Source organism: Oncorhynchus keta, chromosome 13 (genome assembly GCF_023373465.1).
Source record: "Oncorhynchus keta strain PuntledgeMale-10-30-2019 chromosome 13, Oket_V2, whole genome shotgun sequence".
NCBI lineage: Eukaryota > Metazoa > Chordata > Actinopteri > Salmoniformes > Salmonidae > Oncorhynchus > Oncorhynchus keta.
Genome location: NC_068433.1, coordinates 31,591,505 through 31,704,055, shown reverse-complemented (window position 1 = coordinate 31,704,055; position 112,551 = coordinate 31,591,505). Strand labels below are relative to the sequence as shown.

Here is a 112,551-nt window from a genome sequence, read left to right as displayed (position 1 = left end):
ATGATGTGGAAACAACGTTAATTCAACCAGTTTTTGCCGGGTTGGATGAATTTCAGAAAAAAATTGGGTCAAAATTGAATTAGCATTAAAAAAAATATATAATGAAAAAATAAAAATATGTCTGTTAAAAATGTGGAATTTTCAGAGTGGCGCAGCAGTCTAAGGCACTGCATGCCAGTGCTTGAGGCATCACTACAGCCCTGGGTTCAATTTCAGGCTGTGTTACAGCCGACTGTGACTGAGAGACCCATGAGGTGGGTTAGGGAAGGGTTTCCTTGTCCCTTTGCACTCTAGTGACTCCTTGTGGCAGGCTGGGCACCTGCAATTTGACTCCGGTCTCCAGTTGGATGGTGTTTTCTCTGACATTGGATTAAGCAAGCAGTGTGTTAAGAAGCAGTGTGGCTTGGCAGGGTTGTGTTTCGAAGGACACACGGCTCTCGACCTTCGCCTCTCCCGAGTCCTTAGGGGAGTTGCAGCAATGGGACAAGATTGTAACTACCAATTGGGGTGAAAAAGGGGTAAAAGTATAAAAAATACATTCTGAAATTTCCGACATGCTAACTGGTACATAGCACGTGTATAACTACAAACAGTTAGCAAGTGTTTCCTAGTTCCGACTAGCACATGAACACGGCATGTGTCATATCTGTGTTTTTGCATGTGCTGCATCTCAATCCACTGCATCTGTCAGTGTTGGCCTTCCTCATCTGCGGTGGAAGGTGGCAGAGCTACAGCGGTTTTTGTCAGACCAGGAGTCATCCCGAAAATCGGACTTCTCACAAAAACGTCTGAACGGTTTGGGCTACACACTAATATGACCCATATATGGAAAGATTAGACTCTCACAAACACGATGGTGTTCTGTGTTTGTTCTTTTCCCAAAAATTAATGGAAGTGAATAGGGAATTTCTACGTCAAAGATATATAGGGAGTTTTCTTGTATCTCTCAGATATAGGACAGACACTTCAAAACATACTTCCTTTTGACACATTTTTTGACTATCTAGTTTTCCACATATGAATCTGTTATTCAAAGTGTTTCTATGGGCTTATAGCAGTAAGGCCAAATTCAATGTTTCATCAAATCAATTTGTATATCTGTCTGCTAATTAAGTCTAGTAAAGCCTCAGTGCACTACTTTTTTGTTGAGAAAAAAAAAGCACTAAAAATAATGAATTTCCTGTGTTATAGACTGCTATATTGGTCACTAATACAGGACTAGTAAAGGCACAGTGCACTACCATTGTGAAAGAATTATGCAAAACTTTAAAATAAATATTATTCAGAGGGTGCAGCACCTCTACTTTCCATGTCTATGGTAATGGAGATGATTTACAATGTTTTGTGTGTGTGAACCCACACATGACAGGAGAGGAACACACACAGTGCAGCCCATTTATATGCCTAAAGATATGGGCAATTCCTGAAGTCAGACTCAATCCTGTGTGCTTACACTCCACTCTTGTGGCCAAACCAATACACCACAACCTCCTTTGACATTTAGTTGGTATTTTCTCCTGATAAATGATCCTCAGTAAATATATGAATTATTCAATATAATATACATATAATATGATATGACTCTGTATGACAGGTAAGACGGAAAGAGAGAGAGGAGAGAGAGTGAAAGTAAGGAAAGGGAGAGAGAGAGAGAAACAGAGGGAGAGTGAGTTTTATGAATTCCCTTTACCTCACAACCTTTTCAAGTTGCACACTCCACTCCCCATCCCCCAGAAAAAGAGCCTGAGATTTTAGGACAGGTGTCCCATAAACCATCCTCTCAATCCCTCTCTGACTTGTGTGAATTTGCCCAACTTAGTTGCTAGGGCAGTTGCTACGTAAGTTGTTCGGGGGGTGTACACCCTTCTGCCCCCCCCCCCCAGGTCAAACACTTTTCTGTCTCCTTCAAGCAGTGGCAGAGAGAGCTGTAAGCTCCTAAACCTCGGCTCTGCCCATCACATCTGGATTTTTTTCTCTGGATTAGGATGGTGTGTATGGAAGCATGTTGCTGCCGAAACTCAATTGGAAATGCAAGTGGCCAAATCAAAAATCAATAGCAAGTTTGCAAATCCTTTTCCTAAATTTGGTATGCATTTTGTGGCACAATTCTAATTGAAATGCAAAAAAATATATACTTTTCATAATTGAGTATGCATAATGTCTGCCAATTTGAAAAATAAATAACGTGTGTTTGATATTTCATTTACATGGTACTATCCAGTACAATGCTGACATTTAAAAATCAAATGGAAATGCTTAAATTACAAATCATTACTGGTGTAAGTGTAAGTTCAAAAAGGAAAACGGCTATTTTTATTTTTGTTTCTGTTTATTCTGTCAAAATTGGACATGGAATAATGGAAAACAAATAACAACAAAAAGTATTTAAAAAAATATATTTTTGTTTTTGTTTTTGTTTTGTTCATACCCGGAAGTACACAACTCCTCATATAATATTCACAGGAGTGTGTTTACATGCTAGGTTGGCAGCACAAAGAAAGGATTAGTCTCTGTGTGACAGGAAGATACAAATAGCTAAGATACAGAACTTATTATTGAAGTTAGCATGCCAATAGAACAAACTCAACAACAACTGAATAAAGTTTGCTTGCACTACTACTAGCTGTCTAGCTAGCACTACGACTAGTGTTAGGGTTGCGTCAATCGAATCTGGTATCAGGATAAATATGACAATGAGTCACCGCATTGTATGCCATGTATTTTTTATTAGCTAAGCAATAAGTGGTAAATACAATTTTCGTATATACGGGCTCTCTGTCACACCTCGCAGGGCAAACAGAGAACTGACTTGTTCCTGACAAAGATATTATAATATACTCTGATGACAGAAGTAGTTCCTGCTTCCTATCCGGCCTGTCAGAGTAGAGACTGGTGCGTGGTTTAAACTCACCCAGCCTATTGTTGATTGTTGGCGCACAGGCTGGTCCCAGCCTCCTAGGCGCTTCAGCGGTCAGTCGTTGTAGTTGTGTAGAATATACAGTTATCAGGCACCTGGCTCCTGTTATCTAACAAAGACCGTTTGTTCTCGCAACTCTACGTTCTGAATGTGCCCCCACAACTCATGCACAGTACCTGTCTTCATGTTATTCTGTATTTTTCCATCATGAGAAAGGCCCATGGCCCTGAAACTGTTAACAATGTCTCAAGTCAGCTATGTTGCATATCACATATGGCCACAAGAGTGGAGTGTAATCACACAGGATTGAGTCTGACTTCAGGAATTGCCCATATCTTTAGGCATATAAATGGGCTGCACTGTGTGTGTTCCTCTCCTGTCATGTGTGGGTTCACACACACAAAACATTGTAAATCATCTCCATTACCATAGACATGGAAAGTAGAGGTGCTGCACCCTCTGAATAATATTTATTTTAAAGTTTTGCATAATTCTTTCACAATGGTAGTGCACTGTGCCTTTACTAGTCCTGTATTAGTGACCAATATAGCAGTCTATAACACAGGCAATTCATTATTTTTACTGCTTTTTTTTCCCTCAACAAAAAAGTAGTGCACTGAGGCTTTACTAGACTTAATTAGCAGACAGATATACAAATTGATTTGATGAAACATTGAATTTGGCCTTACTGCTATAAGCCCATAGAAACACTTTGAATAACAGATTCATATGTGGAAAACTAGATAGTCAAAAAATGTGTCAAAAGGAAGTATGTTTTGAAGTGTCTGTCCTATATCTGAGAGATACAAGAAAACTCCCCGTATACCTTTGACGTAGAAATGCCCTATTCACTTCCATTCATTTTTGGGAAAAAAACAAACACAGAACACCATCGTGTTTGTGAGAGTCTAATATTTCCATATATGGGTCATATTAGTGTGTAGCCCAAACCGTTCAGACGTTTTTGTGAGAAGTCCGATTTTCGGGATGACTCCTGGTCTTCCCTGAGCAATGAGCAAATGTAGGACATGTACAATCCCATATTAGATACTACTACTTGGATAGGTAAGAGGCAGAAGTTGCAAGCATAAAGGTAGATACTGTGTACAGTACTCTTGCAACTTTAACCGTATTCAGTCAAGGAAAGGCTTTACTGCTCAAGAAAATAGGGTGTCACAGTACTGAAGGGGAAGAGCAGGCAGGTGAGCTTCCTATCTCTTGTGGGGATACCCTGATGGTGCCATGACAAACATTTGATGTTGGAAGTTTACATACACTTAGGTTGGAGTCATTAAAACTCATTTTTCAACCACTCCACAAATGTCTTGTTAACAAACTATAGCTTTGGCAAGTCGGTTAGGCCATACAATTGTTTACAGACAGATTATTCCACTTATAATTCACTGTATCACAATTCCAGTGGGTCAGACGCACCTCGGGTGATGGAGTAGCCACTATTAAACACGAAAAATGAGTGATGTAGGTAAAAACAGTGGCAGTGATAACCATGGAGAAGGAGCAGCTTCCAACCAAGAAATTATTGATAAAAAGGGTTCAACTGTTTCAGTTATTTGGACGTGGTTTGGCTTTTTGAAGTCTAACAAAGAGCAGAGCAATGTTTTTGCAAATTGTGCAGTAGACAGGTGGCTACCAAGTCTAGTAATACGACACACCTTTTTCACCATTTGAAGCAAAATCACTCTTTGGAACGTGCAGAATTTTTGAGTTTGCGCCACGGTATTGATAAACGCTCCTCAAGCATCAGCCAATCTAGGGATGTTTGCCAGAAGCAGTCAACACTGACAGAGTTTATGCCCTACAAGCAAACATCGAAAAGACACAAAGACATAAGTGCTATTATACGTTGCATTGCTAAGGCCATGCGACCAATTAGCAAAGTCAAAAAGGAAAGTTTCAAGAGACTTATCAATTTAATTGACCTCAGGTACGTACTCCCTGGCCACAAACATTTCTCTCACACCGCACTGCCTAAACTCTACACCGAGTGTAGGGAAAAAGTTGAGGAACGGCTCAAGACAGATTTGACGTATTTTGCTACTACTACCGATCTGTGGTCTAGTCGCACATCAGAGCCTTATATTAGTGTCACTATCCACTATATTGACAAAGAGTGGAATCTTCTAAATAAATCCATTCAAACATCATACTCTCCCGACAACCACACGAATGAAGCTATAGCAGAGGGGCTAATTGACACTCTCGCCTCCTGGGGACTAAGTCAAAACAGACAGGTCAGCATTACAACAGATAGTGGTGCGAACCTGTTTTGGACATCGTCTGCACTTGGCCAATGGTAAGTAACCTTGTCAATTGTGTATATTGAAGTGATTGGTTAGATTAAACTAAATGTGCATTTTCTTTCATCAACTGATTAAGTTCAATATTACATTTGTACATAACTGAAGGGATTATTGTTATTTTAAAATTGTATTAAAATCTCTTGATTTCTTTAAGAGAGAGTAGGTAGAGACAAACGGGTAGATCGAGCAATTGGAGTGTGTAAGAAAGCGGTAGGTGCATTTTTCCTATTCGTGGAAAAAGAAGCGAGACCTGGCAGTTGTTCAAAAAGAACACAACCTACCCCAGCACAAGTTGGTGACAGAGTCGCCTACCAGGTGGCGATCACATCAAAAGATGGTGCAAAGAGAAATGGAGCAGGAGGAAGCCATTTCACAGGTCTTGTCCAGTTACAAGAAGATCCGGCACTTAGCTCCCGCCTATACAGATATAGATGTTCTTGAGTCCATCAACCAGGCATTGACCCCACTTCTTCGAATTCACAGATGCTCTGTCTGGTGAGTCTTATGTCAGTGTGTCTTACCAGTACGACATCTGTTCAATACAGAGGTCATGAAACCTGATGATGGTGAAACAGAGCTCACCCAAACCATCAAAACGGTAGACATGGACTATCTGAATGAGAAATATGATGACCTCCTGGACATAGCCTTGTTGGTCGACCCTCGGTTTAAAACACATTACATCAAAGAGGAGAAGGTGGGCCACATAAAAGCAAGAGCTGTCTCAGAGGGACATGAAAACCCAAGCCCAGTGTAACAGTATAACTTTAGACCGTCCCCTCGCCCATACCCGGGCGCAAACCAGGGACCCTCTGCACACATCAACAACAGGCACCCACGAAGCATCGTTACCCATCGCTCCACAAAAGCCGCGGCCCTTGCAGAGCAAGGGGAACTACTACTTCAAGGTCTCAGAGCAAGTGACGTCACCGATTGAAACGCTATTTAGCGCGAACCACCGCTAACTAAGCGAGTGTTTCACATCCGTTACACCAGCACAGGGAGACAATGCTGCTGCTTCACCACAACTGCCAGCTAAAAAGAGAAAGTCACTTGGCAGTTTTGTTTTTCAAAAAGCCATGCTCCACCACCACAGGTCTTACTGAAATCCAGCTGGTAGAAAAGGGACTCAGCTGCTACCTTCAGTCTTCTGATGCTGATAGTGCAACCAATCCACTGGACTGGTGGAAGATCCACCAAAAAAACTTTCCCGAAGTCAGCCACCTGGCAAAGCGCTACCTGTGCATTCCTGCGACCAGCTCCCCTTCAGAGTGTGTTTTTAGCACAGGTGGCAACATGGTGATCTGCCATAGGGCAGCTTTAAAGCCAGAGACCGTAGACAGACTTGTCTTTCTTGCTTGTACCATAAGACAACGACCCCAACTTCAACTGTGATGCACCATTAGTCTAACAGTTATAATGTATGTTGACTTGCACTATTTGTTTTTTAATTTCTTGTTGAACTTTTTTTTTTAAAGTGGAGTTAATGTTATTTGTGAGTTCTTCTACTTCTGACAATAAATAAGAAACATTAAAGCCTTTGGTTTGTTCAGGCAGGCTTGAGTCTGAAGCAGAAATGAACCTTTTAAACATGATTTGATTAAAATGGTGATAATTATAATTAAAGCTAGAGACAGTAGAGAGACTTGTCTTTCTTGCTTGTACGACAACAACTACCCCAACATAAACTGTGATGTGCCATTAGGCTAACAGTTATAATGCATATTGACTTGCACTATTTTATTTTAAATGTTTTTATTTCTTGCTCATGACTTGTAAGGGTTAACCTTTTAAACATTATTTGATTAATATTGTGATTATTATCGTTATCGAATGAAAACCATATCCATATCCATCCATATGCCATATCGCCCAGCCCTACACTGAGTGTATAAAACTTTAGGGAAACCTGCTCTTTCCATGGCATAGACTGACCAGATGAATCCAGGTGAAAGCTATGATCCTGTATCGATGTCACCTATTAAGTCCACTTCAAACAGTGTATTTGGAGGGGATTAGATAGGTTCAAGAAGGACTTTTAAGCCTTGAGACAACCGAGACATGGATTATATACAGTATCAGTCAAAATTTTGGACACACCTACTCATTCCAGATTATTATTATTTTTACTATTTTCTACCCTTTAGAATAATAGTGGAGACATCAAAACTATGAAATAACACATGGAATCATGTAGTAACCAAAAAAGTGTGAAACAAATCAAAATATATTTTATATTTGAGATTCTTCAAAGTAACCACCGTTTGCCTTGATGACAGTTTTGCACACTCTTGGCATTCTCTCAACCAGCTTCATGAGGTAGTCACCTGGAATGCATTTCAATTAAAAGGTGTGCCTTGTTAGAAGTTCATTTCTGGAATTTCTTTCCTTCTTAATGCGTTTGATCCAATCAGTTGTGACAAGGTAGGGGTGGTATACAGAAGATAGCCCGATTTGGTGAAAGACCAAGTCGATATTATGTCAAATACAGCTCAAATAAGCAAAGAGAAACGACAGTCCATCATTACTTTAAGACAGTCAATCTTGAACATTTCAGGAACTTTGAAAGTTTCTTCAAGTGCAGTCACAAAAACCATCAAGTGCTATGATGAAACTTGCTCTCATGAGGACTGCCACAGGAAAGGAAGACCCAGAGTTACCTCTGCTGCAGAGGATAAGCTCATTAGAGTTACCAACCTTAAAAATTACAGCCCAAATAAATCAACTGGTTCAGAGGAGACTGTGTGAATCAGGCTTTCATGGTCGAATTGCTGCAAATAAACCACTATTAAAGGACACCAATAATAAGAAGAGACTTGATTGGGACAAGAAACACAAGCAATGGAGATTAGACCAGTGGAAATCTGTTCTTTGGTCTGATGAGTTCAAATTTGAGATTTTTGGTTCCAACTGGCATGTCTTTGTGAGATGCAGAGTAGTTGAACGGATGATCTCCACATGTGTAGTTCCCACCGTGAAGCATGGAGGAGGAGATGTGCTGGTGTGGGGGTGCTTTGCTGGTGACACTGTTGGTGATTTATTTAGAATTCAAGGCACACGTAACCAGCATGGCTACCACAGCATTCTGCAACAATATGCCATCCTATCTGGTTTGCGCTTAGTGGGACTATCATTTGTTTTTCAACAGGAGGAACAATGACCCAACATATCTCCAGGCTGTGTACGGGTATTTGACCAGAAGAAGAGGGATGGTAATTTTATTAGGATCCCCATTAGCTGTTGCAAAAGCAGCAGCTACTCTTCCTGGGGTCCATGCAAAACATGAAACATAATACAGGATGACATAATACAGAACATCAATAGACAAGAACAGCTCAAGGACAGAACTACATAAATGTTTTAAAAAGGAACACGTAGCCTACATATCAGTTCTTACACTGGGCCAGACGGATTACCAGGACGTGTACTCAAAGCATGCACGGGCCAACTGTCAAGTATCTTCACTGACATTTTGAACCTCTCCCTGACCGAGTCTCTAATACCTACATGTTTCAAGCAGACCACTATAGTCCCTGTTCCCAAGGAAGCGAAGGTAACCTGCCTAAATGATTACTGCCCCATGTCGGTAGCCATGAAGTGCTTTGAAAGGCTGGTCATGGCACACATCACCAGCATCCTCCTAGACACCCTAGACCCACTCCAATTCGCATACCGCCCCAACAGATCCACAGATGACGCAATCTCAATCGCACTCCACACTGCCCTTTCCCACCTGGACAAAAGGAACACCTATGTGAGAATGCTGTTGACTACAGCTCAGCGTTCAACACCATAGTGCCCACGAAGCTCATCACTAAGCTAAGGATTCTTGGACTAAACACCTCCCTCTGCAACTGGACCCTGGACTTCCTGACGGGCCGCCCCCAGGTGGTAAGAGTAGGCAACAACACGTCTGCCACGCTGATTCTTAACACTGGGGCCCTTCAGGGGTGTGTACTTAGTCCCCTCCTGTATTCTCCACTGCGTGGCCAAACACTACTCCAACACCATCATTAAGTTTGCTGACGACACAACAGTGGTAGGCCTGATCACAGAGAACGATGAGATGGCCTATAGGGAGGAGGTCAGAGAACTGGCAGTGTTGTGCCAGGCCAACAAGCTCTCCCTCAATGTGAGCAAGACAAAGGAGCTGATTGTGGACTACAGGAAAAGGTAGGCCGAACAGGCCCCCATTAACATTGACGGGGCTGTAGTGGAGCGGGTCGAGAGTTTCAAGTTCCTTGGTGTCCACTATCATGGTCCAAACATACCAAGACAGTCGTGAAGAGGGCACGACAAAATATTTTCCCCCTCAGGAGACTGAAAAGATTTGGCATGGGTCCCCAGATCCTCAAAAGGTTTTGGCGCTCCGGTACCGCTTGCCATGCGGTAGCAGAGAAAACAGCCCTCTGATTACAATTAAGAGCAAAATGTTCCACTCTGTCCTGGGCTCGCTGCAGCTTAACTAGGTCTTTCCTTGCAGCACTGGACCACACGACTGGACAATAATCAAGATTAGATCAAACTAGAACTTGCTTTTTGGATAGTTGTGTCAAAATAGCAGAGCATCTTTTCATTACGGCCAGACCTCTCCCCATCTTTACAACCATTGAATCTATACGTTTTGACCAATCTAAAGTAACGCCAAGTCATTTAGTCTCATCAACTTGTTCAACAGCTACACCATTCATTACCAGATTCAGCTGAGGTCTAGAACTTATGGAATGATTTATACCAAATACAATGCTCTTCGTTTCAGAGATGTTCAGTACCAGTTTATTACTGGCCACCCATTCCAAAACAGACTGCAACTCTTTGTTAAGGGTTTCAGTGACTTCATTAGGTGTGGTTGCTGATGCGTATATGGTTGAATTATCAGCATACATGGGGCACACATGCTTTTTTATGCCAGTGGCAGGTCATTGGTAAAAATAGAAAAGAGTAGAGAGCTGCCCTGCGGTACACCACACTTTACATGTTTGACATTAGAGAAGCTTCCATTAAAGAAAACCCTTTCAGTTCTATTAGATAGATTGCCATATCGTGGATTCAGAGCTGAGGTTGAAAAGCCATAACACACGTTTTGTCAACAACAGGTTATGGTCAATGATATCAATGGCTGCACTAAAATCTAACAGTACAGCTCCCACAATCTTCTCATGATCAATTTCTTTCAACCTATCATCAGTCATTTGTGTCAGTGCAGTACATGTTGAGTGCCCTTCTCTATAAGCACGCTGAAAGTCTGTTGTTAATTTGTTTACAGAGAAATAGCATTGTATTTGGTCAAACACAATTCTTTCCAACAGTTTGCTAAGAGCTGGCAGCAAACTCTAGGTCTGCTGTTAGAAACAGTAAAGGCGGCTTTACCACTCTCGGGTAGGGGAATTACTTTGGCTTCTCTCCAGGTCTGAAGACAAAGACTTTTCTCTAGGCTCAGATTAAATATATGACGGATAGGAGTGGCTATAGTGTCAGCTACCATCCTCAGTAGCTTTCCATCTAAGTTGTTAATGCCAGGAGGTTTGTCATTATTGATCGATAACAACAATTTTTCCATCTCTCCCACACTAACTTTACAAAATTCAAACTTGCAATGCTTTTCTTTCATTATTTGTTTTTTTATGCATGAATACAGTTCCCTTTCTGCCTAAATTTGCCCACTTTGCCAATGAAATAATAATTTAAAAAGTTGGCAGCATCAAATGGTTTCGCGATCTGATTCGATGAAAGATGGCGTTGAAATTGTCTTTCTGCCCATAATTTCATTTAAATTACTCCAAAGTTTTTCCCATCATTCTTTATATAATTGATATTGGCTTAATGCAGTTTCTTCTTTTTGTCACATCATTTCTCAATTTGCAGTAAGTCAGCCAGTCAGATGTGCAGCCAGACTTATTAGCCACTCCTTTTGACCCATGTATTTCAACCATGAAGAAGTCATTTCATAAATTCATCAAGTGCCGCATCTGTGCCGCAAACCAGTCAATATTCAGGTCCCCAAGAAAGTAGAACTCTCTCTTTACATCACATACACTATCAAGCATTTTGCACATATTATTTAGATACTGACTGTTAGGACTTGATGGCCAATAGCAGCACCCCAAAAGAAAAGGCTTTAGTTGTGCGATGTGAACTTGCAAACACAACACTTGAATAACATGGAGTGCTGCATCAGATGACCTGACCTCCACATACACCTGACCTTAAGATGATTTGTGATGAGTTGGACCGCAGAGTGAATGAAAAGAAGAAAACAAGTGCTCAGCATATGTGGGAACTCCTTCAAGACTGTTGGAAAAGCATTCCAGGTCAAGCTGGTTGAGAGTGTCCCGAGAGTGTGCAATGCGGTCATCAAGGCAAACGGTGGCTACTTTGAAGAATCTCAAATCTCAAATGTATTTTGATTTGTTCCACCATTTTTTTTGGATATTACATGATTCCATGTGTTATTTCATAGTTTTGAGGTCTTCACTATTATTCTACAATGTAGAAAATATAAAAAATAAAGAAAAACCCCGGAATGAGTAGGTGTGTCTAAACATTTGACTGGTACTGTGTGCCATTCAGAGGGTGAATGGGCAAGACAAAATATTTACGTGCTTTTGAACAGGGTATGGTAGTAGGCGTCAGGCGCACCGGGTTGAGTATGTCAAGAACTTTAAAGCCGCTGTATTTTTCATGCACAACAGTTTCCCGTTTATCAAGAATGGTCCACCACTCAGAGGACATCCAGCCAACTTGACACAACTGTGGGAAGCATTGGAGTAAACATGGGCCAGCATCCCTGTGTGTCACGTCACGCCCTGACCATAGAGAGCCCTCGGGGTTCTCTATGGTGTTTTAGGTCAGGGCGTGACTAAGGTGTGTTCTAGTCTTTAATTTCTATGTTGCTGTGAGTATGGTTCCCAATTGGAGGCAGCTGATGATCGTTGCATCTAATTAGCGTGATCCTTTTCCCACCTGCGTTGTGGGATATAGTTTGTGTTTAGTGCTATGTGCGCTACGAACTGCACGTTAGTTTATTTATCTTTTGTTTGAAGTTTCACCTCAATAAATATGTGGAACTCTATTCACGCCGCGCCTTGGTCCACTCATTCTCATAACGAACGTGACACGAGTCCATGTCCCAACGAAATGAGACTGTTCTGAGGGCAAAAGGGGGTGCAACTCAATATTAAGAAAGTGAGGCCAATGGTGACATTAACACAGCTACAGAGTTTAATGGCTTTGATAGGAGAAAACTGAGGATGGATCAACAACATTGTAGTTACTTCACAATACTAAATTGACAGAGTGAAAAGAAGGAAGCCTGCACAAAAAAATCATAAAATGCAAATATTGTACAAACCAACAATAATAATGAGCAAATATTGTACAATCCAGGGGTGAAAAGCTCTTAGAGACTTACCCAGAAAGACTCACAGCTGTGATTGCTGGCAAAGGTGATTCTAACCTTTTGCACTAAGCACTAAATAAACTTCAGTTACTGCTAAATACGGCTGCTAGAATCCTGACTAGAACCAAAACATTTGATCATATTACTCCAGTGCTTGCCTCCCTACACTGGCTTCCTGTTAAGGCAAGGGCTGATTTCAAGGTTTTACTGCTAAACTACAAAGCATTACATGGGCTTGCTCCTACCTATCTTTCCGATTTGGTCCTGCCGTACATACCTACACGTACGCTACGGTCAAAAGACGCAGGCCTCCTAATTGTCCCTAGAATGGAGGCAGGGTTTTCTCCTATAGAGCTCCATTTTTATGGAATGGTCTGCCTACCCATGTGAGAGACGTAGACTCGGTCTCAACCTTTAAGTCTTTGCTGAAGACTGATTTCTGGCCCAGGAGTGTGAAGGTGAACAGAAAGGCTCTGGAGCAATGAACCGCCCTTGCTGTCTCTGCCTGGCCGGTTCCCCTCTCTCCATTGGGATTCTCTGCCGCTAACCCTATTACATGGGCTGAGTCACTGGCTTACTTGTGCTCTTCCATGCCGTCCCTAGGAGGTGTGCGTCACTTGAGTGGGTTAAGTCGCTGACGTGGTCTTCCTGTCTGGGCTGGCACCCCCCTTGGGTTGTGCCGTGGCGGAGATCTTTGTGGGCTATACTCGGCCTTGTCTCAGGATGGTAAGTTGGTGGTTGAAGGTATCCCTCTAGTGGTGTGGGGGCTGTGCTTTGGCAAAGTGGGTGGGGTTATATCCTGCCTGTTTGGCCCTGTCCGGGGGTATCATCGGATGGGGCCACAGTGTCTCCCGACCCCTCCTGTCTCAGGCTCCAGTATTTATGCTGCAGTAGTTTGTGTCGGGGGGCTAGGGTCAGTCTGTTATATTTGGAGTATTTCTCCTGTCTTATCCGGTGTCCTGTGTGAACTTAAGTATGCTCTCTCTAATTCTCTCTTTCTTTCTCTCTCTCGGAGGACCTAAGCCCTAGGACCATGCCTCAGGATTACCTGGCATGATGACTCCTTGCTGTCCCCAGTCCACCTGGCCGTGCTGCTGCTCCAGTTTCAACTGTTCTGCCTGCGGCTATGGAACCCTGAGCTGTTCACCCGGACGTGCTACCTGTTCCAGACCTGCTGTTTTCAGCAGGAGCGGTAGAGATACTCTCAATGATCGGCTATGAAAAGCCAACTGACATTTACTCCTGATGTGCTGACTTGTTGCACCCTCGACAACTACTGTGATTATTATTATTTGACCATGCTGGTCATTTATGAACATTTGAACATCTTGGCCATGTTCTGTTATAATATCCACCAGGCACAGCCAGAAGAGGACTGGCCATCCCTCATAGCCTGGTTCCTTCCTAGGTTTTGGCCTTTCTATGGAGTTTTTCCCTAGCAACCGTGCTTCTACACCTGCATTGCTTGCTGTTTGGGATTTTAGGCTAGGTTTCTGTACAGCACTTTGATATATCAGCTGATGTAAGAAGGGCTATATAAATACATTTGATTTGATAACATGTATTGAAACAGGGGTGTGAATACTTATGTAAAATATATATTTTTGTATTTCATTTTCAATACATTTGCAAAAATATGTCATTATGGGGTATTATGTGTATATTGGTGGGAGAATAAAATCTATTTAATCCATTTTAAATTCAGGTTGTAACACAACAAAATGTGGAATAAGTCGAGGGGTGTGAATACTTTCTGAAGGCACTGTAGTACAGCTTCGCCTCTTTGTCTCTGATCCAGAAATACTTAAAGAATACCGATAGTCTTTAAGAGTACCGATATTTCTGTCTGAGCATACCGTAACTAGCAAACCCAGGCAACCTCTTCCGCCTCATGTTACCAAAACCCGTTCCACCGTGTTTGATTGACAGGTCTAACACATTGAAAACGCAAAATAGCAAAATGAAGCATTGCTATTGATTTATCTAATTTTACTGATAATTGGAATTTTGCCCTTCTTAAGTATGTCAAAGCATTGTCAGTTGCTAATTGAGAATTATCTTTCTTTTTGTCACAATTCATGCCATCAGATCAAGGAAATGAAATGGCAAACACGAGAAATTATTTGTCATTTAAGCATTTACTTTTAATTATACACTTTGCTATTTCAGACATTATGCGTACTCAATCATGAAAATCATAATGCAATATCTTTTTTTTGCATTTCAATTGAAATTTTGTCACAAAAATGCATACTCAATTTAGGAAAAGGAATTGCAAACCATTTGCCCATTTGCTTTTCCAATTGAAATGTGTATATTGTTCTTCGTACTTTGTTACTATTGCCTATTGTATGTTCCCTCCGTGTTTGCGGTGTTGTGTAATGTGCAGGTAGCATACAGTCCTTCCCTTGTTAAGAGCCTTGTTGCTCTACTTGTGCCACCAGTTATTGTATTGTGTGCAGTGTATTCATTATCCCTGGTTTCAGTTCATTAAAAACCATTAGCATTCCACGTCCTTTCCACATACATCTCCATGCACAGTTCCTCTGTCCCTGTGTGTGGGAATATAGTTCCCTGTGCGTTGACTCTTGGGCTGCCTTATTCACCTCTAACTGTGGGCGGTGTCAGTGGGTCACAGACCAGCAAACACGTAACCCGTGTTGCGCTCTTTCAGTAAGGAAAGGACGAGGGAGAGAGAGCTATAGACTCGGTATTCGAGGTAAGCAAGCAAGGTGTATTTATTTTGTTGCAATTTGACAAACAACAAGCTGGCATTCATGAATACATACTTCTACAAAAGCCATTCTAATGTATTATTTAAAGTACTAGCGACTGTAACAAATGATGCAGAAGTAGTAGTACTGTAATAGTACAGTAGCGTTACTAGTATAAACTGTATATACTATATATATACTATATATAGTAGATACTATGCTGTATATACCCATAATACTGTATATACTCGATATACTGTTTAGACTAGTATACTGTAGTAGTACTGTAGTAATACTGTTGGATTGAAAAAGGAAAAAGGAAAATTAATATAACAATTCAAATAAAAATATGGCATTCTATATATATTATATTGCTTTGTCAATCTTCATCATCATTGTCATAATCATCATCATCATACAATAAATGTCATATATTTAGTTATCAATGTGTTATATTATTGCTAACATCAACTGTAATTTCAAAGCTATAATAATTGTAATAATAATCCAAATACATATCAGGACATCAGGGGTATTATATTGTTACGGAAAATAAGTCATAAATTTGGGGTAGGATACAGAGAAGGGGGGTTGTTGCTCTGGACATGCATGAAGGGATATCATTGGGGGAGCAAGGGTAAGCAGGCCCTCTTATTGGAAAAGAGGTGCTTGAGCAGCTGTCACTCAGTCATCATCGGAACACTCACGCAGCCAGTCCATACATACACACATGCATTCTGTTCAGTCAAACAAAGTGGATGCGTCCCAAATGGCAACCCATTCCCTATATAGTGCACAACTTTTGACCAGAGCCCTTTGGACCCTGATCAAAAGTAACGCACTATGTCGGGAATAGGGTGCCATTTGGGACTCAGACATTATCTAAATAATTACAGATAGTCTTTGACTTTTTAAATTTTATATATATATTTTTTTAAAGCTAGACTACTCTACTCCAGTCGTTAAATAGGAGTTGTACATGCCGGTGAATACACCACTCATAATGATTCGATGAAAGACCCACTGACCAATCACAAGGCTGATCCTGATCCCTTCCACAATGTCAGCAAACGCAAGTTCAAATAAATATGACATTACACATATGACATCACAAAAGTATGACATCATGCAAAAACTGTATAGAGACGGGCGGATGGGCACACAGACAAGTAGACAAACACAAGCAGAGAGACAGAGGTGTACACAGATGGACAAACAAACAAACAAAAAGGTAGACTCACAGTGACAGACAATTAGACACACATACGGAGAACACACAAAGACAGACAGACGGACGGATTTATCATGTCAAAGTCCCGGCGAGAGCAGCCAAACTCAGAACAATCTCAACACATACGGAAGTGATCGCTAAACACTCCGTACAGTCAGTCTCTTACACTCTGACATCTGTAGTTGGTTTAAACCTGAAGAATGCAACTGCAAAATAAAATACTGAAAAAGAGGTACAGAAACCCACACATATAGTACGTATATGTCACATTAACGATAAATAACCTTAGTATAGACAAGAGTGGAGTACGTAACCCTGTTTTCTTTTTCCCTCCATCTACCCCTCTCTTTTTATCTTTACCCTCTCTCTCTCCATTTCCCACTCACCCTTGCTCCATCTCTCATTCCCCTCCATCTCTCATCTCTCCTACCCATGCTCTCCATCTCTCACCCTCCTCCCTCTCTCTCCATCAGCCCCAGCCACTGCAGCAGTGCAGTGCAGCCCAGCCCAGGGCCTGTCTGTCTCATAGCCAGCGAATGGCTGACGCAGCATCCTGTCGTTTCACTGGAGCACTGAATCACACACACACACACACACACACACACACACACACACACACACACACACACACACACACACACACACACACACACACACACACACACACCAACAGGCACACACTGAGTGAATTACTTCAGTCTCCATTAGACTAACGAGAACCGTTCGTCCTCTGGGGACATGGGGAGATGGAGGAGAGAGAGATGGAGAGAGGGGGGTTGAGACGGGAGGGAGATGGATAGGACAAAAGAGAGAGATGGAGGGGAACAAGACACATCGACCCGTTGGCACAGAGACAATATTAGTAGTATGCACACACACACACACCCTCACGCCCACAAAATATAATACTTTACTGCATTCTGACGCCAGAACAAACAACAGTGGGTGTGACTGACATTCACAAGTGCTCGGCTACATATAGGTGATTGACAGAGGTATGTGGATATATACCGACAAGTGCATACAAACACTATCGCTCTCGCACACACCGAAACACACAGAGTGGATTGAGAAAAGTGCACGGAGTTCAGCGATGAACAAGATAGACGTGTGACATATAACATGACTACATGTCTATCTTGTTGAACGCTGAACTTGTGAGTACTGGTCCTCCGTGCACGCTTTTCAATCCACTCTGTGTGTTTTGGTGTGTGAGAGAGTGATAGTGTGTGTGTATGAACTTTGTATGCACTTGTCTGTTTATATCCATGTAGTGTAACACACACACACACACACACACACACACACACACACACACACACACACACACACACACACACACACACACACACACACACACAGTCTTAACTGTGTTTTTTTTTCAGTGTAGTTATATTCTAACCCAGCACACAGCGATTTACATGGCTCCAGATTCCTATAATAATTGATCAGAGGTTTTAGGTTTGGACCCACCCAGACTACATCCCAAATCACACCCTATTCCATGTACTACTTTCGACCAGAGTTTAGTCGCGCATTATGTAGGGAATCGGGTGTACATTTGAGATGCAAAAGAAGACGCTACACAGACACAGATTGTATTTCTGAATCCCACCTCTTTTCCACATGGAGTGCACTACTTTCAACCAGAGCTTAGTAGTGCACCATATAGGGAATAGGGTGTTATTTGAGACACGGGAGAAGACACGACACAGATACAACAACAGATAACCTAACTAATAGTCAGAGAGAAAGAAAGAAGGATAGAAGAACGGGGGGCAGATATAAGAGATGGACGAACGCCAAGTGAACGGATACATGGTTAGACAGTGGAACAGTGGTCATAATAGCTGTTTTAAATAAAGATCATTAAAAATAAGCAGATAGCGAGATTTGTATCAACTGGAAAATAATAAAGAAAAAGTAAAAAAAAAAAAAGAGTGATGTGGAACACAGAGGTTCAGTCGTACCACACTTCCGCGCACACACACACACACACACACACACACACACACACACACACACACACACACACACACACACACACACACACACACACACACACACACACACACACACACACACACACACACACACACACACACACACACACACACACACACACACACACACACACACACACACACACACACATGCCCACGGATGCATGCATACACGCACACACACATACACACAGTCTTCAGAGGTACTGTAATGACACACCTTTGAAATGTTCACCGTTTCACAGCCTTCATCAATGACCACCTTCCATAATAAATTTGATGCTGATAAATTGTCAGCTTATGGACGTGTTTTAAGGCAGCCAAACATCTGCAATGGAAAAACAAAAAAACACACAGAAAGTATGATTTGTGACACATTAAATGTGATTTTGTGGGGGAAAGGAATCCACTGTTTGGCCTTCGTCGAGTTAAACTGCAAAGCCTTAACAAATCATATCACATGAAGAAATGTAGGAAACTATGGAAGGACAAGGTCTTCATCATCTCTTTCTCTCTCTCCTCAGAGGTCAGTGCAGCGCTCCTGCTTGCTGTAATGGTCGAACTGGCTCTTCCAGTGCATCATGTAGGAGGACCAGCGATGGAACTCCACCTTCCACTGACGCTCTGCCTCGTCTATGTTATCTGAGGAGGAGGAGAAAGAGAGAGAGATTACCACAAGTGAAAGACAGGGTCACCACTGTCACCTACAGATGGAATCACACAATATCAGACATAATCCGAAAGGAACCCAAGAGACAGTGGGGACGAGCCAGGAAGCGACATCATCCCTGTTTATCTGACGAGGGGTCATAGGTCATAGGTCAGGAAACTAACCAGACATGTTTCACACAGACCTCTAACAGTAAAACACAGTGGCTTTTGGGGTTTGGAACATTTCCAATGAAAAGTTGGCATTATACTCATGTTTAGGTTTTTGGTATACAAAGATGGATCACACACACACACACACACACACACACACACACACACACACACACACACACACACACACACACACACACACACACACACACACACACACACACACACACACACACACACACACACACACACACACACACACACACACACACACACACACACACACACACACAGTGAGTCAAGTGGCTTTTGACATATGTTCTGTTTCTCATAGCAAAGTCCTTCTGGGAATTCTGACAAAGGACGAGGGAAAAGAACGAGGGATAAAATAGAAGTGTTGTACATAAAACATTTATATTTATTTTTATATGCAACATAAAAGGATAAGAAAGTAGAGAGAAAATGAGTTTTAGAGGCTTCTCACTGGGCCTGCCAAGATTGAGAATGATTTAAAATACCAAAGAGAGGATTGTTTTGTATAAAATAATATATATATATATATATATATATATATATATATATATATATATGTGTGTATAAATAAAACAAGTTGTGAGATAAAATTATATTAGCAAAAAGATAAGGGAATTCAGATTGAAAGGAGAGTGGATGGTAAAGTCAAAAATAGAAAAAAAGGTCTAAGTTTGGAGAGAACAGAGAAAAAGCATAAAGCCCTAGAATGAGCTAAATAAGGCCTAGGCAGCGGTGATGTCATGGAAGAGAAATAGAACTAGAGATTATGTGGAGGGACCAGAGGAATTCCGTGATTCCCTTCACCCTGCTAACCTTTTTGGCTAAGTCTAACATTTTCTGATCTGATAGTCTACATATTGATCATTAGCCTGTATTGTACACATTCACAGCTTAAAGCTGAATTGCAGTAAAATGGCAAAATCAGAAAATGTGATAAAAGTTAGATCAAGAAGAAAAAAAAGTACTTTTGACAGGTTCGGATGGTGCCTGCTCTTCTTGCTGAAGGCCTCTATTCTTGTAGTCGAGTTGAATGGTACTAGGGAGGGACGGGTTTGATAATGGTGATGGTGTTGCTGGAGTTGACTAGACGTCCTGACGTTCTCAATCCTCAGCTCTCTGTGGAAACTGGACGACTCCTCCACTGGCAGTGTGTAGCACCCACTTCTTCCCACTGTTTATTTTGCTGCCGAAAGGGCTCACCACACATCAGTCCAGTGTATAAAGTCACCCTCACTAAGAGGGAGCCTTCTGCCATCACCACACATCAGTCCAGTGTATAAAGTCACCCGCACTAAGAGGGAGCCTTCTGCCATCTCCACACATCAGTCCAGTGTATAAAGTCACCCGCACTAAGAGGGAGCCTTCTGCCATCACCACACATCAGTCCAGTGTATAAAGTCACCCGCACTAAGAGGGAGCCTTCTGCCATCACCACACATCAGTCCAGTGTATAAAGTCACCCTCACTAAGAGGGAGCCTTCTGCCATCTCCACACATCAGTCCAGTGTATAAAGTCACCCACACTAAGAGGGAGCCTTCTGCCATCACCACACATCAGTCCAGTGTATAAAGTCACCCTCACTAAGAGGGAGCCTTCTGCCATCTCCACACATCAGTCCAGTGTATAAAGTCACCCACACTAAGAGGGAGCCTTCTGCCATCACCACACATCAGTCCAGTGTATAAAGTCACCCTCACTAAGAGGGAGCCTTCTGCCATCTCCACACATCAGTCCAGTGTATAAAGTCACCCGCACTAAGAGGGAGCCTTCTGCCATCACCACACATCAGTCCAGTGTATAAAGTCACCCTCACTAAGAGGGAGCCTTCTGCCATCTCCACACATTAGTCCAGTGTATAAAGTCACCCTCACTAAGAGGGAGCCTTCTGCCATCTCCACACATCAGTCCAGTGTATAAAGTCACCCTCACTAAGAGGGAGCCTTCTGCCATCACCACACATCAGTCCAGTGTATAAAGTCACCCTCACTAAGAGGGAGCCTTCTGCCATCTCCACACATCAGTCCAGTGTATAAAGTCACCCTCACTAAGAGGGAGCCTTCTGCCATCACCACACATCAGTCCAGTGTATGAAGTCACCCGCACTAAGAGGGAGCCTTCTGCCATCTCCACACATCAGTCCAGTGTATAAAGTCACCCGCACTAAGAGGGAGCCTTCTGCCATCACCACACATCAGTCCAGTGTATAAAGTCACCCGCACTAAGAGGGAGCATTCTGCCATCACCACACATCAGTCCAGTGTATAAAGTCACCCTCACTAAGAGGGAGCATTCTGCCATCACCACACATCAGTCCAGTGTATAAAGTCACCCGCACTAAGTGGGAGCCTTCTGCCATCACCACACATCAGTCCAGTGTATAAAGTCACCCTCACTAAGAGGGAGCCTTCTGCCATCACCACACATCAGTCCAGTGTATAAAGTCACCCTCACTAAGAGGGAGCCTTCTGCCATCACCACACATCAGTCCAGTGTATAAAGTCACCCTCACTAAGAGGGAGCCTTCTGCCATCACCACACATCAGTCCAGTGTATAAAGTCACCCGCACTAAGAGGGAGCCTTCTGCCATCACCACACATCAGTCCAGTGTATAAAGTCACCCTCACTAAGAAGGAGCCTTCTGCCATCACCACACATCAGTCCAGTGTATAAAGTCACCCTCACTAAGAAGGAGCCTTCTGCCATCACCACACATCAGTCCAGTGTATGAAGTCACCCACACTAAGAGGGAGCCTTCTGCCATCACCACACATCAGTCCAGTGTATAAAGTCACCCACACTAAGAGGGAGCCTTCTGCCATCACCACACATCAGTCCAGTGTATAAAGTCACCCTCACTAAGAAGGAGCCTTCTGCCATCACCACACATCAGTCCAGTGTATAAAGTCACCCTCACTAAGAAGGAGCCTTCTGCCATCTCCACACTTCAGTCCTCTCACTTTGGGTGGCTGAAACTAGAAGCCGGTGCTGAATGATTTTATACAAGGTGAGGCTTACTGTATGGCTGCCGCTTTGGGCGCTCCGTCCCAACTTTGCTATTTTGTGACAGTGTTTATCGTTACTTTTCTTGCACTAAATGTATCTGCTATCCTTTCATATGATCGACAAAAAAAAACGTTTAAATATCAGATCGGAGAGTTACTAACCTCAATTTCGGCTTCAACTTTGACTCATCCGCCCTGGGCTCTTTATGTACCGCCGATCCAAACTTCGGGCTACCCAAGAGGAAACACGAGCGAAAAAGAGGCAAGAGATCGGGCGTCCTGTTGAGACTAAGGCAAAGGGAAAACCGGCCACCACTTCCCTCCATTCTATTGGCCACTTAATAATAAGATGACATCCGATCGTGGATTTGCTATCAACGGGACTCTCGTAACTGCAATATTCTCTGTTTTTCTGAAACATGGCTTTCGGACAAGATACCCCGCATGGCTATCCAACTCGATGGATTCTCCATTCTTCGAGCAGACAGGTCATTGGATTCAGGGAAATCCAGAGGGGGAGGGGTATGTCTCTTCATCAACAACAGATGGTGTGCAGACTCTGCTGCAGTGGAAGTCTCAACCTATTGTTCACCCATGTTGGTATACCTGATGGTCAAATGCCGACCCTCCTACCTCATAAGAGAGTTATCTGTTATCGTGACTGATGTACATATTCCACCTCAGGACAACAACAACAACAACAAGCTGGCACTTATTAAACTGTACGAGGCTATAAACAAGCAGGAAACAATGCACCTGGAGGCTGCTTTTCTTGTTGCCAGCGATTTTTATTCCAATTCAATGCATTTTATGCACGTGAACTCAATGCATTTTATGCACGTTTCGACAAAAACAACACCGATCCGTGCACGACGGTTCCCGCCGTCCAAGAGGACTGGGCGATTTCGCTCTCCGAGGCTGACGTGAGTAAGGTTTCTGATTCTGATCAACACTTGCAAGGCTGCAAGGCTGCAGGGCCGAAAGGGATTCCAGCACGAATTCTCAGAGCATGCGCAGACCACCTGGCACCTTCATGTTTATTTTCGAACTCTCCTTGTCCCAGCCTGTAATCCCCACGTCTCAAGCTGACCACCATCATTCCTCTTTCCAAGAACTCTAAGGCTACCTGCCAATTTGCATACCACCCCAACAGATCTACAGATGATGCAATCTCAATTGAACTTCACACTGCCATCTACCACCAGGACAAGAGGAATACCTACAGTGGGGAGAACAAGTATTTGATACACTGCCGATTTTGCAGGTTTTCCTACAGTAATTTTTATCATAGGTACACTTCAACTGTGAGAGACGGAATCTAAAACAAAACTCCAGAAAATCACATGGTATGATTTTTAAGTAATTAATTTGTATAAGTAAGACATAAGTAAGACATAAGTATTTGATCACCTACCAACCAGTAAGAATTCCGGCTCTCACAGACCTGTTAGTTTTTCTTTAAGAAGTCCTCCTGTTCTCCACTCATTACCTGTATTAACCGCACCTGTTTGAACTTGTTACCTGTATAAAAGACACCTGTCCACACACTCAATCAAACAGACTCCAACCTCTTCACAATGGCCAAGACCAGAGAGCTGTGTAAGGACATCAGGGATAAAATTGTAGACCTGCACAAGGCTGGGATGGACTACAGGACAATAGGCAAGCAGCTTGGTGAGAAGGCAACAACTGTTGGCGCAATTATTAGAAAATGGAAGAAGTTCAAGATGACGGTCAATCATCCTCGGTCTGGGGCTCCATGCAAGATCTCACCTCGTGGGGCATCAATGATCATGAGGAAGGTGAGGGATCAGCCCAGAACTACACGGCAGGACCTGGTCAATGACCTGAAGACAGCTGGGACCACAGTCTCAAAGAAAACCATTAGTAACACACATCATAGATTAAAATCCTGCAGCGCACGCAAGGTCCCCCTGCTCAAGCCAGCGCATGTCCAGGCCCGTCTGAAGTTTGCCAATGACCATCTGGATGATCCAGAGGAGGAATGGGCGAAGGTCATGTGGTCTGATGAGACAAAAATAGAGCTTTTTGGTATAAACTCCACTCGCTGTGTTTGGAGGAAGAAGAAGAATGAGTACAACCCCAAGAACACCATCCCAACCGTGAAGCATGGAGGTGGAAACATCATTCTTTGGGGATGCTTTTCTGCAAAGGGGACAGGACGACTGCACCGTATTGAGGGGAGGATGGAAGGGGCCATGTAATGCGAGATCTTGGCCAACAACCTCCTTCCCTCAGTAAGAGCATTGAAGATGGGTCGTGGCTCGGTCTTCCAGCATAACAACGACCCGAAACACACAGCCAGGGCAACGAAGGAATGTCTCCGTAAGAAGCATCTCAAGGTCCTGGAGTGGCTTAGCCAGTTTCCAGACCTGAACCCAATAGAACATCTTTGGAGGGAGCTGAATGTCCATATTGCCCAGCGACAGCTCCGAAACCTGAAGGATCTGGAGAAGGTCTGAATGGAGGAGTGGGCCAAAATCCCTGCTGCATTGTGTGCAAACCTGGTCAAGAACTACAGGAAACGTATGAAATGTAAAAAAATGGAAGGAGTCTGAATACTTTCTGAATGCACTGTATATACAGGTCAGTGTCAGTACCTTATTCAATGTGAGTAGTTGAGGTGGGTTTATACATAAAAAGTCATAAAAAGTGACCCAAGATGGGTGAACAATAGGTTGAACAATAGGTTGAGACTTCCACTGCACTAGAGTCTGCACTGTAATTACAAACAAAGGTTTCTGTACCAAATATTAAGTTCTGCTTTTCTGATGTCTCAAATACTTATGTCATGCAATAAAATGCAAATGAATTACTTAAAAATTATATAATGTGATTTTCTGGATTTTTGTTTTAGATTCCGCCTCTCACAGTTGAAGTGTACCTATGATAAAAATGACAGACCTCTACATGCTTTGTAAGTAAGAAAACCTGCGAAATCGGCAGTGTATCAAATACTTGTTCTCCCCACTGTATGTGAGAATGCTGTTCATCGACTACAGATCAGAGTTCAACACCATAGTGCCCTCCAAGCTCGAGACCCTGGGACTAAACACCTCCCTCTGCAACTGGACCCTGGACATCCTGAATGGGCTGACCACTGGTCACTATTACTCCTTTTTACAAGTATATATTACCATTAGTATATTATCATGGGTATTTATATATTCCTGCCACCAGACACTTTTCAACTCTGATACATGTATATCCTACATGGTGTGCAGACTCTAGTGCAGTGGAAGTCTCAACCTATTGTTCAACCTATTGTTCACCCATCTTGGGTCACTTTTTATGACTTTTTATGTATAAACCCACCTCAACTACTCACATTGAATAAGGTACTGACACTGATCTGTATATACAGTGCATTCAGAAAGTATTCAGACTCCTTCCATTTTTCCACATTTTGTTACGTAACAGCCTTATTATAATATTATTTAACCATTTTTCCCCCTCATTAATCTACACACAATACTCCATAATGACAAAGTGAAAACAGGTTTTTAGAAATAAATAAATAACTGAACTACCTTATGTACATAAGTATTCATACGCTTTGCTATGAGACTCGACATTGAGCTCAGGTGCATCCTGCCTCCATTGGTCGTCCTTGAGATGTTTCTACAACTTTATTGAAGTCCACCTGTGGTAAATTCAATTGATTGGACATGATTTGGAAAGGCGCACACCTGTCTATATAAGGTCCCAAAGTTGACAGTGCATGTCAGAGCAAAAAAAACGAGCCACGAAGTCGAAGGATTTGTCCATAGAGCTCCAAGACAGGATTGTGTCGAGGCACAGATCTAGTGAAGGGTACCAAAAAATGTATGCAGCATCGGAGGTCCCCAAGAACACAGTGTCCTCCACCATTCTTAAGTAGAAGAAGTTTGGAACACCAAGGTTCTTTCTAGAGCTGGCCGCCAGGCCAAACTGAGCAATCAGGGGAGAAGGGCCTTGGTCAGGAAGGTGATCAATAACCAGATGGTCACTCTGGCAGAGCTCCAGAGTTCCACTGTGGAGATGGGAGAACCTTCCAGAAGGACAACCATCTCTGCAGCACTCCATCAATCAGGCCTTTATGGTAGAGTGGCCAGACAGAAGCCACTCCTCAGTAAAAGACACATGACAACCTGCTTGGAGATTGCCAAAAGGCCCCTAAAGGACTCTCAGACCATGAGAAACAAGATTATCTCGTCTGATGAAACCAACTCTTTGGCCTGAATGTCAAGTGTCACGTCTGGAGGAAACCTGGCACCATCCCTACGGTGAAGCATGGTGGTGCCAGCATTATGCTGTGAGGATGTTTTTCAGAGGCAGGGACTGGGAGTCAGGATCAATGGTAAGATGAATGGAGCAAATTAGAGAGAGATCCTTGATGAAAACCTGCTCCAGAGCACTCAGGACCTTAGACTGGGGGCGAAGGTTTTACCTTCCAACAGTACAACGACTCTAAGCACACAGCCAAGACAACGCAGGAGTGGCTTCGGGAAAAGTCTCAGAATGTCCTTGAGTGGATCAGCCAGAGCCCGGACTTGAACCAGATCAAACATCTCTGGAGAGACCTCAAAATAGCTGTACAGCAACGCTCCCCATCCAACCTGACAGAGCTTGAGAGGATCTGCAGAGAAGAATGGGAAAAACTCCCCAAATACAGGTGTGCCAAGCTTGTAGCGTCATACCCAAGAAAACTCAAGGCTGTATACACTGACAAAGGTGCTTCAACAAAGTACTGAGTGAAGGGTCTGAATACTTATGTAAATGTGACATATTGGTTTTTATCTGAAATAAAATTGCTACATTGACTAAAAACCTGTTTTTGCTTTGTCATTATGGGGTATTGTGTGTAGATTGATGAGGAAAAAAACAATTTAATACAATTTAGAATAAGGCTAACGTAGCAAAATGTGGAAAAAGTCAAGGGGTCTGAATACATTCCGAATGCACTGTACTTGCATTCTCTTGTTTCTTTAACTCACATCGTAGTTCTTGTGTGGTTTTATTTACATTTTTTATTCTATCTTCTATCATTATCTATATTATAATTATCACTACATAGTTGGGAAAGCGCTCTCAAGGTAAGAATATCACTGTACTGTTTTACACCTGTCGTATCATTTGCACGTGGTAAATAAACGTTGAAACTTGAAAGCATCTTTTGAATGCAGTAGACAGTTAGCTATAGCTAGCTAACTACCTAGCTAGCTAGTTTAGCAAACGAAACAAATCGATCTGCCATCAATTCTGCCAGCGCTCTCAAGGTAAGGCAACTAGATACTGTATATTAGATAAAAATGTAATACGTTATAAAACACACCCCAAACAACAACAACAACACGTAAATCAACTAAATATGCACAATATTTTTTACAGAAGCTCTCAGATAACTCCGCTATTACGGCGCCATGGCTACGGGCCCATGGGCTACGGTCAAAAGTAAAGCACTATATAAGGAATAGGGTGCCATTTGGGAAGCAACAGTCCCATCCTTCTTCATCCAATCTGACCCTGGGTCAGTTTAGCAGGGAAGTGTTGTGGCTACTGTAGTGTGTGCTATGCGCTTTACTGACCATGCACAACTTTCCATTGCAAAACCAAGCAAACCACACCCTCTCTCTCTCTCTCTCTCAGTTATTTTTAAAAAGTTCTGTCAGTTGATTGAGCCTTTTTCCCTGTAAAAGACTGTAAGCCGCAGCGAGCTCTCCTCGAATATTTCCAGCCATTAGCCCTCTGTATAAATCATTTAATGACCAAATATTGAGTTTAATAATGAATCTCCCTTACATGTAATTGTGATTACAACAACCATATTTGGTTGTAAAAATCTAAGCAGAGGGAAGAATATGAGGAAATGACGTTGTCAGTATGGTTGTACTGTCATGAGCATTGCTTTGATGTCCTTAATGTGCTGTTAGAGGCCCAGATTGTGTCCTTGTAGTGTGTGTGTGTCACCCCCTTACCGGTGATGTTGAGGAGGCGTGGCAGGAAGCGGTTCCAGAATGCACACAGCTGATTCCGCAGGCCCTTGTGGATCTTCATGGATTCCGTGTTCAGACCCACGTGTTTTTGTTCACTGTTGGTGAACTGGGGCCACTTCCGCCTGCTATCCACACTGCCATCAAAGTTGATATTGGGGTTACTGGAGAGAGAGAGAGAAAGGTGGGAGAGGGTGGAGAAAAGAGACAGAAAGAGAGAGAATAGATTTAATTTCAGTGTGCTTCGATAGACACACACACCAACCCATACCCTTTTACAACTCCCCATTTCTCTATCTCCCTCTCACCCCCCCCGTCTTACCCGGTGCGTGCGAAGTTGGCCCAGTATCTCATCATGCGTCGGCTCAGTTTCTCCTCCTCGGCTGTGTAGTTCAGTCTCTTCTCAAGCGGCATGCCGAACACAAACTCTATCTCGTAACCATGGATAACGCCCATCCACTCAGGCCACGCCAGGTTAGACGCACGGTGGTCAAACAGGTACAGGTACACTCCACCTAGAGAGTTTGGAATAGAGCATATAATGAAATAGAACATGTATCCCCACTCTAGCGTTGTATATGTCTCAAACAGGTACACTCCACCTAGAGAGTTTGGAATAGAGCATAGAATGAAATAGAACATGTATCCCCACTCTAGTCTTGTATATGTCCCAAACAGGTACACTCCACCTAGAGAGTTTGGAATAGAGCATAGAATGAAATAGAACATGTATCCCCACTCTAGTCTTGTATATGTCCCAAACAGGTACACTCCACCTAGAGAGTTTGGAATAGAGCATAGAATGAAATAGAACATGTATCCCCACTCTAGCGTTGTATATGTCTCAAACAGGTACACTCCACCTAGAGAGTTTGGAATAGAGCATAGAATGAAATAGAACATGTATCCCCACTCTAGTCTTGTATATGTCCCAAACAGGTACACTCCACCTAGAGAGTTTGGAATAGAGCATAGAATGAAATAGAACATGTATCCCCACTCTAGTCTTGTATATGTCTCAAACAGGTACACTCCACCTAGAGAGTTTGGAATAGAGCATAGAATGAAATAGAACATGTATCCCCACTCTAATCTTGTATATGTCCCAAACAGGTACACTCCACCTAGAGAGTTTGGAATAGAGCATAGAATGAAATAGAACATGTATCCCCACTCTAGTCTTGTATATGTCCCAAACAGGTACACTCCACCTAGAGAGTTTGGAATAGAGCATAGAATGAAATAGAACATGTATCCCCACTCTAGTCTTGTATATGTCCCAAACAGGTACACTCCACCTAGAGAGTTTGGAATAGAGCATAGAATGAAATAGAACATGTATCCCCACTCTAGCGTTGTATATGTCTCAAACAGGTACACTCCACCTGGGAACAACAATAGGATAGGAGAGACATTGGCATGGAATATTGACGCAGGACTTTGAGTTCGACTTTTGGTTTGAACAACTTCAAACTTGTGTTATTCCTTTTGAGCACCATTGTATGACATGAAACAACGTCTTTGAAAAACATTCGTGAACCATTCTTACCTTGTGAGTTCCCATCCTTCGCCGTGGCCCCTGCGTTGCCCGCTGGTTGCCCATTGTTGGCACCCTGGTTAGAGTGAAACTGGGCATAGCTCCTGGCAAAGTGCTGCAGGGGGCAGATGACATTATGGTCTCCGACCACATCGTCCAGGGCATCACGGTTCTTCACCCCGTTGTTCTCATCGAACCAGTCAGTATACTGCAACACAATACAACTGTATTAATCAATCATATTTATTATATACAATCACTTGTACATCCACGGTTGTCACAAAGTACTGTAATACAATACATGGTCAGACATTAGTGGTTACCCGATTGCCCTCGAGATTGCATGTAAAACTGAACTGCCATGCTCTGTGCTGTGGTTGCCCTGATTGATACAACTTTAGTAGGCCATATGTCACAGCGAACAACTAAAATCTGTCTTCTAGCTTGCCATATCAATTCCCCTTTTCTTTCCAGCACATGGCCCAACCAGGATTCAAACTGGCCACCTTTCAGCTACAGGTCCACCTCCTTAACCGGCTGGGCTACTTACCTGCAGAACCACAGCCTCCTGGCCGATCTCATTGGCATGCGGAACGCTCAGTTTCACGCTTTCCAGGAAGTCCTCGCGCGAGATCAGTGACTCATTGTCCTATGGGGAGTCAATGGAAGGTTTGTGTGAAATTGTATCAGTGACAGTGGAACACACACACACACACACACACACAAAACATGCATGAATGTACAAACACACACACCCACGCTACAAATGCACACACAGAGAAACACACAAATGCACATATGTAGCCGCTCCTCGCCGCACCCGCCCCCCAAAACACTCCAACCCCTCTCTCTCCTCACATACCTTGCTGAAGCCAGGGGCTCCATAGAGGAGGAAGAAGGACCCCTCATCCTGGTTGACCCCCAGCAGGATTTGGGTGTCCTTGAAGTTGCCTGAGCTGAGCATGGCCTCGGGGTTGTCTGGAAGGACCACGCCGTCGATGACGGGCACAAAGGAGAAACGGAAGATGGCAGACCACGGCATGACCTGAGAAGACAAAACAAAATGTATTTATGTCACCTTAATGTAACCAGGTAAGTCATTGAAAACACATTCCTTACATTTAACATACGTTACATGTGAACGTAAAACAGAAATGTACACGGAAATGCTATGGAAATGCACATTTAAATGTCAAGCGTAACTCTAAAAGTAAACATAAATGTAAGACTTAAACCTACACATAAATGTAATGAATGAATGTACCTGCCACTCTTGGTCAATGAGCTCCTGCGGGGGCTTGTTGCGAAGACAGTCCACCAGCTCCGTATCGTTACCCCCCGAGGGGCACCCGACGAGCTTCCCCAACATGACGGCCCTACGGTGGGCTTCAGCTGGCGTAACAGTGGCCCAGGGGCAGTTGGGGGCTCCACTCTGGAGGATGGCTCGGGTGAAGGTGGGTCGACTGTCGGGAGACAGGAGGTGCATCCCAACAGAGACTGCTCCAGCACTCTCCCCAAAGATGGTCACCTACGAGTAGTAGTAGTTAATAACAATAATATTGAATTTATAGAGCGCACAAGCTTGCTGACACACACATTTCCTCTTTATTATCATTACCTGTTTGGGGTTGCCCCCGAAGAAGTGTATGTTATCCTGGACCCACTGGAGGGCCATGCGTTGGTCTAAGAGCCCCACGTTCCCAGGGGCCTCTGAGGAGCCATGGAGAGCCAGGAACCCAAAGGCCCCGATGCGGTAGTTCATGGAGACCACCACCACCTTCTCCGAGTGAGCCAGGTAGCGGCCATCGTACACGTCCAGGGACGATGATCCGCTGTAGAACAATACAATACAATACAACTTTATTGTCCATGTTACAGCGAACAATGAAAATGCGTTTCCTGCTCAATACCCCCAGATAGCACCTTCATGCATACACACAAACTTGAAAAGAGCACAGGGTCCTCGCCGCAGTGCAGCATCCCTGGATGGAGAGCATGTTGTACGGTTAAGTGCTTGTGAAATGCTGCTGGGATGTGAAAGCCTTTCACTTTCCAGATACAGATCAATTCCCTCCTTTCTTCCAGTGCCCTGCCTGCATTTCGAACTGGTTACCTTCCGGCTACAGGTCAAGCTCCTTAGCCCACTGGACTACCTACCTGTAGAACCCTCCTCCGTAGATCCATACCATCACGGTGAGGTTGTGAGGTCTGGCGGAGGTGGGGACCCAGATATTGAGGTAGAGGCAGTCCTCGCTCATCTCCCTGTTGGAATGAAATCAAACTTTAGTTTGTAAACATCTAGCTACCACCTGGTATAACGAAACTTTTTTTCAAATGAAATCAAATTTTATTTAACCCTTCTGTGGTGTTCGGGTCTGTGGGACCCATTTTCAATGTTTACTAAACCTGAGACTCATTTGCCTTGGCTCATTAACACATTTTCATTGAGTGCACACTGTGCACCCCCCTACACATTTATATTACATATGTGGTGTTCGGGTCCACTGGTCCCGAGGGTAATAAAAGTGTGTGTGTAGGTGAAAACAAGTAAAAATGAAACAAAAAGGTTTGCTGTGTGCCTTCACTCTGTCTTCCTCCTCCCTGGGCCTGCTGTTTCAACATAGCACCAAGAACCTGTCTGTCTCCCTGCCTGTCTCCCTGTCTCCTGCTTTTCTTGGACTCTTTACCCTTTTTAGTGTGAAACTACACACTACATGTCTTGCGGGAACCTGCACAATGTTATTACAATACATTATTTCAATACATTGTAAAAAAAAATGATCTGTATTTTTCACACTCTACCCCAGCCAGGTGCAAATTGGAGTAGGGACATAGCAAATAAAAAGCTTTGCATGTGTGGCTCATTACCACAATCAATCAGTATGGCAAAAAGGATCTCGGCTCAACTAGTGTGGAAGGAACGTCTTCCACTTTGGAAGATGAAGAATTTTCAGAATATGAGGATCATGTCTCTGCCAATTCGGAGTCTGACAGTGAGTTGGAAGAAGAGGATGAGATTGACCCTCAGCCAGCCCCAGGACCAGCCCGTCAGCAGCCAGCCCCAGGACCAGCACCGTCAGCGGCCAGCCCCAGGACCAGCCCGTCAGCAGCCAGCCCCAGGACCAGCACCGTCAGCAGCCAGCCCCAGGACCAGCCCGTCAGCAGCCAGCCCCAGGACCAGCCCGTCAGCAGCCAGCCCCAGGACCAGCACCGTCAGCAGCCAGCCCCAGGACCAGCCCGTCAGCAGCCAGCCCCAGGACCAGCACCGTCAGCAGCCAGCCCCAGGACCAGCCCGGCAGCAGCCAGCCCCAGGACCAGCACCGTCAGCAGCCAGCCCCAGGACCAGCCCGTCAGCAGCCAGCCCCAGGACCAGCACCGTCAGCAGCCAGCCCCAGGACCAGCCCGTCAGCAGCCAGCCCCAGGACCAGCACCGTCAGCAGCCAGCCCCAGGACCAGCCCGTCAGCAGCCAGCCCCAGGACCAGCCCGTCAGCAGCCAGCCCCAGGACCAGCACCGTCAGCAGCCAGCCCCAGGACCAGCCCGTCAGCAGCCAGCCCCAGGACCAGCCCGTCAGCAGCCAGCCCCAGGACCAGCCCGTCAGCAGCCAGCCCCAGGACCAGCCCGTCAGCAGCCAGCCCCAGGACCAGCCCGTCAGCAGCCAGCCCCAGGACCAGCCCGTCAGCAGCCAGCCCCAGGACCAGCCCGTCAGCAGCCAGCCCCAGGACCAGCCCGTCAGCAGCCAGCCCCAGGACCAGCCCGTCAGCAGCCAGCCCCAGGACCAGCCCGTCAGCAACCAGCTCATCAGCAGCCTGCAGGAGGAGAAATATGGATGTTCAAAAATTGGGAAATTGAATGCTCTTCTTGCCCAAGGAATGAGTCACCCCTCGTGGCTGCCAATGTGATAAGGAAGCAACCAGGGCCGACGCGGATGGAAGTTCCTCATGTTCAGGACATAAAGTCTTCTTTTGAACTGTTCATCTCAGACACCAACCAGGAAATTAATTCTGGACTGCACTCATTTGGAGGGAAGGTATGTTTTTTTGGAGAGAGATGGAAAGAGATGGACCAAAGTCATTTACATGTATAGTTTGGGGTTCTTATCCTTGCTGGTGTTTTTAGATCCAATGGGGAATCCACAGAATCCCTGTGGGATGCAGAAACTGGCAGAAAACTTTTCCTGGCAACAATGTCTCTGGAAAACTTCGAAATTACTTCAGGGATTATCCGCTTCGATAACCGTGACACCAAACCAGCTCGGCGGCAGAGAGACAAGCTAGGTGCAATCAGGTCAGTGCGGGACAAGTGCGTCTACTGCCTTCCCCTGTTTTACAATCCTGGGCCCAACATTTCTGTTGAGGAGAAGCTTATGCCATTTAGGGGCCGTCGCCCCTTCAGGCAGTACATACCATCTAAAACCGCAAAATATGGAATCAAGATCTGGGCTTCCTGGGATGCTGCTTCAACATATACGTGGAACTAGCAAGTGTATACGGGGAAGCCAGATGGAGGAGCCCCTGAGAAGAACCAAGGGATGCGGGTTGTCCTGGACGTGACACAGGACAACATCAAATGCAATAACTTTTTTACTTCGCACAAGCTGGGACAGGAGCTCCTCAAGAGGAAGCTGACGATGGGAGGAACAGCACAAAAAAACAAGCCAGAGCTCCCACCTCCGCTGTTGAATACACTGAACAGGCCTATCAATTCCTCTAAGTTTGTGTTTCGGACCGACACATCCCTAGTGTCCTATGTGCCAAAGAAAGGCAAAAAATGTGGTACTCATGAGTACGCTGCATAGGGATGGGAGAATCTGTGGCCAGGAACATCAAAAACCAAAAATCATAATGGATTACAATGCCACAAAAGGAGGTGTGTAGAATTATTTTCTAAATATATTAATTTTCCCTTTTCCTCCCCAATTGGTAGTGTCTACTGTCTTGTCTCATCGCTGCAACTCCCGTACGTACTCAGGAGAGGCGAAGGTAGAGAGCCATGCGTCCTCCGAAACACAACCTAGCCGCACTGCTTCTTGACGCAACGCACATCCAACCCGGAAGCCAGCCACACCAATGTGTCAGAGGAAACACTGTACACCTAGCGAGCTGGTCAGAGTGCACTGCACCCGGCCCACCACAGGAGTCGCTAGTGCGCGATGAGACAAGGATATCCCTGCTGGCCAAACCCTCCCTAACCCGGACGACGCTGGGCCAATTGTGCGCCGCCCCATGCATCAAGCGCAAGAAATACATTTGCAACACACACACACAGTAAAACTCTGTCCCTCATGTGGTGTGTAGACCGGCCTTAACTTGTGTTCAATGGGTCTCATTTATCATTTCCATACAATAATGTATGTAAAATGTATCTTTCCAAATTGTTCAGTTCAAAGCAATAAACATCGATAGTGATGAAAATCTTTTTTCATTTATATTTGTTCAAGATAAACATGATTTATTCCGCCCATGTCTTTATTCCGCAAATAGCGTTTTGTATTGATAAATGTGATCTAGCAGAGGTAAATGGCAAATATTAACCATGTATGCTCTCTGTATGGCTTGTAATTGATATCAGTCAACATCTCAGTATTTTTATGTCAGTCGTTTGGTTTTAAAAACCCAATAATGTTGTGGGTCCATCAGACCCGCAAACATTGGGTGAATAACAACAACATGAACACCACACAAGGGTTAAAGTGCATTTAAAATCGCAAACATACTTTAAAGTAAAACAAGGAAATGAAGTAAAAGCAAACAAGTAGCAAGAAAATAGATTAATAATACAAAACTTAAATAAAATGCATCCCAAATTGGCACCCTATTCCCTTTTACCCCTTTTTCTCCCCAATTTCGTGGTATCCAATTGTTGTAGTAGCTACTATCTCATCGCTACAACTCCCGTACGGGCTCGGGAGAGACAAAGGTTGAAAGTCATGCGTCCTCCGATACACAACCCAACCAGCCGTACTGCTTCTTAACACAGCGCGCATCCAACCCGGCCGCCAGCCGCACCAATGTGCCGGAGGAAACACCGTGTACCTGGCAACCTTGGTTAGCGCGCACTGCGCCCGGCCCGCCACAGGAGTCGCTGGTGCGCGATGAGACAAGGACATCCCTACCGACCAAGTCCTCCCTAACCCGGACGACACTAGGCCAATTGTGCTTCGCCCCCACGGACCTCCCGGTCGGTTACGACAGAGCCTGGGCACGAACACAGGGACTCTGATGGCACAGCTGGCGCTGCAGTACAGCGCCCTTAACCACTGCACCACCCAGGAGGCCATAGTGCATTACTTTCAACCAGAGTTCAACCAGAGTCCAACCTATCAAGCTAGATCTAGTCAGGTTTTTATGAAGTTAGCCAGCTTCAGTTATTGTCACATTAAAGATCAGGCTATATCCGTACTACGAAGGTGGATATTGATGGCGCAACCCACTTCTTACTTGAGCCTGCTCAAGCTAGGTTTGTAACTGTGCGTTCATGTCGCGGTTGGCTAATCGAAAGCCCAACTCTTCAACTGAGACAATGCTGAAACATCAATCCATGGGCCGAGTGAGGGACACATTTTCATTTGTGCCAAAATCAAAATGAAGGAAAAGTTATCTTGCAAATTCTGCAGGCTACGATGTGAAATAGACTTTTAGAAGTGCTGTCATTTTGTTATTACCTATTGTTAAGGCCGTATTTGGTGTGCTTATCAATAATATTTTTTTATACATCTACTGTATTATGTTATGCATGACGTTTCAAATGCATTCTGTCATTACTAAATGTGCATTTCTTTTTTTTTTTTTACTTGATTTAACTTGGCAAGTCAGTTAAGAATGACAGCCTAGGAACAGTGGGTTAACTGCCTGTTCAGGGGCAGAACAACAGATTTGTACCTTGTCAGCTCGGGGATTTGAACTTGCAACCTTTCCTAGTCTAACGCTCTAACCACTAGGCTACCCTGCCACCCCAATGTGATGCATGCCAATGTTTTATACACAAAAAAAACATTTGATGAATACAATATTGAATCAGTCATCTTTCTCAAATGAAGGGGATGATGATGCAATCTTTGCGAGAGGGAGGGAACCTGATTTCATTGGTCCTCAATTCGTGGCTCAGTTACTTCATTCGGGATAAATGAAGTTAGCCCTGAGTTGGCCTGCCCCGGAGCAGGTTATCAGAAGGATTTGTTGCAATTGAAAAATGCCTTGCTAAAAGGTGAGTCACTTTCGTGGTACGGGTTATCCTAAACTCCTCAAACCTGATTTGTAGTGTACTCCTCTGGTCAAAAGTAGTGCACTAAATAGGGAATAGAGCGCAATTTGGAACCCAAACAAAGGATGTCTAAAACCATAGACCTCTTAAGAGTTTCGCATCTTGGAAACCCGGAAAATGTAAACGTAAAAGAAATGTAAACCTGTTGGGGTTCCACATCTCGCTTCCCTGGAACCCGGGGAAAGAGGTGTCAACGAACTGGTAGCAGGCGTTGGGGTAGGAGCTAGCTTCGAACAAGTACGACCATGGCTTCTTGGGCTCCGCCTTTCGGAAGCGCTTCTTGCCCAGTGGGGGCTCCGCAAATGGGATTCCGAGGAAAGCGGTCACGTGACTCCGGTCCGGCGTCGGTAGGCGGAAGCCGCGGACACGTCCTGCCCGCGTGGCGACGACGAGTTCTGGAGAGTCACTCTGGGAAGAAGAAGAGGTGGCGAGGAGAGAAAGGAGGAAGAAGGGGAGGAGGAAGAAGATGGAGGTATGCATGGTGCTGTTGCTGTTGTTTGCTGATTGTGGACTTCTTGGTTCTGATGTTATGTAGTCGGAGGTGTGTGGTCTCTGTTCTGTCTGGAGTCCCTCAGATCTGTAGGAGAGAGGAGCAGAGGGAGGGGGAGAGCGAGAGAGAGAGAGGAAACGTGATTAGGAGAAAGAGAGTGACAGAGAACAGATGACACAAAGGAGAGAGGAAGATAGAGAGAGAGAAAAAGGGATATAAATACAAGCAGATATATATGGAGAAAGAAAGGGAGTTGCGTGTTGGAAAGAGGGAGAGCTTGAGGAAAAAAACAGCGGGGCTTGATAGTATTTACTAAGCAGATATTTACTAAGCATGTATTTACTAAGCAGGTATTTACTAAGCAGGCATTTACCCTAGCAGGTATTTACTAAGCAGGTATTTACCCTAGCAGGTATTTACTAAGCAACGGCGTGAGGTCGGGTTTAGAGAAAGTGGACAAGAGGCGAAGGAAAGGAAAGAACTTAAGCAATATTAAATATTGAAGGACACTCTACACCACAAAGCACCCTATAGTCAAAGGAATCTAATTAACCAAACCAACTGTGCTGATATGACTGTAAGGATCTCTGAAAAACACACACACACAGCCATGCAAGCGCTAACATGCACTCACACACACACAAACCTGTGAGGTTGTAAGTTGTTGTTCTTGTTTTTGCGATGTGTGGTTGCCATAGTGACGGGATTAGTTTGGGAGTCACAGATAGGGGTACATGACTTTCACTGCAGCTGTGTGTGTGTGTGTGTGTGTGTGTGTGTGTGTGTGTGTGTGTGTGTGTGTGTGTGTGTGCGTGCGTGCGTGCGTGCGTGCGTGCGTGCGTGCGTGTGTGTGTGTGTGTGTGTGTGTGTGTGTGTGTGTGTGTACTATTTCGGTTCTCTTTCTCTTCGCTGTATGTTGTTCTATTTTTGGTGGTGTCACCTCTCTCCCGATCCTCTCTCACACACACACACACACGCGCGCGTACACACACGAATGCACACATGCATGCACGCACGCACACACGAATGCACACACACACACACACACACACACACACACACACACACACACACACACACACACACACACACACACACACACACACACACACACACACACACACACACACACACACTGCATCCTCTTCTCATATAGGCCAACTGTACGCTTATATGGCATCATCACATACAGTCAGGTCCAAAATGATTGGCACCCTTGATAAAGACAAGCAAAAAAAGCCTGTATAAAAGTAAATAATACTAATACTGAGCTATATTGTGTGCTCAAAACATTGGGAAATTATATACTTTTTTACAATTAATCAGAGAAATAGATTTTGTTTAACTAAGTAAAAATGATATACACTGCCATTCAAAAGTTTGGGGTCACTTGTTTTTTGAGAAGACAAGCACATTTTTTGTCCATTAAAATAACATCAAATTGATCAGAAATACAGTGTAGACATTGTTAATGTTGTAAATGACTATTGTAGCTGGAAATTGCAGATTTTTTATGGAATATCTACATAGGTGTATTGATCATTAGAAAACACTTTTGCAATTATGTTAGCACAGCTGAAAACTGTTGTTCTGATTAAAGAAGCAATAAAACTGGCCTTCTTTAGACTAGTTGAGTATCTGGAGCATCAGCATTTATAGGTTTGATTACAGGCTCAAAATGGCCAGAAACAAATCATTTTCTTCTGACACTCATCAGTCTATTCTTGTTCTGAGAAATTAAGACTATTCCATGTGAGAAATTGCCAAGAACTGAAGATCTTGTACAACGCGTTGTACTACTCCCTTCACAGAACTGCGCAAACTGGCCCTAACCAGAATAGAAAGAGGAGTGGGAGGCCCCGGTGCACAACTGAGAAAGAGGACAAGTACATTAAAGTGTCTAGTTTGAGAAACAGACGCCTCACAAGTCCTCAACTGGCAGCTTCAATAAATAGTACCCGCAAAACACCAGTCTCAACGCCAACAGTGAAGAGGCGACTCCGGGACGCTGACCTTCTAGGCAGAGTTCCTCTGTTCTGTGTTGGTCTTCTTTTGCCCATCTTAATCTTTTATTTTTATTGGCCAGTCTGAGATATGGCTTTTTCTTTGCAACTCTGCCTAGAAGGCCAGCATCCCAGAGTCGCCTCTTCACCGTTGACAATTTTATGTTATTTAATGGACGAAAAATGTGCTTTTCTTTCAAAAACAAGGACATTTCTAAGTCACCCCAAACTTTTGAACAGTAGTGTATATTAAAAAATAGCAGTCAAAATGATTGCCACCCCTGCGTTCAATAATCTTGCACCCTATCATTGCAAGGATAATGACTTGTTCTAAGACTTTTATGAGGTTGGAGAACACGTTGGGAGAGATCTTAGACCATTCCTCCATACAGAATCTTTCCAAACCGCAGGTTTTCAATGGGGTTTAAAGTCTGGAGACTGAGATGGACATTGCAAAATGTAGAATTTTGTGATCAATTTAGATTAGTACTTTTGTCTTTCTCTAAAATGTCCAGGTACTTTAATTAACAAGGACCCCAGGATCAGTGGAAGCAAATTAGCCCCATAACACTGTATTTTACGGTAGGTATGAGGTACTTTTCGACTGATGCTTTTGTTTTCCAACGCCAAACCCACCACTAGTGTGCATGGCCAAAAAGCTCTATTTTCATATCATATGACCAAATCACTAGTTTATACAATCCAAAGGCCAATGCAGTTTATCAAACTACCTGTCTGCAACTGCCTGCCAATGGCAGAGACGAAAAGACAGGAAAGGACCCACTCCCCTTCCCCCCACCACGTTCAGGAATTTAAAAAACTACACTCCCTATCACCACTAAACGGTGGGACATTGGAAATAGTCCATTTCAAGGGACTCCCGCCAACCTGCAACGAACAGAGCTGGGACGTTGTGACTTACGAGAACACTTTTCGGAAGTATAATCATTACATGAGTATCTAGTGTGGAAGGCGAGAACATGTACTGATGCTATGATTATTGCGTGTTGTAGAAAGGTTGAACAAGTGATGCGTGCATCCATTGATCTCAGTGGAGGAAAACTGACATTCCCTTGTGGATTATTGGATATTATTAGTGCACGAAATGACATATTAGGATCTCGACCCGTAGCCACTGCAGAATTTACGTAAGCTGCATTCACTGTTGTCTTTTTCATCGCGAGAATCAATGCTTGGTTCGAGTGTGTAAATCTGTGTGTACTTCAGTAGATAGATATCAGATAGGAAGGAGGAAATGCACATTTTGGGAGGAAGGAGAGATAATTGAGACATAGCCCATGTTCAGTCTTGAAGGAAACTCAACTACCTCGACATATACAATACAGTATACACAGTACACTGAGTATACCAAACATTTGGAACACCTTCCCTTCCCCTGTTGACCTCAGAACAGCCTCAATTCGTCGGGGCCCATGTTAACTCCAATGCTTCCCACAGATGTGTCAAGTTGGCTGGATGTCCTTTGGTAAAGTGGGCAATTCTTGATACATACGGGAAACTGTTGGGCATGAAAACCCAGCACCGTTGCAGTTCCTGACCCAAACCGGTGCTCCCGGCACCTACTACCATACCCCCGTTTAAAGACACTTGCATATGTTGTCTTGCATGGCACACATGCACAATCCATGTCTCAATTGACTCGGGCTTAAAAATCCTTCCTTAACCTGTCTACTCCCCTTCAACGACACTGATTGTATTGGATTTAACAAGCGACATCAATAAGGGATCATAGCTTTCACCTGGTCAGGCTGTCATTGAAAGGGCAAGTGTTCTTAATGTTTTGTACACTCAGTGTATAATATGGACGTAGTAGGACATAGGAGAACCACGCTGAGAGAATCCATTGGTACCCACGTAACCATTTCAAGATATTGACATTAGAATGAGACCACACACAGCAAACAATACAGGCCTTAGTGACCGTGTGTGTGTGTGTGTGTGTGTGTGTGTGTGTGTGTGTGTGTGTGTGTGTGTGTGTGTGTGTGTGTGTGTGTGTGTGTGTCAGGGATGGGCATTTGACATTAATATCGTGAAAAAAACACGATATCTAGGTAAAATATTAAAGAAATCTTGACTCTTGACCAATCTGTAGTTTTGGCTAAAAGCAACAGTGATATATTTTAAATGTCGCGGTATTTTAAATGTCGCTGTATTTTAAATGTCATGGTATTTTAAATGTCATGGAGTATCCTTGTAGGTAACAATGTCACAAGGATCATCTAATTTCATTTATAAACAACGCTTTTCATTGTCAAAATAGACACTGACTCCAAGTAATCGAATGACAACGTCCGTTCGGATATTAGATGAACCGTGTCCCTCCCTAGTGTGTGTGTGTGTGTGCGCGTGTGTGTGTGAGTGTGGTCACTGGTCAGGCTACAGTACACTCATGATGTCTAGTCAGTAGACTAGACACCCTATACTCTTCTCAAATGTAGGATGAGCTAAGTGAGGACTGACTTAAGGGGGTGAAGGAGTGAGAGAGAGTGTGTGTGTGTGTTTGATTTATGTGTGTGTAAGAATGTGTGTGTGTGTGTGTATGTGTGTTTGAGATTGCATCTGTGTCTGGGTACATACTAGGGAGCGCCAAAGAAAGACTACAGGAAACAGGTTGGCTAGTCTGGGTGCTACTTCCCAAATTGCATCCTATTCCCTATTTTTGCGCTAGTTGTACCTGCACCAACATGTTTCCTTCATAGCTTGTTCTCCATCGTAAAAAAAAAAAAATAGGGAGCCCATTTTTTTCAGCACTTTTATTTCGATGACTGATCAAAACTCATTTTCTCGTGGCTCTCTCTTTTCTCTGCAGCAGACAAATGTTGAGCAATATGTTGGGAACATCGAATCGCAATAAAGACCCAGTATCGAATCGCAATACATATAGAGTCGTGAGACTCGCAATAATTATCGTATCAACAACTAAGTATCATGATAATATCGTATTGTGAGGTCCCTGGCAATTCCCAGCCCTTCTATTTAGTACACTGTTTCATCAAAACTCAATAGGGCTCTAGTGAAAAGCAGGGGAATAGGGTGCTATTTGGGATACAACCTGGGTGTCTCAATTGAGTTATTAATATCTGAAAGGACAGCTGAGGGGCGGAAGTGGGGGAGGGAGGGGTGAGGAGGAGGAGGAGGGGGGAGGGGGGTGAAGAGGGAGAGGGGAATGAGAGGGGTGTCCGTTCTAGAATTAGCTCCTGGAATCTGTGTATGAAGTTCACAGGGGGATATGTTTCAGTGTGGGGGTTTACACCGCCGTCATATATACGTTATGCGTACGCGCTCTCCTCTCTCAGGCGTCGGTCTATCTCTTTCTCTCCTTTCGTCTCTCCGTCACTCCCTTTCTCTCGCCATCTCTCTCCCTCTCGTTCTCTGCCTGAGCCTCAGTGTGAACTCTGGCTTGGTTGCTGTGGAAACGCTGGGCCCACACCACCTACTGCATCCTCTCTGTCCATCTCTTTACCTCCTCCTCTCTCTCTCTCTTCCTCCCTTTTTCTCTCTCTCGCCCTCCTCTGCCGCGGCCTCTTTCTCTTTCCACTCCACCGTCTCTTCGCCTCCGCCCTCTCTCTCTTTCTCTCTTCACTCACCATGTCCATCTCTCGCTCTCTCTCTCGTCTCTGATTCTCTCGTCATCTCCCACTAGCACTCTCTCTTCCTTACTCTCTTCTCATTTTCCTCGCCGTCCATCGCTCATTCTGCTAATGCAAACTCCCTGTTCGACCTATTAATACTCTCTCCATTCTCTACCCACACTTCTGTCTCTCCATCTTTCTCTTACCTTCCCCTGTCTCATCCTTTATCTCGATCCATCTCTTTCTGCTCCATTATGTGTTCTTAGAGCTTTTCCTGTATGTCTTCCTTCATGCGATCTTAATTCAACCCCCCCCCACACACACACACACTGCACGAGAGATCAAGTGCCACTAGCAGCAATGGCACTGGTGACATCACTGTACAGTCATCGGTCTAGTAGTTCCACTGTCTTGCTTTTGAGAGACCGTGGTTGGATCCATATTTGCCTACTAGTATACTATACTGTGAAGTACAAGTTAGGCAATAGAGCTACTGTATAAGCCTTATAGCGAGAGACAGTGGCCTAGTACTTCCGTACAGTAATGTAGATCTAGGATCATTTTTCAGCTTTGTTCATTTGTAATGAATGACCATGCTAATGTTGATTTATATCAGGGATGGGGAACTTTGACGGGGGCCATAAAAATCTGAACTCCACATGATGGGCCGCAATTGCTCGCGGGTCTGCACACTCACACACATACACACATAATCAAACGCACGCACGCACACACACACACACACACACACGCAGTCATCTTTGCCTTTAGTGAGGAACACGCCCCAATCTGTCACTCTGGGTGACATGGAAGATGAGCGGCACAGGAATCGCTGGAATTTTCCATTTCGTGATTGGCACGGCTAATGTTTCACCCACCAGACTCTTTACACACGCACACACACCGGTATTGGAGGTAGGCAACCATGCATTATACTGTACAAAGAGCTGTACAAAGAGTCTATTGGCTCTCCAATATAGGTCTATTTCGTTGAAGATAAAACTGGTTACAGGATCAGATGGATCAGAGTAGAGAGAGTAGAGTAGATTAGAATAAAATAGAATGTGAATATGAGCTTGCCTACTCATCACAACAAATACTAGACTACTAGACATGGGCAGGCAGGGTCCTGGGCGGCGCCCAATCAGGAAAATACCATTAGGCCAAACCAGTACAGTGGTTGCTGCAGCAAATGATAGAGTGGGCGTATCTAGATCGTATCAACATGTAGTAGAATGATTGAAGATATATTTGGGTCTGTGGGGGCCTGGGGAACAGAACCAGTGTGATGTTCTACAAATAAGCATGCTTCCCAAAACCAACTAACAACAACTGTTGACCCTGGGGGCTATAAAATAGTTAGGTTTTAGCCCAATGGATGATGTCATCTTTTGATGACATCATTCCCAATATGAAACTGGTGGCCAATAAGCGATTCAACAATGTAAAGACTATTCAAGTTTAGTTCAAATTTTACGCCCAGTAAAGTTGAATGGTCTATACCACAGTCAACCCCGCCAACTAACATTGTGATATTTTAAGTGTTCACGTGAGTCTGTGATGTTTTCTGGGGTGCGTCTTTTAGCGATTCTAGGGGCAATAAATGGACAGTTGTTGCACGCGGCCCCCTCGCGCTTTTAATCAAAAGTATAGATACAGTGGGGCAAAAAGGTATTTAGTCAGCCACCAATTGTGCAAGTTCTCCTACTTAAAAAGATGAGAGAGGCCTGTAATTTTCATCATAGATACATTTCAACTATGACAAACAAAATGAGAAAAAAAATCCAGAAAATCACATGGTAGGATTTTTAATGAATTTATTTGCAAATTATGGTGGAAAATAAGTATTTGGTCACCTACAAACAAGCAAGATTTCTGGCTCTCACAGACCTGTAACTTCTTCTTTAAGAGGCTCCTCTGTCCTCCACTCGTTACCTGTATTAATGGCACCTGTTTGAACTTGTTATCGGTATAAAAGACACCTGTTCACAACCTCAACACTCACACTCCAAACTTCACTATGGCCAAGACCAAAGAGCTATCAAAGGACACCAGAAACAAAATTGTAGACCTGCACCAGGCTGGGAAGACTGAATCTGCAATAGGTAAGCAGCTTGGTTTGAAGAAATCAACTGTGGTAGCAATTATTAGGAAATGGAAGACATACAAGACCACTGATAATCTCCGTCGATCTGGGGCTCCACGCAAGATCTCACCCCGTGGGGTCAAAATGATCACAAGAACGGTGAGCAAAAATCCCAGAACCACAAGGGAGGACCTAGTGAATGACATGCTGAGAGCTGGGACAAAGCCTACCATCAGTAACACACTACGCCGCCAGGGACTCAAATCCTGCAGTGCCAGACGTGTCCCCGTGCTTAAGCCAGTACATGTCCAGGCCCGTCTGAAGTTTGCTAGAGAGCATTTGGATAATCCAGAAGAAGATTGGGAGAATGTCATATGGTCAGATGAAACCAAAATATAACTTTTTGGTAAAAACTCAACTCGTCATGTTTGGAGGACAAAGAATGCTGAGTTGCATCCAAAGAACACCATACCTACTGTGAAGAATGGGGGTGGAAACATCATGCTTTGGGGCTGTTTTTCTGCAAAGGAACCAGGACGACTGATCCGTATATAGGAAAGAATGTATGGGGCCATGTATCGTGAGATTTTGAGTGAAGAGGGCATTGAAGGTGAAACGTGGCTGGGTTTTACCAGCAACATTGTGTGAAAGCCTTGTGAAGAGTTACAGAAAACGTTTGACCTCTGTCATTGCCAAGAAAGGGTATATAACAAAGTATTGAGATAAACTTTTGTTATTGACCAAATACTTATTTTCCACCATAATTTGCAAATAAATTCATTAAAAATTCTACAATGTGATTTTCTGTATTTCTTTTTCTGATTTTGTCTGTCATAGTTGAAGTGTACCTTGAAAATGAAAATTACAGGCCTCTCTCATCTTTTTAAGTGGGAGAACTTGCACAATTGGTGGCTGACTAAATACTTTTTTGCCCCACTGTATATCTATCAATCAATCTCGGCCTATCTATCAATCTGTCTGTCTTTCTCTATGGAGTAGCCTATGGGCATTTCCATCTAAAAGGACCCATGAGCACCAACATGTGAAGTTCATAGGAGCATAACAAAATGGGTGTCAAATGAAACATACGAGTCTATATTTTTGGCATAGATACATTTTTCAACCTTTTTCCATCTTAAAAGTGCGGCATAAGTAAAGGCTTTGATTTCTGGATAAACAGATGGAAAAGGGGTCTTAAGAAACATCTACTAGAAAAAGTCTTCAAATGTATCAGAAATACATCAAAACAATCATGTTCAATGTAAAGACCCCTGCCAACTAATATCAACACACATTTAGTTTTGGAGAAATTGTTTACCTTCTGTAAGTCTAAGAAATATTGGCTTGTAATTCTGTTACCAAAAACCCACGTGTCTTTATGTGGAGGGAGGATAATGAAAGTTTAGAGGAGAAACACGTAATGGTACACCTAACAATGAATTATAATGATTTTACTTATATAAATTTTGTTCATAAATTATTAAGTGATTAAAACTTGTAATTTTGTTACAAAATTGGTAACGGAATTACGTAAAAATCAGTAACGGAATTACTGCAGCTGAATTTGGCTACAATGGGAAATCTTAATAGTCACAAACCACAGTTGGGTCACCTGCTACTGTCCTCCGTTCCACTGACATACTGTTATGTTCAGCACATAGCTGTTTTCTTTCTGTTTCTGTCGTCTGGTAGTTAAACCAAGAGTGTTAAAAAAGTCTGAGTCTGGACAACCCCTCCCTCTCTCTCTCTCTCTCTCTCTCTCTGCCTTTCTCTCTCATTCTCCAGTGAAGGTCACCTCTCCCAGCTCTTACTGACACCTACCCATTAGCTCCCTCTCTTTCCATTTACTGTAACCAGCCCCCTCACCCACTGAGCACCGACCAACACTGGACGTTCATGGACGTTGAAAAGTAGTTGAAATTCGGTCAGTTCACCCTGGCCTTGATGTTAACGTCCACAGAAAAAACGGACTGGACCAAATCTGAACCTATCATAGACGTACAGAACCGGTCAAAAGTTTGGACACACATACAGTGCTTTGAAAAAGTATTAATCTCCCTTGGTGTTTTTCCTATTTTGTTGCATTACAACCTGTAATTTAAATGGATTTTTATTTGGATTTCATGTAACGGACATACACAACATAGTCCAAATTGGTGAAGTGAAATTGAAAAAATAACGTTTAAAAAAATGTGAAACATTTTTAAATGGAAAAGTGGTGCGTGCATATGTATTCACCCCCTTTGCTTATGTAGCCCCTAAATAAGATATGGTGCATCCAATTACCTTCAGAAGTCACATAATTAATTCAATTAAGACCACCTGTGTGCAATCTAAGTGTAACATGATCTCAGTATATATACACCTGTTCTGAAAGGCAAAAGAGTCTGCAACACCACCAAGCAAGCGGAACTATGAAGACCAAGGAGCTCTCCAAACAGGTCAGGGACAAAGTTGTTGTTGAGAAGTACAGATCAGGGTTGAGTTACAAAAAAATATCAGAAACTTTGAACATCCCACGGAGCACCATTCAATCCATTATTAAAAAATGTAGAGAATATGACACCACAACAAACGTGCCAAGAGAGGGCCGCACACCAAAACACACAGACCAGGCAAGGAGGGCATTAATCAGAGAGGCAACAAAGAGGCTGCAAAACTCCACAGTGGAGATAGGAGTATCTGACCATTGGACCACTTTAAGCCGTCCACTCCACAGAACTGGGCTTTACGGAGGAGTGAACAGAAAAAGCCATTGCTTAAAGAAAAAAATAAGCAAACACGTTTGGTGTTTGCCAAAAGGCCTGTGGGAGACTCCCCAAACATATGGAAGAAGGTACTCTGGTCAGATGAGACTAAAATGGAGCTTTTTGGCCATCAAGGAAAACGCTATGTCTGGCGCAAACACAACACCTCTCATCACCCTGAGAACACCATCCCCACAGTGAAGCATGGTGGTAGCAGGGATGTTTTTCATCGGCAAGGACTGGGAAACTGGTCAGAATTGAAGGGATGATGGATGGCGCTAAATACAGGGAAATTATTGAGGGAAACTTGTTTCAGTCTTCCATAGATTTGAGACTGGGCCGGAGGTACACCTTTCAATGACAATGGGACAATGACCCTAAGTATACTGCTAAAGCAACACTCGAGTGATTTAAGGGGAAACATTTAAATGTCTTGGAATGACCTAGTCAAAGCCCAGACCTCAATCCAATTGAGAATCTGTGGTATGACTTAAAGATTGCTGTACACCAAATCAAATCCAATTTTATTGGTCACATACACATGGTTAGCAGATGTTAATGCGAGTGTAGTGAAATGCTTGTGCTTCTAGTTCCGACTGTGCAGTAATATCTAACAAGTAATCTAACATTTTCACAACGGGGCGGCAGGGTAGCCTAGTGGTTAGAGCGTTGGACTAGTAACCGAAAGGTAGCAAGTTTGAATCCCTGAGATGACAAGGTACAAATCTGTCGTTCTGCCCCTGAACAGGCAGTTAACCCACTGTTCCTAGGCCGTCATTGAAAATAGGAATTTGTTCTTAACTGACTTGCCTAGTAAAATAAAGGTTTAAAAAAATAGCTACCTTATACACACAAGTGTAAAGGAATGAATAAGAATATGTACATATAAATACATGGATGAGTGATGGCTGTGCGGCATAGGCAAGATTCAATAGATGGTATAGAGTACAGTATATACATATGAGAAGTCATTTAGGGTATGTAAACATTATATAAAGTGGCATTGTTTAAAGTGACTAGTGATACATTTATTGCATCCAATTTTGTATTATTAAAGTGGCTAGAGATTTGAGTCAGTATGTTGGTAGCAGCCACTCAATGTTAGTGATGGCTGTTTAACAGTCTGATGGCCTTGAGATAGAAGCTGTGTTTCAGTCTCTCGGTCCCAGCTTTGATGCACCTGCACTGACCTCACCTTCTGGATGAGAGCGGGTTGAACAGGCAGTGGCTGTTCACCAGGGGAACCCATCCAACTTGAAGGAGCTGGAGCAGTTTTGCCTTGAAGAATGGGCAAAAATCCCCATGGCTAGATGTGCCAAGCTTGTAGAGACATACCCCAAGAGACTTGCAGCTGTAATTGCTGAAAAAAATAAAACTCTAAAAAGTATTAACTTTGGGGGGTGAATAGTTATGCACGCTCAAGATTTCAGTTTTTTTCGTCTTACTTCTTGTTTGTTTCACAATAAAAAATATTTTGCATCCTCAAAGTGGTAGGCATGTTGTGTAAATCAAATGATACAAACTCCAAAAAAAGGCAACAAAATAGGAAAAATGCCAAGGGGGGTGAATACTTTCTCAAGCCACTATACTAATTCATGGGTTTTTCTTTACTTTACTATTTTCTACATTGTAGAAAAATTGTGAAGGCATCAAAACTATGGAATAACACATATGGAATCATGTAGTAACCAGAAAGGTGTTAAAAGCAAATCAAAATATATTTTATATTTTATATTCTTCAAAGTAGCCACCATTTGCCTTGATGACAGCTTTGCACACTCTTGGCATTCTCTCAACCAGCTTTATGAGGCATTTTCTCAACCAATTTCATGAGGTAGTCACTTAGAATGCATTTCAATTAACAGGTGTGCCTTGTTAAAAATGAATATGTGGAATTCCTTTCCGTCTTGATGCGTATGAGCCAATCAGTTGTGTTGTGACAAGGTAGGGGTGGTATACAGAAGATATCCCTATTTGGTAAAAGACCAAGTCCATATTATGGCATCTCAAATAAGCAAAGAGAAACAACAGTCCATCATTACTTAAGACATGAAGGTCAGTCAATTTGAAAAACTTCTAAAACGTTGAAAGTTTCTTCAAGTGCAGTCACAAAAACCATCAAGCGCTGATGAAACTGGCTCTCATCAAGACCGCCACAGGAAAAGAAGACCCAGAGTTGCCTCTGCTGCAGAGGACAAGTTCATTAGAGTTAACTGCACCTCAGACGGCAGCCCAAATAAATGCTTCACAGAGTTCAAGTTACAGACACATCTCAACATCAACTGTTCAGAGGAGACTGCGTGAATCAGGCCTTCATGGTTGAATTGCTGCAAAGAAACCACTACTAAAGGACACCAATAAGATGAAGAGACTTGCTTGGGCCAAGAAACACGAGCAATGGATATTAGACCTGTGGAAATCTGTCCTTTGGTCTGATGAGTTCAAATTTGAGATTTTTGTTTCCAACCAACGTATCTTTGTGAGACGCAGAGCAGATGAATGGATGACCTCTGCATGTGTGGTTCCCACCGTGAAGCATGGAGGAGGAGGTGTGATGATGCTTTGCTGGTCATACTGTCAGTGATTTATTTAGAATTCAAGGCACACTTAACCAGCATGGCTACCACAGCATTCTGCAGCGATACGCCATCCCATCTGGTTTGTGCTTAGTGGGACTATCATTTGTTTTTCAACAGGAGAATGACCCATAATACACCTCCAGGCTGTGTAAGGGCTATTTGACCAAGAAGGAGAGTGATGGTGCTGCATCAGATGACCTGACCTCCACAATCACCCGACCTCAACTCAATTGAGATCGTTTGGGTTGAGTTGGACCGCAGAGTGAAGGAAAAGCAGCCAACAAGTACTTAGCATATGTGCGAACTCCTTCTAGACTGTTAGAAAAGCTGGTTGAGAGAATGCCAAGAGTGTGCAAAGCTGTCATCAAGGCAAAGGCTGGCTACTTTGAATCTCAAATATAAAATTGATTTTGATTTGTTAAACATATTTTTTGGTTACAAAATTATTCCATGTGTTATTTCATTGTTTTGATGTCTTAACTATTATTATACAACGTAGAAAATATTAAAAAGAAAGAAAATGAGTGAATGAGTAGGTGTGTCCAAACTTTTGACTGGTGCTGTATGTTTCACAAGTTTGGACAGCACAGTACAGTACAGTGAGTAGAGCTCAGTCAAGAACAGTACAAGACAATACAGTGGTACAGTACAATAAATTAGAGTAAAGAAAATGTGGCATAGTACAGTAGAGTACAGTATATTGTATTGTACTCTACTATACTGCTATCCTCTACTATACTCTACTCTTCTACTGCACTGTACTGAACTCTACCCTCCCCTACTCTGCTGTGCTGTATTGTACTGCACTGTACTGAACTCTACCCTCCCCTAACTCTGCTGTGCTGTATTGTACTGCACTGTACTGAACTCTACCCTCCTCTACTCTGCTGTGCTGTATTGTACTGCACTGCACTGTACTGAATTCTACCCTACCCTACTCTGCTGTGCTGTATTGTACTGCACTGTACTGAACTCTACCCTCCCCTACTCTGCTGTGCTGTATTGTACTGCACTGCACTGTACTGAATTCTACCCTACCCTACTCTGCTGTGCTGTATTTTACTGCACTGTACTGAACTCTACCCTCCCCTACTCTGCTGTGCTGTATTGTACTGCACTGTACTGAACTCTACCCTACCCTACTCTGCTGTATTGCACTGCACTGTACTGAACTCTACCCTCCCCTACTCTGCTGTATTGCTCTGCACTGCACTGAACTCTACCCTCCCCTACTCTGCTGTGCTGTATTGTACTGCACTGCACTGTACTGAACTCTACCCTACCCTACTCTGCTGTGCTGTATTGTACTGCACTGCACTGTACTGAACTCTACCCTACCCTACTCTGCTGTGCTGTATTGTACTGCACTGCACTGTACTGAACTCTACCCTACCCTACTCTGCTGTATTGCACTGCACTGTACTGAACTCTACCCTCCCCTACTCTGCTGTATTGTACTGCACTGTACTGAACTCTACCCTACCCTACTCTGCTGTATTGCACTGCACTTTACTGAACTCTACCCTCCCCTACTCTGCTGTGCTGTATTGTACTGCACTGTACTGAACTCTACCCTCCCCTACTCTGCTGTGCTGTATTGTACTGCACTGTACTGAACTCTACCCTCCCCTACTCTGCTGTGCTGTATTGTACTGCACTGTACTGAACTCTACCCTCCCCTACTCTGCTGTATTGCACTGCACTGTACTGAACTCTACCCTCCCCTACTCTGCCTTGCTGTATTGTACTGCACTGTACTGAACTCTACCCTACCCTACTCTGCTGTATTGCACTGCACTGTACTGAACTCTACCCTCCCCTACTCTGCTGTATTGCACTGCACTGTACTGAACTCTACCCTCCCCTACTCTGCTGTGCTGTATTGTACTGCACTGCATTGTATTGCACCATGTCCAAACTTGTGAAACATGACTATGCATTTCTGTATAGTACAGATCCGGGACCCATGATGTAAACCATTTCCATAATTCTGTCACCGGGTGTAAAGCCACTTCACTTACTGTAGTTCAGTAACCAAATTAGATTTTTTTCAAACTCAAGGTGCCATGTCATAGCTGACACCCCATTCTTTCGGCAGACATCTTTGAATTGGGGCGGCAGGTAGCCAAGTGGTTAGAGCGTTGGGCCAGTAACCGAAAGGTTGCTAGATCAAATCCCACCTTGAGTTTGAAAAAATCTCATTTGGTTACTGAACTACAGTAAGTGAAGTGGCTTCACAAGGTAACAATCTGCCGTTCTGCCCCTGAACAAGGCAGTTGACCCACTGTTCCTAGACTGTCATTCTAATTAAGAATTTATTCCTAACTGACTTGCCTAGTTATATAAAATAATAATAAAAAACATCTTTGAATCTTAATTCGGAGCAGATATTTAACAGAGTTTTTGGAAAATGTGGTCGCATAGAATCCTGAGGGAGATTTTACCGTAATTCCGTTACCAAAGTTTGCATCTGCACAGTTCTTCCCCTAAATTTGTTTGTGCAAATGTTTCAGTGGAAATGTTTCAAAGCAGTACTGGTGCATAGAGTTGTATTGTTTGTTCTACTTTTAAATCAGCGTTTTTTGTTTGGCATACATTTTAAAGTGAAACATCTGAGTCAAAGCCTAATTCCATTATCGTGGAATTGCCCTATACATTATCTAGTAATAAGGCTACATGATTCCCGGCACATAGGTAGACTAGATGTATAGTCTAGTTTGAAGATGATATGGCATTATGGCAGGAAACCATGCCATCTTATTTTGACAGCAGTGCCACAGACAGTCCTTATGCAACATCAAGGAGAGAGCATCTCTCTCTCTCTCTCACACACGCACGCACGCGCACACACACACACACACACACACACACACACACACACACACACACACACACACACACACACACACACACACACACACACACACACACACACACACACACACACACACACACACACACACACACACACACACACACAGGATGGCTCTGGTAACGGTTATCAAGCTAACCCAAACAGCCAGCTGAAGTAAACAGACCTCAGACATTTGTGACATGGCCAATTCAGGAAATCTCTCTCTCGCTATCTGTGTGTGTTGATCTGTCCAACATGGCACAGGATCACAGCAATTAGGCTACTAGGTCTAGGCTATGAAATTGGCTGCCATAGTCGTGTAATAATGCAAGTACAATAATAATAATAATAACAATAATAATACATTATTATTAACAATAGTAATAGACCTATAATAAACACTGATTAGGCCTACAAATGCCATGTTTCTCAACAAACTGGTTTCATCCGATTTGCAACAATTTTATTTGGACCATAATAATAACGCTAGCTCATAATGTGTTGCGTGTCCAATGCAGCGTCGATGTTCGTGTAAACACCACGTCGTCCACTGTACTGTCTATGAAATCTATTAAAAACACGACATACGAGACATCGGCTACCTTCTGCGGTCCCCAACCAAACAGATGTGCGCGAGGCGAGGAACACCAACAAACACACATGCGTCTCGCTCAGTGGTCTCGCCATGGAAGGCGCGTCACACACGCAACAGCATCAGCACAGTAGTCTGTACCCCACCACCACCACCACAGATATACGCACCGTCAACCACTATACCTCACCATGTCCAATTGCATGGTAATGATGCCTGGGTGAATTGAATTCATATCCCGATTCGAATGTTCCACGTCCATTCCACTCACTGACGGGACTGACAGAGGCACGGGACTAGATCGAGACATTTCGAGCTAAATTTCTATAAAAGGACAGACACAGCAGCCTGCTGATGCACGCACGGACGGAGCTCGAGAGGAGCGGAACGCGTGGCTGGGTTCATGCTGTGCGTTTACCCTTACCCAGCTAGTTAGTGGTGGGTCCTCCAGTGGTCAAAACCAAATCAACCCTGCTTCAGCTGCTGCTTCGCTGAATCCCCCCGGAAGGCAACGTTCCCTCCTCGCCCTGTCACCGTCTTTAGAGGACGTTAAACCCCGTGTCACCGGCACCGTTCATGGGGTGAGGAGGGTTTCTAGTTGGGGAGCGAAGACGCGCGGTTTAAATTACGGTCTTCGCTGCCTCGATGTCAGACACAGATGTCTTCTGTTTATTGTGCCCCTCTCTCTCGGTATTGAGTGGAGGTAGTGTCAGAGCCGTACTATGCTGTTATGACGACAGGGGGAGACTGTCACTGATAAAGCTCTTCCACGAATGGGGAAAAAAAGGAAAAGGGGTAGGCTACTCAAAGAAACTCTCGCGAGAAGAAACGCAGCTATCCCATACGCATCTATTCTTCATGGATCAACAAGGGTTTGCTTGCCAATACACTTGCCAGTACACTGACCACACTTGATATGTAGGCTGATATGATGTTCTGATATTTGTATTCTCTTTCAAAATCGAATTGCTTTCTTGACATGACATACTATTAGTAATAATAAGACGGCATTAGGCCTGATAACTGACGATGACGAAACAGCCTATAGGGAGGAGGTCAGAGACAACAACCTCTCCCTCAATGTCAGCAAGACAGAGAAGCTGATCATGGACTACAGGAAACGCCCCGATACACATCAACAGAGCTGTAGTGGAGCGGGTCGAGAGCTTCAAAGTTCCTCGGTGTCCACATCACTAAGGATCTATCATGGCCAACACACACCAACACAGTCGTGAAGAGGGCACAACAACGCCTCTTCCCCCTCCGAAGGCTGATAAGATTTGGCACGTGCCCTCAGATGCTCAACAAGTTCTACAGCTGCACCATTGTGCGCATCTTGACTGGCTGCATCACCGCTTGGCGTGGCAACTGCTTGGCATCCGACCGGAAAGCCCTACAGAGGCTAGTGCGTACAGACCAGTACATCACTGGGGCCGAGCTGCTCTCCATTCAGGACCTCTACACCAGACGGTGTCAGAGGACTGCCCTAAAAGTGGTCAGACTCCAGCCACCCAAGTCGTAGACTGTTCTTTCTGCCACCGCAAGGCAGGCGGTACCTTTGCACCAACTTTGGAAACAACAGGGCCCTGAACAGCTTCTACCACCAAGCCATAATAAGACTGCTAAATAGTTAGCAAAATAACTACCCGGACGATCTGCATGGACCCTTTTTGCACTGTTTTGACTTCATCACAAACTCTGCTGCTACTGTTTATGATCTGTTACTTTATTCCTAGTTATATGTACATAGCTACCTCAATTACTATCGCACCCCTGCACATCAACTTGGTACTGGTACCGTTACACATTGTGTATTTAGTATTACGTGTTTTACTTTTCTATTATTTCTCTATTTTCTTTCTCTCAGTATTGTTGGGAAGGGCCCGTGTCAGTGTTTCACTGTTAGTCTACACCTGTTGTTTTACGAAGCCTGTGACGAATAAAATTAGATTTGATTGCAATGTTGTCAAAGTATCAATGGTACTGTAGGCCTACAACTGCATCGAGTCATACTGTACAGCACCAGTCAAAAGTTTGGACAAACCTACTCATTCAAGGGTTTTTCTTTATTTTGACTGTTTTCTACAATGTAGAATAGTATTGAAGACATCAAAACGATGAAATAACACATATGGAATCATGTAGTAACCAAAAAAAGTGTTAAACAAATCAAAGTGACCAGGAGTGGTGTGATGCTGATTTTGTGTGTGTCAACAGCGCAAAAGGAGAAAGCTCTTTGGCTCGACAAGATTTCGACATGTGAGGTGGGAAGCTTTGGCTTTCAGAGTAGGGCACCGGTTAAAGGTGTCATCTCTGGTGTCTCGTTGGACATAAAGACTGTGTGGGTTTAGGGAGAACATTCCAGGAGTGGTAGACGCACGTCGATTGAATCTAATGAAAGATGGAAGGAATCTTTTTTTTTACTGTCGTTCGGTGAAGTGGTTCTCCCAACTTATGTAAAACTTGGGTAGGTGAGATATGCGGTGAGATCGTACGTACAGAAACCGTTGCATTGTTACAAGTGTAAAAAGTCTGGACACGTGGCAAGTGTTTGTCGAAGGAATACATATGTAGTAGTTGAAGAGTCAGATGAAGAATGCTGTTGTAATTGTGATGGGAACCACGTTCCCAAGCTCCCGGAGTGCTCTGTATGGATGAAGGAGGTGGCAGTAGCTAGGATCAGGGCCATCCAGCAGGTCTCCTATGTGGAGACAGTGAGAATAGCTGAAGGAGTGAGTAGAGAGGAGATGGTAGTGGATGTCCCACAGTCTGCAGTGAATGACATGCAGGAGAAGTATCCTGACATACGAATAGTGAAGAAGGTGGCGTTTGTAGTGCAAGTGATCAATTCCACTAGTCAAACTAATCAAAAAAATAAAAAAATAATCTAGACATCATTGTGAAGGCGGCACATTCATTTCTGGATCTCCAGAACTCTGCAGCTGAAATGTTACAGGGAGTACTGAATGAAGAGGTCCCCTCCCTCCCAGGTTCCTGCTTCCTGAGCCTGTACTATCTGAATATCTGTACTATCTGAATAGTACAGATTTGGTTTGAAATTCAGGGTAGTGGCATGAATTTTATTTATGTTTTAATAGATTTTTTTCATCCAAACCATTTTTTTGTGTGTGTGTGGGGGGATTTTTTTACTACCCCGCACAGTGGCAGCAATACACCTTATGAGTGTAGTCTGCCAATAAACCTCAGAGAAGAAGAACTCTGGGGTGGCTCCTAGAGGAGGAAGACTGCCACCAATGCTATCACCGGGACCATGGCACACCCAGCCACGGGTGACCTGCAGCCAGAGGAGGACCAAGCATGTGTAAGTGTTGTCCAATACATATGTTCAGAATGGCTCCTTGCTCATGCGTGTTTTCCTCTCTGCCCTCTGTGCCCTGCACTAGACTGTTACTGATTGTTACTGTCAGTAAGAATAGGAGTAGTATCTCTCACAATCTCTTCCCGTACTCACGCTCTCTCACTCTGTGTGCACGCAATGAATTTCCTCCTTTCCTCCAGTCAATCTTGAGAAATATTGAGACTGGACAAGAGAGGGAGGGGCACACCGATGATGAGAAATGGGTGTGTGAGAGAGATGGACTAGGTTGGTCAATACTGCTGAGTTCAGGGAGGGCAGAGAAGTATTAGCTAATTAAGGAGAGTGCCTAGACTCGTCTGGTCAGCCTCTCTCTCTCACTCTCACACACACACACGCACACGCACACGCACACGCACACGCACACACACACACACACACACACACACACACACACACACACACACACACACACACACACACACACACGCGCATTCTTGACTGCCCAGCCTCTCATTTCTTCTGAGGGCACGTCGTGAAACACGTCGCTAAAATACTTTGACATTCTTGTCCTTCAGAGACACACACACATGCACACACACTCTTGCACGGGCTCAGACACACACACACACACACATGCACAAACACACATCTCACACCAACTGGCAAGATACATATTATAAACATGACAAGAGAGGGCTATAACTGGTCCTCAATACATTTCCTTTTAGCCAAATCACCAACTTAAAAGGCTACATTTTAATATCAGTATTTTATTTGACTGACTCTGCACTCTCTTTTATTTCACACTGCTTTGCTCTTCTCTTGCTGTACAGTATTGTATGACATCATCAGTATGGGACAGAGACTGCACCAAGGCTGCGTCTTCAATGGTACCCTATCCCGCATAGGGCTCTGGTCAAAAGCAGTGCACTAAAAGGGAATAGGGTGCCATTTGGGAGGTAACCTATAAATGCCATCGGCGGCACCAGTGGAGATAATTTATACCCGGTCTGATCAATTGTGTAATAAAACATTACTGGCTGTTTGTCTGTTTAATGGACGAGAGGGGAAATGAAACCCTGCCTTTCCTCTCATACTGCAGATATGCGACTGCTACTAGGGCCAGGAGTTATACCTGACAACATTTGGACCTGACCAGGAAAAACTCCTTTGGACAAAGGCTTTAAACTTGTTGTATTTGGCGCATGTGACAAATAATAATAATATGTATATATATATATATATATATATAAACACTTGGTAATCCACATTCCAGAACTTTGTAATCTGGAAGGTTCTGTGGGACATTGAAGGTTTGATGTGGCTGCTGGCAATGATAGAGACATAGAGGTTGTGCAGAAGGTACACCCCCCTGTTCACAAAAATGGATCGAGGCATTCGGTTACTGTTCGGTTAAACGTTAGAAAGGCAAAACGAGTGACCTAAGCGACTTTGAGCGTGGTGTGATCGTCAGTGCCAGGCGCGCTGCATCCAGTATCCCAGAAACAGCTGGCCTCCTGGGCTTTTCACACACAACAGTGTCTAGGGTTTACCGAGAACCGTGCGACAAACAAAAAACATCCAGTCAGCGGCAGTTCTTTGGGCGAAAAACAGCTTGTTGATGAGAGAAGTCGAAGGAGAAAGGCAAGAACCGTGCAAGCTAACAGGCTGGCAACAAAAAGGCAAATAATGGTGCAGTTCAACAGTGGTGTGTAGAAGGGCATCTTGGAATGCGCAACTCGTCGATCCTTGTCACGGACAATTGAAGGTTGGAAAAACATCACCTGGTCCAACAAATCCCAGGTTCCTGTTGCGTCATGTTGATGGCAGAGTCAGGAGTTGGCGTAAACAGCATGAGTCCATGGACCCATCCTGCCCGTTACAGGCTGGTGGCGGTGGTGTACTGGTGTGAGGAATGCTTTCCTGGCACATGTTAGGTCCCTTGATACCAATTGAACAATGAACATTTCCGACACCTTGTAGAATCCGCACCCCAGAGAATTCAGGCTGTTCTGGAGGCAAAGGGGCCTGGCCCAGTACTAGATGGGTGTACTTAATAAACTGGCCGGTGTGTATGTCTATGAGTGTAAGAGGTAGAGCAAAATGGAAGCCGTGCAAGGTGAACGACCGTGAATGCTTCCTGGGTTTTTCTAATGCAGTTGTCATTGATTATCTGTCTCCTTGGAGGCTGAAATATACAGCCTCTCCCACAGCCCAGCTATTAATTCAGCCTAACTCAATCACAACTATTACCCATTACACAAACACAGACAGAGAGGAGGAGACATTCAGGTTGGAGAGGAATAGGCAACAGAGATGGAGTCTGTACAGACAAAGAAAGGGGGAGAGGCAGAAGGGAAGGGAGGAGAGAGAGAGAAGAGATTCAGGTTGGTGAGAAGTATACGCAATGCACGAGAGGTGGAGAGGGCAAGGATAAAATGAGGGAGGGAAAAGTGCGGGAAAGAGGGAAGGGGAAAAGAGAGCAGTGAAAAGCGGGAGGGAGAGGTTGGAGGGGAGTAGGAAACAGAAATGGAGAAAATTAGGGTAGAGAAAGGGAAAGGGGAAAAAGTGAGAGAAATTATAAGATGAGTGTTCATGGCCATGCATGTGTGTGTCCTCACATGCTTATGTGTGTGTGTGTGTGTGTGTGTGTGTGTGTGTGTGTGTGTGTGTGTGTGTGTGTGTGTGTGTGTGTGTGTGTGTGTGTGTGTGTGTGTGTGTGTGTGTGTGTGTGTGTGTGTGTGTGTGAGAGAGAGAGTGTGTGATTTTGGAAATGACCACTCTCCATCCCACTCTCCAGCCTTCTGACTTTGTACTGCTGACCTCGGCGGGCTATTTTGTATCCCACTGAAGGACACACTGACTATGTCACACAGTTTTTAGTATTCAGCTCCACAGAACACACAACAGGAGGTCCTGTTACACTACACCGTCTCTAATGTCAGTGTCATTGTGACGAGCTGCATTGCCTGACTACACACAGTAACAGTGCAACTGAGACAAGAAACTAAAATAATGACAATGGACCTTAGAAACCGCCAACAAAACTCCATACATACTCTCTCATACAAGACTCCATGTAAGATCTCTGTCTCTGTAACCCCGCAGGCTACATACAGTAAGTAACAAGACAAACGAGCCAAGGTAAATCAACAATAAATTGATCGTCAAATAATCATTTTCTACGATTAGTAGAGCTGGAGATGGAACCACCCCGGCCACCGCTCACTTTAAACACCATCAAAAAGTTTACTAAAAAAAAAAACAGAACACCCGAAGCCAATTTCACCCATGTATGGAATCAGTAAGTTAGGTTCTATAGTCCCACATGAACCCACAAGGAGGCCCTATTACTGCCAGGGAGAGAAATACCCTGGTTAGAAGGAGGAAGGGAAGGCATCCTTTGGATAAAGAGACCCTATTTCTGCCCTCTGTGTCCCAGGCAGAGAACTACTCTGGCTGAACGTTAAGTGGTTCTGTCCTAATAAGCGAGCTTCGTCACGGCCCCATCAGCACCATGGGATCCATATAACTACAGCCCTTAGGTAGCTCTTAGAGTGGTGGCCTGGAGCGAGAGATTGAGGGATGGAGGGAGAGAGGAGGGAAAGAGACAGAAAGAGCTCCTTGAGGCTGAAGAGGGAAAGAGAGAAAAAGGCCGGGGGGGGAGCTTTACCAGAGGCAGAGGCAGGGAGAGAGGTGGAGGAAGGGATGGAAGGATGGAGGGTGGGAAGGAGAGGAGGGGGAGAGATAGAAGGAGCTTTACCAGAGGCAGGGAGAGAGGTGGAGGAAGGGATGGAAGGATGGAGGGTGGGAAGGAGAGGAGTGGGAGAGAGAGAGAAAGAGCTTTCTCAGGCTAATCTATAATGGGGCGGTTAAAAGCATCAGTGTGCTGATTCAGAGCTATTATCTAATTGCTGCTGCATTGCTGATTGGCTGAACACATCAATCTCTCTCGCTGGCTCCTGCTGGCTGGCTCACCCATCTCCCGATGTTGCACTCTCTCTCTCTCTCTCTCTCTCTCTCTCTCTCTCTCTCTCTCTCTCTCTCTCTCTCTCTCTCTCTCTCTCTATCTCTCTAAAAGATGTGGGTGTTTATCAAAATTAGATTTGTTTTTTAATTATTTCTGAGTCTGTATAATCTGAGGAACATATGAGTCTTCGTGGCCACCCTGCTCTCCCTCCCCTTCTCACTGCTACAGCACCACTTGTCCTCTTGTCTCCTCTTTGTTCGTTCTTGACAAAACTACTGCAAATGAAGGATGATGATTGTTGCCTTGTTATGGGGGACCTGGGAATCTTATGACATGAAATCACTATAAACTCCATAGTCAGAAGGAGGAGAGATAGGTAGGTAAATAAACAGCACCCGGTGTCACAGGAAGGCCAAGAAGATCATTAATAAGGAACTCAGCCATCTGAGCCGGTTCACCCTGTTACCATCTAGAAGGTGGAGACAGTACAGGTGCATCAAAACTGGGACCTGAGAGACTGAAAAACAGCTTCTATCTCCAGGCCATCAGACTGTTAAACAGTCACCACTCGCCGGCCTCCGCCCAGTACCCTGCCCTGAACCATAGTCTGTTACTATCCGGCCTCCACCCAGTACCCTGCCCTGAACCTTAGTCTGTTACTATCCGGCCTCCACCCAGTACCCTGCCCTGAACCATAGTCTGTTACTATCCGGCCTCCACCCAGTACCCTGCCCTGAACCTTAGTCTGTTACTATCCGGCCTCCACCCAGTACCCTGCCCTGAACCTTAGTCTGTTACTATCCGGCCTCCACCCAGTACCCTGCCCTGAACTTTAGTCTGTTACTATCCGGCCTCCACCCAGTACCCTGCCCTGAACCTTAGTCTGTTACTATCCGGCCTCCACCCAGTACCCTGCCCTGAACTTTAGTCTGTTACTATCCGGCCTCCACCCAGTACCCTGCCCTGAACCTTAGTCTGTTACTATCCGGCCTCCACCCAGTACCCTGCCCTGAACTTTAGTCTGTTACTCACCGGCCTCCGCCCAGTACCCTGCCCTGAACTTTAGTCTGTTACTATCCGGCCTCCACCCAGTACCCTGCCCTGAACTTTAGTCTGTTACTATCCGGCCTCCACCCAGTACCCTGCCCTGAACTTCAGTCTGTTACCCACCGGCCTCCGCCCAGTACCCTGCCCTGAACTTTAGTCTGTTACTATCCGGCCTCCACCCAGTACCCTGCCCTGAACCTTAGTCTGTTACTATCCGGCCTCCACCCAGTACCCTGCCCTGAACTTTAGTCTGTTACTATCCGGCCTCCACCCAGTACCCTGCCCTGAACCATAGTCTGTTACTATCCGGCCTCCACCCAGTACCCTGCCCTGAACTTTAGTCTGTTACTCGCCGGCCTCCGCCCAGTACCCTGCCCTGAACTTTAGTCTGTTACTCGCCGGCCTCCGCCCAGTACCCTGCCCTGAACTTTAGTCTGTTACTATCCGGCCTCCACCCAGTACCCTGCCCTGAACTTCAGTCTGTTACTCACCGGCCTCCGCCCAGTACCCTGCCCTGAACTTTAGTCTGTTACTTGCCGGCCTCCGCCCAGTACCCTGCCCTGAACTTTAGTCTGTTACTTGCCGGCCTCCGCCCAGTACCCTGCCCTGAACTTTAGTCTGTTACTATCCGGCCTCCGCCCAGTACCCTGCCCTGAACTTTAGTCTGTTACTATCCGGCCTCCGCCCAGTACCCTGCCCTGAACTTTAGTCTGTTACTATCCGGCCTCCGCCCAGTACCCTGCCCTGAACTTTAGTCTGTTACTAACCGGCCATCACCCGGTACTCAACCCTGCACCTTAGACTGTTGCCCTACATATGTAGTCATGGAACACTGGTCACTTTAATCGTGTTTGCGTACTGTTTTACCTACTTTATATGTATATACTGTATTCAAGGCTCATCCTATATAACTACTGCTGTACATACAGTGGCAAGATAAAGTAAGTGAACCCTTTGGAATTACCTGGATTTCTGCATAAATTGGTCATAACATTTGTTCTGATTTTCATCTAAGTCACAACAATAGACAAACAGTCTGCTTAAACTAATAACACACAAACAATTATACATTTTCATGTCTTTATTGAACACACCGTATAAACATTCACAGTGCAGGTTGGAAAAAGTATGTGAACCCTTGGATTTAATAACTGGTTCACCCTCCTTTGGCAGCAATAACCTCAACCAAATGTTTTCTGTAGTTGCGGATCAGACCTGCACAAAGGTCAGGTGGAATTTTGGACCGTTCCTCTTTACAAAACTGTTTCAGTTCAGCAATATTGTTGAGATGTCTGGTGTGACCTGCTCTCTTGAGGTCATGCCACAGCATTTCAATCGGGTTGGGGTCAGGACTCGTTGATTTATTTCTGTGTTTTGGGTCATTGTCCTGTTGCATCACCCAACTTCTGTTGAGCTTCAATTGGCGGACAGATAGCCTTACATTCTCCTGCAAAATGTCTTGATGAACTTGGGAATTCATTTTTCGGTCGGTGATAGCAAGCTGTCCAGGCCCTGAGGCAGCAAAGCAGTCCCAAACCATGACGCTTCCTTCATCATACTTTACAGTTGGGATGAGGTTTTGATGTTGGTGTGCTGTGCCTTTTTATCTTCACACATAGTGTTGCGTGTTCCTTCCAAACAACTCAACTTTAGTTTAATCTCTCCACAGAATATTTAGCCAGTAGCGCTGTGGAACATCCAGGAGAACATCAATCACGGATTACAAAAAGAAAACCAGCCCAGTCACAGACCAGGATGCCTTTCTCCCAGGCAGACTAAATAACTTTTTTGCCCGCTTTGAGGACAATACAGTGCCACTGACACGGCCCGCAACCAAAACATGCAGACTGTCCTTCACTGCAGCCGAGGTGAGTAAAACATTTAAACGTGTTAACCCTCGCAAGGCTGCAGGCCCAGACGGCATCCCAAGCCGCACCCTCAGAGCATGCGCAGACCAGCTGGCTGGTGTGTTTACGGACATATTCAATCAATCCATATCCCAGTCTGCTGTTCCCACATGCTTCAAGAGGGCCACCATTGTTCCTGTTCCCAAGAAAGCTAAGGTAACTGAGCTAAACAACTACCGCCCCGTAGCACTCACTTCCGTCATCATGAAGTGCTTTGAGAGACTAGTCAAGGACCATATCACCTCCACCCTACCTGACACAAACTGAATTGGTCCACCCACACAGACAGCATCGTGAAGAAGGCGCAGCAGCGCCTCTTCAACCTCAGGAGGCTGAAGAAATTTGGCTTGTCACCAAAAGCACTCACAAACTTCTACAGACGCACAATCGAGAGCATCCTGTCGGGCTGTATCACCGCCTGGTACGGCAACTGCTCCGCCCACAACCGTAAGGCTCTCCAGAGGGTAGTGAGGTCTGCACAATGCATCACCGGGGGCAAACTACCTGCCCTCCAGGACACCTACACCACCCGATGTCACAGGAAGGCCATAAAGATCATCAAGGACAACAACCACCCGAGCCACTGCCTGTTCACCCCACTATCATCCAGAAGGCGAGGTCAGTACAGGTGCATCAAAGCTGGGACCGAGAGACTGAAAAACAGCTTCTATCTCAAGGCCATCAGACTGTTAAACAACCACCACTAACATTGAGTGGCTGCTGCCAACACACTGACTCAACTCCAGCCACTTTAATAATGGGAATTGATGGGAATTGACGTAAAATATATCACTAGCCACTTTAAACAATGCTACTTAATATAATGTTTACATACCCTACATTATTCATCTCATATGTATACGTATATACTGTACTCTATATCATCTACCGCATCTTTATGTAATACATGTATCACTAGCCACTTTAAACTATGCCACTTTGTTTACATACTCATCTCATATGTATATACTGTACTCGATACCATCTACTGCTTCTAGCCTATGCCGCTCTGTACCATCACTCATTCATATATCTTTATGTACATATTCTTTATCCCTTTACACTTATGTGTATAAAGTAGTAGTTTTGGAATTGTTAGCTAGATTACTCGTTGGTTATTACTGCATTGTCGGAACGAGAAGCACAAGCATTTCGCTACGCTCGCATCAACATCTGCTAACCATGTGTATGTGACAAATAACATTTGATTTGATTTGATCTCTTTTGTTCGAGGCATCACATCGGGCAACGCTTCTTGTGAATAGCAAACTCAAATGTGTGATTGTTTTTCAATGGGGCAAGGCAGCTCTCACCAACATCTCCAATCTCATCTCATTAATTGGACTCCAGGTTAGCTGACTCCTGGCTCCCATTAGCTTTTGGAGAAGTCATTAGCCGAGGGGTTCACATACTTTTTCCAACCTGCACTGTGAACGTTTTAATGAGGTATTCAATATAGACAAGAAAAAGACAATAAGTTGTGTGTTATTAGTTGAAGCACACCGTGTTTGTCCATTGTTGTGCGATGAAGATCAGATAAAATGTTATTGACCAATCTATGCAGAAGTTCAGGTAATTCCAAAGGGTTCACATACTTGTTTATTGTCACTGTACCTCTTCTATTCCTTTACTGCCCGTAATGTCTATACACACCATCATATACATATGTATTTATATTCCAGACTCTGACATTGCTACATAGATTTCACTTCACGTCTCTGCCTTTGAATTCGGGCAGACATTTTTTAGCATCATTCCTTTCATATTGGTATCTTCTATTGTAGTTCAGCAGCCACGCGTGCAGTGAACATCTGTGGCTGACTATAGGGCCCGGAGTGGAATCTACTGTACTGTATGTTGCACTCTGTGGTTTAATACTGTAATATTAACAGCGTTACACTGCCACCCTATGGCCAATAGTTGACGGTGCACCCAGCAGCCTACATCCAGAGGCAAGGTCAGGAGGTTTTTCCAATCATGTCACGTGACTTATCCTCTCTCTCATCCCTCTCTTCCTCCTTCTAATATCATTCCATCCCTCCACCCTTCCATCCATCCCTCCCTCCATCACATATTGCTCCTAGCCAACAGACAAATCCTGTCTGTCATGCAGCAGTTGTTATAGTGTTTAGGGCCATGAAATAATGTGTGGATGAAGGACAGTCAGGTTGAACAAAGAGAGAACAAGGCATACAAATCCATAGATGTATATTTCTTGTGCAATTCACATCTATAGGCCACATTGAGTTTTTTCTTTCAGAATTTTTATCTGGTGTTAGAGCATAAGCCTAAGCTTCTAAATCCAGGCTGCATCACATCCGGCCGGTGATTGGGAGTCCCACAGGGCGGCGCACAACTGGCCCAGTGTCGTCCGGGTTTTGCCGGGGTAGGCCGTCATTGTAAATAAGAATTTGTTCTTAACTGACTTGCCTAGTTAAATAAAGATTAAATACATATATATATATATACTTTTTAAATTATAAGCCTAACTGTACGCACCCCAATCTCCAAATGCTTTTGGGAACTAGGACAGAAAAAAGTTAATGTTGATCCACTGAGTCAAAAAGGTTTAATTCATGAAGAGAAAAGCTGTGAAATGCAGATTGGAAATAAAGAGAAGGGAGGGTCAGAGCAGTAGCCTAATGTTTGGGAAAGACGTGTGATTATTGTGAGGCGCAATACATATTCAACAGTCACAACACGGGACGTCAAGGGGCTGTACTGACAGAGTTCATTGGAGTAGTAACTGAAATCTGGACACTGACTGTAGGTCTATAACCTCTCACATAGCCTAATATAATATGAACTCCTACAGAATTAAGCAGTTCTTGCTGTAAAATGATACACCAAATCAAATGTAAATTCTGACCGGGAAACAGGAGTGGAGAAAACATGATTTATTTCTTTCAGCATCTTGAGAGAATACATGTACAGTTAGGGACCGTCTGTAAAGGTGCAACTTTATCAGCTGATAGAATTTCAACCACAAAATATGCATCCAAGCCGAACTGAAATCTTATCGAAAAATCATTCAAATCTTTTTTTTTTTAAGTTATTGAATTTTCTCTCCGGTCCCTAAACATCTTTGCTGCGGGAGAGAAGCAGAGAGGAAAGGGAACTTTACCTACAGTATGTCAACTGGACGGAAGTGTTCATTCTATACATGTATGAGATATATTCTAGGGCAACAAGTAATGAAAGAAGAGTAGCTGCGTGTATATACACCGAACAAAAATATAAATGCAACATGCAACAGTTTCAAAGATTTTACTGAGTTACAGTTCATATAAGAAAATCAGTCAATTTAAATAAATTAATTAGGCCCTAATCTATAGATTTCACGACTGGGAATAAAGATACCTTTTAAAAAATGGGTCTCACAATGGGCCTCAGGATCTTGTCGCAGTAGTTTTGTGTATTCAAATTAACAATCGATAAAATGCAATTGTGTCCGTAGCTTATGCCTACCCATACCATAACCCCACCGGCACTCTGTTCACAATGTTGACATCAGCAAACCGCTCGCCCACACGACTCCATTTCTGCAATTGTGAGACCAGATGGGCGTACTGCCAAATTATCTAAAATAACGTTGGAGGCGGCTTATGGTAGAGAAATGAACATTAAATCCTCTGCCAAGAGCTCTGGTGGACATTCCTGCAGTCAGCATGGCGATTGCACACTCTCTCAATTTGAGACATCTGTTGCATTGTCTTGAGTGACAAAACATTTTAGAGTGGCCTTTTATTGTCTCCAGCACAAAGTGCACCTGTGTAATGATCATGCTGTATAATTAGCTTATTGATATGTCACACCTGTCAGGTGGATGGATTATCTTAGCAAAGTAGAAATGCTCAGGGATGTACAGGGATGTAAACACGTTTGTGCACAGAATTTGAGAGAAATAAGCTTTTTGTGCATATGGATCATTTCTGGGATCTTTTATTTCAGCTCATGAAACATGGTACCAACACTTTACATTGCGTTTATATTTTTGTTCAGTGTAATTATAGACAAGTTGACCAACAAATAGCCTACCAAAATGTCGGGAATTATATGCAGAAACATAGGCCTATCTACATGAGGCTTTAAAAAAAACATGGGCAGACAGCTTGGCTGTCGAAATGTTGGTCATTAAATGTTGCATCTGAGCTCCTAGAGTGCGCGGCTCTCTTTTATTTTCAAGTTATTAGCAATTGCAGGCAGGTGCGGGTGAACAAACAGCTGACCCGCGCATCACTAGTGACCACACACCACACCTCAATCGGCTAAGGCCCTGAAGAGCAGCCGATTAGTAGCATCCGGTGTGTTTGAGCAGGGTTGGAATGAAAACTTGCAAGCCCAGTACACCAGCTTTGACCCCCTGTATTCAGATGCCTGTATGATGTTATCAGCTGGGGACAGCTGCTGTTATTCTGGCTGTGGTTCAAACTCAAAGTAAACGGCCCTCGGCCCTCAGCCTTATGCCCTTGGGGGAATCCCCGCGGCCATATTTGTCGTCGGTCAAAATGATCAGCCAAGCAAGGGAAGTTTGCAACCCCCTCAGCCCTCGTTTTTAATTTTGTTTGCGAGTGTACAATTATGTTCACCTCGGGGACTGAAACGCCCCATAATTAAATTAGCAATGATTGTTCATCCGCTAAGAAAAGTCCACCAAAACTTAAAACCTCAACATCAATATGAAATCAACATACAAGTGTAAGTAAAGAAATAATGTAAATAAGTTAGAAATTGTGCTACTAATGCATAAACACGTCTCATAAAAGTAATTATGTTTTTGTTTGGTTAGCTTTTGGAAATGGTAGAAATAAAACATTTTCCTTCTTCAGAAGTAGCTAGTTAGCTAGCGGTAGGCGTATATTGATAATTATATAGTTAATATAAGTAGACATGCAATTATAATTGACTGTAGCACATATAAAGCACCCACCTACCGGTGGCTGAAAACATAATCGTTGCGGGATGAAAGAGTGACACATTTCCGGGCAAGGGCGGTACATTTAACTTATCACACAAGTCAGAGTTATACTTAAACTAAATCTTTGAGTGCTTTACAATAAGGATGGCTGGTCATGGCTGGTCGACGATTCACGCTCAGATGATTCGTTGAGAGCCCCGAGACAAAAGTACAAAGGTATTTTATAGCCAAGATACACCCCTTTCAACCTACATGACGAACAACAGATATATAGAATGAGTCACAAGGTTAAGATCTGTATGAAAGATACCTATTGTCACGTCTGCTCCCGCTCTTCCCTCTCCCTGGCGCTTGAGGGCACCAGGTTGCCCTGCATCAGGCACTCCTGCCAACCATTACGCACACCTGCCTTCCCTCGTTACCGGCATCAGCGATATTGGACTCAGCTGGACTCATTATTCACCTGTTTATTTCCTCCCCTATATTTGTCAGTTCCCCAGCTCTGTTCCCTGCTGCTGCATTAATTGTTTTTGTCTGTGTTATTAGTTTGCTGACACTTTTCCTGTCTCGTGCCATGTCTGTACTTTATTAAATGTTTTACTCCCAGTACCTGCTTCAACTCTCCAGTGTCCTCCATGTGACACCTATAATACATAGCAGACAGTATCTGCTGTGTCAACAGTTTTCATTGTGTAGAGACCAGTGTCTGGCCCTCCGACTCCAAACTAGAACCATGTCGGCCTGGTACAGTATAGAACAGTATAGAACATTCATTCATGCTCTGGAATGCTCTTTAGGTTTTATCACCCAAAAGACATCGTACATCTCCTGTCAGTGTTATTTCCCAGAGGCCCATCCTCAGTAGAATAGAACACAATAGTTAACATAATACTCTATTATGTTGAATGAAACAACCATTTGATGCAATAAAAGTATTATAACATAATCTTGCAATTTTTCCACCATATTCTCAAACCCCAGCTGATGGTGCTTCCGTTTGTGTGTGTGTTTCTGATGGTGCTTCCAGGTGCACACTAAAATATTAACGAAAGGTAGGTGGCATCAGAGTTGGCCTCATGTATAATTCAGGACACACACACAGTGGAGGCCCCTCAGAGGAATGAAGGGGAGGACCATCCTACTCAGTGAATTTCATAAAAAGTATGATAGTGAAATATTAAAGTGTATTTCTTCGACACAACTATAGAAAACATGTTAACGTCACCAAATAACTGATTAAAACACACTGTTTTGCAATGAAGGTCTACAGTAGCCTCAACAGTTATTTTCAAAAACATAGGAGGCTTATCGTTCTCACCCCTTTCCATAGATTTACACGGTAATTATGACTACTTCTGGAGGACGTCCACCAACCTATCAGAGCTCTTGCAGAATGAACTGACATGTTGTCCATCCAATCACAGGATCAGATAATTAATCTAGTACTGAAAGCACAAGGTACAGCTAGCTAGCACTGCAGTGCACAAAGTGTGGTGAGTAGTTGACTCAAAGAGAGAGAAAGACAATAGTTGAACAGTTTAAAACAAATATTTTTTTCGGAAATGAAGGAGAAGCAGCAGAGATATATTTTGTAGTATTTTATTTATTTTTGTATACCTTTCACGCTAACTAATGCAGCTAATTTAGCCTACTCGACAACCTGACTCAGAGAGGACTGCTCTTTATGTTAGCTAACTGGCCAAGGCTATCCAACACTGCAACTCAAATCGAGCTAAACATTTGTTTTTATTCATTTATTTCCACCGAGGACTGCCGGTGTAACTGCTAAACTCCTTTCTGTACATTGTACTGCATGATTGTACACATGGATTGGATTGTGGGTTTACTAAAGCGTTAGTTCTGGTAGCTATGTAGACTATGACGTTAGCTAATACGGTGACAATGATGTAGGCTGTGTATCGGTTATGGTATGAAGGTTTGGCTTAGAGAGGTTTTTTTGCGTGGTCACAGGCAGCTGTTGTGCTGTGCACTAATGTCCACAAGCGGAGAGAAAAGATGAGAGGAGGAGAGCAGTGCCTTCGGAAAGTATTCAGACCCCTTTACTTTTTCCACATTTGTTACGTTAAAGCCTTATTATAAAATGGATAAAATACATTTAAAAAAAGCTACACACAATGCCCCATAATGACAAATTAAAAACAGGTTTTTAGACATGTTTGCAAATGTATAAAACATTTCTAACAGAAATACCTTATTTACATAAGTATTCAGACCCTTTGCTATGAGACCTGAAATTGAGCTCAGGTGCATCCTGTTTCCATTGATCATCTTTGAGATGATTCTACAACTTCATTGGAGGCCACCTGTCAATTGATTGGACATGAATTGGAAAGGCACACACCCGTCGCTATAAGTTCCCACAGCTGACAGTGCATGTCAGAGCAACAACCAAGCCATGAGGTCGAAGGAATGTCAGTAGAGCTCTGAGACAGGATTGTGTCGAGGCACAGACCTGGGGAAGGTTACCAAAAAATGTCTGCAGCATTGAAGGTCCCCAAGACCACAGTGGCCTCCATTCTTAAATGGAAGAAATTTGGAACCATGTGGTGATGGGAGAACCCTCCAGAAGGACAACCATCTCTGCAGCACCCCACCAATCAGGCCTTTATGATAGAGTGGTCAGATGGAAGCCACTCATCAGTAAAAGGCACATTATATTCCCCTTGGAGTTTGCCAAAAGGCACTTAAAAACTCTCAGACCATGAGAAACAAGTTTCTCTGGTCTGATGAAACCAAGATTGAACACTTTGGCCTGAATGCCAAGTGTCACGTCTGGAGGAAACCTGGCACCATCCCTACAGTGAAGCATGGTGGTGCCAGCATCATGCTGTGGGGATGTTTTTCAGCAGCAGGGACTGGGAGACTAGTCAGGATCGAGGCAAAGATAACCGGCGCAAAGTACAGAGAGATCCTTGATGACAACCTGCTCCAGAACGCTCAGGACATCATACTGGGGCGAAGGTTTTACCTTCAAACAGGACAATGACCCTGAGCACACAGCCAAAACAACGCAGGAGTGGCATTGGGACAAGTCTCTGAATATGCTTGAGTGGCCCAGCCAGAGCCCGGACTTGAACCCAATCGAACATCTCTGGAGAGACCCAAGAAGACTTGAGGCTGTAATCGCTGCCAAAAGTTCAACAAAGTACTGAGTAAAGGGTCTGAATATTTATTTAAATGTGATATTTCCGTTTTTATTTTAAATAAAATTGCAACAAATTCTAAAAACCTGTTTTTACTTCCTGATTATGGGGTATTGTGTGTAGATTAATGAGGGGGAAAAATACATATTTAATCTATTTTAGAATAAGGCTGTAACCTAACAAAATGTGGAAAAAGTCAAGGGGTCTGAATACTTTCCGAAGGCACTGTAGATGAGAGAAGGAATTATACAACGAGCACAGTGATGATGGTGTATGTGTTTTCTATGAAAGTGAACTTTGTGTGAGGGGGATCAGGGGTGAATTCATCCTGCCGATTCTGTTGCAAAGCGTTTCTTGGACAGAAGCAAACGGAACCAAACGGGGATGGGCTTACCTGAATTTGTACCAATAAAAACTCACATTTTTGTAATAATAATAATATGCCATTTAGCAGACGCTTTTATCCAAAGCGACTTACAGTCATGTGTGCATACATTCTACGTATGGGTGGTCCCGGGAATCGAACCCACTACCCTGGCGTTACAAGCGCCATGCTCTACCAACTGAGCTACAGGAGGACTAATGTACTAATGATTACACCCCAGATCAGCTAGATGCAGTCAAACATGTGCAAGGCGTTACACACTGGGCAAAAACAGGTTGAATCAACATTGTTTCCACCAAAACATCAACGTGTGAAGCTCATTAGATTTGCAAAAAGTCAACAACGCCAGGGCATTTCATATTTTTTTTCACCTGACTTTTAACCTGCCGATTTTGTAGATATCCAACTGGTAGTTACAGTCTCGCCCGACCGCTGCAACTCCCATGCTTGTGTTAACCCAGAAGCCAGCCGCACCAATGTGTCGGAGGAAGCTGGCGCCCGGATGCCACACGGAATCACTAGAGCGCGATGGGACAAGGACATGCTAGTCGTCCAAACTCTCCCTAAGCCGGACGACGCTGGGACAATTGTGCGCTGCCTCATGGGTTCCCCGGAAGCGGACGGCTGCAACACAGCATCGAACCCAGATCTGTAGTGACGTGATGCAGTGCCTTACATTTACATTTACATTTAAGTCATTTAGCAGACGCTCTTATCCAGAGCGACTTACAAATTGGTGCATTCACCTTATGACATCCAGTAGAACAGTCACTTTACAATAGTGCATCTAAATCTTAAAGGGGGGGGGGGGGTGAGAAGGAATGCTGGCGCCACTCGGGAGGCAACATTTGCTATTCTTTTGCCTCAATCACACTAGACCTGAATCAGAAGATGAAACCATCGGCCAAACAATTGAAGATTGTTATTCTGACATTTTCTCAGTGCAATTTGAGTTACATTAGTCAATCTGACAATGTAAAGTTATTGATCTGTCCGTTTCCCAAGCTAATTCCCTACTTTTCACAGACACACTAGTAAACAGCTCTAACGTTACAGGTTTCACTGTCATGGTGCATAGTAGAGGTCTGCACACGACCGATTTCTTCATCCTGCTCCTGTCACACCCGCTGGCTTCCTGTCTGACTCCCACCCGCTACAGCAAGAACTGGTCCCAAACCCAACTGCAGTCCCGCAATGTCATTTTAGGCGTATGTGATGCAGCCCACTTGATAGCCATGGTCCCAACAATTTTGCTAGATGTAGTTTGAACAGAGCAAAGTTCATATTCATACCGATCTATGAAACTCAGCTATCGTAGTTGTTGTATCAACTTCAAGTCGGAATGGCATTAATGAAGCCTATGGATAGAGTAGAATATAATAACTTCATTGTGCCAAGGATGCAAGTCCTATATACATGTACTGTAGTTATTACCACGCACGAGGTAATAACTACAGTGTTATTACCAAGCACATTGTAGCCTGTACATTGAATACATTCACTGATCATGTACTCTTCCTAATAAATGTGAGGTTCAGGTATGAATCTCTGTGAGACATTCTTTTTCAGTCATATCCAATACCAGGTGTATCAAACTCCATTCTTTGAATGATGCTGTGTCTGCATGTATGTATTACAAATATACACTTCAACAGTGTTTACCATACGTAGAATGTATGCACACATGACTGTAAGTCGCTTTGGATAAAAGCGTCTGCTAAATGGCATATATTATTATTATTATATTACCACTCCTGCTCCGGGGACATCAATGATTACACATTGTAACTATGCAATAGACTAGAAACATGATTTTAAGTAAAGGCTGATTTGCAATTCATATATACAGAAGAAAAAAAACCTATGCATATCTAACTCCCTTCATCTGCATTAATCTGAGGACACAGAATAGTATTTCAATGTGATACTTAATTTCAACCAGTGGAGAATGTGAAACACTTTATTGAAATACGTTAATTATCCATAATAGATGCATTCTAATGATGATAATTGTAATATTATATTATATTATAAATACAAGTTCAATCTATACTTCAATGCACATATGGTGTGCATTATAAAACGAGGAAGAAAGACGAGGTGGAGAATACAGAAAGGGAAAGAGGTAAGAACAGAGGCAGACAGCATACCATTCATGAATTACAGTGCTACCCTAATATTCTCTCAGTTCAACACAATTACAGTGTCTCTAGCGGTGTCTCCTAACCAGCCTTGGGCCCCCAATTGGCCTGAAGGTTATCTGAAGAGTGGGTGAGGTGGCGATGACGGGACTGGCTTCCTCTCTCACATCAAAACATACCTGCAGACGAGAGACAGATGGATAGAAAGAGAGCATGATTCATTGTTTTTTTGGTCAGTCATCATAATCATCAGGAGGTGAAATCACCCTGTTTTTGTTTGCTTGGAAATGTTGAGACTGGGGACTGTTATCTGAAGAAACTGTGTAACCAAGCATTTATAGCAGCTAAGAAAAGCATTGCCATTAATTGGAAGGTTGGTTATCCTCCCACAATGTCAAGTTAGGTGTCACTAGATGTGATTTATTACAAGATTAAGGGTATACTGAGCAACTTTCATAAGGTCTGGATGCCTTATATGGAATTTCAGTACGACTAAAGGAGTCTGTATTGAAAACAAGTCAGGGGAGATTCCTATTTAGGCAATCCCCAGAGGCTGGGCTGCTCAGTCCTATGGAGGATGTGCTATTTCTGTGTGTTAATGTATATTTGAGGTGTTTTTTTTTGTTTCCAAACCTTTCCCTTGGGAATTAAAAACACTAAAGAGGTGAACTGGGAAGGAAATTGTATTGGGAGAGAGTTAAGTTATTACTAGACTGATGGGGGTCGGGCGTGCAGGGGGCTTGGGCTGGCTGGTCGGTCTGGCTGAAAATCTTCTATATGGAGGCGGCATATTGGATTGTGTAAAAATTAAGGAAATTAGCTTTTGATTTCAACAAAAATTCTGGGGAAAAGTACCGCAGAGACTAGGTTGAAGCAACCTCATGATAGGTAAAGGGAAAAATCGAATATCATGTAGGAGCCTAAAACTATTGATGTAATATTGAGCTGGGTGAATGGAATATGAATGACAGTCACCCAATATGCTGTAATAGAAATAAGAACATGCTCATAACAATTTATTTAAATCCTCCATAGTCTTAAGCAGCACCGATCGTCACACACACACACGCACACACACACACACGCACGCACGCACGCACGCACGCACGCACACACACACACACACACACACACACGCGGCTATTCTGTGTTGAGCGGTTAACAAATAAACAGGTCCTCCTATATGCTTAATTCATGCAACTTTAGTTGTGATACAAACGTTAGGATATGTTTAGATTTTTAATGCATTCTAATGCCGCCTGAGGCAATTCTAATGATGATTTGAAAAAGTTGCATGAAAGGCATGAGCTCTGATTTGTTTCTTGTGCACAAGCACTTGATAATATTCTCACCAGGCTTCGAATATCCCAGCGGCATGCACCTAGTGTAATGTAACCTAAAAAATCCATGCCTTTTGCAGCCAAAGTGGCCGTTTTGCCCTTGGGCTGAATATAATAATTATAATTCCCCTCTAGCTGCCGTGCTCCGATGCACCTCTCACTCACATGGATCTCAGATATCTTAATTCTTATTAGTCAAGGCCCATCACGTGATCGAGTCCTTCTCACAGACATCTCAGCTAAGAAGTAGGCTACAAGTGAAGACAGACACATCGGGGATGCAACTGCATGTCCCTCTATTGAATTCTCATATTGAAGATGTTAGAACTGTCAACATTTAGCCTACCCCCCCCCCCAATTAGAATGGTGAAAAAGAAACAAAAATAGCTTCTTAGCAAAGAGCAATTTCTCAAGCAAGAATTTTGCTAGGACTGCCTGGGAGTTGGTCTGAGTGGGTAGGGGGAAATTAGCTATTTGGAACTCTCTGTCTTATTGGTCTATTGGTCCAACTCAGTTCTAATTGTATCTGAAAGATGAGACTCTCAACCTGGTATAAATACATTGACTGGAAGCTAAATATGTACAGTGCCTTTAGAAAGTATTCATACATTACATTTAAGTCATTTAGCAGACGCTCTTATCCAGAGCGACTTACAAATTACAAAAACACACCCCTTGACATGTTCCACATTTTGTTGTGTTACAGCCTGAATTTAAATTTAGATGTTTTTGTCACTGGCCTACAGACAATAACCCATCATGTCAAAGTTTAATTATGTTTTTTGAAATGTTTACAAATTATTCATTAAAAATTAAAATCTGAAATATCTTGAGTCAATGAGTACAGTATTCAACCTCTTTGGTATGGCAAGCCTAAATAAGTTCAAGAGTCAAAAGTTGCTTAACAAGTCACATAATAAGTTGCATGAACTCACCCTGTGTGCAATAATAGTGTATAATATGATTCTTTATATTAATACCCCATCTCTGTACCCCACACATACAATGATCTGTAAGGTCCCTCAGTCGAGCAGTGCATTTAAAACACAGATTCAATCACAAAGACCAGGCAGGTCTTCTAATGCCTCGCAAAGAAGGGCACCTATTGGTAGATGGGTACAAACAAAAGCAGACATTGAATATCGCCTTGAGCATGGTGAGGTTATTAATTACACTTTGGATGGTGTATCAATACAGCCGTCCTTCTTAATTGAGTTGCTGGAGAGGAAGGAAACAGTTTTAAATATTTCACCATAAGGCCACAGGTGACTTTAAAACAGTTACAGAGTTTAGTGGCTGTGATAGGAGAAAACGGACAATTGATCAACAACATTGTAGTTACTCCACAACACTAACCTAATTGACAGAGTGAAAAGAAGGAAGCCTATACAGAATGAAAATATTCCAAAACATGCATCCTGTTTGCAACAAGACACTAAAGAAATACTGCAAAAAATGTGGCAAAGAATAATTCAATTCTTGTCCTGAATACAAAGTGTTATGTTTTTGGAAAACCCAATACAACACATTACTGAGTACCACATAGTGGTGGACGCATCATGTTATGGGTATGCTTGTAATTGTTAAGGACTGGGACATTGTTTTTCAGGATTAAAAAAAAAGAAAATGGAATGGAGCTAAGCACAGGCTAAATGCTACAGGAAAATCTTATTCAGTCTGCTTTCCACCAGACACTGGGAGATTCACCTTTAAGCAGGACAATAACCTAAAAGAAAAGGCCAAATCTACACTGGAGTTGCTTACCAAGAAGATTGTGAATGATCCTGAGTAGCAGAGTTCCAGTTTTTACTTAAGTCTACTTGAAAATATATGGCAAGACTTGAAAATGGTTGTCTAGCAATGATCAACAACCAATTTGACAGAGCTTGAAGAATTTGTAAAATAATAAATGGGCAAATATTGTACAATCCAGGTGTGCAAAGCTCTTAGAGACTTACCCAGAAAGACCAAAGGTGATTCTAACATGTATTGACTCAGGGGTGTGAATACTTATGTAAATGAGATATTTCTGTATTTTATTTTCAAGAAATTTACTAAAATGTCAAAAAACCTGTTTTCACTTTATCATTATGGGGTATTGTGTGTAGATAGGTGAGGAAAAAAATATTTAATCCATTTTGAATTCAGGCTGTAATGCAAAAAAATGTGGAATAAGTCAAGGGATATGAATACTTGTAGTTATTTTTTAGTTATAGCGGCTGCCATGCCCTCAAGGGGCCTAATCTGGGGTGGCTCCATATCGATATCTTTTCAGGGTACATACAACTACCTCTGTGCCAAATACTGTGCCAAATTCTGTGCTTGAATCTATTTGTGATGGTAAACACAGAAATCATGTTAAATATATATTATTTTGTTGGTAATCATGGTAAAAAAAAAAGGAAAAGAAAATTGGTAACTCGCTGCTTGACAAAGTTCCAAAATTTCAGAACGATTTTTAAAAAAAACGGGTAAAACTGACCTCTATTGCCTCTGTTATGGTTAACAGCTGGTAACTTAAGTTAGTGTTAGTCATCAGCAATACAATACACTTTCTATGGCTGTTATAGGTATACTTAATGGGTAGGCTAATTAAGTTTAATGGAAAATGTATTAGATTCTCTAATGATGGGTGTGGTTTTAAACTTCATTTGGCTGCTGGTGAAGTTATACTCAGCAATACAATATACTGTACCACTTTTGAGGATCTATCAGGCAATTGTTTTTAACCACTGATTGAACCCCCGAAAAAACACAAAAATGCATGCATTATATTAATTACAAATTTGTAAAGTATCAGTGAGTGAACTGTGAAATTATGGCAATGATAATTAGATTAGACCTGAGAACTTGGGGAAACTTTCTATGTGTATAATCAAATTGTAGTCATACTACTGTATAGTCAAACTCGGGGCTTAATTCGAACTGGATCCAATATCCGGCAGCCCTCTGTTTCATTCCGGAACCTATTTTTCCCGTACCCGGGACCTCTCATGGCACGAAACATTATTTGCACTCTTTGCAATGTAAAAATGGGAATAAAAGCAATCAAACTTAATTTAAATGGCCGCTTCATTAATCTCCTACCCCTTCAAAACACGTAATGTGATAACGTAGATTTTCAGCCCCCGGTTCTATGCTTTGCGCTAAATTGTAACCTAAAGACCAATGCGTGGCTTCTGCTGTCGGTGAGTGAGGGATGCACGTCTGAATCTACCAGAACTGGAATGAGATTCACTTGCTATATCTCTCCCTCTCTCTGCTCTGCTAGACATGAGCCTGCAACTCATTTCTCCAGCGTTGCACTTAATCATTTATTTCCTTACAGAATCAGAGCTGCGGGCACTCCTGATAAATTGAAAAACATTTGCCAAAGTTATAGAATTACTGCTGTCTGTTCAGAAAGAAATGAAATAATCCAGAATAGCCTATTACACCATCAGTAGCTATTTTTTTTATAGCCTATGGATATGTGTAGCCAATTATAAGACATAGCCTACAGTCGAAAACTTGCCGAACAGCATGCAGACAAAACAGGCCTTTCGAAATATTTCAAATACAATCTTGGGAAAACACAGGTTGGCAAGCAAAGGGCTCCTGCGGAAAACAGAAGACTCTAATCTATCTGCCCCAGGCTACCAAAATATTTGATAAACTTCCAAATAGGCCTATTTAGCGAACTTTGTTTTACGAAGCAAAACAAGAGAGAGATGTGCTTTTGGCAGGAGCGCATTGGACATCGGCAGCGAGTGAGATGCGAATCATTGGGTGAGCTCGTGAAACTGGATAGTTTTTTAGGACTATAATTTCCTCTCCATATTGTACAATATGTGTGTCTCTACACACCTATGCCTAGGCTATTGATGGATTCAAGACAAGGTCTTTTAATTGATCTCAGATTCTCAGTGTCATTTAGATAATTTGTGTGTCTCCAGTCATGTCAAATTACGTAGAATTGCATGAAATTCAAAAATGTTTCCCCATCCGTGCAACTTCTGTAAGCGCCTCAACTCTACTGCTTAATGCCACTATGCAATGATTTATTAGAAAGGTAGAGAAAAAACTCCTGTGTTCTGGTACCTAAAATACCCCCAGGTTACCACTCTCTGGCCTAACTTTTTGTTCCCGGCAACTCCCGGTTTACAAATTAAGCACTGGTCAAACTATAGACAAACATACAATAAACATAAAAAGTAAGCTTTGTCAAAACCAGAACAGCCCATAGGTCAGGAACGGCTGTTTCTGCAAAGTGACCATAGATGTGTACATGGAGAAAGACCTAAGACAGCTGTGCTACATCCAATGCTATGAGCATACAGTGGCTTGCGAAAGTATTCAACCCCCTTGGCATTTTTCCTATTTTGTTGCCTTACAACCTGGAATAAAAATAGATTTTTTGGGGGGGTTTGTGTCATTTGATTTTCACAACATGCCTACCACTTTGAAGATGCTAAATATTTTATTTTATTTTGAAACAAACATGAAGACAAAAAAAATGAAAACTTGAGTGTGCATAACTATTCACCCACCCCAAAGTCAATACTTTGTAGAGCCAGCTTTTGCAGCAATTACAGCTGCAAGTATCTTGGGGTATGTCTCTATACGCTTGGCACATCTAGCCACTGGGATTTTTGCCCATTCTTCAAGGCAAAACTGCTCCACCTCCTTCAAGTTGGATAGGTTCCGTTGGTGTACAGCAATCTCTAAGTCATACCACATATTCTCAATTGGATTGAGGTCTGGGCTTTGACTAGGCCATTCCAAGACATTTAAATGTTTCCCCTTAAACCACTCGAGTGTTGCTTTAGCAGTATACTTAGGTTCATTGTCCCACTGAAAGGTGAAAATCAGGCCTAGTCTCAAATCTATGGAAGACTGAAACAAGTTTAGCTCAAGAATTTCCCTGTATTTAGCGCCAACCATCATTCCTTCAATTCTGACCAGTTTCCCAGTCCCTGCCGATGAAAAACATCCCTGCCACCACCATGCTTCACTCTGGGGATGGTGTTCTCAGGGTGATGAGAGGTGTTGGGTTTGCGCCAGACATAGCATTTTCCTTGACCAAAGTACCTTCTTCCATATGTTTGGGGAGTCTCCCACATGCCTTTTGGCGAACACCAAACATGTTTGCTTATTGTTTTCTTTAAGCAATGTATTTTTCTGGCCACTCTTCCGTAAAGCCCAGCTCTGTAGATTGTACGGCTTAAAGTGTTCCTACGGACAGATACTCCAATCTCTGCTGTGGAGATTTGCAGCTCCTTCAGGGTTAACTTTGCTCTCTTTGTGCCTCTCTGATTAATGCCCTCCTTGCCTGGTCCGTGAGTTTTGGTGGGCGGCTCTCTCTTTGTAGGTTTGTTGTGGTGCCAAATTCTTTCTAATTTTAATAATGGAATTAATGGTGCTCCGTGGGATGTTCAAAGTTTTGGATATTTTTTATAACCCAACCCTGATCTGTACTTCTCCACAACTTTGTCCCTGACCTGTTTGAAGAGCTCCTTGGTCTTCATGGCGCCATTTGCTTGGTGGTGCTCCTTGCTTAGTGGTGTTGCAGACTCTGGGGCCTTTCAGAACAGGCATACAGTGGGGCAAAGAAGTATTTAGTTAGCCACCAATTGTGCAAGTTATCCCACTTAAAAAGATGAGAGAGGCCTGTAATTCATCATATGTACACTTCAACTATGACAGACAAAATGTGAGAAAAAAAATCCAGAAAATCACATTGTAGGATTTTTTATGAATTTATTTGCAAATTATGGTGGAAAATAATTATTTGGTCACCTACAAACAAGCAAGATTTCTGTCTCTCACATACCTGTAACTTATTCTTTAAGAGGTTCCTCTGTCCTCCACTCGTTACCTGTATATTAATGGCACCTGTTTGAACTTGTTATCAGTATAAAAGACACCTGTCCACAACCTCAAACAGTCACACTCCAAACTCCACTATGGCCAAGACCAAAGAGCTGTCAAAGGACACCAGATACAAAATTGTAGACCTGCACCAGGCTGGGAAGACTGAATCTGCAATAGGTAAGCAGCTTGGTTTGAAGAAATCAACTGTGGGAGCAATTATTAGTAAATGGAAGACATACAAGACCACTGATAATCTCCCTCAATCTGGGGCTCCACGCAAGATCTCACCCCGTGGGGTCAATCAAAATGATCACAAGAACGGTGAGCAAAAATCCCAGAACCACACGGGGGGACCTAGTGAATGACCTGCAGAGAGCTGGGACCAAAGTAATAAAGCCTACCATCAGTAACACACTACGCCGCCAGGGACTCAAATCCTGCAGTGCCAGACGTGTCCCCCAGCTTAAGCCAGTACATGTCCAGGCCCGTCTGAAGTTTGCTAGAGAGTTTGCTAAACTTTTTTGGTATTCAAAGAACACCATACCTACTGTGAAGCATGGGGGTGGAAACATCATGCTTTGGGGCTGTTTTTCTGCAAAGGGACCAGGACGACTGATCCGTGTAAAGGAAAGAATGAATGGGGCCATGTATCGTGAGATTTTGAGTGAAAACCTCCTTCCATCAGCAAGGGCATTAAAGATGAAACGTGGCTGGGTCTTTCAGCATGACAAAGATCCCAAACACACCGCCCGGGCAACGAAGGATTGGCTTTGTAAGTATTTCAAGGTCCTGGAGTGGCCTAGCCAGTCTCCAGATCTCAACCCCATAGAAAATCCTTGGAGGGAGTTGAAAGTCTACGTTGCCCAGCAACAGCCCCAAAACATCACTGCTCTAGAGGAGATCTGCATGGAGGAATGGGCCAAAATACCAGCAACAGTGTGTGAAAACTTTGTGAAGACTTACAGAAAACTTTTGACCTCTGTCATTGCCAACAAAGGGTATATAACAAAGTATTGAGATAAACTTTTGTTATTGACCAAATACTTATTTTCCACCATAATTTGCAAATAAATTCATTAAAAATACTACAATGTGATTTTCTGGATTCTTTTCCCTCATTTTGTCCGTCATAGTTGAAGTGTACATATGATGAAAATTACAGGCTTCTCTCATCTTTTTAAGTAGGAGAACTTGCACAATTGGTGGCTGACTAAATACTTTTTGCCCCACTGTATATATACTGAGCGCATGTGACAGATCATGTGACACTTAGATTGCACACAGTTAGACTTTATTTAACTAATTATGTGACTTCTGAAGGTAATTGGTGTCGTGGCAGAATCAGAATCCTTTGGTAACATTTATAAATAAGATGTTTTATTCATTTTCATAAGCATGCTTATGTGGGGAAAGTTACTTGGGCCCAGAGAGGGGAGAGGTCGGGTTAGTCTTATCTGTGAATGTGTATGTACAGTGCCTTGCGAAAGTATTCGGCCCCCTTGAACCTTGCGACCTTTTGACACATTTCAGGCTTCAAACATAAAGATATAAAACTGTATTTTTTTGTGAAGAATCAACAACAAGTGGGACACAATCATGAAGTGGAACGACATTTATTGGATATTTTTAACTTTTTTAACAAATCAAAAACTGAAAAATTGGGCGTGCAAAATTATTCAGCCCCCTTAAGTTAATACTTTGTAGCACCACCTTTTGGTGCGATTACAGCTGTAAGTCGCTTGGGGTATGTCTCTATCAGTTTTGCACATCGAGAGACTGAAATTTTTTCCCATTCCTCCTTGCAAAACAGCTCGAGCTCAGTGAGGTTGGATGGAGAGCATTTGTGAACAGCAGTTTTCAGTTCTTTCCACAAAGTCTCGATTGGATTCAGGTCTGGACTTTGACGTGGCCATTCTAAATCCCGGATATGTTTATTTTTGAACCATTCCATTGTAGATTTTGCTTTATGTTTTGGATCATTGTCTTGTTGGAAGACACATCTCCGTCCCAGTCTCAGGTCTTTTGCAGACTCCATCAGGTTTTCTTCCAGAATGGTCCTGTATTTGGCTCCATCCATCTTCCCATCAATTTTAACCATCTTCCCTGTCCCTGCTGAAGCAAAGCAGGCCCAAACCATGATGCTGCCACCACCATGTTTGACAGTGGGGATGTTGTGTTCAGGGTGATGAGCTGTGTTGCTTTTACGCCAAACATAACGTTTTGCATTGTTGCCAAAAAGTTCAATTTTGGTTTCATCTGACCAGAGCACCTTCTTCCACATGTTTGGTGTGTCTCCCAGGTGGCTTGTGGCAAACTTTAAACAACACTTTTTATGGATATCTTTAAGAAATGTCTTTCTTCTTGCCACTCTTCCATAAAGGCCAGATTTGTGCAATATACGACTGATTGTTGTCCTATGGACAGAGTCTCCCACCTCAGCTGTAGATCTCTGCTGACAGACCAGAGAATCTTGTTTCTCATGGTCTAAGAGTCCTTTAGGTGCCTTTTGGCAAACTCCAAGAGGGCTGTCAATGTGCCTTTTACTGAGGAGTGGCTTCCGTCTGGCCACTCTACAATAAAAGCCTGATTGGTGGAGTGCTGCAGAGATGGTTGTGCTTCAAGAAGGTTCTCCCATCTCCACAAAGGAACTCTGGAGCTCTGTCAGAGTGACCATCGGGTTCTTGGTCACCTCCCTGACCAAGGTCCTTCTCCCCCAATTGCTCAGTTTGGCCGGGCGGCCAGCGTTAGGAAGAGTCTTGGTGGTTCCAAACTTTTTCTATTTAAGAATGATGGAGGCCACTGTACTTGGGGACCTTCAATGCAGCAGAAATGTTTTGGTACTCTTCCCCAGATTTGTGCTTTGACAGTCCTGTCTCTGAGCTCTACGGACAATTCCTTCGACCTCATTGGCAGGGGTTTTGCTCTGACATGCACTGTCACTGACAGGTGTGTGCTTTTCCAAATCATGTCCAATCAATTGAATTTACCGCAGGTGGACTCCAATCAAGTTGTACTGTAGAAACATCTCAAGGACGATCAATGGAAACAGGATGCACCGGAGCTCAATTTCGAGTCTCATAGCAAAGGGTCTGGATGCTTATGTAAATAAGTTATTTCAGTTAACTAAGTCCCCACTCTTCCCTTTCCTTCATATCAGGGCGAAAGACATCCATACTGAACCAGTTGCTGGAGGACGACTTTGAGTGGCCCGACAGGTCAACTACGAGTGGCGACTTGGTTGGTTCAAGTAGTACCACGGTCCTAACAGGTAAACTGTCTAAAGCTTGCTCTGCTATCATAGGTTGTTGCTATAATTGTGTTTTAACCCCCTGGAGTCAAATTATTGGACAAAACATTGAATTTGACGCAATGCTATTAGCCCCTAGAAATGTATTGAATAACAGATTCATACATGGAAAAACAGATAGTCCAAAAACATTTTTTTTTTAAATTGAGACATATCTGAGAAACATCAGGATCAAGATCAGGATGTTTTTTTTATTGTAACACCTTTTCTTTTTGCCACTAAACTATTTCCATATACACAGTGTACAAAACATTAGGAACAGCTGCTTTTTCCATGACATAGACTGACCAGGTGAAAGCTGTGATTCCCTAATTGATATTGCTTGTTACATCCACTTCAACCAGTGTTGCAGAAAAGGAAGAAGACAGGGTAAATTAAGGATTTTTAAGCCTTGTATTACTTGTGTGTGCCATTCAGAGGGTCAATGGGCAAGACAAAATATTTATGTGCCTTTGAACAGGGTATGGTAGTAGGTGCCAGGCGCACCAGTTTGAGTGTGTCACGAACTGCAATGCTGCTGGGTTTTTCACACTCAACAGTTTTCCGTGTGTCAAGAATGGTCCACCGCCCAGAAGACATCCAGTCAACTTGACACAACTGTGGGAAGCATTGGAGCCAACATGGGCCAGCATGTTGACACCTTGCAGAATCCATGCTCTGAGAATCCATGCCCTGACCTGAGGCTGTTCTGAGGGCAAAAAGGGGCATTCATTTTTATAAACTCGTACCGGGCTACTTTCAGACGAGTCTTTTGAGCGTCCTGGACCAACATGTACGTGTTCGTGAGAGTCTCACCTTCCCAAAGAGGGTTCATATTAGTGTGTAGCCCAAACTGTTCGGATGCTGCAGACAGAAGTTGGCAGATTGGCAGTACCGAAATCAGATGAATCTGACACTTGTGGGGGTCGTAGAGCAAAACCGAGTACACCATCGTGTTTGTGAGAGTGTCATCTTTCCATAGAGGGGTCATAATAGTTTGTAGGACGTTCGGACACTAGACATTTTTGTGAAGACTGATTTTTCAGGATGTCTCATGGTCAGACAAACATAGCTGTAGCGCTGCCACCTTTCACCGCAAGTGCAGAAGGCCAAAACAGAAGGCCAAAACAGAAGGCCAGCAGTGTTGAGATGCAGCCCATGCAACAACAAAAAAAATATATCTCTAGCTTAGATTTTTATGTGTATTTAAAAAATAAAATGCTAATTATATCCCGTGTGGGCGCGGACATCGACTAGTTTAAGGGATAATATGCCATTGTTATACAAAGTCTTTGGCATAACACCACCTTCCCCCAAAAAAGTTTTTATTAATTATCCTCATCAGTAGAGTACTTGGCCTGGTTTAAAACATGATTAGCTTGGGGGACCATTTGTAAATATATTTTTTTCTCCCCTATCATAGAGAATAACCCTAACCCACCTTATGGTGGCCGAGTGGGCTTGCAGTACGAGGCAGAGGGAGACTCCTCCAACGTCTGCCTACCATGGAACACAGGCACAGTTGGGGATTCTATTCAAGCTATACTAGATGCCATCTCCTGACGTTGTGCCCCTTGAGCAAGTCATTTAAACACTTTCTCAAGGGGTTAAAAAGCAACAAAAACATGATAAATAAAATTGGACAGTAAAGCTTTGTTCTTACTCTTTCTTCTCCTATAAAAGGTGTCCAGGGAGAGGTTTGAAGACCATCTACCAGTTCCTGGAGGGCTGATAGGGACGCCATACAAGACATAACAGACACCTGAACCGACTGACCTCTTCAGGGCAACGTTTTGCATTGAGTGACCCTGGCAGCCAAAGGCGGAAAGAATGCCTTATTTAAAATGTATTATATACTGTATTTCTTTGTCGTCAAAATATGTCTAGCGCTTTTGGAATTTCTGATGCTCCCAGAATGTCTAGCTTTCATTTTGATGACTGTTAGCAAGCTGGACAAAAGTGAAGAGACTATAAATGAAGGTCCAATATAATTTCTACAAACGTTTGATTTGGTTTTAGTAATTTCAATGTCGATTGACATCGTTTTGCTGCGAAAAAAAAAAAAAAACATTTTCAGATTGTATAGGCTCGCGGGCCTTGAGTTTGACAAGTGGGCTACATTGTCATTCAACCGGTTAAAAAAAGCTGTATACACATTATACTGTGGTTGCACTTTATAAACTGGTGTACTTTCATGGTAAATTACTACATAGGGATACTATGGAGGAGCTAATGTTGACTTTAAAAACCTATTCCATACTTAAATACCCTTTTACAATATTCCCTGACAGTTTATGATCAGCAGACCGGAGATAAAGTCACTCAGATGTCTTGGATCATCCTTTAAATCAGTGTTTCATCAACCACCGGGAAAAAAACAGACTGGAACAAGATCTGTATTGGAAGGTCTCCTCTTTGGGAGCAAAGACTGAATGAAACAGCAAAAACTGTTTTACCAATGATATGATGCAACTTATGCCAGTTTGACAATTAGCAGTACTCATTTTTAACGTTGGTACTAAAGCTAATGAATAATGTTGTAATATCACATGGCCTAACAACGTGTCTGTATACAGAGAACAGATATTGAACACTCAAAACATCTTTGAAATGTGTAATAAAACAAAGATTTATTTCCTGACTCATTTTTGTAAACTGCATAATATCAAAGCAACCAAAAATGACAAACCACAATCAAATGAACCATGAAGGTTAAAGTGAGACATTTCTAATTAAAGAACGTAAGTACTGCTGTACTAATCTAAGGCTTAGAACATTCTATGAAATCCTCAAGTTGTCAGCTATTTCGTTTTTTCCGTCTCAAAATATAAAACAAAATGGAGGCTACTGTAACACAGCCTCGTCCAGCGACTGGATCGGTTTCCGTGCCAACAGTTTCAAAGGCACCATGAAGGGGTTAAGGGGACAGAGTCCCGCCTTCTCCCAGTCAGATTTTCTTTGCGTAGCCGTCCCTGACTTTGCTGACGTGTCATTGGTCGAGGGCGTTTGTCCCTGGGCTTGTCCATTGTCCTGTGAAGGCGCGACAGTCTCAGTTCCCGCTCTTTCCTCTGTACTCCCCTGCAACGGCACAGCCCCATCCTTATCAACGGAATTGGAACACCCGGCGACCAGGTTGGCAGGCACCACCGTTGCAGCCACACCCTGATTGGTTGAGGTGCATTCCAGACCATCTGGGATTCCACTATTAGCCACACCTCTTCCTCCTTCTACCTGACTCCCCTGTTGTACTTGAAGTGGGGCGCCCACCTTGTCACCAGCATCTAGACTTGGGGGCGTTGTCACAGCAACAAGTATTGCTCCTCCATCTGTTGCTCCATCTTGTCTTCTTTGATCTCCCGCTGCTGAGGACCAGGGCCTCCCAGTACCGGTGCCCTCCTGGGTCACTTTGGGAACTGGGGCTGAGAACCGTTCATGGACCTAGGGGTAAGAAGAAAACAGAGTAATGTTGTCACATATATCTCAAAAGGGAGAGATGGTAGAAAGAATATATTAAAAAGAGAAAATGTAAGATGGTGGAGAGGTCTGACTAGCAAAAGGGCAAACTCCCTCACACAGAAATGAGTGAGGTGGAGATCTATGACCCATCCGCAATTCTAGGCCTGGGCCCGTACTCACAAAGGGTCTCAAAGTTGGAGTGCTGATCTAGGATCAGGTCCCAACTCTTATTCCTTGCTAAATTAAAAAGCTAAACTGATCATAGAGCTGCACTAATACTTTGTGGATAAAGTCCCAGGTCTTATTCATTATGAATTAAAAACCTAAACTGATCCTAGATCAGCTGGGCAATCTGATCTTAGATCTGTAGTTGAGTGTACAGTACCTGGAGCAGGTGGTGCTGCAGTCTGGCACAGTCCAGGAGGGGGAGCTCTTCAGGCAGAGACATCAGCAGGTCCAGTATTATAGCACTTTCTGGGGAAAAAAGAAGAACAGGAACAAGAAGAAGATTATGATGAGGAAATGGGACAGACTGGCCAATCTTTTTGCAACAATTTATTATGACAGAGGATGTTGACCACATTGGAAATAGCCTAGTGCTCTAATGTGTTATCCTCTTGACCCAAATGCATCTTTACAAGCAATTGGTTGTATAACAAGCAGGGTTGGGGTCAATTCCATTTCAATCCCGGTATATTCCAGAACTACACAGAAATTCCAATTATCTTCAATGCTTTTCAAATGGGAATACGAACAATTAAAATTTAAACTTTCTGAATTGACTGGAATTTAAAATGGAATTGACCCCAACCCTGGTAAGACATGTAGAAAGAAAGAAACCAGATTATCGACTGTCATAAGGTAAAAAGTGTATAACTTACACCCCACCCCAACAATAGCTATCATCTCACCCATAGGAGTCAGTTTGAAGCATTCACTCTGCACATGGACCGTACTTAAGAACCGATAGATCTTCTCAAAGTCCACAATGCTCCCCAGGCCTGTGTATCTAGGTGTGTTCTCATCCGCATGTTTACTTTTCCTTGGCCCAGCCCCGGGATGCTGAGGCTGCGGCCTAATAGAGGAGGCTGCAGCAGAGGGCTGTTGTTGTTTTGACACATCGGCAGGGGCAGGAGAGGACATCACTGCCAGCTGAGTGGAAGGGACGTTGGGCATGGTCTGCCCATGTTCGCCACCTTGTGCCACCGACTGGGACTGCAGTGTTGTAGTAGGACCAGACGATGAGGCAGAAAGGGACTGTACTGGTACTGTAAGCAGAGTGGAAATGGCAGACCCTTCTTGAATCTGACTGAGGATGCTGGAGTTAGAGCAACCAGGCTGGGATAGGGCTCCAACCGTAGAGGCTGGTGTAGTGGTCCTGCCTCTCTGTTTGGACGCGCCAGAAGCGGGGTTCATTGTGGACGGCTGGGTGGCAGGAACAACAGAGACTGGTACAGAGACTGCAGGTGGTGGTTGGGGTGTAGAAGCAATGTTAAACACTATAGGGCTGTTAGATACCCCTGAGGGGGCTGGGTTTTTTTGGGAGATAGGGGTGGGTATGGGTCTAGGTGGGATGGTCTTGAAGTTGGAGCGTTGTTGCTTAGGGAGGTAGTCTTCCCGAGGCGGGTCCGAGTTGGTCAGGCTGCCGGGCTCTGTGGCTGAGATGACTAGCATCTGGAGAGAAGATTGAGGGAGAAGGGAAGAGAGCGATAGAGGGGAGATGAGAGGGAGAGTTTGTAACTTTCAATATTGAATATGTCTAGACTATCATCTAAATATTTAAGCCTAGTCAAATCTAATGTTATTGGTCGCATACACATGTAGCAGATGTTGTGGGTGTAGTGAGAGTTGCACCCCTTCTGAAAAAACCTACACTCGATCCCTCCGATGTCAACAACTACAGACCAGTATCCCTTCTTTCTTTTCTCTCCAAAACTCTTGAACGTGCCATCCTTGGCCAGCTCTCCCGCTATCTCTCTCAGAATGACCTTCTTGATCCAAATCAGTCAGGTTTCAAGACTAGTCATTCAACTGAGACTGCTCTTCTCTGTATCACGGAGGCGCTCCACACTGCTAAAGCTAACTCTCTCTCCCCTGCTCTCATCCTTCTAGACCTATCGGCTGCCTTCGATACTGTGAACCATCAGATCCTCCTCTCCACCCTCTCCGAGTTGGGCATCTCCGGCGCGGCCCACGCTTGGATTGCGTCCTACCTGACAGGTCGCTCCTACCAGGTGGCGTGGCGAGAATCTGTCTCCTCACCACGCGCTCTCACCACTGGTGTCCCCCAGGGCTCTGTTCTAGGCCCTCTCCTATTCTCGCTATACACCAAGTCACTTGGATCTGTCATAACCTCACATGGTCTCTCCTATCATTGCTATGCAGACGACACACAATTAATCTTCTCCTTTCCCCCTTCTGATGACCAGGTGGCGAATCGCATCTCTGCATGTCTGGCAGACATATCAGTGTGGATGACGGATCACCACCTCAAGCTGAACCTCGGCAAGACGGAGCTGCTCTTCCTCCCGGGAAGGACTGCCCGTTCCATGATCTCGCCATCACGGTTGACAACTCCATTGTGTCCTCCTCCCAGAGCGCTAAGAACCTTGGCGTGATCCTGGACAACACCCTGTCGTTCTCAACTAGCATCAAGGCGGTGGCCCGTTCCTGTAGGTTCATGCTCTACAACATCCGCAGAGTACGACCCTGCCTCACACAGGAAGCGGCGCAGGTCCTAATCCAGGCACTTGTCATCTCCCGTCTGGATTACTGCAACTCGCTGTTGGCTGGGCTCCCTGCCTGTGCCATTAAACCCCTACAACTCATCCAGAACGCCGCAGCCCGTCTGGTGTTCAACCTTCCCAAGTTCTCTCACGTCACCCTGCTCCTCCGCTCTCTCCACTGGCTTCCAGTTGAAGCTCGCATCCGCTACAAGACCATGGTGCTTGCCTACGGAGCTGTGAGGGGAACGGCACCTCAGTACCTCCAGGCTCTGATCAGGCCCTACACCCAAACAAGGGCACTGCATTCATCCACCTCTGGCCTGCTCGCCTCCCTACCACTGAGGAAGTACAGTTCCCGCTCAGCCCAGTCAAAACTGTTCGCTGCTCTGGCCCCCAATGGTGGAACAAACTCCCTCACGACGCCAGGACAGCGGAGTCAATCACCACCTTCCGGAGACACCTGAAACCCCACCTCTTTAAGGAATACCTAGGATAGGATAAAGTAATCCTTCTCACCCCCCTTAAAAGATTTAGATGCACTATTGTAAAGTGGCTGTTCCACTGGATGTCATAAGGTGAATGCACCAATTTGTAAGTCGCTCTGGATAAGAGCGTCTGCTAGATGACTTAAATGTAAATGTAATGTAAATGAAATGCTTGTGTTCCTAGCTCCAACAGTGCAGTAGTATCTAACAATTCAAAAATATACACAAATTTAAAAGTAAAATAATGGAATTAAGAAATATATAAATATTAGGACGAGCAATGTCAGAGTGGCATTGACAGTAGAATTGAATACAGTAGAATCGAATACAGTATATATTGCCAGCAGCATACCACCCTGCATACCACTGCTGGCTTGCTTCCTGGTCAGTTCCTGGATGGGAGACCAGATGCTGCTGGAAGTGGTGTTGGAGGCACTCTTTCCCCTGGTCAAAAAAAAAAAGAAGATCCCACTGCACTGTGTAGGGTGCAGTCTTTCGGAGGTGGAGGAGTCAGGTGTCATGACTGAGGTCATTAAAGATCCCATGGCACTTATCGTAAGAGTAGGGGTGTTAACCCCGGTGTCCTGGCTAAATTCCCAATCAAACCATCACGGTCACCTAATAATCCCCAGTTTACAATTGGCTCATTCATCCCCTGTAACTATTCCCTAGGTCGTTGCTGCAAATGAGAACTTGTTCTCAGTCAACTTACCTGGTAAAATAATAAATAAATACATATGAAATGAGTAAAGCACTATGTAAACATTATTAAAGTGGCCAGTGATTCCATGTATATAGGGTAGCCGGCTAGTGATGTTTTAATCCATATGTTTGCACTGTTTTCTAACATAATTGCCCCTTTTGAAATACTTTCACCTTCCCTTGAAAGACGTGGTATTGTGTAATATATACATAAATGAACAGACCTGAGCGAAGGCTGAGGTAATGGGTTCCTCCAGAGCTCCAGCCATATCATGGGCCAGTTCAGCCCACATCTGGATGGGCTTCAGGGCTGCCTTCTGCTCAGACCTCTGCTTCTTCACCTGGCCCACCACCGCTCTCAGCACACGCATCATCAGAGACTCCAACTGGGACTGGATCTGGGAGGGAGAGTGGATGGAAGAGAAACACTAATTGGTGTGTTGTGTATGAACGCACGATACAGAACTGGACACACACACACTCATGCGCAGCTAACCTTGTGGGGACATACAATTCAGTCCCATTCAACATCCTATTTTCCCTAACCCAAAAACCTAACCTTAACCCCCCCTAGAAATAGCCTTTAACCTTATGGGAACCAACATAATGTCCCCAGTTGTCAAATGTTTGTTTTACTATTCTTGTAGAGAGCGAGACACCGAGAGAGAGAGAGAGAGAAAGATAGAGAAAGAGACAGCGAGACAGACAGAGAGAGAAATACATCTCTCACATGCACAATGAATGATCGTGACCTCAATTTGAAATGCACTTTCTAGCTAACTTACTTCTTCTCTGGACTGCTTGGGAAGTTTTTCGTGCAGGGCCTCTAGGTCTATTGCCCCGTGAATCCCGCCAGTCATCTTGTTCTGCTTGTTGAGGCACCGCAGCAGGACCTGTTGCTCCGTCCGACTCCATCCCGTGCACGCGAACGTTGGTTTTCGCTTCGAGACAGTCTTTTCGGTCTTCTTGTTCACATAGCGCGTCGGTTGTATTCGAGAACGAGAGGGCGGCTTCATTGTGTCAGCTAGGCAGCAACGTTTAGTTGGATGGAAGACAAACAATTAGACAGGAGCTATCGTAGCTAGCACTGGTCCACGCGCATGCGTCGGATTTCCAATTAGCGTTACGCGCTGACCAGAGCTAGTCTGGCGGTATACAAAGTGCTCAAGTCGTTTTCCTATTTTGGAGTAATGGCACCCTGTACAGACAGAGACAACTTATCCAGCAACACATTTGCTTTGATTAAAGGATATGGTAAAATGGAACGCGACAAAAGAGTGCAGAGACAACTCGTTGTCGTCGCGCGAAAGACCAGAGTTAACTTGCTAACTACAAAGCTATCCTTGTCCCAGTCCCCAAATTATAGTTTGTTATCGACGTGATAAAGTGCAAGTAGATACCTGTAAATGTTGAGTTTTATCCGGAAAGAGTGAATCCTGTTCTGTTTCTATACCTAACCTTGACAACACGTTTACTGCTCAAGAATCAATACACTACGGATTGCCGCAGGTTAAAAAATGCACGAACAATGTACCACTCGAGAAACGCGTTCTGGAAATACAAACTACATTTTGTAATGATGTGAGTGATGTTTGCACATTAAAGGAAATATATCATAGATTATAGTCGTATATGAAATATAATTCTTTATGAAAATTTAAACAAAGAAAAAAACATTGGCAGCGGTGGGATTCGAACCCACGCCCCCGAAGAGACTGGAGCCTTAATCCAGCGCCTTAGACCGCTCGGCCACGCTACCTTCGCGCACAGCATGAACTCTATAAGTTTATGTTTAATTTCTTTAAATTCATCTGACTCGCTAATGAAGACCAGCAGACATATCCCACCATTTACACTACATAACCAAATGTATGTGGACACATTTGCTGATATAACAACCTCCACTCTTCTGGGACGCTTTCCATTAGATGTTGGAACATTACTGCAGGGACTTGTTTCCATTCAGTCACAAGAGCGTTAGTGAGGTCGGGCACTGATGTTGGACGATTAGGCCTGGCAGCCAGTCGACGTTCCAATTCATCCCAAAGGTGTTCGATGGGGTTGAGGTCAGGATTCTATGCAGGCCAGTCAAGTTCTTCCACACCAATCTCCACAAACCATTTCTGTATGTTTCCTACTTTGTGCACCAGGCAGTAGTTGTGTGTGGGTAAAATCACTGGGGAAGCAAAGCCACTTGCTATGTGTTGTAATAGTTCAATAATTTATTGAAATGCCTTGTGAATGTGATATTGGCCTAGAGACAGGGACAATAAGAAGACACAGTGGCAGAATAAATTCACCTTTATTTATTTATTATTATTATTTTATTTTTTATTTTATTCTTCTTGGGCCTCTATAACTATATCTATTGTTTTTTGTTGTTGTTGTGTGATTTGGATTAATCCCCTCTACCACACGGAACCCCACTAATCTACTAACGGAACGCAAGAGGTGGCTAATAACAGACCTTCATCTTATGCTAGCTTCCTACCGATGGCCTGGCTAGTTGTCTAAATCGCCGTGACCCCCAACCTCTCTACTCACTGGACCCTTTTGATCACTCGACTAAGCATGCCTCTTCTTATTGTCAATATGCCTTGTCCATTGCTGTTCTGGTTAGTGTTTATTGGCTTATTTCACTGTAGAGCCTCTAGTCCTGCCTCTAGTCCTGCTCACTATACCTTATCCAACCTATTAGTTCCACCACCCACACATGCAATGACATCCCCTGGTTTCAATGATGTTTCTAGAGACAATATCTCTCTCTTCATCACTCAATACCTAGGTTTACCTTACCTACACTGTATTCACATCCTACCATACCTTTGTCTGTACATTATACCTTGATGCTATTTTATCGCCCCCAGAAACCTCCTTTTACTCTCTGTTCCAGACGTTCTAGACGACCAATTCTTATTGCTTTTAGCCATACCCTTATTTGACTCCTCCTCTGTTCCTCTGGCGACGTAGAGGTGAATCCAGGCCCTGCAGTGCCTAGCTCCACTCCTATTCCCCAGGCGCTCTCTTTTGATGACTTCTGTAACCGTAATAGCCTTGGTTTCATGCATGTTAACATTAGAAGCCTCCTCCCTAAGTTTGTTCTATTCACTGCTTTAGCACACTCTGCCAACCCAGATGTTCTAGCTGTGTCTGAATCCTGGTTTAGGAAGACCACCAAAAATTCTGAAATTTTAATCCCAAACTACAACATTTTCAGACAAGATAGAACTGCCAAAGGGGGCAGTGTTGCAATCTACTGCAAAGATAGCCTGCAGAGTTCTGTCCTACTATCCAGGTCTGTACCCAAACAATTTGAACTTCTACTTTTAAAAATCCACCTCTCTAAAAACAAGTCTCTCACTGTTGCCGCCTGCTATAGACCACCCTCTGCCCCCAGCTGTGCTCTGGACACCATATGTGAACTGATTGACCCCCATCTATCTTCAGAGCTCGTGCTGCTAGGCGACCTAAACTGGAACATGCTTAACACCCCAGCCATCCTACAATCTAAACTTGATGCCCTCAATCTCACACAAATTATCAATGAACCTACCAGGTACCTCCCCAAAGCCTTAAACACGGGCACCCTCATAGATATCATCCTAACCAACTTGCCCTCTAAATACACCTTTGCTGTCTTCAACCAAGATCTCAGCGATCACTGCCTCATTGCCTGCATCCGTAATGGGTCAGCGATCAAACGACCTCCACTCATCACTGTCAAACGCTCCCTGAAACACTTCAGCGAGCAGGCCTTTCTAATCGACCTGGCCGGGGTATCCTGGAAGGATATTGATCTCATCCCGTCAGTAGAGGATGTCTGGATATTTTTTTTAAATGCCTTCCTAACCATCTTAAATAAACATGCCCCATTCAAGAAATTTAGAACAAGGAACAGATATAACCCTTGGTTCTCCCCAGACCTGCCCACTGCATTGAAGATAGGAAACACTGTCACCACTGATAAATCCACCATAATTGAGAATTTCAATAAGCATTTTTCTACGGCTGGCCATGCTTTCTACCTGGCTACTCCTACCCCGATCATCAGCACTGCACCCCCCACAGCAACTCGCCCAAGCCTTCCCCATTTCTCCTTCTCCCAAATCCGTTCAGCTGATGTTCTGAAAGAGCTGCAAAATCGGGTCCCCTACAAATCAGCCGGGCTAGACAATCTGGACCCTTTCTTTCTAAAATGATCTGCCAAAATTGTTGCCACACCTATTACTAGCCTGTTCAACCTCTCTTTCGTGTCGTCTGAGATTCCCAAAGATTGGAAAGCAGCTGCGGTCATCCCCCTCTACAAAGGGGGGGACACTCTTGACCCAAACTGCTACAGACCTATATCTATCCTACCATGCCTTTCTAAGGTCTTCGAAAGCCAAGTCAACAAACAGATTACTGACCATTTCGAATCTCACCATACCTTCTCTGCTATGCAATCTGGTTTCAGAGCTGGTCATGGGTGCACCTCAGCCACGCTCAAGGTCCTAAACGATATCTTAACCGCCATCGATAAGAAACATTACTGTGCAGCCGTATTCATTGATCTGGCCAAGGCTTTCGACTCTGTCAATCACCACATCCTCATCGGCAGACTCGACAGCCTTGGTTTCTCAAATGATTTCCTCGCCTGGTTCACCTACGACTTCTCTGATAGAGTTCAGTGTGTCAAATCGGAGGGTCTGCTGTCCGGACCTCTGGCAGTCTCTATGGGGGTGCCACAGGGTTCAATTCTTGGACTGACTCTCTTCTCTGTATACATCAATGAGGTCGCTCTTGCTGCTGGTGAGTCTCTGATCCACCTCTACGCAGACGACACCATTCTATATACTTCTGGCCCTTCTTTGGACACTGTGTTAACAACCCTCCAGGCAAGCTTCAATGCCATACAACTCTCCTTCCGTGGCCTCCAATTGCTCTTAAATACAAGTAAAACTAAATGCATGCTCTTCAACCGATCGCTACCTGCACCTGCCCGCCTGTCCAACATCACTACTCTGGACGGCTCTGACAACTACAAATACTTAGGTGTCTGGTTAGACTGTAAACTCTCCTTCCAGACCCATATCAAACATCTCCAATCCAAAGTTAAATCTAGAATTGGCTTCCTATTTCGCAACAAAGCATTCTTCACTCATGCTGCCAAACATACCCTTGTAAAACTGACCATCCTACCAATCCTCAACTTTGGCGATGTCATTTACAAAATAGCCTCCAATACCCTACTCAACAAATTGGATGCAGTCTATCACAGTGCAATCCGTTTTGTCACCAAAGCACCATATACTACCCACCATTGCAACCTGTACGCTCTCGTTGACTGGCCCTCGCTTCATACTCGTCGCCAAACCCACTGGCTCCATGTCATCTACAAGACCCTGCTAGGTAAAGTCCCCCCTTATCTCAGCTCGCTGGTCACCATAGCATCTCCCACCTGTAGCACACGCTCCAGCAGGTATATCTCTCTAGTCACCCCCAAAACCAATTCTTTCTTTGGCCGCCTCTCCTTCCAGATCTCTGCTGCCAATGACTGGAACGAACTACAAAAATCTCTGAAACTGGAAAGACTTATCTCCCTCACTAGCTTTAAGCACCAACTGTCAGAGCAGCTCACAGATTACTGCACCTGTACATAGCCCACCTATAATTTAGCCCAAACTACCTCTTTCCCTACTGTATTTAATTTATTTATTTATTTTGCTCCTTTGCACCCCATTATTTTTATTTCTACTTTGCACATTCTTCCATTGCAAATCTACCATTCCAGTGTTTTACTTGCTATCTTGTATTTACTTTGCCACCATGGCCTTTTTTTGCCTTTACCTCCCTTATCTCACCTCATTTGCTCACATCGTATATAGACTTGTTTATACTGTATTATTGACTGTATGTTTGTGTAACTCTGTGTCGTTGTATGTGTCGAACTGCTTTGCTTTATCTTGGCCAGGTCGAAATTGTAAGTGAGAACTTGTTCTCAACTTGCCTACCTGGTTAAATAAAGGTGAAATAAAAATAAAAAAATAAAATAAATACAAATTTGATCACAAAAAGTCCACAAAGCATATTGCATGTGGGTGATTTTAGCAAATATGGGGCTTTATGTGTCTCAGGGTTAGATCTTTAATACAACATTTTCATTTAGATTTGTTTATTTCACATTAAGTAGAGACTAAAATAACCTTACATTTTTCAGATTTCAAAATGTTTTTTTACATTTTATCTTCTAAACTATTTCATGTCTGTATTTCACTGTTTTGCACTATTTTTGTCCTGTTTCACACCCAGACACTTTACATTCTACACTTATAAAAGTCTTGATAATTATAACATTTTTAATGCACTTGTTGTATTTAGGATCGGACCCTTTTTTTCCCATTTTCGCCTAAAATGACAAACCCAAATCTTACTGCCTGTCACGCCCTGGCCTTAGTTATCTTTGTTTTCTCTATTATTTTGGTTAGGCCAGGGTGTGACATGGGTGATTTATGTGTTTTGTCTTGTCTAGGGTTTTTTGTAGATTTATGGGGTTGTGTTCTTTTAGGTGTCTAGGTAAGTCTATGGTTGCCTGAATTGGTTCTCAATCAAAACAATAAACGTTGTTTATCGTTGTCTCTGATTGGGAGCCATATTTAGGCAGCCATATTCTTTGGGTATTTTGTGGGTGATTGTTTCCTGTCTTTGTGTTTTATGCACCAGTTAGGACTGTTACGGTTTTCACGTTTATTGTTTTGTAGTTTGTTCATGTTTGAGTTTTCTTATTAAAAAACCATGAACTATAACCACGCTGCGTTTTGGTCCGCCTCTCCTTCCCAGGAAGAAAGCCGTGACACTGCCTGTAGTTCAGGACCTTGATACCATTTGAAAGGAACCACTTTGAAGTTTGTAGAAATATTAAATTAATGTAGGAGAATATAACACATTAGATCTGGTAAAAGACCATACAAACAAAAAAAACTTTTTTTTCAATATTTAAAAAAAAAATCATCTTTGAAATGCAAGAGAAATGCCATAATATAATATTGGAGTTTAGGCGCAATTTAGATTTTGGCACTAGATGGTGTGCAAAGTTTCAGATTGATCCAATGAAGCGTTGCAATACTGCACAATATTTCCGTTTCCGGTTCCGGGTTGGAGCGAGCGGTCGCATTCGCACTTCGCTCTGCAGGTTGTATAACTTTTTCATTACATTTCATTATAGTACAACGGTTGATTTGTCTAATCTTAGCAATTCTTCTTAGCTAGCTACATAGCCGTCCTTGTATCAGAGATAATTGCATAATTATCGTATTTCGTCGCCCTAACGTAGCCTTCACTGCTATTCGCCCAGGAGCTAGCAAGCGCTAGCTAACGCACACAGATTAGCATCACTGTAGTGCTATTCACTCAACTGTACGACTTGATTAGTCTAGTGTTAGCTAGCTACATAGCTGTCTTTGTTTCCAAGATAATTGTGTAGTTTAGTGTGTGTAGCCTTGGAGTGATTATCTTAATTCACTGAGGTTCGCTAGCCAGCTATTTGTCGTCCTTAACGTAGGAGACTCTGCTAGCTAGCCAACAGCTAACAGCTAACAGCTAGCCAACAACAACCCGGTCGCATTCCGCTTCGCTCCACAGTTAGTATCACATTTTCATTTCATTTCATTACAGTACAACGGTTTGATTTGTTTGATCGTAGCTAGCTACATAGCCGTCTTTGTTTCAAAGATAATTGTGTAGTCTAGAGCGATTTCCTAGGTTAGCTAGCCAGCTATTGTCGTTCTTTTAACGCAACGTAACGTAGACAACACTGCTAGCTAGCCAGCTAGCCCCCGATTAGCAGCACTGTAGAAACTATTACACTCAACGGAACGACTTGATTAGTGTAGTGTCAACAACGCAGCCACTGCCAGCTAGCCTACTTTAGCAGTACTGTATCATTTTAATCATTTTAGTCAATAAGACTCTTGCTACGTAAGCTTAACTTTCTGAACATTCGAGACGTGTAGTCCACTTGTCATTCCAATCTCCTTGCATTAGCGTAGCCTTTTCTGTAGCCTGTCAACTGTCTGTCTATCCCTGTTCTCTCCTCTCTGCACAGACCATACAAACGCTCCACACCGCGTGGCCGCGACCACCCTAATCTGGTGGTCCCAGCGCGTACGACCCACGTGGAGTTCCAGGTCTCCGGTAGCCTCTGGAACTGCCGATCTGCGGCCAACAAGGCAGAGTTCATCTCAGCCTATGCCTCCCTCCAGTCCCTTGACTTCTTGGCACTGACGGAAACATGGATCACCACAGATAACACTGCTACTCCTACTGCTCTCTCCTCGTCCGCCCACGTGTTCTCGCACACCCCGAGAGCTTCTGGTCAGCGGGGTGGTGGCACCGGGATCCTCATCTCTCCCAAGTGGTCTTTCTCTCTTTCTCCCCTTACCCATCTGTCTATCGCCTCCTTTGAATTCCATGCTGTCACAGTTACCAGCCCTTTCAAGCTTAACATCCTTATCATTTATCGCCCTCCAGGTTCCCTCTGAGAGTTCATCAATGAGCTTGATGCCTTGATAAGCTCCTTTCCTGAGGACGGCTCACCTCTCACAGTTCTGGGCGACTTTAACCTCCCCACGTCTACCTTTGACTCATTCCTCTCTGCCTCCTTCTTTCCACTCCTCTCCTCTTTTGACCTCACCCTCTCACCTTCCCCCCTACTCACAAGGCAGGCAATACGCTTGACCTCATCCTTACTAGATGCTGTTCTTCCACTAACCTCATTGCAACTCCCTCCAAGTCTCCGACCACTACCTTGTATCCTTTTCCCTCTCGCTCTCATCCAACACTTCCCACACTGCCCCTACTCGGATGGTATCGCGCCGTCCCAACCTTCGCTCTCTCTCCCCGCTACTCTCTCCTCTTCCATCATATCATCTCTTCCTCTGCTCAAACTTTCTCCAACCTATCTCCTGATTCTGCCTCCTCAACCCTCCTCTCCTCCCTTACTGCATCCTTTGACTCCCTATGTCCCCTATCCTCCAGGCCGGCTCGGTCCTCCCTCCCGCTCCGTGGCTCGACGACTCCTTGCGAGCTCACAGAACAGGGCTCCGGGCAGCCGAGCGGAAATGGAGGAAAACTCGCCTCCCTGCGGACCTGGCATCCTTTCACTCCCTCCTCTCTACATTTTCCTCCTCTGTCTCTGCTGCTAAAGCCACTTTCTACCATTCTAAATTCCAAGCATCTGCCTCTAACCCTAGGAAGCTCTTTGCCACCTTCTCCTCCCTCCTGAATCCTCCCCCCTCCTCCTCTCTGCAGATGACTTCGTCAACCATTTTGAAAAGAAGGTCGACGACATCCGATCCTCGTTTGCTAAGTCAAACGACACCGCTGGTTCTGCTCACACTGCCCTACCCTATGCTCTGACCTCTTTCTCCCCCTCTCTCCAGATGAAATCTCGCGTCTTGTGACGGCCGGCCGCCCAACAACCTGCCCGCTTGACCCTATCCCCTCCTCTCTTCTCCAGACCATTTCCGGAGACCTTCTCCCTTACCTCACCTCGCTCATCAACTCATCCCTGACCGCTGGCTACGTCCCTCCCGTCTTCAAGAGAGCGAGAGTTGCACCCTTCTGAAAAAACCTACACTCGATCCCTCCGATGTCAACAACTACAGACCAGTATCCCTTCTCTCTTTTCTCTCCAAAACTCTTGAGCGTGCCGTCCTTGGCCAGCTCTACCGCTATCTCTCTCAGAATGACCTTCTTGATCCAAATCAGTCAGGTTTCAAGACTAGTCATTCAACTGAGACTGCTCTTCTCTGTATCACGGAGGCGCTCCGCACCGCTAAAGCTAACTCTCTCTCCTCTGCTCTCATCCTTCTAGACCTATCGGCTGCCTTCGATACTGTGAACCATCAGATCCTCCTCTCCACCCTCTCCGAGTTGGGCATCTCCGGCGCGGCCCACGCTTGGATTGCGTCCTACCTGACAGGTCGCTCCTACCAGGTGGCGTGGCGAGAATCTGTCTCCTCACCACGCGCTCTCACCACTGGTGTCCCCCAGGGCTCTGTTCTAGGCCCTCTCTTATTCTCGCTATACACCAAGTCACTTGGCTCTGTCATAACCTCACATGGTCTCTCCTATCATTGCTATGCAGACGACACACAATTAATCTTCTCCTTTCCCCCTTCTGATGACCAGGTGGCGAATCGCATCTCTGCATGTCTGGCAGACATATCAGTGTGGATGACGGATCACCACCTCAAGCTGAACCTCAGCAAGACGGAGCTCCTCTTCCTCCCGGGAAGGACTGCCCGTTCCATGATCTCGCCATCACGGTTGACAACTCCATTGTGTCCTCCTCCCAGAGCGCTAAGAACCTTGGCGTGATCCTGGACAACACCCTGACGTTCTCAACTAACATCAAGGCGGTGTCCCGTTCCTGTAGGTTCATGCTCTACAACATCCGCAGAGTACGACCCTGCCTCACACAGGAAGCGGCGCAGGTCCTAATCCAGGCACTTGTCATCTCCCGTCTTGATTACTGCAACTCGCTGTTGGCTGGGCTCCCTGCCTGTGCCATTAAACCCCTACAACTCATCCAGAACGCCGCAGCCCGTCTGGTGTTCAACCTTCCCAAGTTCTCTCACGTCACCCCGCTCCTCCGCTCTCTCCACTGGCTTCCAGTTGAGGCTCGCATCCGCTACAAGACCATGGTGCTTGCCTACGGAGCTGTGAGGGGAACGGCACCTCAGTACCTCCAGGCTCTGATCAGGCCCTACACCCAAACAAGGGCACTGCGTTCATCCACCTCTGGCCTGCTCGCCTCCCTACCACTGAGGAAGTACAGTTCCCGCTCAGCCCAGTCAAAACTGTTCGCTGCTCTGGCCCCCCAATGGTGGAACAAACTCCCTCACGACGCCAGGACAGCGGAGTCAATCACCACCTTCCGGAGACACCTGAAACCCCACCTCTTCAAGGAATACCTAGGATAGGGTAAGTAAGGGTAAGTAATCCTTCTCACCCCCCCCCCCCCTTCTCCCCCCTTCTCCCCCAAAAAAAAAAAAAAAAGATTTAGATGCAAGTGGCTGTTCCACTGGATGTCATAAGGTGTATGCACCAATTTGTAAGTCGCTCTGGATAAGAGCGTCTGCTAAATGACTTAAATGTATGTAATGTAAATGTATCAAGTCTGCCCAAATGTGCAGAATTGGTACGTATCTATAGAGAGACCAGACAAAAATATAGAGAGAACAAACAAAAATGTGGTAATGAAAAATTTAAGTTTACACACTTCCAGGAATGTCATACATGATGGATCATTAGCTCATTCACTAACTTTCACACATCTAGATGGCCGGGCGTGGTGGGTGTGGAGCTAGAGACAGCAGGGGTTCAAACTGTAGAACTCAGTTCCTACATTTTAATATAAAAAAATATATTTTATCAAACAAATCTATGCTACATTTTATATCTGGGTCCCTAAGGATGACAAATCAGAGCAAGATTATTGAATGTAAGTACATTATTTACCTTTAGAGGTGAATGTATCAAACCAGTTGCCGTGATAAAAGTGTTTTGTTGCTGTGCACTCTCCTCAAACAATAGCATGGTATTTTTTCACTGTAGTAGTTACTGTAAATTGGACATTGCAGTTAGACTAACAGGAATTTAAGCTTTCTGCCCATATAAGACATGTCTATGTCCTGGAAAGTTTGCTGTTCCTTCTAATGTCATTCTAATCACATTAGCGCACGTTAGCAACAAACATTCCGGTATAGGGACACCCCGTAGCGATTAAAAAAAGAGTCAAATAAATGGAAACTACGTATATATTAGATATGCATAAGCCATTTTATACTTTTTTTTAACACAAAATAAAAATAAAATAAATCTCTAAGTATTGTGTCATCACCACGAAGAGCAAATTACATGATAATAACCTTTCAACATTTTGTGTACTTGGTTAGCATGGATATGAATAGTAACATGGATGTCATGGAGGTGAATTCCAATTTAGATGCCAGGAAATGATAGAAAATAAAGGTAAATATGACTTCATACATCATTACCAAATAGGCTATAATTTTATCAAATTATGTTAGATTTTTGAAATAATGTTTTAATTATGTGTATTTAGGATACATTGTATGCTAGCTGTTCAACAGGAGTTAGCATTCTAGAATCCCTGCTATTTACAGTATGACTAAATACTGTAAAGATGTCATTCCCACCACACGTCATTACCACCATATAACTGTGATGGTAAGGACAGAATGTGGTGGTAATGAGTGGTGATAATGGTGGTAATGAGTTCATACATTTTACTTACCTTAAGACCTGAAAAGACAAACAAATTACATATATGATTATGGTTAAGTTGAAATTGGACACCTATTTGCAAAATAAGACCATTACATGTTGTATTAGGATAGGACGATTGAGTGCTTTTGATGTCTATTTATGTGACCTACTATGGTTATTACTGAATTTAATTATTTATAAAAAATGTTTCTGTAAGATGTCCTCTAAATCAACCAAGGAGAGGACAAGGACATACGCTATATATACATAAGTATGTGTTCACGCCTTCAAATAAGTGGATCAAATGAGTGGATTCGGCTTTTTCAGCCACACCTGTTGCTGAAAGGTGTATACAATTGAGCACACAGCCATGCAATCTCCATAGACAAACACTGGCAGTAGAATAGTCCATACTAAAGAGCTCAGTGACTTTCAACGTGGAACCGTCATACTGTAGGATGCCACCGTTCCTTCAAGTCAGTTTGTCAAATTCTTGCCCTGCTAGAGCTGCCCTGATCAACTTTAAGTGCTGTGATTGTGAAGTGGAAATGTCTACGAGCAACAACGGCTCATTCGCGAAGTGGTAGGCCACACAAGCTCACAGGACGAAACCGCCAAGTGCTGAAGCGCGTAGCGCGTAAAAATCATCTCTCCTACATTGTAACACTGACTACAAAGTTCCAAACTGCCTCAAGAAGCAACGTCAGCAAAATAACTGTTCGCCGGGAGCTTCATGAAATAGGTTTCCATAGACAAGCAACTTCACACAAGCATAAGATCACCATGCACAATCACACTTCACCATCCTGCAGTCCGATGGACAAATCTGGGTTTGAAGGATGCCAGGAGAACGCTACCTGCCCCAATGCAGAGTGCCAACGGTAAAGTTTGGTGGAGGAGGAATACTGGTCTGAGGCTGTTTTTCATGCTTTGGACTAGGCCACTTAGTTGCAGTGAAGGGAAATCTTAACGCTACAGCATACAATGACATTCTAGATGATTCTGTGCTTCCAACTTTGTGGCAACAGTTTTGGGAAAGCCCTTTCCTGTTTCATCATGACAATGCCCCTGTGCACAAAGCGAGGTGCATACAGAAATGGCTTGTCGAGATCGGTGTGGAAGAAATTGTCTGGCCTGCACAGAGCCCTGACCTCAACCCCATCGAACACCTTTGAATTGGAACTAATAGTCTGTTCTATATCTTCAATAAAATTAAACACGTACAACTGTGACATTAAAATGTTAAACGTAATTTTTTGTTTAATATGAAATGTAATTTCCACCACACTCTGTCATTACCACAATGCTAAGTCATTACCATCACACCAAATATTTTAGAGGCAAAGGTGTATTTAAATTACAATTGATATTGATGATTTTTCCCATATGTGAACCTTATACTGTATGCTTGTTCTTAAGATAATTTCTAAAGTAATGTAAAATGTTAAGATATTGATGTGGTAAATACATGTTTCTGGGTATCATCAAGGCATATATGGACCTTTAGACATGACAATGATGAATACATATAATTAAGAAGAAATAAAATTCACGTGAAATGTTATATGAAATACCGTAGGCACAATTTCTGTCATTTTCTTTTCAACTAAAATATCACATTTAATGACACGGTGGTTATGACATTTCCCCTTGGGTATTTGGCCAAACCGATAAAAACCTTAAATAGTATGGTCTCAGCCACTATTAGATATTTTTTTCCAGACAGAGTGAAGAAAATATTCAGATAGATAAAAAGCAGTTTCAAGAGGTTTCATTTTCCAAACCATTTTACATCCAAAAGTGCCTGTATTTGCTAAATCAACCACATACAGTAACAGAAAGTAACATGGCCTACAGCATGGTCAAGCAAGTTCATGTTTCCCAACATTTTCGGACCACTAAACAACTATTGATTTAGAACCAAAGAGAGTTACCGCAAGTCGCAAAGAAAACAGGAGCTGCCTCCACGATTCCAGCACCATTTCAACTTCCACATCATCAAATCTTAACAAAGGGCTGCAGTTAGTTTCAGAATGGGTGGCAAGGAATATGTTCATTCTAAATATTTCAAAAACGAAAAGCATTGTATTTGGGACAAATCATTCACTAAATCCTAAACCTCGACTAAATATTGTAATGAATAGACCCTAATGTGGAAATTGAGCAAGTTGAGGTGACTAAACAGCTTGGAATAACCCTGGATTGTAAACTGTCATGGTCAAAACATATTGAGACAACAGTAGCTAAGATAGGGAGAAATCTGTCCATAATAAAGCTCTGCCCTGCTTTTTGAACAACACTATCAGCAAGGCAGGTACTACAGGCCCTAGTTTTGTCGCACCTGGACTACTGTTCAGTCGTGTGGTCAGGTGCCTCCAAAGAGGGACTTAGGAAAATTGCAATTGGCTCAGAACAGCTGGCCCTCGGATGTACACAGAGAGCTAACATGAGTAATATGTATGTCAATCTCTTCTGGCTCAAAGGGGAGGACAGATGAACTTCATCACTACTTGTATTTGTGAGAGGTATTGACATGTCGAATGCACCGAGCTGTCTGTTTGAACTACTGGCACACAGCTCGGACACACATGCATACCCCACATGACATGCCACCGGAGGTCTCTTCACAGTCCCCAAGTCCAGAACAGACTATGGGAGGCACACAGTACGACATAGAACCATGACTACTTGGAACTCTATTCCACATCAAATAACTAATGTAGGCAGTAAAAATGTATTTAAATACCAAAAATACAACTTATGGAACAGCAGGGGCTTTGAAGTGACACACACACAAGCACTGACACATGCATACACACACACGCTATACACACACACATGTTGTGTATGTTGTGGATGTTGTGTTGTAGATATGTGGTAGTGGAGTAGGGGCCCCAGGGCACACACTTGGCCTATTGTGAAATCTGTTGTAAATGTGTTTTGAAATGTGTTGTGAATGTGTTGTAATGTTTTTTAAATTGTATAACTGCCTTAATTTTGCTGGAGGAGTAGCTGCTGCCTTGGCACCTTTGCTTAGTCTAATACAGTGACAACTAAAAGATACCAAAAACTATTTAGTCCAATCAACCAACGTAAGTTAAATATGTTGTGGCTGTCCATGGTTCTGATTTCTGTGTGTGCCTGTCAGTGTGTGTGTGCGCGCTCATGCATGTAGAAAAACATGTTGACTCACCCTACTTGTAGAGAAACGCCAATGCCATCCTCCTTTCTTTCATGTTGACGAAACTGTCATACAGTACACACTTTTATTTTTTTTTGTATCTATCTGGCTAAAATGCTTGCTCACTAGCCAAATTTCCATTCATGGGCAAAGTTAGCTAGTTAACAGCCTTCTGCATCTAGCTACATATTGAACTTCCTTCCTCTCGGGCCAGGGGCACAACAATGTATGAATTAATGGTTGGATCAGAATAGCCGTTCTAATCATTGCTCAGTACGGAGAATTACGTACAACCACAAGGCCAAATCTCTATCTCCATCCATGGCTAATTTAGGAAAGGGCCCATTTTAGCTAGCTAGCTAGCCACCGGAGGACAACAATACAACCAGATGCAACAATTGAAGTTTTTCTGTCAGTGATGAATGCTCCCAAAGGGATTTGATAGGAGTGATGTCAGAATCAAAGCTGGCTTCACCTGAGACTTCTTTTGGTGCACCAGGACCTTTCACAGTTGAGCTCGCTCAGTTCAGCTCAATGCTGATTGGCTAACTGTTATATTATTTTTTTATCAAGGGAGGCCAAAAACTTGCTGGCTTCCCTTGCCTTCAATGTTATGTGCGGCAACAATGTCATACTCGTTTGACCCAGACAGCCACGGATAGAGGGCCTACGATGAGAGAGACAGAGGGGCGCTGTTTTGCTCGCTCAGATGCTTTCTCCTCTGAGATACATTCAGCCTCTTGTGAATTGAAGGAAAATTATGAAACACAGAGAAACAAAATATAAATAGTTTTATGTTTTTTGGGGGCGGAAGCCTGGCTTCCCTTGGCAGCCATGAAGACACGCCACTGGCACGGGGGCATTGTCATGCTGAAACAGGAAAGGGCCTTCCCAAACTGTTGCCACAAAATTGGAAGCACAGAATCCAGCACAGAATCATCACCACTCCAGCCGACGTTTGGCATTGCACATGGTAATCTTAGGCTTGTGTGCGGCTGTTCAGCCTTCATGAAGTTCCCAACAAACAGTTATTGTGCTGATGTTGCTTCTAGAGAGGTCAGATTATTTTTTACGTGCTACACTCTTCAGCACTCAGCAGTTCCATTCTGTGAGCTCGTGTGGCCTACCAGTTCATGGCTGAGCTGTTGTTGCTCTTAGACATTTCCACTTCACAATAACTGCACTTACAGTTAACCGGGGCAGCTCTAGCAGGGCAGAAATTTGATGAACTGACTTGTTGGATAAGTGATATCCTATGACGGTGCCACGTTAAAAGTCACTGAGGTCTTCAGTAAGGCCATTCTACAGCCAATGTTTGTCTATGGAGATTGCATGGCTGTGTGCACAATTTAGACACCTGTCAGGAACAGGTGTGGCTGCAATAGCAGAATCCACTGATTTGAAGTTGTGTCCACATACTTTTGTATACATAGTGTATCTCCCTATTGTAGCCTAGTGGTTAGTGCATTGGGCCAGTAACCAAAAGGTTGCTGGATTGAATCCCCGAGCTGACAATGTAAAGATCTTTTGTTTTGCTCCTGAGCAAGGCAAAGCACCCACTGTTCCCCGGGTCACAACTCGATGATGTCCAAGTGTATTTTATTCAAGTTATCTCTTATTGCCCAAACAAAAACGATGTCAACTAACAACACAACAACTCCGGATTAGGAAAACAAGATCGTTTTATCTGCAGCATAAACAGATAATATGATACTGATGTAGTAGTTGTGATTAAATATTTGTGACACAATCAGTTTTGCATTACAATTAGGATAAACATAATGCTTTCTCTGCAGCCTGAGCCTACGATAGTGCACAATGATGCAGCCTCGTTGTGATTTGTGTCATTTTCACTCAGTCGGTACTGTCTCAACTTCTCTCTATCTGCACAGCTACAACAGATAGTGGTGAATTGCTGCTGTAATGGAGAGATAAGGGCGTTTTAATCCTGAAGCCTATCCTAGCCGGAAGCCTGTTATGATAAGCACAGTTATATTTAAATAGCTAACCCTTTCTTCTTTTCCTCCTCACTACAACCTCTACCCCCCTCTTCTCCATAACACCACCCCCTGCCCCGCGTCTATATTTAGCCCACACAGCCTCCCTACTGTGTATCCAAAATAACTTCAATGACACACATTAGGGCACTGGAGCCTCTCCTTTCAGGACAGAGAGTCCTGTCGAGAATGTAAAAGCAAATATGTTACAGACATGGTAAGAAACACATTGATAAAGAGTTTACCTTTGTAAATAACATACGTTACGTGTGAACGACTAGGTCGTATGGAATGACAAATAGAATAATATATTGTCAAGAAGTAATGGGATGTAATGGCGAGAATGATAGAAGGGAGAGATGAAAAGAGAGAAAAAGTGAGGGGGGGGTTGAGAGGTTCACAGTTTTAATTTGGACAGGATTCTTTTTTGCAGTGCCTTGCTCCTCGAGTTTAAGCTTGACCTCAACAGGGTCAAGGTGCGGGGTCAGAGGTCAGGGGTGACAGCTGAAGAAGAAGAAACAGAATATCTCAGGGAAGATAAATATGTCACAACATCATATCCGGCTGTGTCCCAACTGGCGTCCTATTCCCTATACAGTACACTACATTTGACCAGGGGCGGTGACATGACTGAACAAGGTGTAGCCTAAACAAACGGTTGAAAGGCCAGGTCCTCAAGTAGCCCAGTTTTAGAACGGCCCACGAAGGTATGATGGAAAGAAAAATACGTAGCGATGGTATTATGGATCATATCGTTTGAATGATAAGGGCTATAATCAAGCTGAGACTTGGCTACGATGGCTACAGTCCCTGGCTATGAAATGCAGTGGTGACAGTGGGAGGGTTGAGCGAGACTACAAATTCAAAGACAGCCTACTTTTCTATGCTCAAGGAAGAGAAAAACTTGGTTAAGCTGTTGTTTTACTATGAAACTCAATGCTGCTATTGTTTAAAATTCCGTAAAGCAGCTTGTGACTCTTAACTGGCTGGCGATGACTGGTTAGGTACACGGAAGCAAGAGAGTCGCCTGCGCGACTTGTATAATCGGAGGCGGAGCCTGAGCCAGAGCGGAGCCTGTCTGCCTGCCTGCCCACACTCCTTGCTTGCTCCCCCGCAGCTAACCAGCTTATGTAGGCTGGCTGTGTGTGCTGGCGTGTTCCTCCCACTGCTGAACAGATATTAATTGTGCTTATCACTGAAAAGCTCTAAATCGCTCCGAAATCTCTTGTTCAGTCCACTTAGTAGTCAGATTTTAGTCAGAGAGATAATTTTGTCTCATCTCGTTGTAGTCAACTGAAATGAAAAATCATTTTTGTTTACTTATAGTCTCATCAATTGCCACTGAAATGTAGGTGTTTGATGAATATTTTAGTCACTCATTTGGGTTAGGGTTAAGATTAGGGTTGGGATTGAAATCAGATTGTAAGAAGATACATTTTAGAAATAGGCAGGGTTGAATCATTTGTGGCTGTGGTAACGAGTGATGACCTTAAGCCACTGCTGCATGAAGATTCTACAGATGTAGGATCTAAATTTGATCACCATGTTGCAGGATAACTTTCCTACAATGCATGAAATGTTAAACTTGTATTGTTTTTTGGGTTAAAAAAAGCTTCTGAAGTTTGTAATTTCCACTTTGAAAATTCAACCTTGATTTTCCCTTACAAAAATGTATCAACCCCCACAAAAAATGTCCAACAATTATAATCCACATAATAATAAACATTTTGGATTATTTTCCTGCCGTAGCAAACTGGCTCAAATTAAGATCCTACATATGTATATACAGTTCACCCAAACATTCCCCCACGTAGGTTGGTGTCATAATTTATTCATTTGGATTTATTCAATGGGAGGGAAGTTATTTTAAAGTGAGGAAATGGAATTTGCCGAATTTAAAATAAAACACAACATGGGGTGAAGAGGAATTTGATAACCTCATTGTTTCTGACATACTACATGACAAAAAGTATGTGGACACGTGCTTGTCGAACATCTCATTCCAAAATGAATATATAGTTGGCACTGATGTTGGGCGATTAGGCCTGGCAGCCAGACGGCGTTCCAATTCATCCCAAAGGTGTTCAATGGGGTTGAGGTCAGGGCTCTGGTGCAGGCCAGTCAAGTTCTTCCACACCGATCCCCACAAACCATTTCTGTATGGGCCTCGCTTTGTGCACGGGGGCATTGTCATGCTGAAACAGGAAAGGGCCTTCCCCAAACT

General features: G+C 43.6%; 2 protein-coding genes, 1 long non-coding RNA gene and 1 other non-coding gene across 6 annotated transcripts; 1 reads left to right on the top strand and 3 right to left on the bottom strand.

The window, feature by feature from the left end:
* Window positions 1-15,337: 15,337 nt before the first annotated feature.
* On the bottom strand, window positions 15,338-54,939 carry ache (acetylcholinesterase). Of its 2 annotated transcripts, none has more exons than XM_052459991.1 (11): window positions 54,605-54,939; window positions 37,379-37,813; window positions 32,132-32,236; window positions 31,593-31,806; window positions 31,239-31,502; window positions 30,837-31,019; window positions 30,525-30,623; window positions 29,987-30,182; window positions 28,760-28,952; window positions 28,423-28,601; window positions 15,338-19,227 (listed from the first exon to the last, which is right to left on the bottom strand). In XM_052459991.1, exons 2-11 carry the CDS (start codon window positions 37,714-37,716, stop codon window positions 19,106-19,108), a joined length of 1,893 nt encoding a protein of 630 aa, XP_052315951.1. In that variant the 5' UTR covers window positions 37,717-37,813; window positions 54,605-54,939; the 3' UTR covers window positions 15,338-19,105. The 2 variants fall into 2 exon arrangements, with proteins under 2 accessions (XP_052315951.1, XP_052315952.1); XM_052459992.1 differs by lacking the exon at window positions 54,605-54,939 and adding an exon at window positions 54,351-54,573.
* Window positions 54,940-85,271: 30,332 nt separating this feature from the next.
* Window positions 85,272-88,191, top strand: LOC127906780 (uncharacterized). The gene is made up of 2 exons (XR_008062835.1): window positions 85,272-85,492; window positions 86,934-88,191. It is a non-coding gene; the product is annotated as an uncharacterized LOC127906780 (long non-coding RNA).
* Window positions 88,115-94,414, bottom strand: snapc2 (small nuclear RNA activating complex, polypeptide 2). 2 transcript variants are annotated; one of them, XM_035783919.1, is made up of 6 exons: window positions 94,280-94,414; window positions 93,665-93,903; window positions 93,104-93,277; window positions 89,878-90,640; window positions 89,352-89,440; window positions 88,115-88,948 (listed from the first exon to the last, which is right to left on the bottom strand). In XM_035783919.1, exons 2-6 carry the CDS (start codon window positions 93,893-93,895, stop codon window positions 88,355-88,357), a joined length of 1,851 nt encoding a protein of 616 aa, XP_035639812.1. In that variant the 5' UTR covers window positions 93,896-93,903; window positions 94,280-94,414; the 3' UTR covers window positions 88,115-88,354. The 2 variants fall into 2 exon arrangements, with proteins under 2 accessions (XP_035639812.1, XP_035639814.1); XM_035783921.2 differs by having other exon boundaries at window positions 93,665-94,390.
* Window positions 94,415-94,556: 142 nt separating this feature from the next.
* Window positions 94,557-94,638, bottom strand: trnal-aag (transfer RNA leucine (anticodon AAG)). Its single transcript has one exon. It is a non-coding gene; the product is annotated as a tRNA-Leu (tRNA).
* Between the last annotated feature and the right edge of the window lie 17,913 nt (window positions 94,639-112,551).

Bases quoted from the DNA above. Each gene is read 5' to 3' on its own strand.
- ache (XM_052459991.1), bottom strand. From the start codon at position 37,716: ATGCATACCTCCATCTTCTTCCTCCTCCCCTTCTTCCTCCTTTCTCTC. The intron at 30,183-30,524 runs GTAAGTAGCCCA...ATTGTGTTGCAG, and splicing joins AGGAGGCTGTGGTTCTGCAG to TATACTGACTGGTTCGATGA. The intron at 28,953-29,986 runs GTAAGAATGGTT...CAAACTCTCTAG, and splicing joins GAAGGATGGGAACTCACAAG to GTGGAGTGTACCTGTACCTG.
- snapc2 (XM_035783919.1), bottom strand. From the start codon at position 93,895: ATGAAGCCGCCCTCTCGTTCTCGAATACAACCGACGCGCTATGTGAAC. The intron at 90,641-93,103 runs GTCTGTTCATTT...TCTTCTCTCCAG, and splicing joins TTACCTCAGCCTTCGCTCAG to ATGCTAGTCATCTCAGCCAC. The intron at 88,949-89,351 runs GTACTGTACACT...TCTTACCCCTAG, and splicing joins TGCAGCACCACCTGCTCCAG to GTCCATGAACGGTTCTCAGC.